General features: G+C 46.0%; 2 protein-coding genes across 2 annotated transcripts; one reads left to right on the top strand and one right to left on the bottom strand.

Moving 5' to 3' along the window:
• The first annotated feature begins 46,519 nt into the window (after positions 1 to 46,519).
• LOC144123548 (uncharacterized) lies at positions 46,520 to 126,636 on the top strand. Its single transcript, XM_077656365.1, has 6 exons — positions 46,520 to 46,556; positions 115,313 to 115,419; positions 117,509 to 117,574; positions 122,932 to 123,006; positions 124,818 to 124,871; positions 126,443 to 126,636. The coding sequence occupies exons 2-6, from the start codon at positions 115,411 to 115,413 to the stop codon at positions 126,542 to 126,544; spliced, it is 306 nt and encodes a 101-aa protein (XP_077512491.1). The 5' UTR covers positions 46,520 to 46,556; positions 115,313 to 115,410; the 3' UTR covers positions 126,545 to 126,636.
• LOC144122829 (uncharacterized) lies at positions 79,272 to 102,529 on the bottom strand. The gene is made up of 10 exons (XM_077655823.1): positions 102,451 to 102,529; positions 100,727 to 100,822; positions 96,230 to 96,336; positions 92,435 to 92,641; positions 89,898 to 90,103; positions 88,979 to 89,085; positions 87,943 to 88,036; positions 84,626 to 84,820; positions 82,706 to 82,828; positions 79,272 to 79,508 (listed from the first exon to the last, which is right to left on the bottom strand). The coding sequence occupies exons 1-10, from the start codon at positions 102,471 to 102,473 to the stop codon at positions 79,272 to 79,274; spliced, it is 1,395 nt and encodes a 464-aa protein (XP_077511949.1). The 5' UTR covers positions 102,474 to 102,529.
• Positions 126,637 to 144,179: the final 17,543 nt, after the last annotated feature.

Genomic DNA, 144,179 nt, shown 5'->3' with positions numbered 1-144,179 from the left:
CCAGTTTTGCTCGACAGTCACAGATCGAGGGGGCCGGGTGACTAAAGCATTCCCCTACTGAGGACAAGGTTGCAGGTTTGATCACGGCCACGGTATTTGCGTTTCAGTTGCGACCAAATGTAAATAACACCAGGGTACTTTTTATTGTGGTGCAGGTCAACTCTTTCAGGAAAGAAGAAAAGCTACTCTTCGCAAGAAAATCGAAATTTCTTTAACAAATAGAGCAGAAAGACTGAAAACGCAGTCATCGAAAATGAGGGTCATTTGATTAATCGGAAGCTAACAAATGTCAGGTGGCAACTTTGGGTGAGCAGTTGACATTTTCGTCGCTCCTCAAATTTTCTCTGTGCCCGGACGCGGCAGCAGAACTGCCCTTACGTTTTTTTCAGTGCGGGTCACGCAGGGTGCAGGCACGGTTTGCTATGTAGCAAAGCCCTCGTGCTTTTTGAAGTTGCTTACATTGGGCAACACACACTGGTGTCTTTGCATCTTGCTAACGCAGGACGCCCTTCTAAACTTCCGTCATTCTAAGAGCAAAAAAGAGAGAAGAGGAAGGAAAGGCACGGAAGTCCCCCAGCCAGTGTCCAGTTGGCTACCCTGCACGTCAGGAAGGTTATAAAGGTAGTGGAAGAGGAGAGAATAGAAGTTGAGTTCAGCTCGTTGTATGCGCATACTAAAGAAGTTGGCGCGAAAAACGGGGACAAGCGAGACAAAGACTGTTTTTCCGCGCCAACTTCTTCAGTATGCATATCAACCAACTAGCCCAACTTTCTGCTCTCGCTGTAGGGGATGCGTCCATGTTCTACATCAGTCGCTAACAGCAAAAGAAGACCACAGCAATGCTCAGGACAGCCACACATTAGCAGTACAACATGAACTGGTGGGCACGTTCTGTTGCTGGTCAGTGCTATGGCTCGTCTCTTCTCTTCCTTTGGCTTCGTGTCGTTGCGCTGTTGCACTACAAACCATATGAGCCACTGTAGATACTACATGCAAACACAGATGCACCACCGGGCCGACACTTCTCAGAATAGCCTTTAACACCCTGTCTTGCGCAAACCGCGGCCAACCTCTGCGAGCAAGCTTTCTAATTTTATACCATCGCACTACCCTTCATCGCCCATGGACGCGTTTCCCTACTCTAGGAACCCCGCACTGTTATCCCAGGAACCCATCAATTATCAATATTAAAAACTACCATATCATCACCAATTTCGCAGCTACTAATGCGACTCCTGCATTGCGAAGTTCCTGAACCAGACGCCTGCTGAAGGGTTGAAGAGAAGTGTGATTCTGAATCAACTTTTCAAACAGCGCGAGGCCCGAATCATGTTGTTGGAAGCCATTCCGGAGCCCTCCACTACGGCACCTATTTCTTCCTTTCTTCTTTCAGTCCCTCCCTTATCCCTTCCCTTACGGCGCGGTTCAGGTGTCCAGCGATATATGAGACAGATACTGCTCCATTTCTTTTGCCCAAAAACCAATTATTATTATTATTATTATTATTATTACAAGGCGCCCGTGTGCTATGCGATGTCAGTGCACGTTAAAAATCCCCAGGTGGTCGAAATTATTCCGGAGCCCTCCACTACGGCACCTCTCTCTTCCGTTCTTCTTTCACTGCCTCCTTTATCCCTTCCCTTACGGCGCGGTTCAGGTGTCCACTGAGATGTGAGACAAATACTGCGCCATTTCCTTTCCCCAAAACAATTATTATTATTATGTCATGCCCAGTCTCTGCCCGAAACGAGCACCACCATGCCCGTGTTCACGCTCCACGTTCCTAACATAGCCAGGCAAGTAGGTCCAAGTGGTACTCACGGTGCTTAGTGGAGAATAATGTCGCGGAGCCTGCATGGTGTTTAAATTAACTCTCTTTTGCCTCTCTCCACCTCTCGCCACATTATTCCTTTCGGGACGCTTTCAAGGGTAAGTTATCTTTTGTGGGTTCGTTAGACGCAACCAGCTTGTTCTAGAATGATCTCGATCACTCGCAAACGCCTCTACAATATTCGCTACGATTCGTGCTCGGGATCCCGCTGACAGCGCATCACTATTATCAACGTCGTCGTCGTCGAGTACCTTATTTCCTTGCATCGCTTCGAGTTGTAGACCAGTCTGTCTCTCTGCCTTCCGCGGATGGCTCTTCGGTTGTTACCATTACTTTGTGACTTCCAAGGCCACTATACGTTTATTTTTTCCATGGAAAGTGCTAAATGTGGTGAATCACAGAGTGAATTAGATAACTGACGTCTGATGAAATGTTTTTCTTAACCATTCCTTCGAAAGGTGTGTGAATGACACCAAGCTTGAAATAAAATACCGCAAATGCATTTTTGACATGAAAAAGGCTGCGCATTATATATCTTAAATTCGCAAAGTGGCCAATTTGCACATCAGGAGAAAACTTTTTTTTCGCGCCTATAACGTTAAGAGCCCTGTCAACGAATGCATTTAATATCATCTCCAGCGCCGTCCCCATCTACTGCCACAGCGTGAGCTTGGAAAAAAATTACTAATGCGCCTTCTGATGTGTGGGCTCAATTCCTTGGACGTCGGCGTTCACAGCATAATCAGTCAAAACTTCCTCATTGCTCTCAATTCCTGCTTGGATCGTTTCCTCTGAATAAGTTTTCACCAGCAGCACTTTTTACCCTAACGACAAAGATTCGAACTTCAATGAAACTCCTTATTTGGTTGCTTTTCAATACTGCAGTGGTTCCTTCGACAATGAAGGCCTCCTTTCACAATTAATACCGAATCATCTATAATCTATTCCCATTGTCTGAAATGCTTGAAGACCGTACTGTTCCGGAGTTTCAACATCGTGCTCCACTGATATACGCATACAATATAAAAAAAAAACCTGCATACAATTTTTTTTTGTGCGAACAAAGAGGCTCGCTTCTTATCACGAAATCCAAGCGTCACATAGCGATGCCGAAGAAGAATTGGCTGATTTGAGCGCTAAGGGTTCCAACTCGCGCTCTACGTTTGGAATGAATAATGACTGCGCATCGGCCACAGCCCGTGTCAGCTCTCTTTGCGTCGTCCGAACAGACAATGGCTGCTCTATTAGTGTTTCACATCTGTTTTAACCGATAATTCTAACATCCCGTATGCCCCACATCTTAATTACACCCATACGACACCAGCTGACATTACACTTGATGGCACAGTACACCTAATAAATAAACTTAAAGTTTCCTCTTCCGCTGCTGTTGCTAAAATTAATTATAAAATACTTATTACTGTTTTGAGCATCTCCTTGCTTCATATCTTTAGGCAGTTGCTATGAAAAACTGAGCTCCGCACTGATTGCAAAATAGGAAAGGTTTTACTGGTTTTCAAAATTGACAATTAGCACTCGGACGACAATCATCGGTCGCGTATCTACAACTACCTGGAATCTAATTATTTATTTTTCTCTACGCAGCATGAATTCTGAACGCGCTTTTCCTGCGAGTCGCAGTTATTTGAATTCACGACTTACCTGCATTAGTAACTTACAAACCGACTGCACCTTTTTGACTTTGCAAAAGCGTTTCATTGTCCAGCACACTACCGACTAATATCTAAGCTTCCTACTCTCAAATTATACTTTAACTTTATCACGGTTCCGTAATTTTTAATCGCCAGCAGTTCACCATTGTAACAGCTATCCTGTCCTCCCTCCTACGTCGCATGCGGTGTGCCACAACGAAGCGACCTCGGCCCATTGCTCTTCCTAATTTGCATTAGTGACCTGCCCATTTAATCTCTTGTTGTACAGACATGATTGCTAGCGACATCATTATTTACCGATCAATTAAAATACTGATTACCACATTTCATCCCAATATGGCCTTGATCGCATTAACCATTAGTGTAAAACTTGGCTAATGACTCTGAACATATCTGAATGTAACCGTTCCCAAAAATCAGCTGGCAGCCGCGATGGCTCAGTGGTCATGGCGCTCGGCTGCTGACCCTAAAGACGCGGGTTCGATCCCGGCAGCGGAAGTTGAATTTCGATGGAGGTGAAATTCGAGAGGCCCATGTACTGTGCGATGTCAGTGAACGTTAAAGAACCCCATGTAGTCTAACTTATCCGGAGCACTTCACTACGACGTCCCTGATAGCCTGAGTCAATTTGGGACGTTAAAACCTCTTTAAAAAATCAGCTAATTTGCACTTCCCTTACCCCATTATTAAGATACATCAGCTGGAATTGCGCAGTATAAATAGTAAGGCCTCCACCTCATACGAAATCTTTCTTGCGTTGAACATATAGCCACCATTTTTGCTAGTTCTTGCAGGTAATTAGGATTACTTATCTGCAACACACATAGCACTACCCATTGCGTTCGTAAACAAGCTTACAGAACTTTTGTCAGACCGCAGCCAGAGTACGCTTCATCTATCTGGTCACCTCATCGAAGAAGCCTAATAGACAAGTTGAAAGCTATCTAGAACGGGGCTTCCAGTTTTATTTCGGGAAATTATAGTTAGCCGTTCAGTGTAACCCAACTTAAGCACGAGCCTTCACTCCATTCGTTTAAAATTCGTCGGGACATTGCCCTTGTGTCTTTCTTCCATAAACCGCCCGTGCCATTCATTTACCGCTAGTACGTCTACAACGTTCCTCTTATCACATAGAGTAGGTAATAACTGCAGCTATGGCCACATTTACTGTAGCACACATACTTTTAACTTGTCAGTACCACGAGCCATCCGCCTGTGGGACGATCTTTTGAACTGCCTGGCCCTGCACCGCAATCACGGCAACTTTCCCGAACATATACTCAAATATACTTAGTTGATTACGGTAAGCACGTGTACATATGATTACGATAATTTCGTTTTCAAGGACTTGAGAGTACTACTTCTTCACTTTCTGTTCATGCGCAATTGTCCTCACTCATGCCTAAAATGAGTTTTGTGCATATTCATGACAATTTGCGCATTTCCCTCATTTTGTTCCATAACGCAGAGTGGTTGTCCCGCATTTGACATCATTTCTTGCGAACTGCGACATCTTTTAGTCTGAGCTCACTATAAATTTCTGTTGCACTTACCATATACTTTTGAGTTCGAACCTAGTTTCCACAACATTTTGTATTTGATTTCTCTTACAATTACTCTCTTGAGTCCTGGAAAGTATATATGAACAAGTAAAAATGACTGAATGCATAATTGTTCTATACTAAAAATAAACTGATCAAGAAACACGAGAATCTGAGAAGCATGACTCCTTAATGTCATGGTACTAAGCGTAATGGTATAACTTTTTCCTCACTGCTTCGCTTAATCGATGCGCTCATGGTGCGGGTAGTCTTCACTGTTAAATCTTTCTCATCGTCTGTGTTGCCAAGCTAACAAAGAACAGGAAGACCGCTGGGAATGTGCAACAGGAGACGCGCGCTAAGACGTTCTGGACTCCATCTTGGACCCACAGATCTAGTCTACTGTCAAAACCGGCTTTCATAAAACTGTAGATATTAAAATAGCCATTGGTCAAATACTAGGTGTTTACTGCTTCACTGGACAAATTTAATATTTGTCTAAAGGAAAAATTTTGCTGCTGTATACAGGTAACAACTATTCTGAAAAAAAAAGCTTGTCATAAGGGTTATTGCAAACAGTCTATCATACTTCGATTCACAGGGCAGAGTACACCTGTCCTCAGCGCAGAGTGACAAAGACTAATTGATAAGGACCCAGATTACTTCGCCGAAAACTCCAGGATGAAGCGAGGTGATCTCTTCTTCAGCGTAATTAAAGCAAAATGATCCCGCTTTATCGCCACATGGTTGGCTTTCGAGTGGAGGCGTGGATCGGCTCTGGTGATTAATGTGTTCCTGCCTGAGACAGTTTAGCCAATCTCTTTTAAGCATGCGAACCTGACTTTTAAGTAATTGCACCAATCTTTTTTACGCGCTCCTATGCATCGAAGAAAACTATGAGGCACCTCCCAATCAACCCGAGAGCTGTAGCCGCTATCAGAAAAGATTAAACCACGGTTCACTCAAGAAGCAGCCTCGACACCGTCTTTCAAATGCAAAACAATCTACGGAGGGAAGAACACAGTAATAAAACAAAGAACGAACCGCACGCAAGAACTGCTTGTGCACGGGCATTTTGAAACTTGTGAGGAAGTAAAAGCGTCTCTATTACATTTAACTTCTTTTTAACGTGTGCCTTCTTACTTCTACTCTAAAAAAGCAGAGCGCAGAATGACATGGTGGTTACGCTGCCAGCTACTCAAGGAAAACATTTCCCCATCTTAGGAAAATCATTATTTCAAACTGGTGCTACCAATTAGGACACAAGGCGAAGGTGTGCTTCGCACTACCTTCTAATTTATTTGATGAACACTGCATGCTGCTCATAAAACTACGTGGGTCTTTTGGTAAGTTCCAATTCTGTAAAAGCAAGCTTGTGAAATTCTCTGAAAAGTAGGATTATTTTCGGGCTCTTAGCACACACGCTTTTTCTACTTTTTTAACGAAACAAGGTTTGATCGCGCTTCAGTCGTCAGCGCTTTTTGTATTGCTAAGACTGAGTAGCGAATCACGCCCTTCGATGATCCAGATAACTTGCATATGACATGTTTTGCAAAAAAAAAAATCGAGAGCACTTGAGGAATTAATCGAGTCGCACGTAATCTAGATGGAAAGTTAGTTCTTTTTTTTTTGCTGCTACATGCATATAATTTTCCTATTTTTTCGTCCTCTGCTCTCTCTTCAATTATAACCACTGTAGTAAGACGTTGTTTTTTTTTTAATTCCTCTTATACCTTCGGAACCTTTTCCTTCACATTCCTTTTAAGAAGCCTATTCCAACAGTACCGCTGAAAGAGAACAATTCCACAAATCAAAATTTATACTTTAAGGGGAAGTGAACATAGCCATAATTTATAGAAAATGCTCGACTCCATGCGACAGTCCTTGCTTAGGCAGTGCATGTGTTGAAAAGTTTCCCGAGGTTATAAGCTTTTAAGGCGTAAGCCTTTCTTGGCTCATGAGTGGATTGAATGGAAGTTATAGACGGTAGATTGTGGACGGAAGTTGTCCACACGAACTGTCAATCATAATTTGTGCGGTAAAAAAGTAAAAAAATGTAAAAGTTGATTATGCAAAAGTTCATAAGCAACATATATGTAATGAAATAAAAAAGAAGTGGAAAACAAACAAGGAATGAAAATTTTAAAAATAAACATTAAAAATCAAGATAAAATTAAAATTGAAAATGCAGAAAGTAGAAATAAAAACAAACTATAAAAAAGAATCACAAAAATTAATTTTACAGAGTAAAATTGAGTTTAAAAGAGAGCACAGGGGCAGGCTTTCCCATTTACGGTCTTAAGCAGACTTAAGAGCAATCCTATAATTTTCATCTCAGGCAGGTAAAGAAGAATGACTCTACGGAAGTAGGCTCTCAAGTGGTAAGTTTGGACATCGAAGGCTATCACGATGGCGACTGCAATGTGACAAAAAAAAGGCCCGCAGCAAAGTATTTGCCCACCTGTTTGATCTCCTTGAGACCTCAGTATTTGTAAATTAAATAAATTTCTACACGCTCTGGAACATAAATTTTTCTCGTAAAACTACAGCACCTTGCCCACATTGCACCATATGAAGAGAGCATGGCGGAAGCGTACTTCGCTTTCGCCCTAACATATGCTGGCTTTCCCATTTAGCTCAGTTATAGCAGCAGAACTGGAGTCATAACGAGTCATACTGATCGATCCCCATTGTTACATACACAACTCAAATCTCCCAGCAGTAAAATTTCCCGATCTATGCGCAGGAGATTTGCCAATTATAAGGAAAACACACGAACTTCACACGTCAACCTTACTTGTTAAAACGTTGCTTCATGCAAAAAGGGACTTCTGTGCCATGGTCAGTGAACTCTCTGCTGTGTCAGCAGCCAGAAACTGTAGATCATTGTTTTGTTTTTTGTCGTGATGCCGTGTTTTTTTTTTTAAACTCTCTTCAACGGACTGTCAAAAAGGACTCTGAGATTACGTCCTACACTATAACATTTTAGCCTGCAATGGAAGGTTCTAAGGCTCTATGCTATCTTTCAGTACTCATGGGACTGTTCAGCCTGAGGAAGAGCCGCATGACAGATCGCTATGCACAGCCGCCACGTTCATCGAAGTCTCTGTTCAGAGAGCACTCACAATTGTAATTGGAATTTTAAGTTTTCATTCCCCAGCTCAACGTGCGATTTCACAACACTGAGAGCAGTGTGCTATGGTGCGGGGGGAATATATTGCGCAGGAGGGACCTCCTGCCTGTCTGCATTTACTCAATGATTGTGTGTGCCTTCCCGGAACTTTGATGTGCGGGCAAAGTGAGAGCAGGTGGCTGGTGTGACTGTGTAAGATGGATTGCGGGATGCGACCTGGTTAAGTCGGGCTTGAAACCTGTCATTGTGGGTGTACTTGCTTGCAGTGAAGAAAAAACATCCCGGTTAGCTCAGTTGGTAAAGCAACTGCCCCATTGAGGCGATGATCCCTGGTTTGAATCCCCGACCAGGAATTTTTTTTAACTACCGAAGTAGCCGCCGCGGTGGCTGAGGGGTTATGTCGCTCGGCTGCTGGCCCGACAGACGCGGGTTCGATCCCAGCCGCGGCGGTCAAATTTCGATGGAGGCGAAATTATAGAGGACCGTGTACTGTGCACGTCAAACAACCCCAGGCGGTCGAAATTTCCGGAGCCCTTCATGGCGTCCCTCATGACCTGAGTCGCTTTCGGACGTTAAACACCCATAAACCAAACCATTTAACTGCCGAAGTTTATGTGTAAACTGTATAGAGTACCTTTGTATCCGTATGACTGCGGTTGGGTAGACGCTAATGAATAATTATTCCCTTGTTACAAATCTCCTCCATCTTGGGGGATTCCCCTAAACATCGCGCCAATCCAAGGTTTGTATTTGTTTTCGCCTGTGATGTTTGAATTTGCGTGACTATAAATGTAGCCACATTACCGTGAGTGGTTGAGTACGAAATAATACCCGAAGGTCCGTTTACCATAGAAGCACTAGACAGTTGCTCGGTCTCTTATTCTGTCCACTAAATTGATTACATTATGAAGACGCGCAGCAACTTCGAGCCCGTCTGGCGGGATCATCGATTACTGGAAAGCACCACCTCATTGCTCGTCGTTGCCATTATTCGCACGATAGACGTACGGCCGTACTTCCACGCCAAAGCCTCCGTCGATTTCTTGCGGACACTCAGCTGGCATATCAGCGTATAGAACGCCTGAGGTCACTTGGGGCTGGCGTGTGCTGCGTGTATTTCCATTCGAGTTAACCGGGATGCTGGAGAAGAAACCGAGAGATCTCTGGGCGGGGAAAGGGGGCTCAGCCAATCGAGACTCGAATGCCCATCGGTGTAAGCCCCCCCCCCCCCCCCCCCCCCCTTTCCTTCCCGGGAGAAGTGCCTCCAAAGAACAGAAGGGAGCAGCTGCTCTGAGCAATCTAGGCATTAGCTTGTGGCATCATGTTAGTCTCGCACGCAGGCGCTCTGGATCCCACTAGTTTCGACGGAATTGCTTCATGGGTTAATTACGAGACAATTTCAGCAACACTCGACGGATAACACTGTTCTGCTGGCAACGAGCTCGTGCTTAGAAAGGCCGTAAGTATTATTCCTTGGAAGGCTTCTTATACACTTCTCGCTGCGCACACTGACTGCTTGTGTATAGTTGCCCGGCATGGCGAGGACTTATTAACGCCTGGTTGAGTTTCTTTTTTCTTGTTTGCCTATGGTGATTGCCGTGTTCTCCACTTGCTCCGCTTTGTCAGGGTGCTATTAGGGTGCGGCTGCCGGGAGCTCCCAAGAGGGAAAGTGTTGTTTTCTAAACTTAAAGATGTCAAAATTCGTGTTGCGGTACATCTAAAAAAAACGATAGAGAATTGTTGGGCGTTAGGAACTGTTCAGTTCACGTGGGAAGCCCCTATTTGCTTGATGTCACCTCTGCTTCTCCTGTGACTTTTCCACCCAATGTTTAGTGATTTGGTGAAAATGAACGCACCTGATAGTGCCCTCCTCATCATCTGGATGGGCCCCTCCGGTAGAAAAGCAATTTCCAATCGCTTAACTTCCCACAAGACGAGGAATAGCGTGCAGTACCGCGGGACGGAGCGCTCACGCTAGGCGAACAGACAACGTATGATTTTGCTCGGGGTTCGTACCCATCGGTCTAGTGCTTACGAATTAAAACTAGACTTAGCCAGGCTTAGCCTATTAGCGCAGTAAAACAGCTCTCGCTTATTAATTTGTTAAGCCTCTAAGCTTAACTCTACCACTGCTTTAGCGCTCTGAAAAATTCCGAAGCTAGCAAATGCGCTCCAAGACTGAAGTAAACTTTAATAGCGGAGCGCTTTGCGTCGTTCTGACATTTCTGCGCCTTCCAGCATTCGTGACCACACGCCCTATACTGCAACGTTGGCGTGTCCTTGAGAAGTCCACAACGAAGCCTGCAGTGAAGTTATTGTCAGCGGCTTCCACATCGACAGCCTTCAAGTGAATGAGGCTTCTCTACCTCACCTTCCAAGTGCACCCGATCTGAGAAGATTGGGCTTCACGGAGTAGTTTCAACAGCGAAGTGACATGTCAGCTCTCTCTACGCGTCTCATCGATCTTCGTGACCGAAGAGAGAAAATTGTTTCGGCCCTTTCATCATGTCCTGTTTTGACCGAATGTCAACCGTGGGCGTCGGCCGTGCTGGTCCCTGCGAAGGTAGCGGGGCGAGATGAAATACTGCTCAGAGGATGCCTCAGGAGGTGAACTTTTTCCTGTCCGTGTGCCAAGGATTGTATTATGTTCTGCGGGACGCAGAAAACTGCTAAAATTATTTTCTGCTAAACTTCAAGGGAATTCCTACCTTCATAATATTTTCCTCTCTTTGTTTATTGTATATAAACTTTTACTGCTTTCGTAGCCCTGAGCCGCAAAATACTAGCCCTTGTTATCAAGCTGACTTTTCTGGGGTGGAATCTACTAATTCGTCGCCGAAAGTGCACCTAAAAGAAGTGGTAAATATAAAGTGACGCAAATTCTGGTCTTGATTCTTTAAAAATCATCGACTTGAAAACTGTACGTTTTTTTTTTCTCGGGGGGGGGGGGGGGGGAGAAGAAATTTATGCGAATTTGAAAAGAAGTATTCGTTGTGAGAAAACGTTGTTTTCGTTATTATTTCGCACAGGCACACAAAATATTGCCACCTAGTGTTGCCAGGTGGCGCAAGCTGTCCGCGAAGACGATGAGGTTGCGATCGTGCTATCGTGGATCGGCCGCCATTACCGTCTCCTCTTGCCGACTCCAGCTGTTGAAGCGTCTCTCCGTGAGAACTCCGTGACAATATATTGCCATGACATTCTTGTTGAGTGGAGGTAAAAAAAACGATTTTGTGTACTGTAAAAGTCTGGAATTTGATTTAGAAGCTTCCCCCTGTGACCCATGGAAGGAAAGTTGATCAATCATCACAAGCAACAAAAATCACAATCCTGCAATTCAAGGTACTTAGGTTGAATATTTTTAGTGATTAGATCTCCAGGTGCAGTTCAACCACGTCATATGCTTTATTTCAAACTCTAATTTCACAGCTTAGATTTTGCTTCATGCTTACATTTTGAAGCGAAGTAGTTGACCATGTGTTCCCTGCACTAATAACACGAGGTTAAAAAACTCTTTCGAGGATATTTTCTTCGCGAGTGATTCGAAGCTCACGGCACGAGAGACTCGAGTTAGGTTACAGGACAAGAATGTCCGAAATATTGCAATGTGCACTTGCCTATGATTGTCCGCTCCAGCGCGCCCTGCATTCATAACAAGTAGCCAGTTTACTCAGATAGCGGCCTGGTAGTCATATTCCTACCGTGTAGCGTTAATTTAGTTTTGAGGACGTGTGACACGTTTACTTAAAGCAGCCTTTCTGCTAGGCGTTTAAATGGCCCTCGCCCAAGGTGTCGAGGGCGCGTTTCAAGGTGAAGTACCGGGAGGCGAGCCAGATAGGCCACTGAGCGGGTGGTAGAAAAGGGTAGGCCGGGGACTATAAGGCTGTGTGGTACTGTGTGGCAGTGTTGTATATTTGCCCGTATGTGGAAACAGTTTGAGCATTGAGGTGCGCAAGTGTACCAGTACAAATAAAGTTTCGCTGGTGTATGAAGTACATTAAATTGCATTCGGCGAAGGATGCGAGCTGTATGGATCGATAAGATTGGATGTGGCGGTGGTGAATCAGATAAGTCCAATTTTCGCTGCGTGTAGCACTCGTGGGCCATTAGTTTGTAAGCCTTGACTGCGTGCATCGTCGATGGGCTTTAGGTTTGAATGCTTAGATTTCAGTGCCAAAGCGCTATTTGCCTCATAACATGGAAAATGCGGGTGTGTGGTGAAGCCTCTGAAGGTGCTCACGTGATGCGGGAAATGGCAGGAAAGAAACGAGGCTTTGAATGAGAGTGACCTTCGCCAACCTGGAGACATAAAATAAACATCGCCGCGACTAGGTGTATAACCCGTAGCGGAGAGAGCAGATCAGCTTCGCTGGCCACTGCACGAGAGCCCTATGCTATAACCGCAACCGATCAGGCCTCTTCACAGATTGAAACCCACTCTCGTGCTGTGCATAGCACGTCGTCGCCTTCATCAACTTCTATCTGTGCGCAAGTAGCGATAGGAAAGTAACCGCACTTTCAATTGCACTTTCAGCTACTTGGCGGTGGTGTCCACCTGCAAAAACCGTCTTTCGCGCAATATTTGGTGGTTACCAATGCTAAACCGCCAGCATTTTTTTTACATGTTTCGTGACTTTCGACTGCGTCATTCTTGTTATCCTTTCCAAATTTCTTGTGCTGTATTTGTTTATTTTGTTGAATATCTATTTTCCTCTCTTTCATCTCTTCTTATCAATTTGCGTTATTATTCGTATATACGCTAGCTGGCCTCTTTGCCCGCTTACTGATATATTTAGCGGTCTGTGTTTCATTGCGAATCGGCAGTGTTTTGTTTTATGAAATCCCTCCACGTGATGCGCGCGAGGAACCTGAGGTTATGGAAAGTATATAAATACTGCGTTAAGTAGGCGGCTGAAGCTCTTAGGTGCTTTCGCATTTCCACAGCCTCACCTTTTCACGGGATGAAATTCTCAGAGCAGCCTGTCAGGTCGGTGACAATACTGCTGATGCCTGAACTGGCTACCGTCCGCATGGTCCAGTGCCCGAAATCTACAAGCAGATAGACCTGCTTGGAGCTCGGAGAATTATGTCATTGCTGTGGCTTCAGAAACGCATGCCTCCTTCTTACAATCATATCTCGAACCTGCTAGCACTTCAGCACTCTTCTATAAGAGCCAAGGGTTAGCAGACCTCGAGCCGTCCTGATAAGTTCCATTGAAGGGGATGTTTGCTTAGGGAAAGCAGCACATGCAGCTATGGTAAACGGGGAGAGCGATGGCAAAGTAAACACAAACTTTCAGATGCGCACCTGGGGCACTAAACACCGCGCCCTGAGCAGTAGTTGTCGTGAACTTTTGTCGCATTTTGTTTACATTCTTGCCGCGAAAGGTTTTCTCCTCCTAGGAGCCTTCTCCAAGCAGGTGGGTGGTAAGGCGTGTATACTAACAGATGCGCCAGCGCTCCCATAGTTAAACACAAGCAACACGGTCGTCGATCGATAAGCTGGCCAAACAGGCGTTCCTGTGCACACGGGCCGCGCATATGAGGCAGAATTTTATGTCCTACGTGTACGAACACTAGCTGGCTGCTTTTCGCTGAGAAAATAAAGTGTCGTCTTGCAGGGAGGGGTGTTTTGGCACAAGTTATAAAGACGACCAAGCCGAAAATGTAAAGGTGCGAAGCCTCCCGCGCAGATTGGGAGTGTAGCACGAATTTCAATTTCTTGTTCAAGCATACAAACGTTGAAAATATTTCTGTGCGAGATTTCTGGTTTGATTCTCAGCAGGCTGCGAAGATTATCATCGGTTTCGTCTGATCAGGGCAAACATATTTATTCGAACCAGAAAGACGTAGAGCTTATGAAGCAAGAATTGCGAAATTCGAAAGCACTTATACCATTTACGTCACCGCGGTGGCTCAGTGGTTATGCAGGTCGACTGCTGACCCGAAAGACGCGGGCTCGACCGGTCGCGTCCGTCGAATTTCGATGCATGCGAAATTCTAGAGGCCCGTGTACTGTGGGATATCAGTGAACGTTAAAAAACTCCAGCTGGTCAAAATTTCCGGAGCCCTTCACTATTGCGTTCCTTATAATCTGAGTCACTTTGGGACGTTAGAACCCAATAAACTGTAAACTTTTTGTAGTTACAGCAAGTGAAATTTTATTAACTGCCTCTCTGTTCTCTACGGGGCGGTTAAGTGTGGTGCCCTTTTGCATTGTGGGCGACATTAAATCATTACAGCAACTGAGGTTTTCAATTTTGATAGGTGCTATTAGCGCCATACGCATGAATATGCGACGCTGATCATGGTTACTTTTATTTTATTTATTGAATACCTGCATCGCCTCCGTGGCATTACAGCAGGGGGGGGGGGGGGTAAACACTAGAACGCTTGTAAGTACAATGAACATGACGCACCACAAAACATACATACAGACATAGCGACATCAAGTACTCAGGGCATGAGACTGAAACGATTTCATGCGATAGCTCATTCCACTGGCGAATTGTTCGCAGAAAAAATGAATGCCGAAAAGCATCGGTCCTAAATGAATACTCTTTAACCTTGAATATAAGGTCTTGATCCTCTTTGATATATAAGTGGGCGGTTTCAAACACTCTTCTCGTTCTATACTTGTTTGGCGATGAAAAATGCTATGAAAAAAAATTGCCATTGGTTTAGCTCTCGTTAAACCTGGAGTGACGCGATAACTACAGGTGGCCGAGTGGAACGTGCTCAGTTGCATTGCAAAGTCAGTCTTTCGCCGCTCCGTTTCGCTGGGCGTTCCTTCTTCATCTTCGTCCCACTTGACAAGGCGCATGCGCACAGCTGTGGCAGCTCAGTTTCGCCGGCGCGGCGCGCCGCCGGCAGCAGCAGCTGCTCCACACCACGTGGTTGGTCACGTGACCAACCAGGTAACGAACCATGCGATCAGCCACGGCGCCGCGCCCCCGGCAGCTGCTCCGCACCATGTGACCAACCACGTGACAGCGTGGTGGCGCAGCCACGCTGAAGGCTGGAAATGCTACCGTAATGTAGCTATCGCTACAAAACTTGAGACGAAGATGTGTTCGGCGATCTGCTAAAATCAGGTTACCCGAGCGATTGTTTAGTAGTGTTAAATTTCAAGTGAACCGGATGAGAATTTCCTCGTGAGCAAACAGTGTGGAGCGCGTCGTCGGCTGCGCAGGACAAAGCTTGCGGCACGCATGTTTTTAATTGCGTTATATGTGCGACAGGTCCACGTACCCACTTCCTACCTTTCTTCTGGCGTATCTGCAATACATTAGCACAAACGGCGCAATTTTGTAATGGTGAATTCTAATCGCAAGCCCGGAGCGGTCTGCACGCTCTGTGACAAAGCGCCTGATTCCGGCGCAGAGCGCGCGACCTGAAATTGCGATCGGAGTACACTTGCTCTGGCCAGAGCATGTAGGTGGCGCTCGCGAACTGCTGGAGGAAGTACCCGTCATTCCTTGCACTTGCCCGCGCTTTTCGCGCGATTCACTTCTGAGTCCATAGCGGCGGGCGAAGCTGATTGTCTGCTACGGAGCGCGGAGAGGAGCCGGCGCGGCGGACGCGACAAGCCGCCGGAAATGGAGGGCGCCGCCAGCGCCGCTGAAAAAGAACGTCACGCAAACTTCCGGTCGGATCCGCCGATTTCGGCGGAGCAGTCCCGACTGCTCCACGGAGCAATCTCGGCTCGGCAACCGCTCCCTGTCAACCATTGGAAGACGCGATTCGTGGTTCAGATCTGCGTTTGGAATACAGTTGCTCCGAAAAGAGCACAAAACGTTGCTCCCGAAGTGCTTCAACTCTGCGATTGGAAGTCACCATAAGTGCTGCGTCTGTTTCGATTTACTCCGCCCTGCCCCCACCCCCTCCACTTTAAAGCACCCGCTCCATGTAGCCACAGCGAACCCACAAAAACACATGGCCAACTCACCAGGACACTCCGATTGTTAGGTCGTACCTTCTCCCCGCAGTGTAAATGTAGCCGTTCCGGGCAACTGGCAGTAGTATTCGCATTATTAACAGTCGTAAGTAGTAGTGGTTCATTAAAAAATCAACATCATCATCACCAGCCTGACTACGCCCGCTGCAGGGCAAAGTCCTCTCCGGATCTCTCCAATTAACCCTGTACTTTGCCAACTGCAGCCACCATATCCCCGCGAACTTCTTAATCTCATCCGCTCGCCTAACCGACTGCCATCCCTGATTATCTTGCCTTCGCATTACATGCCTTGCCCAAGCCCATTTCTTTCTCTTGATTTCGACTAGGATGTCATTCACCCGCGTTTGTTTCCTCACCCACTCGGCCCGTTTCCGGTCTCTTAGCGTTAGACCTATCATTTCTCTTTCCATGGCTCGCTGTGTTGTCCCTAACTTAAGCTGAACCTCCACGTTTCTGCCCCGTAGGTGACTACCGGCAAGATACAGCTGCTGTACACTTTCCTCTTGAGGGATATTCTTAAACTACCATTCATGATATGAGCGAGCCTGTCATATGCGCTCCATCCCATTCTTATACGTCTAATTATTTTCCTCTCATGATCCGGATCAGCGGTCATTACCTGCCCTAAGTAGACGTATTCCCTTATCACTTCCAGCACCTCGCTACCAATTGCGAACTGCAGTTCCCTTGCGAGACTGTTGAACATTACTTTGGTTTTGTGCATGTTAATTTTTAGACAAACCCTTCTGCTCTGCCTGTCTAATTGATCATGTTTTGCAGTTCATCTCCTGTGTGACTTAGCAAGGCAATGTCATCTGCAAATCGCAGATCACTTAGGCATTCTCCCTGAGAGAACTGTCCTATGACTGTACGCGACGAAGCTGCCCTTTCCCCAATGCTACATGCCCCAGCCCATAAAGACCGCACAGATGGTTGTGCACCGTCCAAATTGCCTTGCTTTCCATGCCCCAAATGATATCAGGGAGAGTGCGACAGCTCTTCCCGGGTTGCATCGGGCACTCTTCGAAAACTGCTCGCCACGATCGTATGCACTCCTGCCAGACGAGTGCGTCCGCTGGGAACGTTCCCTGTACGACATCTTTCAGAGTGCATGTGGTGCGCAGTCTGTATACGCGTGCTTAATGGAAACAAAATAAAACAGGTGGCAACACTGCAACCGCGAACCGTTTCCACTCGTGTGGCTTTGTTCTTCACGAAGCCCGAAGTATAGTACCACCAGAGAGAGATTGACCCAGCTTCCTTATTTGTGGAGGCATGAGGGAAGTAGTAATGGACGGGGTGGCCTTGCAGTAAGCATAACGAGAGAACTAGGTTTCGGCTCCTTTTGGGAGAATAGGAAGTTTGTCCTTGGCTAAACTAGAAGATAAGGGTTTGTTTTGGTTGTTTTCGCAACTCCGAGAAGGGCAGAAGAGTAATATATGTATAAGACACGAGAGATTTGTCTTTGAGATGCTCTTTTGGTTTTTAGAAAAAAAAGTGCAATAGAAAAAATATGGTGGGATTTTAACATCGTAAAACCACGTAGACGATCGAAAGCATGTATTTGACCTGATTGGCTCATGGTTTTGCTTTCCTGAGTTGTGGGCACGTCTGGCGACGATATTGGACTCAAGTTAAGCTCTAATCTAGGTTAAGCCGATCTGATCTGTTGGCGCCAGAGATGTAAGTTCTTGAAGACGATGTGAATTGCACAGCGCGAGAGTGTGTTGCAGTTTAACACGAAGAGAGATCGGCTGCGGCCGCAGTGTTCATCGAAGTGTCCAGAGAGAGAGAGAGAGGGAGCAGTGTGCTGTGGTGCGGGAGTATATGCTGCGCAGGATCGACATCCTGCCTGGCTTCCTTTACACGATGCATGTGTGTGTCGTCCGGAATTTTGCTGTGCGGGCAAGGTGAGAGCAGGTTGTTGGTGTGATTGTGTATTACGGGTTTCGGGATGCGACCTGGCTAAGTCGAGCTTGAAACCTGTCAGGGTGGGTGCACTTTTATGCAATAAATAAAAAAAACTGCAGCGGTAGCATAGTTCTCGTGCAGTGACCAGCGAAAATTATCTGTTCGCGCTCCCGCGGGTTCGAAACTTGATCGCGGAATATTTATTTTATTTCGCGTCATCAACACATTTCAATCTTTGCGCGGAATTCGTGGACAAAGAGGGATATATGTCTAGTTGGTGCAAATTTCGCTGCTTTTGTGTCACGGAGACGTTTTCAGCACTTAGATTCTCCTTTTTAAGCCTGTACACATTGTTTTCTCACTGCACTAAATTCAGACCGATGCTCCAGCCTAACAAGTACAGCCATAGTCAAAAGTCAGAGCCCAAGTAGTGTGCTTGTAAATCCTTGTAGCGTGGCTCTTGTAGCATCCTCGCAGGTCTTAACTTCCAGAGTGGTCAGGACGAGAGTTCCTTTCCCCTTCAAACAATTTGGAACGATGACGATGCGTAACCAACCGTCCGGAAGCAAACCCTTTAGGCTGTAATCTTTGGATAACGGCTGCACATCGAATCAAACTGATGATCGACGAAGCATTGCCGGAAATGTTGGTCCCACAGCGTGCCATATTGGCTGTGTAGCGCTGCTCGTGCACCCGCTTCGACGCCGTAGCCTTTGTGCGGCACTTGTCCCTGCACCTGGCGCGGAATCGTTGACCTCAAGCAGCATTCCTGGCGCTATCTTCAGCGCATTCCTCTGCGCGATGCGTTTCTTGGTACGCCTGTGCACTGACTCGATGCCAGCCTACTATTAGCCACAAGTCGTTTTTAACGCGAGACTGTTACTACCCCCGTGTCGCAAAATTTTTTTCCGGAGTCGGCATATCTGATCAGATCGTATGAAGCGTTGCATCCGGAGCGTGCAGATGGAATGGGATGCCTGCCGGATTGGACACGTGACCTTCCGACGTCCTCACAGCTTGTCCACCGTGGCAGCTGGCAGTTAAATGATTCATCGCTCGCGAGTTGTTGCACGGGGAGAGCAACCTGGGTCTCCACCCTTGCAAAAAATTTTTGAGACTGTCTATAGGCTGTTCATAGACTTCTGTCTATAAAGTCTATAGACTCTCTATAGACAAATCCTAGAGAACAGTCTATAGGCAATACAAATCCTATATACAGTCTCAAGACCATCTATAGATTTATGGCTACGCACTTTTAGTAGACTTTTGTCTATAGGCTATGAATGTGCTTAGTACGGCTCTTAAAAGCAATATAATTAACGAGCCAAGCCAACGTAATGCAAATATCGAAACTTCTACACACAACCTGCATGCACTAGTGACGTTAAATTTCATAACCTTGCCTAAAGTTATTTTGCAATACAGACAGCAGCCACTGCATGAGCTAAGCGACCGCTCACATCAGAGCGGGAAAAATAGCACGTTTTATGGCAAAATATCCAAAATGTCAAGTAGGCAGTAGTAACACCTGCACAACTTGGACTTTCAACTGCGGGTGTTTTTCTGCTGGCATGCTGAAAGTTTTACATATACGTTTCTTTTTGTGCGTCTGCTGGAACAGCACTGATCTGTGACTTCTGGATTACTGTTCATACACGAGCAATGCTTCCTCTGTGTGTAAGAAGCTCGTCTTTCTTGTCGTGCAAATACTGGTGTGAGCTGTTTTGGCAACATCGGGCCACGCTAGCCATATTTTTTACAAGCCCGACGGTGCCGGGAAAAGGAATGCAGTCCTCTGAGGACTTATGAATTGACGCTAGCTTAATTATTTTTCCAAGCCACAATCTTAACGGTCGCAATTTTTTGTTGCTTCTTTTTCGTTGATGCTTCGGACCTGGAAAAGAATGTGAAGGAAAGAAAATGAAATGAAGAAAGCATCACACAAAATGAGGGCTAGCACTGCGAAGGTACAGAAGCGCTCGTTGCCAGCCCTTTGCTGTCTTAAGAAAGGGTTGGTTTGAAAAGCACAATAAATGGAGTGTTGGAGATTTAAATAAACAAATGAAAAAGAAATGAAAGAGCACGCCTTGCTTAGTAGTGATGGCAGGTCGGTGTCATATAAGAAAATGAGTAAGAGGAAAACGATGCCTAGGGTTCAAGCATAAATACAACAGGAACGGGAGAATTCAAAGCACAGTATCACTGATTCTGCGGGAGCTGCATTCGTGTACAGAATAGAAATGTCCTATTTGCAGACGCGTTAATTCCCGAGTCGACAATCTCGCTCGGGACGCCTGTCAATACGTTCTGCCTCAGGCTACGTCAGCACGCGAGAGAGCCAGGTGTCAGGCATGTGTTCGCAGCTTGCGCTGTGCAAACAGTGTCAACGTTGTCCTTGCTTGCACAGCTTCTCTGGAGTCTGCACTTCGATCTTTTTTTGTTGTGCTACTTGCGCAGAAAGTCGAAGGGACAAACAACGCTGCCGAATGGCTCCGCGCACGATTGTCTTGGTTCATTTCTTGCGGCACAACTCTTTGCCCAAATAATGGAAATATAATGGCAAAAGTTGGCCCTAGAAAGGACCAGTACGAAACTATCCCTTTCCAATATTGGGCCCATTTTTGTGCCGATTGAGGTGGCTCCGCGCACGATGCTCTCGGTTCATTTCTTACTGTTGTGAATTTCTGTAGCGTTATTTTTGTTAATCATCAAATCCACCAAAGCGCTTTGCATTTGGTAACTTAATATCGTATAACGCGTCAGAAGTATTTAAAGATTAGCCGTCCTTATTCCGCTCAAATAACTTTCGAAATAAAAGATTTCTGCTAATTTTTTTCAACAGATCTAATCCGAAAACTAAGACTGATCACAACAAGCAGGAAAAAAACAACTACAAAGGGCACAAGATGACACGCACACAGTTTGAATGGTCGGATGTGTGACCTCTGAAAACAAAACGACTTAGCAACGAATATTACGTCAGCTTCGTTGAGACTGAACTGTATTAACACTGTATAGGTTTTTTTTTTTTATTTACAAAACCGAGGACTCGAGATTAAACATCTCAGTTAACCTTCATGTTGAGGAAATTTTAACGTTTTCACGTCACTGTTGAACTGCAGCGATGGCAAAAAACAACGGGAAGTTTTTTGACCATACAAAACCGATTCCTCGGCAGGGATGGCGTGCAGAATTTCACTAACCTTTTCTTGTGATTGCGTTCAGAAAGGCGTCTTTAAAAAAATACGAAGTACGAAGTGCTGAAATCGAGGATCATATGAACAGAAGCATAATATCTAATTATGTTCACGATACGATTGTCCTGCTTCCAGAAAGCTCCAGCGATTGAAACAAATTTACTCCGAAATAAGTTTTTCCTTCCATTTCCGATGGCGTCTAGGAACGCGTTAAAAGCAGTGCTTGACAGAGGAGCCTGAGACAGTTCACGTATTTTAATATCTAACCTCCTTGGAAGGACCGCACTCTAAAGCGATTTGAACGCGAGTACTCGAGGCTTAACTCTTTCCTTACCGCGCCCAATCAAATCGTTCAATTTAAACGACACCGAAAAATTACCCTTTCTGTGTGGTCCGGGCTTCTTTTCGACAAGCAATGGCATTCAGTGGTTTGTAAAAGAACTGTACTTCAGTTTCGGGTACGTTTTTCTTGTCAGTCAAATTAGGAAGCATTTTTTTTTCTGAGCATCAAATTCGAGAGAAAATTCATTAAAGTCATGGGTGTAATAAGAATACGGGTGTGGAAGACACTCCATATGATGCCGTTATAAAAACTGACCCGCATAATATAAGTGCTGCTCTGGAGATGCCGAATAAACGCGTAATCGGACAGCGTCCTTGAGTCCGAAGACACTGCCCAGTCCGCACAACGCCACAAGTTCATCGCAACTGAGGCACGCGTGAAAAGGGCGCCGGCAAGCACACAGTTTGGAGACAATAAAATGAAAGCTTGCTCTGTATCTATCATGGGAGCCGAAAGCTAACGAGAAAATTAGAGCACAATCTACGCTGAGTTTCCAAGAAATCATCATCACCACCCAGACTACGCTCACTGCAGGGCAAATGCCTCTCCCACGTTTCTCCAATTAACCCTGTCCTTTGCCAGCTGCGCCCACCGTATCCCTGCAAAGTTCTTGGTCTCACCCGCCCACATAACTTTATGTCGCCCCCTGCGGCGTTTGCCTTCTCTTGGAATCCACTCCGTTACACTTAAGGACCAGCGGTTATCTTGGCTTCGCATTACATGCCCTTCCCAAGCCCATTCCTTTCTTTTGATTTCGACAAGGATGTCAGTAATCCGCATTTGTTCTCTCACCCACTCTGGCCGCTTCCGGTCTCTTAACCCATCTTTTTGGATAGTATGCAGATTCCACGCAAGTATATAATATGAAAACCTAACTCCTGGGCGTTGTTGCTCGAAGCTTCGCCAAGATGCCTTAAATTTCTCCGACGCTATTAAACGAACACACGCAGATCTCCTGATTATTATGTGACTTCGGCGATGAAGGTAACAAGCCTAATGCTTGATGAGAAGCAAAAATCTAGAGCCTGCTTCTAAAGCAGCCAACAAGAAATGATTTTCCTTTAGTCTTACCACGTAAAAGACACTTATGTAGATTGAAACACAGCATGCTTGTGTGAACCAGAAAAGCGAAATATAACGATGGGTTAACGTCCTGATGACTGTGTTACTGTCTTCACTATTTACAACGGGTAATGTTGCGTTCAGTGCTGCTGTTAAGGAGTGTACGTATATAGCAACCATTCTTCAGTGCAACCGAACGTTCACCGACTATACTTGGCAATTTTGGGATATATTAATGTTAAATTGCATTTGCTGCACCGTACTGAGATATATGAGGCTCACCGACCAAGAAAGCACGAAAGAAAATGATCGAAGGTCGGTAGCGAGCTGTCGCGAACACCATGCTGTGTTGCGCTTAGAACTCCGAAGTGAGCGCTCACTCGAACGAGCGTGTTGTCAATGCTCATAAAATTATTGTTAGCTACTTCTGTTATTACCCCGCTTTGCTTTTTCTTTTTTGTGTGCCTAATTCTAGTGATGGCAAAAAGAGTCTTGATAGGGGGCCTATAACAGGACAACACTTTGTCTGTTAATTCATAGGTTCATCTGCACATTTTCCACCGATGCTGGACTGGAGAAGGTTCATTTAATGCGGGAATTCTGGCTTTTCCATCATTGTCTGATGCATTCAGTTCGTAAGCCCCTCTGGTATCGCTGTGAATGTCCAGCAAGCCATTCATGCAGTTTGCCCCTTTTTTGTACACTGCGACTTTCTGTACTTTTTTCTCTGAATATTTTGATACACTCTGCGAGAAAGGATTAAAAACAATCGCTGCTGCTCGCACAATAATTACTGCTACTCAGGGAACGCTTAAGTGCTTTCGGCGTCCCTACACCGAATAGGAGCACGCAGGCTAGGAAAGTGCTTTTTATGGCTACTACATCCTGCGCTTTCATCAAAGGTATCCGCAAACAAGAAATTAGGCACAGTCCAGGACATTGTCCACTGCTCATTCATTGCGCAGTCTGGGTGCGGCCAGTGAGGTCGTAAAACCTGGCCATGCTGCCCGCGGGGAAATCTTCCCGATCTGTGCATGCGCAAGTCTCCCGTGAGGCAATGCCCCTTCTTGCGCAATGCACGTTCCTGTCGAGAACGTTACTGTGTGGACAAAGGACGCCTCGGTAAATGCACACAACCAGTGCTATTGACGAGAATTTCCTCGCCAAGAGATGGTTGTTTTCGCAACTGGCCGGCGCTGGTCTGATAGCAAATTTGGAAAGCAAACAGCGAACAGTAACCGCTGGACAGCGAAGCGGTCACAGGGTGATGTTAAAACAGCGCAGGAAACTCTAACCGCTGCTTCCGGGCAGCTTTTGTGCACCTTCAGCATCGTCTTGCATTTTTGGCGTTGTATACGACGCTCTCATTTGATGAAGTCATAGATCTAGAACGCCTGGAAATTTTTGTGGCTAGCACCACATGGAGATGAACACGGGCTGCTATAGGTTACGTCGCTTCGAAATAACTGTCGCGACAAATGGAGCTCAGGAAAATAGTTTAACATTCTATTTGACAGCAAACCGCCTGGTTCATTGTGAAAAATATTTAACCGGAAAGAATGAAAAAGCTGTGGCATTCATTTTTGTAAGATAAGCTCGAGCACTTATTTCTCACATGCCTTTAACTTTTTTTTCCAGAAATTGGCTACAGTGGACGCTGGTATGATGTCTTTTGAAGTAATATGTCTAATTATTTCGCATCCCTGTTTTCTGTAATCAACGAGTTCTAGGAGACTAGACGATCAGAGCACGACATGTTTACCAGAATACACTGAGAATTGAGAATAGTTCGATGTGTTTTAGGAGTAAGCCCACTATCATCTCAGTAGTGACAAAATTATCGCCGTTCCGAAAATAGGCTACGCACTATTCATCACAGTTGGGTCAGTGATCGCAAAACTAGAAGTCAAGACTGTCAAGCTTGCTAGACAATGTTCTTCATAAAAATTAAACAACAGCTTGCCAGCATCCACACACTTAAAATTATTGAAGCTTTTGAAGTAGAACACAAAGTGTACTTAAGTCCCTTGAAATTCTGAACTTACGGATCTTGCCGTAATCAATACTTCGTTAGCTGGAACTGAAGCGTTCACATGCATAGAAAGCCGGCACATCCCGGAGGTACACTCTCTCCGGGTACTGGGCCTCCACATCCAAAACAACGAGGAAAACACTCTCACCATCCGAAAACTCAAGCAGACTGCGGTCCTGACATCCCGCCTAATTCGCCGAGTTTTTGGACACCACCGGGGTATGAAGGAGCATGATCTATTTAGTCTCATTCATGCCTTCGTCCTCAGCCGCTTTCTCTTCACGCTCCCCTACCTGAAACTCCACGCCAGAGAAATCTCCACCGTGGATGCCATGATCTGAACAGCATTTAAGACAGCGCTACACCTACTCCTTAATAGCGCAACCGAAAAACTCCTCCGGCTAGGCCTACACAACACGATAGGGGAGGTTATCGAGGCCCACCGGCAGACACAATACATACGCCTCGCGAGAGCCACCGCCGGCAGACACTTTTTTTTTTTATTCGAGAAGTGTGCCATGAGGCATAATTCTCGAATAAAAAAAAAATCCACATGCCACATGCCACGGATCCCACACATTTCCAGGTCCCCCGCCACATTCATCGCGAACTAGATATTAAAGCTCTCCCCAAAAACATCCACCCCGCCTACCACGAACTCTATTCGCTAAAGGCAAAATATCGATAAAAATTTAGTAGTTCTTCTTAACAAACGATTTTTCCTCCGATGTCAGGTAGAGCCGCGTATTGATGTTGATTTGGCTATTTTATATTTTTCAGTATGCATGGCTAGGCTGCGCCACCGACTCGTGCCCAAAGCAAAGTACGTATGCCTCCATCATCATTTTCAGGAACGGAAAAAAAAATATTTGTTCCACAGTTGTTTTGGGCTGAATAATTTGGAAGACTATGTCTGAAAAAAATCTACTATGTAGCGGGATTTCTGGCTCCTATATTTATTTTAAGCTATACCTACTGCGTAAAACAAGCCCGCGGCAAATATTACATGGTACATCACATCTGCAGGCAAACCAAACAAGGATGTTTGCCTCAACAGGTCTGACATCAACGCTGACAACAGCGGGCACAATGTGAGGCCACAAAGAACTAGCACCGCCAGTGTGTCACAAAAAATTAGTGGCGCTATTTCCTATATAGTGAACTGACATAACCGCTCATAATGATCGAAAATGGGGCGCTTAATTTCGCCATCATAGTGATTAATCAAGGCTCGCGATGGACTGGAAACTTGCTGGGGCACTGTGTTCGATGTGAAGCTAGATGAGAAACTTGTCGGCGCTTCTGCGGTCTGGCTACTTCAAGAAATTAGATACAATCAGTATAGCGCGTACCGCTACCGCTTACTGTAGTGCGGCCCGCCACTGCGCATGCGCAGATCGTGCTGAGAGCGCCAGATGGCGCCACATTTCGGTCAACAGTGCGCCCGCCTGATGCTTCGGGACCAATGAGCGCGTGCGAATTGGCGGGGCACGGTACGCTGTAAGCGATAGCGGTACGCGCTGTACTAAAGGTACGTGTTTGCTCAGATCATCCGTTTGTAGGTAGTGTGGTGTTGGAAAAACTCAGCGAGAAAGTACACGTTTTGCGGCATAAATACGACGAAATGATATGGGCCCTTCCGTTGAAAACCCATTCTGATGTCAATAATGGGCATTGATGAAAAATGCGTCGACTAAGTCAATGCTTCGGTTTTCCCAAGTGGAGGAGCGTTCCGTCCCGCTATGCTCCATAAATTGAACTAAGTGGCTCGTGTTAGACGGATGCTGTCCCATTAGGGGGCCACGGATCGCGGGGAGGGCGCTATGAGCGTTAAACGCCTATATAATTATTTCACAACAGTAAACGCTTGAATAACCTTGAAATAAAGGATTGCAACATACAGTGTACTTATCCTATGCCCGCAAGGGGAATATTTACAGATGATCATCGAGGCGCCTGTCGTAATAACGTTTTTCTTGCGACGACGGAGAATTTTGCTTGGGAAGCTTGTGTCACCTTTAATATCAGTGTCGAGGAAGACACGCGACACCGGAGTGTCTATCCTCGCGTCACGAATTCGCTTCAAATTGTACATTGAAAAAAGTTTTAAAGAAAAATTGATTCTATGTTATGTTGATAAAATTAAGCGCTGTGCGGAAATTATTCCGAAGGCTTCATGATGTTGACTTCTCGGCGTGTACAAGATTCCTAGATATAGCTTAGTCGTGCGTGGCCGCCTTGCTAAGTGCGTCATTTTCATTTCCGTGCTCGTGTTCCGGTCCCAAAGGTGAACCGCGTCGCCTGGTCGATGGAACCTTATTTAGTTAATGCCATCGTGATTGGCTGCGTAGCCAGTATCTTCATTGCCGTTTGCGCGTACTCAGCGCCGTCTATTTCCGCCGCCCATCTGTCGCACACGTTGACATGTGTCCGTGAACACCAGTGGCCCACACTACACCATCTCCTTGTTTCTTACGTAGCGCGAGTAAATCGAACATGTACTGTGAATAGCGGTTCACAGAGGCGAGAAGTGCGCACAAAAGTGGGATATTGGGCTCTGTATACGAGAAGAAAGCGAGAAGCAACACTGACATCCCACAACCTTACATAGAGTTGATTTTCAGCACTCGTAGTGTGACTTCTATTGTGGCAGTCGTCACAAGCAAGCTCTCGTGAATAATGCGTGTTCTTGAAGGTTGTTTCCGGCATGTGGTTCATTTTTTCTTTTTCTCTGCTGTTGAGGCTGCGTTCTGAAACTGAATGCCAGTATGACAACGCCAACGTATAGGATTTCAACGAGCTTCGACGGGTTGAGACGGGACCATATCATAACTTTCGTGCGCTCAACTTTTCGGAGTCTCCGTGTGTTAAAATATGGACGACAGTGGTGGGAGAAGCGACGCGCGTACTTTTGCCCATTAAAGCGAAACAGGTGAAAAAATATCCGCCTTTCCAATGCGGTTAGCTTTTTCTAGTAAAAACTTTTTGGCTCCCATTTATTGAGCTGTAGCCACAGGAAGAGTCCCAAGCCGGGAACGTATTTTTGCTAGAGCGGAAAAAGACATGCGATATTACTCTGCTGCACTTCCCTCCGTGCGTTTGCTGCATTCATGGCAGTGATATTTCTCATGTCAGCACACACAGAATTAAGTTTCTTCTTTCCGCTTCGGCGGCTCGGTGGCGTTGGCGTTCGGCTGCTTATCCCGGCTGCTTATCGATGCCAGCGCCGCCGTTCAGGGTGGAGACAACCTCAACGGCGCCGCCATATTAAATAACACGGGATCAGCTGCGCTAGTGTTCTTTACGGCGCCATTCGTGCTCTTGGCGCGCTTCAGAGTGCTTTAACTTTAACAGCCTTTTTCATCAGTATCGCACTGCGCATCGTTTTACTCATAATAGCCATTTTAACATCGGAGGGTCGAAGACGTAATTTTATGACGTAATTTTAGGGCCCCGAGTGGTTGAGGTTGAACAATTAGTTTGCCGCCTGCTGGTTTGAAAAACGCGCTGTTATTTTAAAGCTCCGTTGCCCAGCAGGTACCCCCGCTCCGTGCAAGTGGAAGATATAGTTTTCTTTCTTTTTCTACGTGCTTTTTGGTTTTTCAAGTCCTGCGCTTTGGAAACAGCCGCTCGCGCGCTGCGGTTAGTTTCCCTTTCGTCGTGCGGAGCGTTTCCCTTTGTTGTGCTCGCAAAAGCTGATGTCTGTCTGCTTTCAATATATAAAAGCGTAACTTCGAGTTGCTCGCCTGTTTGTTGCTCACAGGGGTGCAATTACATTTGTTCACAGGCGGGCGCTTGTACATAAAAACGATGCCACCGTATACCAACGTTGCCACTCCGCCTGCGTTTTCTTTCTCGAGGCCCATGAAAACTGATTGTCCCTTGTTAGCTTTAGGGTTTCATTTTTCTGACAGGCGCACAAACACCGAGCTAGTGCTCTTGCGTGCGCTCATATGCAGACTTCGCTTGCGCCATAGACATGCGCACCGGTTGCTCTACTGCGATTCCTCAGTTTGTGAAACCCATTTCTGCATATATTTTTTCATTGTACTTATTTTACTCAAGCCCATCTATACTTATTAATAAATAATCCATATAAACCTGCACAAAAAAGGGTGAATTACAGGTCATTAAGCAAGTGTAGTATTTCTTTTCTTCAAGATTTAAATCCGAAATAAAAGTAATCGACTTTGAAAAGTCATGCGTTGTAAAAAAGAATCAGCCAGAAACTGCTTAGTTAAGAAAACTGGAAATATTAACGATGCCTGTGTGTGCAATTCCTATTAAGCCTGCAAAATTGGGTGGTGATGGGTTAAGCTTTTAGAAAAATAACTGCTACCTAAAAATTGATCCTAAATACTGCTGCGAGTTCTAGGGGAAGCGAAAACAACGCAGGCCTTTAAGCGTTGACCAGGAGCGCATTGGCATACAACAGCCCGTCATGATGGGTCGGTGTTCTTGACAAGCCCGTCAATCATGCGGTCAAGCACTCTCAAACAAGTAGAACCACCAGCGAGTCATCCGCCGCCACTGTGCCTCGAGCACCGCAAGCACAGGTGCTTGCACAGAGCAACTGCGCCTGCCCGCCGGGATTCAAAATGGCGTCGCAGCGAGAAAGAGGCGGCGTGGGGGTGGTCAAAGGATGGCACCACCCTGAACGGCGGCGCTGGCATCGAGGCACCCTACAAGAACACGGGTTGGATCGTGGCCGCGCGACTATTTTAAGATGGAGGCGAAATACAAAAAAAAAACTCGTATGCTGTGCGATGTCAGCGGACGCTTAAGAACCCCAGGTGGCCTAAATTTATCCGGAGCTCTGATCTGAGGCGTCTTTCATAACCTGTGTGTTGCCTTGGGGCGTTAAACCCCGCGGCGTACAATTCTGATTTGGTTTTTCACGTAGGCTTTGTTTAGGCTTTGATTAAGCTTTGTTTAGGCTTTGCTTAGGCTTGGGCACGTTAAATCCTGCAGTACATAATTGAAAGTTCGGTTTTTAACTTAGGCTTTGCGTTAGGCAAAGTGAACACTTTTATTCAAAAAGTGATAAGCCTTTGTGATAGGAACATAAGCATAGAACAAAGAAAACAAGCAACTTCACGGCGATGTCGTGACGCTGGCGGAAAGCATAATCTTGGGGTTGACGGTGATATCAAAGGAAAGGCGGGATTAACCCCTACATTAGCTGTGTCTATAGCAGCTACGCCTGTGAATCATGGGAAAAAGAGAATACGCGCCCTCCCGTGAGAAATAGCACGGTCATCTTAGATCATAACATTGATTTAGTTTCACCTTTTGAAGGGCGTCATTGCGTAAAGGCCAGAGATGCTTTTGTCATTGAAATGGCAAATCCACAGATATAGTTGTCGTTAACTAGAGACTGAAAAGGACTTTCAACGAAATAGATCGCCTCTTAGTGCTTAATAAGGAAACCGAAACCGATCCGAAACCGATCTGTCTGCGTAGCCAGGAGCGTAGCCAAGACTATAGCAACATCGCAGAACCAGGACGCGTATACTAGTTATCTTTCTAATTATCTTTCTAGTTACCTTTCTAGTTATCTTTCTAGTTGTCTTTCTAGTTATCGGGCCTCTATACAAGTTATCGGGCCTCTAAAATTTCGCCACCATGGAAAGTCGACCGCCGCGGCCGGGATCGAAGCCCCGTCTTTCTGGTCAGCAGTCGTGCGCCATAACCACTCAGCCACCACGGCGGGCTATCGGGATAATGATCGGGGCCCTTTCGAACATGTAGACATATTCCGAAAATCCCCAGTGTACTTCAAATGCTACGCCTTCATTCTTGTGTCGGAAGAATCAAGCCTTCGCTTCTAGCACCCAAAGACATTGAGGTGTACGAAGATCACGAGATACTTAAAGCACCGTGATCAGGTTTTAATGGTTTTTATGCCAAACCTTTATCCTACGTATACACATCGTCCGCATGTGCCTTATCTTATACATGCAAGCATTATCCCTCATGTGCATGTAGAGTTGAATGTGAAGTAATATTCAGGAAGTTACATAAATGTTATGGCAGAGACCATCGACTTCTCCCCCTCCTTTACAAGAGGGAACGCTCGTTTTAACTTTAGGTACATGTGCACGTTGTAATGCTTTTACCATTAGCCTTGGGCTCGTCTAAAAGAACAGGGCTCAAACAAATGCGACCAGCAAAAAAAATCCAAATAATATAGATCGATATAGTTGGTATTCGATGCAATACTTCATTTATTGTTACGACAAAAATTCTCTAAATGCATCACTTTTCCAAGGTAGCCCACCCGCCATCCCCATAGGGGAAAAAATCAGCTTCAAGCATTTCCATCACTGCCAGCGACGTATCCAGGGTCTACACGAGAGCTGGTTCAAAATGTGGAGCTACATCCTTGCCAAACCTTTTTAGTTTTGAGAATTAAAAAAGGGTAAGGGGAGGGGTAATAAAAGCGCAAAAAATGCGCAACCAGATGTGAGCGGCGCTCTGTGGAAAACGACGTTCGTTCCGTGGCGAGAGCCATTCATCCACTCAGCACAGCACCGCTGGGAAGTAAGCCAGATGGCAGAGTTTTCTGGATGCATATGACGGTGGTAATCCCGCGCAGGGTTGCTCGCTTGATGCGGAAGGATAGCAGGTGTACTTCGCACTCTCAGGTCTACTTTACCATACCCGTGTGGCCGTCTTTCAACGCAGCGCAGATTTCGGGACAGCTCAAACGAAACGATTGCATCGCTCCTTGCGGAGGTTAAGTAAGCCTTGCCGCGATTCCAAGGAGTCTAACGTGGCTTAGAGTAAGAAGACCGAAGGAAGAAGCTTGTGGCCTGTAAGTATTGAAACACGCGAGCTTCGCGCGGTCCGCCCCTTCTGCAGGCTTCCCGTTTGTTTAAGTTTCTTGAAATGTACAAAAAGTGAAAACTAATAGCAAATCCCACCTGAACTATATTGACATATCGCGCGTATCTTTCGACTCCTTTTGCGCCACATTTCAGCCTTGTGCAAGAGCGAGAAAAGAAAAAAAAGAAGTCTTTGCTAGGTAGTATCACTTTATGCTTGGACTTCAGCAGCTGGAATTGCAAATTAAACTTGGCACTACATTCCTGGATCATAAGTTAAACCGCGCGGCTTAGTCTTCGGCTTTTAGTTGGAATGTTTAAACCTGCAATGGCAGTAACTTTTCTTCTCTTTCTGTGAGGGGTAGATTGAACATAAAATTTAAAGTACTCGCAAAGATTAGATGTCATAAATGCTTGAAGGCCGAAACGTGAGTTGAAACTGGGCTATGCAAGTAGACATCTGCGACCCAACTACGACTAAAATACAGTTAGAGATTCTAGTTAAATTATTCTGCAGTAGTATTAGGGTGAATAATATTAATGTCACGGTTTTTCACGCGCAGTGTGAAGTGTCGTACTGAGACTGGGGAGCGCTACAATCAAGACAAGGGGACAACACCACATGAGAACCCCACGAGACACGAGCGCAAAATTTCAACTGAGTTTATTTTCGACATGGCCCATATTTATACGCATCTAATCATGGGACGTACACACAAACATAAAAGTGTTAGAGTCAGCCAAGACAGCAAAGCAATCACCTAAATCATGCGAGATATAAACTATCCTCGCAAGTCATGAATTTCACAAATTACCGGCTAAAAACAATTTTTCTTTTTTTTTTGTTAAAACCACAGACGGGTCGCTAACGAACCCAGCACTACCCTTTTCTGAAGCCATGCAAAATGCTTCCCACAATTCCCTTGTGGTCTTGTCCTCTGATTGACCACAAGAAAATTGTGGGAAGCATTTTGCATGGCTTCAGAAAAGGATAGTGCTGGGTTCGTTAGCGACCCGTCTGTGGTTTTAACAAAAAAAAAAAGAAAAATTGTTTTCAGCCGGTAATCTGTGAAATTCATGACTTGCCAGGATAGTTTATATCTCGCATGGTTGAGGTGATTGGTTTGCTATCTTGGCTGGCTCTAACGCTTTTATATTTGTGTGTACGTCCCAGGATTAGATGCGTATAAATATGCGCCATGTCGAAAATAAACTGAGTTGAAAGCTTGCGCTCCTGTCTCGTGGTGTTCTTATGTGGTGTTGTCCCCTTGTCTTGGTTGTAGCTCTCCGCAGTCTCAGTATGTACGACCAACTAGCCCCCTACGAAGCTTTAGTGAAGTGTCGAGGAGGACCTTCATCTTTTCTTATAGTCATGCCGGATATTCATCGAGTCACTGTTTTGCAGTGGTCACACTCCAGAAAAAAGTAACATGAAGGCTCATGTCCACATTAACAAGATAATGTGCTCATAATTACGCCTACGTCGGCTCACAAATCAAGCTCGCCCTGCTAACATTAGGTTTCTTTTTATCACCTTAGAGGCGTCTAGATTCTCCTCATTTTTGTTTTCAATACGATAACTTTTGCAACTAAAACGGCTGAAAACATTACACCTAATAAAAAAAAATATTCCTATTCACTCGTTTTAACGCTGCCGATGCCGTAATATGGCGCTGTTTACATGTTACGACGCAAATGAATTCTGGAGATGTTTTCAAATGAACAATGCACGAAGAAAAAGCACATCGGCATTTTCGTTTTTCCGTCTTTACATGGTGGATAAGTTACTTTTCTCTTAAATATTTTATATCCTGGTGTAATCTGCAGCTTTAAGAGCACTACGTGTGTTATACCAAACTCAGCACAAAAATGCATGCTGCTTCCTTTTCAAAGTGAATGACGGCTGTACTCTACTCCAAACGCCATGCATAAACCGCATGACACCCCTTACATACAACTATAGGCATTCACGCCATCTCCATTTTACACAGGTTACTCAATAAAATAACTAATATGTGTACTGCTGAAAAGGTTTCACAAGTTGGCTGAATAATTAGTTTGCAGATGTTGGAAGCAGAACATTTTGCTTTAAAAAATATTTGTTGTTTTGTTCTGAGCGTTTGCTGGTGCTCAAAAATATGTCAGCGCAAAAAATAGTGGTCGTTAGTGCACAGCGCCTGTGATTTAATAAAACTGCAGCTTTCAGTGAACTCAATGAGCACTTCGAAAGTAGTGCGCCTCATTGGGCTGTAACACGTGCTGGCGCGAACTCAGCAAACGCGTGACTTCATGAAATCCCGAACTTACCAACCAGTTATAATAAATTTAATTGACAGCGACGGAAACCGGACCCATTTTATCGAAGACAGGGAATAACCAGATTACGAAGTTTAAAATTCGACACTTGCGTGCTTGTTTCCAAGAGAAATCGAATGTAGCCCGCTGGCTCTCAGCGCAAGTCAACTCCAAACGGCGATTCTCAGCATCCATCTCACACTGCAGCATCGCACCCTGCTCCGCTCAGCGGCGTGGCTGCTAACAACCGGGGGCGGAATTTTGAATTTTTTGTTCGCGCCTCAGTGGTATCCCTCACGAGCTATAGAGTTCGTGTTCCCGGCTATTTGTTAAGGGAGTACAATGGCGAACAATACCAGAGGCTCCGCGTTTATTGACGCAACGAATGTTGAGGCCTTGGTTTTCATGGAGTATAAAGTTTCACTCGACGTTCCGCTTGCCCCGCTCTTCACGTATCACCATCTTGAACGTATCTCCATGAGGATCGGATGCATTAGAGCGGTACCTCTACATGCGACGCGGCGTTAAGCTCGTCTACGAGGCTACGGCAGGCTGGAAGAGGCACACCCGTGTTGTCAGTGCTCTTCGCAGGCAAGCCTGCGCCACTCCTCATACCATACAACTAATAAACAGCAGTCAGTACTGTTCCATGTTTATGTTATTCATTAACTACGTTTGGGAGGAAAGCGCTTTTTCTGTGCTACCTACTCGCAGCGTTCATATCGTGTACGTTTTTACGGTGTAAGCCGCTATGCGTAGCCAACCTCGAGCCATCAAGTGTACGAAGCCAATCCACGCTCAGGGATCGAAGCGCCGAGGATGGAAATATGAGAAAACGAATGGAATATGGCAACGATGAGACAAACAAGGGAATAAATACGGATATAAAATGAAGGAAAGCTGTTGCCAACAGAGATATCGAAAGGGATAAAGAAACGCTGGCCAGGAGAGAACGAAGGAGAGAGAAACAAGAGCGAGAGAAGTGGTCAAGAGAGAAAGAAGACAAGATGGGCAGAAAATGGGAGAAGGGGAGCGAAATTTTTTTATTTATTTAAAATACCTTACAGGCCCATTACAGGCCCCGTGGGGGCCTGTAATCAAATCGACTACCTTGGTAATTTTTTTTTTCAATATTATTTTTATTCTTACAATTATCATTATCATTCATCCACTCGGCTATAAGCATGAGTCTCAATCTCCTACGTGCGTTATGCATTTCCCGTTTCATTTCGCTGTTCCTTCTTGTCTAATTCTTCCTTCTTCAGCATTCATTTTATTTTCGTCCAGGAAATATTTATCTGAAAAACTCTCTGTGTCCCCCAATTCTTGGCCAATCCCCCAATGTGGGCATGTGCCATTGTATTGATAGGCTAACAATAACAACAATACTCCGCATGAACTGCATGAGGCTAAGCCCTGTTCTGTTCTGTTCTGTTCTGTTGACGTGTTGTTCTGTTCTGTTGACGTTGTTGTGGCTGTTCTGTTGACGTGGCTCAGCTACCCACGATGCGGGGCAGTGGCTAAGTACCTGGCGGTGTTGCGTTAGCTTGCTAAATTTCTCCTTCTTTTTGTCTGTGCCTGTTTGCTCCTGTTCTGGGGTGATTGGGTGCGGGACGAGGGCTTAATGTCTACTTCTTCTCCTGGCCAGGGGTTTTCCTCTTGGTCGGCATCTCTTCCTAAAGACCAGCTCCCAATTGATCTCTTTTTCCGCAGCGGTGTTTCAAGCATTCCAGTCGCATTAGTGCCTTCCGATGGAGGCGCTATCCGACTGAACAACCCGGAGGCAGTGCAGGCGGCCCTTCAGTCCACATCGAAGCACTTTATGCACATTGCCGATGTCCGGCAGTTCGGCAGGGGTGGTATTTAGTGCCGGTCGCCGGATAAAGACTGTATTGAAGATCTTCTAAAGTGTACGACCTTCGGCAGCCACCCGGTGAGCGCATTCATTCCGCCTCATCTAGCATGTTCCAAGGGCTTGGTCAGAAGGGTCGACTCTCGATTGAGCCCTGCGGAAACGCTTGAGAACCTCTCGCCTGCGGGAGTTATTGCTGTCCATCGATGCAGCCGGATGGTTGACGGAGCGAAAATTCCTATGGAGTCCGTCATTGCCACATTTGCAGGAATATTTTGCCCGTCAGAGATTTAAGGTGTGGCCATTGGTTTTTCGAGTAGATGCCTTTAACTCTCGGCCCCTTCAGTGTCAAAACTGCTGGCGATTTGGCCACAGCGGCAAGGCCTGCAAATCGGCCTTACGCTGCTGTGCCTGTGGGGAACGTCATTGCAGAGAGGAATGTCCTGAACAGCAAGAGAAATGTTGTTTGTGTAGCGGTGCTCACCCTGCTGATTCGCCTGACTGTCCTGCACGAGCACAAGAAGTTCAGGTGCTCGAGCTTATGGACAAGCGCAGATGTACGCGGAGAGAGGCTTTTGCCGCAGTCAAGGAGAGAGCCTCAGCCTACTCTAGTGTGGCCGCCAAATGCCCACCCGTAATGGATTCTAGTTTGTCCCAGGCTATTACAGCGGCAGTTGAGAAAGCTGTGGCAAATGCAATGGATCGCATTATGGAAACCGTGTCCACGTGCATTTCGCAGGTCATAGCTGCTCAGATGACCTATCTTCTGCAGGCGTCCACCGCTCCGCTCTTGTCTTCTTTGGCTTCGGAAGCTACCCCTCCTTCTGTAGTAATCGATTCCGCTCCACAGGGCCGGAAACAATGTGAGCAACAAAAGACCTCTCAGGCCTCTCCTTCGAATAGTGTTATGGACGCATCCTCTATGGATTGTATGGATATGGAGTCTGATCTCCGCGCCCAGAAACGAAGTGGGTCTCCTCTGAATATTGCAGGTCCATCTTGCCCCCAGTCAAAGACAAAGAAAAGTAACGCAAGTCAAAACGCTAAGACAAGGATTCTAGAAAAGGCAGTCGCGGCTGCGGCACTTCAGCCAAGATAGGGTTCTTAAGTGTACTCCAGTGGAATTGTCGATCTATATTCTCAGCTTTAATAGATTTAAATTGCCTATGCAATCAGCTTCTACCAGATTTAGTTGCTTTACAGGAAACATGGCTAACTTCAAATTTCAATTATCATCTCAAGGATTACCATCCGTTCCGGCTTGACCGGTCATCACGAGGGGGAGGGTTGTTAGTGCTCATATCTACAACGTTTTGCCACAGGGCATGCATTTCTTTTCAATATGCGGACAATGAATGTGAAATCCTTGCGGTTGACCTCAGTGTCCCAGGTCAACAGCCCTTTACGGTAGCTAATGCATATTTCCCGTCTGGTGTGCGTGACACTCGGCCCCTTGACTCACTCATGTCTAGTAGCCGATCTCAGGTTCTGTTACTTGGCGACTTCAATTCGCAGCATGTGACTTAGGGGTTTTAAACAGACAGCTTTGGTTCTAGATTATTTGATTGGTCTTCTGGCAACAACTTGATCTGCAACAATTCCGGATTGCCTACGTTTGTTCGCAGTCAATGCCGCTCTGCCTTGGATTTAACTTTTTCCTCCCCAGGAGTCTCTGTTATGTCTTGGGCGCCTGTTGACTGTGCAACAAACAGTGATCATCTACCGATTATTTTCAAGTTTGCGTGTAAGTTAACTCTTCCTGAGCGACATCAGCGCACGTTAATAAATTACAATTGCTTTAAAGACACGTTAAAATCAGCCCTCCAAATCACTTCAGACACTCGCGCTCAGAGAAGTGCCGAAAGCAAGGCTGCACATCTATGCTCGGTACTGGACCATGCAAGGCAAAAGTCTGAATTTTTGGTTAAGAGAACAAAGGGTGCAATCGCGAACAATTGGTGGAATGCTGAGTGCACGCGTGCATACAGACGACGGAAAGCAGCTTGGAAGAAACTTCTCATCAATCAATGTCCAAAAAATTGGTTGGATTATAAGTATGTTGCAGCAACATTTGAGCGCACCGTCGCCCGTGCAAAGGAGGAGTATAATACAAATCATTACGATTTCCTTTCCCAATCAGGAAATAAACGAGCTTTGTTTAATTTCATGAGGCGCAACAAGGTGCTTCCTCCGGCTGCCAGTATTGAATCCCTTGTTCAGTCCCCTGCTGACATCGCAAAGGCCTTAGAGGATATTGCGTGTGGCCTAGAGCTTCGCTTTACATCTGCTTTACCTTCTCCTACTATATTCACATGCACCTCGAGTGATTTCACTGAGGTCTCTATGCCTGAGCTGTCGCAAATTGTTCTGCGCTTATCCCCAGCGGCTCCTGGCCCCGATAAGGTCACTTCATCTATGATCAAAATTTTGTTCAATGAATCTCCTGCAGACCTGTTGGCTCTAATTAACCATTCTATTAAAGGTCCTTGGATACCGCATGAGTGGCGTCTTGCTGAAATAGTTCCATTTCTTAAAAAGCAAGGTGAGGGCTTAACTTTAGACAATATACGCCCTATTTCGTTAACATCGAACCTAGTGAAATTGGTGGAAAGGGTCCTTCTCAGCCGTGTCATGTCATTCATTTCAGAAAATGCTCTCTTGAATCCATGTCAAATTAGTTTCAGGCCGGGTTGTTCAATTTGGTGTGTTCATACTGACCTTGAGAGTCGGATTAAATTATCTCGCAATAGAAAAAAGTTCGCTGCGCTTGTCACCTTGGATGTCAGTACAGCATACGACAGCGTGGAGCACTCGACTCTATTACTAAGATTACAGGAACTCAACTTCCCAAGGTATTTTGTAGCCTGGATTTCTGTTTTTTTGGAAAATAGAGAATTTTACTGCTGCCAAAATGGTGTTTCCTCAAGGAGATTTCCACAGACAAGAGGTGTTCCGCAAGGATCAGTTCTCTCACCTGTTCTTTTTAACATTTTTCTAAGCTCAATTCCATGCATTCAAAATGTGAAAACTTATGTGTACGCCGACGATATTGCATTTTTTGCATCAGCAGGTGACATTCACACTCTTTATCAAACCCTGCAAAATTACCTCAATGTTCTTGACAACTGGCTAGAAAGAATTCATCTGTCCCTTAATGTGAAGAAATGCGCAATGTTAGTATTTCCAGTTTCTGTACCTGTAAATATCTGCCTGGTCTATAGAAATAACATAATACCTCAAGTTCAGACGGTGAAGTATCTCGGTGTAATATACGACTCTACTCTCTCCTGGCGGCCACACATGAGCAAGTTTCTGCAAAAGGAATTCGGGCCATTGGCATCCTGCGCAGGCTTTGTAGTGCTAGGTCAGGCATGAGAAGGCATACGCTTCTGATGATTTATAAAATGTACGTCCGCCCAATTTTGGAGTTCGGGTGTGTTTTATTCTCAGGAGCTCTTGCCTATAAACTTCGCCCTCTTGTGCTTTTGGAGCGTGAGGCGTTGCGCCTTTTTCTGGGGCCTCCAAAATATGTCGCCAATGCTGTTCTGCACCTTGAGGCGCGAATGCCTTCGTTATCAGCTAGGTTTCGCCTTTTAACAATTCAAAATTTTTAAAATTATGCGACTCACCTGTTCACGCTTCCAGTATAATATTTCTCAGTCAACCTTCCGCCTTTTTTAGTGCTGCCTGGTCTCGATTTCATACCCCGCAGATATGTTACGTGCAGTCCCTCCTTGATCACATAAATATTAATTTCACAGATGTCCTCCAAATATATAACAACTCCTCATCTGTCCAGATTGAATTCGATGACATTTTCCCATCGAATGCAAAGCTGCAGCCCTTCCCGCTTCTTCAGGGTCTATTGCGGGACCACCTAAGGTCCTTTCCCTCTCATGTTCTTATTGCTACCGATGCCTCGCAGGATCACGAAAAGGCAGGTGTGGGAATGTTTTCACCTTCACTGGATTGGTCTTTTTGTCTCCGTCTTCCTGACTTCACTCCAATTTTTCTGGCTGAATTATTAGCAGTAATCTTAGCCTTACAAAAATTAGAAACTACCGTTTCCCAGGTCGTGGTTATGACAGACTCTCTGTCCATTTGCTCTTCCTTATCCTCACCCACTGACTCTCGGCCATTACGCCTCTTTAAGTTCCTGATTCCGCTCCATCTAAATTCGGTAAGGTTGCTTTGGGTACCAGGTCACATGGGCTTTCACTTAAATGAGGTTGCAAATTCCTTAGCAAAAGCCTCTCTCAGCGGCCCAATTCTTGCTGTCCTACCATCGTGTGCATATACATCGGCAGTGAGGTTTCGCAGCTACACAATATTTCAGGAATTTGCTGCCTTGGCCCTTACATCATCTCCCGAATATCAGCATCTTCTGCATCCTTGGAGTAGCAAAGACTGGCGCTCACGCAGACTAGAGGCCTCTTTCACGCGTTTGCGTTGCCGGGTTCCCCTTCTAAATTTCTACCTTCACAGATCTGGCCTGGCGGCTTCCCCACTGTGCCTTTTTTGTGCCGAACCTGAGACAATAGATCACTTCCTGCTGTTCTGCCGCCGCTTTTCTCATTTGAGGAAGCGTCTTTTGCAAATTCCATTTCATCAACTGGGCTTGCCTGTGTTTTCCGCGGTTGTTCTTTCCATTGGCGCTTCTTTGCTTGGACGAAGCGACAGGAGTGTGCGCTCTGCTGTGCAAAATTTTCTTCAAGAAACGCAGCGCCTCCCATTCTAATTTCTTCTTCCCGCTCTCAGTCAGTACGACATTGCAACATTACAGGCATTGTGTACTATTATGCACATTAAGCAATTGTCCCGTCTTCGATCTCCAAGTTAACTGGACCCCTTTCCTTCCCTCTTCCAATCTATCAGACTACATACTATTGCCACTGCTTTTCCCGTCAAAACTTTCCTGTATCCAGTAATTAACCGCCTGTGTCTTGGCCACTCCCTCGTAGTGGGTATGTGCCAGCAACGTCTGAGGCCTTCCTTCCTTCCTTCCTTCCTTCCTTCCTTCCTTCCTTCCTTCCTTCCTTCCTTCCTTCCTTCCTTCCTTCCTGCCTTCCTTTTCCTTCCTTCCTTTCCCTTCCTTCCTTCCTTCCTTCCTTCCTTCCTTCCTTCCTTCCTTCCTTCTTTCCTTCCTTCCTTCCTTCCTTCCTGCCTTCCTTTTCCTTCCTTCCTTTTCCTTCCTTCCTTCCTTCCTTCTTTCCTTCCTTCCTTCCTTCCTTCCTTCCTTCCTTCCTTCTTTCCTTCCTTCCTTCCTTCCTGCCTTCCTTTTCCTTCCTTCCTTTCCCTTCCTTCCTTCCTTCCTTCCTTCCTTCCTTCCTTCCTTCCTTCCTTCCTTCCTTCCTTTGTCGCCGTGCTGCTTTTCCTGGCGCTCATCTGTCATCGTGCTGTTTTTTCGCTGTGCTGTTCTGTCGCTGTGCCGTTTTGTCTGGCGTGCTGTTTTGATGCGTGCAGTTTTTTTTTCCTGTGCTGCTCTGCCGTCATGCTTGTTTCCCCTGTGCTGTTTTGTCGCTGTGTCGTTTTTCCGTGTGCTGTTTTCTCGCTGTGCTGTTTTTGTGCGCTGTTTTGTCGCATACTGCTTTGACGTGTGCCGTGCTTTCGTGTCCCGAGAAAATGAAGGGACGCTGCGGCGGAGAGAAAAAATGAAAAGATCTTAATCTCAAAAATAATGCTTGTTGAGAGAGTTGTTCATTCATGATGGTCAAAACATCGCTTAACAAGACGGACAAAGAAGGAGCACATGGCGACACACGGTACACAGGGCCCACATGTCGTTTTGTTCCTTCTTTGTACGTCTTGTTACGCACTGTTATTACCCTCCTTAATCTCAAGCTACTGAGCTAGCTGTGAAAACAATGCGCGCCATGCCCCCGCCGCTCGCTGCCTAGGCCGCACTATCGGAGCTACGCGATATCTCTCTTCTTGAGCTACTGTAGCTCGGAAACAAACTGATTATGAGAGGAAGCGCAGCATAGATTCGCACCGCGGGCGAGCAGAGAAAGAAAATAACGAACTGAAAAACTGGTTATAGATTAACAGAAGCTAGAACGCAATACAACAAAATATAATTGAATTTTGCAGGCATTAAACAGTTCAGTACATAGCATTTAGGCGAAAAAGCACACAAAAACAGACCAGAAACTAATTTCCTTCAAACCATTGAAAACGAAAAACCATAATATAACTGTAAAGATTTACACGCAAAATGTAACACATCAACGCATCAGCGCATTAGTAGAGGTATAAATAATACATCAAGCTATTTGGAACAATATAGCGCTGAAGAAGGCGCAAACAGCAAACAAACCATAACAAGGGACAAAACAAAGTGACATATTATACACAGATGCACAGCAATTCAAGCCAATAACGAATTTTTCGCGAGGGTGTCTTCAATAACTTTTAACTCAGAACACTGAATAATCTCTTTTGATAATTTATTCCATTCATCAATGGTTTGAACCAGAAAAGAGTATTTGAAAGAATATTTTCTAATATCAAGTGGTCTGTCTGTATGCTTAAAATTCTTTGTTCTACTACCTGCAGGATCTTGTAGTTTGATGTAGCTGCCTAGGTTTATCTTATAATCCCCGCTCAACACATGAAATAAGAGCCGTCGTCATCATCATCATCAGCCTGGCTACGCCCACTGCAGATCAAAGAGCTCTCCTGTGTCTCTCCAATTAACCCTGTCCTTTGCCAGCTGCGGCCACCGTAGGCCCGAAAACTTCTTAATCTCCTCCGCCGAACTAACCTTCTGCTACCCTCTACTACACTTGCCTTCACTTGTAATCCACTTAAGGACCAGCGGTTATCTTGTCTTCGCACTACATGCCCTATACTCAAGCCCATTTCTTCCTGCTGATTTCGACTAGGATGTCTTTAGCCCGCGTTTGTTCCCTCACACACTCTTCCCGCTTCCAGTCTCTTAACGTTAAACTTATCATTTTTCTTTCCATGGCCTGTTATACTTCATTTTATGCTTCACAGTCGTCAGTCCGCCTCTTCTTTTAAGTTCAGTTCCTGCTTGAGTTCTAAAGTACAAGTTAACGATAAAGCTTAGAGTTTTGTTTTGTAGCTGCAGATGTTTTGTTAAGTGCATGGCTCACAAACATGATTGCCATAAGTCAGCACTGGAAGTACACTCATTTTGTAAGCGATTAGCTTGACCTCTGCAGTGGCATCCTGAAGATTTCGTCACAATAACCAAGTCTTCCGCGTGACAAAACTGCGAACGTTGTCAAAATGCGTTGTTCAGCTTATCTTGTTTAAGATGAATTCCTAGGTTTATAACATTGCTTTTTTAAATTAAATCTGCACTCTTGATATTGTAAGGTAAGATTAAGAGGTCTTTTTGCCGGTCTTTTGCATTAAAAATGTTTCCGATGCATTCGGTTCAATTTGCCATTCGTCACTGCAGAGACTAAATTTCTCGAAATGGGTGCAAAGTTCTTGTTGATCAGAAGAGCAATTTATTTTTGCATACAGAACGGTGTCATCTGAAAATTGTTTTATTGCAACCTGCGGCAAAAAACCTAATCTCATATGGCTTATATATGTTTGAGGATTGTAGATCTATAGTATGCTCCTCAAAAACCGTGCTTATTGGCCTATAGAAAGCTGTTTTCTTCCAAGAATCTCATAAAGAGGTTGGTCAAAATATGCTCCAGAGCTTTACAACATGTCGTGGTCAAAGAAATTGGCCGGTAATTCGCGACATTACCTTTGGGAACTTGCTTACGAATTGTTAATCCCCATCCCGTTACCATTTATTAGGGATTTGAGAAGGATCAATAGATTTAGTCAAAATATCCACAAGGTGAAAGGAACACTACTCTGCGTATAGCTTTAAATATCATTGCGTATTTCTTCATGGCCAAGGGATTTTTTCGTCCAGTTTGAGAAGTCGATTGAGAACGTTGGATAGATTTACTGTAAACTCAGATTCAGTTTAGCTATTACAAGTTTCGTTTGGAGCGTAATTCCATCGTCTAAACTGAAAACTGACTCAAAGTAGTCATTAACGAGGCGAGCCATTTCAACCTTATTGTTGATAGCTCTGTTTTCACTTGCGAAAAATTTAACGCCATATTTTGGCTTTCACTCAAATAGCCCAAACTTTTCCAGAGGCACATTCAATAAACTAATTAGGGTTTGATTGATATAAAGGTACATCGCCTGGATAATTTCCATCTTCACCTGGTGAAAAAATTATTTAACATAATTGCGTGCTGTTCTAGAGCTCGGTTTTTAGCCCTGAGACGCTTCAAAAATCGCTTTTATGAACAATATTTAGTGTAATCTATAGATTTCTTTTTTTTTACTTTTTTAGTACGCATGAGAACAAAAAGCTTTAGCGACTTAAACACTATACTGTTTTAAACTTTTCCCACGCATCATTTGCAGCGTTAAGGTCAGCCTCTTTTTTTAGCGCTTGTTAACCATGGATAATTTACAGGTCTAGGTTCTAGAAAGATATACCAAATGATCATATATCTCATATGTAATGAATGATTATATAATGTTTTATTATTGTAGCTTATATAATGAATGACACATAATAATAACAGAAATAATTCACACTTCATATCATCATGAGAAGAGTTCGTGAAACTTTCTTGCCAAAAACATGTACATTGTTGTCCTGATTATTTTTTCAAATAAAATTTTGAACTTTGCACACGCAAAAAAACTAGGCTGGAATATGACATTTCGTTTCAAGTCGACAATCGAGTGTGTTTTTTTTATCGTACCGTATGCCACATGGAATAGAAGACAGATTAAAAATGGGATGTAAATGAGAATAGAGGTAGTAAAAGGGGGAGATAGTGGTTACAAAACAAGTCGTCAGGTTTTGGCTTCTAACCCTGTTTTTTCCAAAAAAAAGGCACAAAAACTGCGAGAGAAACCATATTAAGCGAGCCACAAGGTGAACCGCAACCTGCTTATGTTTGTTCTCGAAATGACCACAGATTTTCGAAGGTTAGTCCATATAACTGCTGAATAAATTTGTTTAGACACTCATTTTTTCTGTGCACCATAAACGATTGGAACGTGTTACCAGAACATGTGGTTTGACACAAAACTATCGATTTGTTTTACGATGATTTGTGCAGCCCAGCAATAATGCCCAAGTGGTGCTGCGGGTATTGTAACAAGAAAGTAAAATGCATAAATAATTATTCCAGCAGAGCCCAGTATCCCGAAAAATGCGGACACGCGCCGCTGAAGTGACAGGCCTTTTCCACAACAGGCGACGCAAATCGGTCTTGAAGGGGAACCGCCGGGAGAAGAGCCACCCCAAACCTGAGCTAGCTTACATGGACATCCTCCACCTGAGTGAGATAGCGGACAAGTGGGTACAAAGTGCTGTTGCACTTACATGTGTCTAAACGAAACGTTTTTGTAGGATCTTTGTAAAAGTTACTACTCAGCAGTTTACCCAGTGGGCTGTTATCTCTAATGCACTGCTTGCTTATGCGACATAAAATAATGTAAACTAGACATTGTAGGCGACCTGAGCGTTGTTTGAAGTTTCAATGACGAAATCAAAACTAGGTAAATTAACAAACTTACGACATGCCTGGAAACAAACCAGTTCTTCCAGAAAGAAAAGGCAATCTCTTCTTCACCAGAAATGTCTCCTGAGGAACTTGCTGATGTGCCTTTCTTGAAGAACAAAAAAAAAACTAGAAAGCAAACAATGAAACAATACAGGAACAAACTAACACTAATTCTACCTCTACGTAAATATGTGGATTACAGATATGCATGTGCTAGGAAGAAAAGATAAACAATGGTATGCCAACATGTGCATTGTAAAGGCCGCTCAAATACTACGAAACACAGCCATTTAACGACGTAAGACAACAGCTTGAAGCACCGATTCGGCGTTTTCGTCATAGTTTAACCACTAAGCTTTTAAAAACATTAAGTCCTGACTGCACAAGCCTGTTTTTTTTTTCTCTTTCCGTTTAAATCACGTAATAATATTTGTTCAGTACTCAGTTACAATGTCTCAATTACGCAATTTAAACGAAACGATATTTTAATTATCTTAATTTAATTATCTTGTGTACTGCTACGCGGGCGCACAAAATTACCCAGGGGCTCGCAATTGTCGAGTCTAGTTCATATTCTTGGGGTAACGTGTGGTACAAGATAAGCTTCCTGGAAAGAAATGAGACTTGACAATGCCATCTTCTGTTCATGGTAAAAAGAACTAAAACGAGTAAATAGATACGGCCCGCCGCCGCTTCACGCGCGGATGTCTAGAACAGAGGGTTAGAATATTTTATGACTTGCTGTATAAATGGTGCAGGTGAAAAATGCGTCTGCTGCAACGTCACAAAATTAAAGACTTTCTAGAATTTCCTGCTACGCCTCTCAGCGGCTGTAAGCTTTCCCGCTCCGAAATGAACGCATCGTAGACTTGTGTTAGCCGAGCCTCCGCTGAAAATGCCTCCCGAAGAAGCAAATAAAAGTGCTGGAGTTCTAAGGAGAAAGCTTATACCTTGCTCCTCATACACAGCACTTTTGAAAGTGTAATTTATCTTTTTGTCTTGAAAGCAAACCCCATAAATGTTTCAGGTTGGTTGTTACCACCAAATCCGTGGTTCTGTCGGCTATGTGCGCACATTTTCAATAGACTCCTCACGACGCAATCACGGAGGCTGGAAGCAGGTGTAGAACACTGTTTTTCTGCATGACCCTCAAATAAGTAGTGCAAACAAATTGTCTTTGAATTAATACGTACAATAACTAGCAGTTAGACATAAATTATTTATGTCGATCACTGTTTTATTTCGGCATTTCTTTTTAGGCACTTCTGGTCACGAAACTTTGAAGCCTAGTGGGATAAGCTTAACACGAAAAGCTTTGCAGGCCAAAGTGGTGAGTTTTTCCCGCAACTGAGTAATCCGAATCTGTCTTCTATTCATGCACTAATCCGCACTTTTGCAAACACTATCAGCGCTTTCCGCTACGTAACACTCTTTCTGCTGCGCGAGCTCTGTGGGTGTACCCCGCGATGTCTTGGATACCATGACTGCAGTGTTATGACAATTTATCTTCACCACGCATCGGATAACTAGAGCCATACGTGGCAGCGAGTCACCAATTGTGCATTCTCGCAACAGCTATGAAGCTGCTTTACCGGCTTCTGACCGAAATATTAACTTCTGCCGAATTCGCACTCGCTTTCGAGCGCCAGGTTGCTTGACGCTTCCCTTCATCCTTTAACGTCGAGATCCCACCCTGAAAGCTCGAGGCGCCAACTTTCTCCAGCCCAGACGCATCTGCTTGTCAGAGAAATTAGTGCCAGTCAGCCAGTGCTCGGCAAGAAAGCGTCTGCGCTTTCTTCCTGCGAGTTGAACACGTGCCAAAAATTGCTACTCGGCACCTTTTTTAAACAGGGTGTGAAAAGGCCAGGGATAATATCTAACGTCGCTAGAGATGCGAGCCTGAACACTCTCACGTTTCAGTATAAGCTAACTGAGCGTTGCAAAAAATCCCCGCCTGTGTTTATTTCAAGCCTAACTATGCTTCGTCTGGTCATGGGAAAATGAACAGCGTAAGCATCAGTCATAAAGATCTTCAGGAGTGTAGCTGAGGTCAGCTTCTTAGGTCTTGGGTCCTAGGATCCAAGATATTAAACTTAGTTTTGGAATATGGCGGAGTGCTCGGCTTGAAGCCCTCTGGCACGGGTCGGCCCGGTATTGCACTGCCTCCAGGATCGGCCCGGGGCATATTAGCACGCGCCTTTTCTTTCTATTTTGGCTCTCCTATCCTTTAACTCTCCTACTTTGCACGCGGCAGCGAGCGTGGCTCGGCTTGAGCCAGTAGGCAGGCCCGTGCACTTTCCTTTTCTTTCTTCCTATTAGCAACAGCAGCAGCAGCAGGTCAGCTTTCTGGCTCTCTGCATCGCTGATGTCGACAGAAAGGTATAAGGAAGGAGTTGAGGCAGAACAAAATGCGGAGTGTTGTCAATTTGTGGCCATAGGCAGGCGGAGAAGTGGGGAGAGGAAAATATCATTCTGAAAGTTTAGCCGTTAGGAGGAAGAGGAGAGAGTGTGGAAGACGACGAACCGCGAATTGGGAAGAGAGAAATGGTCCCCCTCACATTTAGGGGAAAGGAGTGAGAGAGAGGGGGGGAGGCAACGGAGGACTACCGCCTCGACTGCGGGAGGTAATTGTTCGAAACCCACTGAAACCCGCTCCAGAGTATCACTATGCAGTCAGGGGCAAGTGCGGCTTCAGCCCCGGCTTTCTGACTTTGCGAGGAAAAAAAAAGAAACAGAACATGTCTGTGAAAAATTCATTCCTGTCGTATCCCGCCTAACGCTCCAACCTTCGCGTCATACACTCGTAACCATCCCGTGATTTCTTTGAACTCCCGAAAAAAGAGATTGTTTTGTTGACAGTACAGATATCAGATTTTTCTTTTGTCGATGCGTGCCGCATGTGTACAATCATGAGATCATCACATCATCATATAAAAGAATGCTACCAGGATTGCATGCTTTAAAAATTATGTGGAATACGGAGGGTTTCTTCTTTTGCCGGTCACTCGCAGATGCCATTAACACTTCTCTGATGATTTCAAGCTTGTAAGAGGGACATCCCATTGCATTAATCAGCTCGAGTGCCTAGATATGCCTAGGCGTAAGCTTCTCCCTGTGCTCACTAATAGCAAAGGCAGTTACGACTGCGCGAGATGATGTGCAGAAGAAATTACAATAGCGAAGCGAAACTGTTGCAAACCCTGAGAAGCAATTTTTTCCTAGGTGTCTTGTTTGATACATGAGCAAATATAAAGAAGAAAAAGAGTAAAAGCTCGCTGACAATCAGGAGTTAGGTTTAGTGATCCCATTCATAAGGTGGGCTCACACCATCGGCAGTACCGCCAATCCTGAGGCTTAACATAATGCTAGTGGCACTCTAATGCGCATAAAGACTTCTATAAAGCGTCAAAAAATCTCACATGCGTTCACTTACCTGCCATTTACGCTTGTGCTGAATCATACCTGTGAAGATCATACACACACCACTGCCAAGGGTATCTGTTAAATGCAAAAGGCGCAAGCCTCGATTAAATTTTGCTTCTCATAGAGCACCGGCAGAGACTTTCATAGTGCAGTTTTAGGATCGGCGGTTACAAAAATCCCAACCCTGGCACTGGTCAGCGCGTCAACCGACGCAGTAGCGATTGCTCTGCGAAGAGAAAAGTGCCTCGCTTCTCGGGTCCTAAAAGCGATCAGGTTGAGAAACTACTTACACTGCTTTGGATGGATGTGGCGAAGACTGCACTCTTAGGAGACGGTTGTGCCCCCTGGGAATGTCCGAGGTGGGGCCGCTCTTCCAGCCTCAGTCGGTGCGCAATATGTTCACGGTTCCCCTGATGGAAACAAAACCACCAGAAAAGCGCGAAAGTGTCTCCGCTTCGGTACCACACGAAGTGCAGGGCAGTTAGCCGGAGGCAGACTGACTTCGCTTCTTCCTTGTCTGCTGATGCCTGGGAGGAGTAGTAATAGGCAGGGCTTTCCTGCAGCAAACATTTCAAGAAAAGTTTGGAGGGTGAGTTAAGGCTACTTCGTCGAGGACAGGAAGTTAGCCTGCCATAAACAAGAAGGCAGTGTTTAGTTGTCGTTTTTTTGTACATCCCAGCTCCCATTCTATCGTTTTCAAGCAAACATGCTGTCGACATTAAGAAAAATGTTGTCGATAGTTAAAGTTCTCTTTAGCTTTACCTAAAACTTCAGTTCAGGACAGTTTATTTCCGTCAAAGACACCTGTTCAGGAGTATTACATAAGGGATGAGATTTCAGGTGTTATAATACATGGTCTACTCTAACATTAGTTGTGTTATTTTTTGATAAAATTTTGATGGACAGGCGATGGTTGCGATTTGGTTGGGAGGGCTCTTCCAGTCATATGCGGTTTGCGAAAAAAACTAGCCAGATAATATAGTGGCATGAGAACGTGGACGAAAAACTTGAACCACATTGCCGGTTCTTTGGGATATGTGTGTGCGGCGTACAAGGCGTACAATTTAATCCACCAATTAGCCCGATCCGTCACCCTTTTGACAGATACCAGGCTCAGATGTTGCGTCAAAACAAGAGTAGCACAAAAATGGCAGCCCCGCCGCGGTGGCTCAGTGGTTACGGCGCTCGACTACTGATCCGGAGTTCCCGGGTTCGAACCCGACCGCGGCGGCTGCGTTTTTATGGAGGAAAAAACGCTAAGGCGCCCGTGTGCTGTGCGATGTCAGTGCACGTTAAAAATTCCCAGGTGGTCGAAATTATTCCGGAGCCCTCCACTACGGACCTATTTGTTCCTCTCTTCTTTCACTCCCTCCTTTATCCCTTCCCTTACGGCGCGGTTCAGGTGTCCAACGATATATGAGACAGATACTGCGCCATTTCCTTTCCACCAAAAACCAATTATTATTATTATTATTATTATTATTATTATTATTATTATAAAAATGGCAGGCGTGAATAAAGCAATGTGGAGTGGAGAGTTGGGCTGGTTGGTTTACGATCATGTTGGGAACAACGCTAACACAGGACGGTGCGAGAACACAACATAGGCGTTCTCGCTGCGTCCTGCGTTAGCGCTTTACCCAAAGAAGCAATGTGGGAACTGGAACCAAGGTCGCACGTGTTTCGGCGCTGGCTGCATCTCGAGTCGACAAGTTTGCTCGGAACGCATGTGAACGCGTTCTGCCTCTGGCTACGTCGATGCGCACCTGGTGTTAGGCACGTGTGCCCAGCTTGCGACAGGCAAACAGTGCGCCGGTCATAGTTCGTCTTGTTTGCCCAGCATTCCACAACGTTTCGCCCTTCCTCTCCTCTTTCTTTTCCCTGCACCGTAAGTTGACCAGAGTGGTGTGGACGACCTAATTCTCCCTTACGATTCGCATCGTTATTTGCTACTTCACGTTATCTCAAACGTTATAAAAGCAGTAGCCATTCAGAGATTGCACCAAAACATATTGCAATTTGCAACGTAATATTGTACAGCGACGAAGGAGTTTGAAGCTAAGATATTCTTATACAACGTGAAATAATATATACGATGAAATATTGCGGGCTATCTTCGAGACGGCACTGCACAGCCGCAACGATCTCACGTTTGAAGAAAGTGTTCAAACAAAAGATCACGTTCCGCATTCATTGTTGATAACTACTTAGCTTGTAAGACCGCGTTTGTAATGTACACCGTCTATGATTCCATCGTGATCACTAAAAGTGGGTGCATGTTTCTTTTGTCGTAGTGAAAAAAGCGCGCCGACGCTTCAATCAGAACGTAATGCGCATGAATTGGGAGTAAAATATCGACGATCTCATTTTTATTGTCGGATTTAGGAAGGCACCTGCAATCAAGAAGTAGAAGGTATAAAAAACGCCAGCGCTCAAATACTGGCTGCACGGTTCGTTCGCGGCTCTACGGCCTTTTAAGACACCCCACAAAATGCCCATTACCCTGAAGTATTTTCTCCTTGCTTAAGGAACGTTAAAAACGACTCAAGGAAACTAACTTCCGAGGTTACATTTAGCAAGACTATGAAGCTTGCTACTTTGCCTTTGATTTGCAAAAGTGCGAAGACAAGAAATATGCCCAAAAGGCGCTGGGTGCACCCCCATATCGTCCCAAGCTTCTTGGCGAGCCTTAATATTCAGCCGCGCACACTACAATCCCTCGCAAATACTGCCGTTCAATTGGTGGCAAGGTCGACATTGAAAACAGTCAACAAACGGCACGATAAACGAACCGTGCGCTGGGCCCGCTGGGTTACGGTGCTCGGCTGCTGACGGGAAAGACGCGGGTTCGATCCCGACCGCGGTGGTCGCGCCGGTCGAATTTCGATGGAGGCGAAATTCTAGAGGTCCGTGTACTGTGCGATGTCAGTGTACGTTAAAGAACCCCAGGTGGTCGAAATTTACGGAGCCCTTCACTACGGCGTCTCCCATAGCCTGAGTATCTTGGGACGTTTAAACCCCATAAACCGAACCAATCAACAGTGGTGAATGCTCTCATGGTTCTCTTGTCGTTAGTACAGCTGCACAAGTGCATAATGAGGGTGGGGCAAAACGTACCACTTTATTACTTAGCGCCCCCTAACTTCTCAACTATCAATCAAATTAACTTTATATTTCGGTGGTATGATTCCATATCGGCAGCTGTTGTTTTCTGCTACAGTATTCCTAAATAAAATAAATATTGCAAGCAGGCACAACTGAGCAAACCAATACCTATACCAATGTACTACTGGGAAATGTCCGTAATGGAGCCTGGATGGTCCAATGTTTTGAAGTGATGTGGGTGCCTAGGTATCGTGGTTCCTAACGATCACCTTAATTTACTAGTAAACATTTCAGCTCCCGAGTCTAAATTTGACCCCCCATGTGTGGCCTAGAGTCGCCGGCTGAGAACAGAGTTCACCGGCTCATGCATGCTGCAGACATTTTTCCTCACACTAGCTCAGTAGCATATAAATGCGCAATTTATGTAATTTGTGGCACATAACTGTACATAAATGTACAATTTATGGCATACGACAGTTTAAATTGAAGCCCAAGGAACCTGCTCTTTTACTTTGCATGGAAGCCAACACGTGTCGCCTGGCTTTGAGCATTAAAAATCAGCACAGGAATTTTAACGCGACAGCGCTAAGGCTCCAGTTCCGCAGAAAATCCGGCGTCGTCGGCGTTGTGAGTGAAAAGTCCGCTGAGAAGCGACGTAGGTAGTTCACGTGAGCTTGTGGTCTCATCACAACCTGCCCACCGGATTCTGAGCAAACCGCGGCAGGTGTTGCGATTGATCGCGAGAGATTGCTTGGGAATTAGAGCAACCTGGTCTCACAAGCCCCAAATATGGCAGCACCTGTTATCGCGCATCGCAGGCGCATGGCGCATCGCTTAACCGCTGCACCACTGCGCCAGGAGAGACATGAGGACTCCCAGAGATCTATGAGTATCAAGTCGAGAATGACCAATTCCGCGTATATGGGAATTAACGCATTACGTTATCCCGTTATACCCTTACGGCGGAACTTAAGTGTCTCCTCCAGTTTCTCAATCATCGGTACACCCCGTAAACAAATAGGCATGTGCGAAAGCAGGAAGTGTTTTGCTGGTCAGATTTTGCACCGATGAGGAAGGGTCCGCCATGATAATCGCCATGTTCGCGCGTAATCTCTCGGCACTGTCTGGTTTTCTCAAATTACAAGTGTGAAATGCCTCTGTTGTAGTGCCTAGAATATAATCGCCAGTATTTTAGGCACTGCACCCCCGTTGACTCACGCGGTGTCCGCTAATGGCGGCCAACAGACGACGTTAGCTGTTTATCTCCAGGAAAACTTGGCGTGTGAGGACAATGAAGAATTTCAACCACTACATGCATAGCAACGTAGTCGATCTGCAGATCCCTTTCAAGAAGGTCGATGCATTCAGGGGGTCAAACGTTTTAGTTCTTGCTCGCGCCGAACAAAAAAAAAAAGGATGGTGCGCATGTTCCGACTGGCACATATTCGAAGACGTCCAAAGGAGTGGCCGATTTTTCTGCCGTTGCCATGATACACCGTTTCAATTGGAAGCCTTGTTTTCGCGTATTCGCGTCAAATATTCATTTTCTTTGCTTGAATTTCTTGGAACTGTCTTTGTTCACGTCATTGAACGCATGAAGATTCTAGTTTGGGGAACAAAGCAAAACGAATATATAAAAACAATATTTGCGCGTTTCTCAAATATCCAAAAGCCAAGAGCAGAGACCGCTCCAAATCTTTAGGAGGCAGCTGTCATTTCCAATGTAACCTCTTGTATTGTTCTCGCTTTCTGAGGGCCTCCTGTGACAACCATGTGTGGCAACAACTGCGCCACTTTTGTCTCGGCTTACTTTTTTTGAATTTCTTATCTACGCTATGTTTTCGATCAAGGCAGACGTTGACTCCGCCTTTCTTTGTCCTTGTTCTGCGTACTGTTGTTTTTGTACACTATGCCTACATTGAGTAGCACACCTTCGGCTGACTTTGCAGCCGTTACCCACCACTTACAGCCCCCCCCCCCCCCCCCCGCCTTTTTTTTTCTGTCGGTGGCTATTCTTTGTGCCGTCGTCAGCTGTGTCTTCCGTACAGCGTCAAAAGTGTGAACTCTTCTCGGAGGATCAGCTGCAGGTTCTAGTCTGAAACCCTCCTTGTATAAATCGTCTGCGAACGAAATTTGAAAAAAGGTTGCCTATTGGCAGGACCTGGAAGGTTTCCAAAATTAATGCGGAAATATGTGCCCTCTGTTTTGTAAGTTCGCGGCGTGCTGTCACTGTGCCTTTATATCTCGCTGTTTGTAGAGGCGAAGCGAAGTAAACAGCGACCTCTCTACCACAGTTTAATCGACGAAATCTTTCCCCAACAGGTCGTCTTTTATAAGTCGCTATCTTCAAAACGTTCCGAAAAAAAACTCGAGCTTACACTTTCTTGCACAATAGCAACACATCTCAGCCTTTTAGTGAGCGATACCGCGGCTATGTTTTAATGTTGGTACAAGATATTAGACCTCTCCTATCTTATACAAAGTTGGAAAACGCAAGTGCAAATGGAGTCCTGTAAATTGCGGTTATTTTAGGCACTTCTTACAGCTTGGGAATGGTGAGAGCTTCTAATAAAGGTATGATGCGATAGCGAACATCCGCAGGTACTGCGTGTTCTGGACTTGACCACATCATCACGATTTCACCCTTTTCTCCAGCCGTGCATTCGAATCGCTGAAAAACAAACCGTAAGGTTTCATTGTCACGGGAAAACTTTGGCTGACGGCCCACTCTGGAGCAGCACGCTGGTTGATCCTCCGAATTAGTTCCTAGTCTGAACAAGCTTCTTAAATTCTTTTATTTACGCTCGCTCACTGAATCGCTCATGGGCTCGTTGCATTAGTTGACAGGCAAGGCGTGTGACAGCATGTCGCATTTCTCGCAAACACAGCGGAGACTGAGTGATAGTTCATCTTCGCCTTCCACAACCATGAAAGCATGTTGAATGCTGTATCGTTTAGGTGCCTAAATGCCGCCTTTCTAGGCTCATTCCGGTCGTGAAGCTTCCTTCTTAATTTGTTTTTTTTTCTTTGACACATCGCTGATAAACACAAGCGTTCGTTTCCTCGGCAGCCTCCGCAGCCTGGAACGGTAGCAGTGAAACAACTTTAGGTGCGTTCTAAAGAGGTCAGAGCAAAATGGTGTTGTCGTTGCAGCATACTTTGAGCGGGTTATCTCAAAAAGTAGCTGCAAAGCTGACACTTCTTCAAAGCTCGTTAATTTCGGGAACTTTTGTCTTGCAAAATACTTAAATTGTGATTGAAAAAAATAATTCTTTTTTCAGCGATACCACTCTCTCTCGCCGTGTTGGCGGGCCTTTCATGCAGTTTAGCTAAGGGCTGGACGGAGTTCTCTAGCGATAAGGAATGCCCGGTAGATATCCACCGCATTGCACACATTACAAAATGGCGCGGGAAAAAAAACCTCCACATGTTGTTTCTTTTTTTTTCCCCCCCTTGCTGAGACGATCTGCTTCCTGCTATAGAAATATATTTGCCCATCGCCGGTTCTGAACTGGCACTGTCGTTTTCAAGGCCGATGACCAAAGGTTGTCGCAAGCAGCTGCCATTCTTGAGAAACTTGAGTCGCATGATGAGTTGATTTTTGAGCACCCTTACCGGTCTCTCTGTCACAGCGGGGACTATGTTCTATTTTACGCCGTCCTGAAGTTTGCGACAGCGGCCAACGTGGCAACAGCTGAGAGATTGCGACAGCGTTCACGAAGGCGGTCGACGTACAGCTGAAACTTTTACTGAAAAGCGCTGACTACAAGAAGAGCGGCTGGTGTGTTGTTCTTCGATGCTTCCTGCACAAAGGCCTCATCTTCTTTATCCCCCCCCCCCCCCGATTTTCTTTACTATAAAGTATGCACCTGCGCGAAGCCAGGAAACACAAGCAGCAGTAAAAAAGTATGTAGGTACTGTACTGTCCTCATTATTATGCGCTAAATCTAAGCTTTCGGTAGGCGGCATTTCTGTGTGTGTGTTTTTATGCGCAATGGTGTCCCACTGCTTGCCCCCATCCTAGCCTCACTTACAATGCTCTTCTGCCAAAATGCACATTTTTCTTAACAAAACCTATTGTCATGCTAACGAGACAAGGAATCGGTCTAGAGAAACCAAAATTCATGCCAAGAAAATTGAAATTTGCTCCGGTAGCACTTTGATTTTGTCCTCCCCTCCGATGCTAACCAAACCTGTACAACAACATTTAAGTAGCAGAATAGAGGAGCCCAGATTATTCAAACAATGTAATCAGGGCCGCGAGAAGACTTCAGAAAGAAAGTGTGTTGGCTTCAATGCCAAAATATTATTTCGTCACGTTATTTAATGAGAAATTTCTCTGTACGATCGTGTAAAAGTATAAACGAAAAATGAAAAAAACATGCAACAAAGCGAAACAAGGTGCAAGAGAGAGCGTGAAAAAATTGTCCCCAGGGCGGGTTGGTGAATTTCTCATGACGAACAACGAAACACCACACAGATGAAGTAGCAGCAGAAGATGGCGTCTGACTTACAACACTTCCTCAAAACATACAAGAAAGCATTCTAAAGACTTTTTAAAAATTTATTTGGGAGCCTCTTTGGTATAATACCGAAAAAGCATATTGTAGTCTATCGCGGCTTGCATAGTAGGTGTAAGCGTGAAATGCACTCCAGGGAAGGCGTACAGCATTCTACATAGATGCTGTACGTGCCCCGTCCCGGCCCAGTTCTGTTCTTCAAGTTCGAGTTTATTTTCCTTTCTTACAAAGGAAGAGTCGGGACTAAAAGCTGCGGTAACACCTTGGCTCCTTGAGACAGTGGCAGTGCAGAAAGAAGGCGATGGTCACATCATTCACATAAATTCAGAATGTCATGAATAGGCCACACATACGCTCAGCACGAACGCACATGCGAGAAATTGCAATAAGCACATGCACTGAAAGCTAACGTTGGCAAATAACTAAAATATACAGTATAGATGTCACAAACAATGAACAAGAAAGTGAATATGTCTACTTCTTTCAAAGACAAAAATTGTCACGGCAGAAGTCACGAATTTTCTGTTTTGAATTTTCTGCTTCGAAAAGTTAGGCACCGTGCACTGTCTTCATGGCAGCTTTCCCGGATTGAGTAGACCGCCCAGTCAGCTGTTTTTCTTAGCTGGACAGCCCGTTTTCCTTGGGCTGCAGCTTTTGGTGCTTTGCGTGCTGCCATGTTCAGTAGCTAATGATTTTCGTGTCTGGCAGGGAGCTCAGTGTCCCTCGCTACTTTCGCTGTTTAACGCCGGAGAGCGCTTCACCACTCACCGTCGGCCTTAAAGATGCGTTCGGCTGCCTTGACACCTTCGTCTGCGGCTACATGAAGCCGCCGTTGGTGACATAGCAGGCCCTGTCTAACTCCTGGCTCAACAGGCTGACTGCATGTCCACGGCGCAGGAAGTGCACAACGAAAGGATGCGCCAGTGGTGTGCGTACCTGCTCATTGTTCATAGTGTTTGTTTTTTTTGCGCTACACTAGAGATTATTGTGACATTCCGTGTGTGCAACGAGGATCCACGTTCGACGGCGCGGCGTAGACGGAGACCCGTGACAGCGGCATCATCAATTACCCAGCCATGCTCTTTGAGTGACGACCAGAATAACCGGACCCGCCGCCGCCCCGGGGAAACAGGCTTTATCCTCCCCAATTTCCGGGCACATTATGCCATGCTCTTTGAGTGACGACCAGAACAACCGGACCCGCCGCCGCCCCGGGGAAACAGGCTTTATCCTCCCCAATTTCCGGGCACATTCCAGGACAAGGGAGCTGTCAGCGGGCCAGAGCGCGCCGCACCACAGCCGACGCTATGCGCTACCACGAAGACAACATTCTTTCCCTCCCCCCCCTTTGTCGTGGGCTATCGCCGGGAAGGCACCCACAGCTTCCCAGAAGGGCCGTGACGGACACCTGTCAGACAGACAGGCAGTACTCGCCAAGAATGTGGAAAGACAGGCGCTAGTGAATTAGCTCCGAAGAGAGAGCCTGTGTATACTCTCACTTGAGAGAGAGTGGTGGCGTTTTTGTTGTTTATTTAGTTTGTATTGTTAACAGACTCTGGGGTCGAGGCTAAGCCCAGCCCAAGGGGTGGTCCCCATCTCGCATGTTATTTTGGATTGGAGAATTGATGCTTTGGGCGGGCCACTGGAAATGACCGCCCTTAGTCCTTTGTTAATCAAGTGCTTAAAAGCGCATGTAAACGGATGCAGTTCAGTCTGAGCTGGGGCTCCATGCTTAGCATGTAATGTGATGCTACTTAGGCACTACCCTGCCCGGTCGATGAGTAAAGTAGTGAAAAGTTTGTTCTTTTGTAAATTCAGTTCTGCTTCTTCCAGTTTAACTCTCTGCATATGTATGTTGAAAAATATGCTCTGCTGTCATCATCTACAAGCTCGCCTCCTGTTCATCTTCCAAGCCGAACGACACTAGAGGAAGGGTTTGTGAACCATCCTCGAAGAAACGGACGACTATTGAAATTCTACGGAAGAAGCACGCTCAGGACGACATCGTTCGCCAAGAGGGCCTTCAGCGCCGAAGCCCGACGGCGTGCAGCTTCTGCCAGCAACCGCTCGAGCCCAACTCCGGAGCCACTCCATCGCCCCCATGAAGTCGTCGGCACGTAAGCTCGGACGCCCCAGCCTCTGATGTATAATCTTAATCATGTGTAATTATTGAATATACCTGTTTGTTTAAACTGAGCCATACGGTGTCTCTTTGCCTCTCCGTCCCGTGTGGACCTGCGCATTATGGGGTCATCACACTGGTGTCAGAAGTGGGGTCTCAAAAGCAAATGTCCTCTGAATGCTGTGACATTCATGACTTCAAAATTGTAATCAAAAGGGAATCACGGGACTGATTGTGGGACTTTTACCCCCATTTGAGAGGCTTGAGGCACTGGAGGGCTTGAAAAAAAAAAAATGACTGTATCTGAGGGGGCTCCCACTCCACAGCCGTCGCTCGGAGCAAGCATGCTGGCATTAGGAAGCGTCATTCCGACGTTTACGGGAGATAAGACAGGGGTTCCAATCTGCGATTTCTTTTCCATGCTAGAAGAGATTGGGAAAATGGGGGGATGGTCCGATGCTCAAATGCTGGGAATGGCGAGGTGTAAGATGGCAGGAGCTGCTCATGATTTTGCCTGGCGAGACGAAAAAGTAAAATCCACAAAATCATTTGCGGAATTTAAGAAGCTCGCGTTTGAGCATTTCGACACTGAACCACGTCGCGTGCGGGTACAGAGGTTCCGTGACGCCGGACAGATGGTAGGGGAGGACGTGCGAACATTTGCGTCGCGGCTTCAGCGCCTAGCACGCGATACGTTAAGCAGGGAGGAGGAAGGAGACCAGCTAAGGAAGAAATACGCGGAGGATATACTTAAAGAGGAAATGACCGCTTTGTTCGTGGCTGGTCTGCAAGACCCCGTGCGCCGGTTCGTGCTCTCGCGCAAGCCGAGCAATTTCGACCAAGCCGTGGAGGCCGCATTGGATGAGGAACAAAATGAGGCGTTAACGACAGCCGCAGCGAGAGTACGCGTCATAGAGAGAGCGGTGCTCAACCCTGAGGTTGCTCTCTTGACAGAGCGGTTAGATCGCTTAGAACAGCTGCTATCTCAGCAGGTAGAATGCCAGGTTGAAGCGCGCGCTCAACAGCGCCCATTCGCTGGAAACCGGAGACCGCCACAAAGCTACAGGCGCGGTATGCGAGATTTTGAAGAAATCGTATGCTTCGCTTGCCAGGGTCGCGGACACATCGCCAGGTTCTGCCAAAACGTGCGCCGTGGGGAGCCACAAAGAGAAGCAGGCGAGACACGCCCTAAGCAAGCTACAGCGGGGCTCCAGATACCGAGTCAAAAAACTAGTTAGTCCTCCCCAGCCTGAGGAGCGTGGGGAGGGAGCAGTAGATGATGAGGTGGTGGTAGTTTGTGTGGCCGACGAGGCATGCCCTGTTGTGCGTTGCAAGTTAAATGGTTGTTGTATGGAATTGTTGATAGATACGGGGTCAAAGGTGACATTGCTTAAGGAGAGCAGTTTTAACACGCTTCGAAGGAAGGGGGACCGCGAGGTGTTGGAAGCGTCTGGTGGTATGGCAACCAAATTTGTAGGCATAACGGGGGATCCTCTTGGCATAAGTGGACTCTACCGGTTACACTTCTCTCTCGGCGGAATTGCATTGGAGCACCCCTGCTACGTATGCCCGGACACGGTGTCTCTGCCAAACGGAGTGTCAGGTATATTAGGGCAGGATTTTTTGAGAAAAGGGAAGGTAGTAGTCTCATTCTCTGAGGAAGAGGTTAATGCGGGCGGCTCAAAAGTTCCGTTTTTGAACAGGAGAGGGGCTGAGATTCGCATTACCGATATTGACACCCGTCAAACAGTGGGATCATTGGAGAAGGTATATTCGCGGGTTGCCGTCCGGCTGGTCGAGGAGGCGGTCGTCCTTCCTTGGTCGGAGCACATTTTGTACGCGTTTGTGCCTTCAGATGTAGAGAGCGGCGCCGTGGGAGTGCTTGAGCCGGTCGACTCTCTCAGCAATGGCCTGAAGGCAGCCGCGTGCCTCGTGACAGTTAATGACGCCCACAGAGTGCCCCTACGGGTGGTTAACTGTAGCCAGCAGCCACTGAGCCTTCCCAAGAACAAAACATTGGCTTTCTTCACCTCTGCGATAGAGCAACGTGAGCCCACCGATACGGTACTCGCAACTGTAGAGCATGCTAGTCCTTCGGCTGCTCCAAAGGTGTCGTTCGATCTTTCTCACGTAAAATCCAGGGAGAGGGAGGCTCTGGCTGGTTTGCTGAACGACTACTCGGAGGTATTCGCCGCGTCCAACCTGGATTTGGGCTGCTGTGGTGTTATAAAGCACAGGATAGAAACCGGCACTTCATCGCCCGTTTACCAGCGTGCGTACAGGATTCCTTACTCCCAACGTGAGGAGATGGAGCGGCAGGTGCAGGACCTGATTGATCGCGGCATTGTCGAACACTCAAAGTCACCCTGGGGAGCACCAGCACTATTGGTGGAAAAGCCAGATGGCTCGTATCGATTGGTAGTGGACTACCGCAAACTAAATGCCGTAACTCGCATCGATCCGTACCCCATCCCCAATATACAGGAGACGCTTTCTCAGCTGGGCTCTGCCAGGTACTTCACGGTAGTGGACATGGCGGCGGGATTCTGGCAGATAGCAATGGATCCGGCAGATGCCGAGAAAACGGCATTCAACACGCCCTCAGGGCACTATGAATGGAAAAGAATGCCGATGGGTCTGGCCAACAGCCCTGCTGTCTGGCAGAGAACCGCTGATGTTATCCTGGCAGGTCTTCTGGGGAGGCTGTGCTTCGTGTATATGGATGACATTATCATATACAGTGGCAGTTTTGATAACCATTTGCGCGATATTGAGCAGGTTTTGGTGCGACTAAGAGCAGCGGGTCTCAAACTGAAGCCCTCTAAGTGCCAATTCCTCAAAAACGAGGTGAAATACCTCGGGCACGTTGTTTCAGCTGACGGCGTGCGACCGGACCCTGAGAAACTAAGGTGTGTCTCGGATTTTCCATCCCCGACTAGCGTCCGCCAGGTCCGGCAGTTTCTCGGCCTGATCGGTTACTACCGAAGGCACATAGAGGAGTTCGCCAAGCTCGCTAAGCCGCTCACCGCCTTAACAGCCAAAAATGTCGCCTTTCGTTGGGACGAAAACGCGGAGAATGCTTTTGGGGCCCTGAAAAGGAAGCTAATGAGTGCACCGCTGTTACGCCACCCGGATTTTAGTTTGCCCTTCGTTATGGCCACAGATGCGTCAAAGTTCGCAGTTGGTGCCGTGCTATCTCAGGTTATCGAGGGCAAAGAACATCCCGTTGCTTTTGCTAGCCGACAGTTGAGCCCCACAGAGCAAAAGTACGGAGCTACGGAAAGGGAGTGCCTCGCCGTTGTCTGGGCAGTAAAGCACTTCAGATGCTACCTTTACGGCCGCAAATTCAAGCTAGTCACAGACTGCCATCCTCTGAAATGGGTGATGAGTGTCAGGGACCCTAGCTCGCGACTCGCTAGATGGAATCTACACCTGCAGGAATACTGCTTTGAAGTTGAGCACAAGTCAGGAAAGACACATCTGAATGCTGATGCACTCAGCCGCACAGCTGCCGTGGCAGCTATAGAAGAGTTTGTCCCCGTAGTCGACCCCGCCGAATTACGCACAGAGCAGTGCAAAGATCCGGACCTGAAGCGAATAATCGAAAGCTTAGAGGACGCACCGTCTCACCCCGAACAGCTAGGTTATTTCATTGGCAAAGACGGCACCCTGTGTCGGCGCACGAGGCCAACCAGGAAAGGGAGACCAGAGAAAACCGCTTGGGAGAGAGTCGTCATACCTCGGTCGTGGATAGAAAGGGTTCTTCGCGCGTTTCACGATGCGCCATGCGCCGGTCATTTTGGCGTAGCGAAGACACGCAGGCGTGTGGAGCGTTTGTACTTTTGGAGTGGCATGCGACAGGATGTTAGAGACTACTGTGCGAAGTGTCATTCCTGTCTCGAAAGAAAAACACCCAAGGGACGAAGACCAGCTCCAATTCAGCCGTTCCCTGAGGTTTCGGCTCCCTTCGAGCGGACAGGTATGGATATAATGGGCCCATTGCCCACGACCACTTCCGGAAACAAGTACATTTTAGTATTTGTCGACCACCTTTCAAAATACGCGGAAGCGGTAGCACTCCCAGATCAGAAGGCAGACACGGTTGCAAGAGCATTTGTCGAACAGATCGTGCTCCGACATGGACCCCCGAGGCAACTCTTGACAGATCGGGGAACGAACTTCGTGTCGCAGCTAATGAGGAGAGTTTGCGAGCTGCTTAAGATCGCTAAGAAGCAGACAACACCGTACCATCCGGCTTGCAACGGCGCGGTGGAGCGACTGAACCAAACCGTGGCGGGGTTCCTGTCGCATTTTGTTTCGCGCGACCAGCGGGACTGGGACTTGTGGCTCCCGTATGCAATGTTTGCCTACAATTCCGCAGCACACGAGAGCACGGGCGAATCGCCATTCTTTCTTCTCTACGGCCGAGACCCGGACCAGCCTAGTGAAGTGCCAGAGGGCCCCCGTCGTGTCCCATACGCTTCACTGGACGACTATAAGGTTGAGCTAGAATCGCGCTTGCAAGTGGCGAGGGACATCGCAAAGGAGTCCTTAAAGAAAGCGGCGAAGCGCAGGAAGGAGGTGCACGATCGCAGTGCTAGAGACGCGCCGTTTAATGTGGGGGACAGCGTGTACATTGAAAACTGCCAAAGGCAGATTGGGCTAGCTCGTAAGTTCCAGACGAAGTGGAGAGGACCGTGCGAGGTTGTCGAGAAGCTTTCTCCGGTAAACTTCAGAGTCCGAGACGTAAACCGGCGCTTGATAAGGATACACGCAAATCGCCTCAAGTCGGCACCGGTTCAGTATTCACGAAATGAGGAAAGGGAAAGCGCGGATTTTGATGGGGACAGAAGTGAAGCGGAGCGCGCAGATAGTTCGCAAGAAACGCCCTCTCCTGCATTTGTTCGGCAGGCGCCAGAGGTGACGGCCAGAATGCCACCGGATTTACTTCATGCATTGCTAGAAGAAGAAGCGCGCGAGGTTGCCGCGCAGATAACGCCAGGAGAGGCTCCTGCCACGAGCCCTCGCGAGTCCCAAAGCAGACAAAGGGTCACAGACTTACTTAGTATGACTCATGAAGGCCGATATCCGCTGCGAAATCGGAAAGCTAAGTCGGACTAATGGTGTAAACAGAGCGGAGTTTTGAACTGGTTAGAATTGTGTAATGCCACAGCTCATAACATTGCTATGTGCTTATGTGTTAAGTTATCGGAGTTGGTAGTTAAACCTTTCTGTCATTAAGTAACACCTGCACAGGAGAGCATGCGGAGCGCATGCAGAACCTGCCCTACTTCCTTTCGTTATCTATATTTTTGTCTGTGCCGTGATCGTGCTAGAAGTGGGAGCTCCTTTGTAACTGTGGTAAATTTATTTCGTCCAGTTTGGACTAGAAAGGAGAGGCTTGGGTGCTGAGTTTCATGTTTATCTGTAAAAGAAGATCAGTGCTGCCCCTGGAGACGCCAGTTATGACAGCGGAGGCATATGGTGTTGTGCAGTGGTGTTGAGTGCAGCGAAAAGTGTTTTGTCGGACGCACTGTGCGAGGCGATTCAGAAAGACAAGGGGAGCTGCGTGGACTCAAATGTTCGGAGAACATTCTTCTGGAGGGTGAGCGAGTGTGACATTCCGTGTGTGCAACGAGGATCCACGTTCGACGGCGCGGCGTAGACGGAGACCCGTGACAGCGGCATCATCAATTACCCAGCCATGCTCTTTGAGTGACGACCAGAATAACCGGACCCGCCGCCGCCCCGGGGAAACAGGCTTTATCCTCCCCAATTTCCGGGCACATTATGCCATGCTCTTTGAGTGACGACCAGAACAACCGGACCCGCCGCCGCCCCGGGGAAACAGGCTTTATCCTCCCCAATTTCCGGGCACATTCCAGGACAAGGGAGCTGTCAGCGGGCCAGAGCGCGCCGCACCACAGCCGACGCTATGCGCTACCACGAAGACAACATTCTTTCCCTCCCCCCCCTTTGTCGTGGGCTATCGCCGGGAAGGCACCCACAGCTTCCCAGAAGGGCCGTGACGGACACCTGTCAGACAGACAGGCAGTACTCGCCAAGAATGTGGAAAGACAGGCGCTAGTGAATTAGCTCCGAAGAGAGAGCCTGTGTATACTCTCACTTGAGAGAGAGTGGTGGCGTTTTTGTTGTTTATTTAGTTTGTATTGTTAACAGACTCTGGGGTCGAGGCTAAGCCCAGCCCAAGGGGTGGTCCCCATCTCGCATGTTATTTTGGATTGGAGAATTGATGCTTTGGGCGGGCCACTGGAAATGACCGCCCTTAGTCCTTTGTTAATCAAGTGCTTAAAAGCGCATGTAAACGGATGCAGTTCAGTCTGAGCTGGGGCTCCATGCTTAGCATGTAATGTGATGCTACTTAGGCACTACCCTGCCCGGTCGATGAGTAAAGTAGTGAAAAGTTTGTTCTTTTGTAAATTCAGTTCTGCTTCTTCCAGTTTAACTCTCTGCATATGTATGTTGAAAAATATGCTCTGCTGTCATCATCTACAAGCTCGCCTCCTGTTCATCTTCCAAGCCGAACGACACTAGAGGAAGGGTTTGTGAACCATCCTCGAAGAAACGGACGACTATTGAAATTCTACTGCATAGACGCTCAGGACGACATCGTTCGCCAAGAGGGCCTTCAGCGCCGAAGCCCGACGGCGTGCAGCTTCTGCCAGCAACCGCTCGAGCCCAACTCCGGAGCCACTCCATCGCCCCCATGAAGTCGTCGGCACGTAAGCTCGGACGCCCCAGCCTCTGATGTATAATCTTAATCATGTGTAATTATTGAATATACCTGTTTGTTTAAACTGAGCCATACGGTGTCTCTTTGCCTCTCCGTCCCGTGTGGACCTGCGCATTATGGGGTCATCACATTATGAATGGATGGCGATGGCGATTTTCAACTCGAACGGATATACCGCTATAAACATGTTACGGGAGAAGGCTGCGAGGATATACGCATTTCTGATTACCGTTACCTCTTACGCCGCAGATGCTGATGATGTATAGCGCTTCCTCTTGCTTGCGCGAAGCCACTTTCAGAGGATGAGTGCTCGACGAGTGGCGCTTGATCAGTTGCCATAATGGAGGACGCCTCGGCTTGACGGCCTTTCATGAGAGTTTCACAAGGCTTTTAGGCCTTGGGAAATTTTCAGCGGTACATAATTCGTATCTTAACTTAAATCCCAATTGTCATCATGCCGATAATTTACGCCGATGAATCACTCATGCTTGAGTTAGTCGTGATGAGTGATTCATGAATGCATCATTCACAGCCGAAAGTGCGTAATGTATTTTATTGTCTAGGTAGTTTGGCACTGTGTATGCAATGCTTCTTTGTTGTTCGTTCGTTCCAATGTTCAAACTGCATCGTGTCTTTTTATTAAAATGTTTCAAAAAGTTTTCTACAATCATTGTGAACTAATTATTTCTTTAATCGTTTTCTTTTTTTAATAAATGCTTACCAGTACTGTATTCTAGGTTTGAGACCATATATATTTCAATACATTACTCCGGTATTTCAAATCGTATATTTCTTAAGTATTGTGTATGCCGCATTCCTGCTTACGACAAGGCTGGCGGTATTGCGTAAAAAATAAAATAAAAGCCCCTCTTAGGTCCTGTTCTATTTCAGATTTTCATGACCAGTCTTAATATTCGGGTTCTGCTGCAGTCACTCACAAAAAGTGAAAGTGTATTGGTACCAAAAGCACTTAGACCATCTGACCTTGCGGCGTCATCACAACTTGCCCACCGGATTGTGAGCAAGGTACCCAGAGTGTACAGATGGCAGTTAAACTATTGACTGTCCGCGATATGTTGCTGGGGAAGAGCAACCTGCTTCTCACAAGCCCCACCGGTGGCAGCACTTGCCATCGCTGGACAGTGGCGCATCGATTAACCACCACACGACTGCCCAGGAAGTGCTATGAAAAAAAAAAACCAGAAATCTACGAACGTAAAGAGGAGAATCATTAATTTCGTATATATGGCTATGAATTCATTAAAGCCATCACGTCATACTGCAAACGCAGAGCTTCTTAAAATCGACAAGGTTTCAGGAGGACAGTATCGGGGCTGGTGCGGCTCTTTCCCCGTCGATGACGTGCATTTGTGCCGCGCAAGAAGACGCGGTGCCATGCACGCGTCCTAAATGGCCCACGCCGGCCGCCTTCTGTAGACGTGTCTAAGAAGGCAGGCCTGAATTATCGACAGGCTCATCTTCTGCCGCATGGGAAGTCCTCTAAGTAAAAAATTACCAGGGGTAGTTAGGTAACTTACGGGCGAGTAATGCGAAAGCACTGCATGCAGTTCCATTTCTGTTCCCCTTCAACTTTATTCTAATTTTTTTCAATTCTGTTCCAGTCCCAATTTAATTCTATTCTATTCCTTTTTGTAGTTGGGGGAGCTGAAAGACTATAACTGGTGAACATTTCGTATTTTCCCGCATTTGGCGACGTCCCACCATTTCGACCAGTCGCGAGTTTTGTAACGCCACTTTTTGGGCGACGTCCGGTATTCGTGTGTATGGGCCATCCAATGCTTTCTCATCAAAAAAAAAAGAAACAGAGGGATATCTACGGCTGCGAGCGCACGTCAAACAGCACTGCGGGTGTCACGTGCTCTGACCGCTCGCTGCTCTCAGCCAGGCGCTGTGAAAGAAGCACGTGACCACGCACCGGTATGTGACGCACGCTTTTGCGCGTGGCTAGAGCTCTTTATGGCCGCGTATTCTAGCTTTCGCGCTCTGTGCAGCCACAGAATTTCTTTCACTGCGGCAGCGGCGACGAGAATAGCATTTTCTAAATTCTAAAAACCGGCAGGTACATTACCTGCGGTGGGCTACAGGCCTCTCAATAAATCAGGAGCCTAACAATAAAAGTTATGAGGTTAACTATTCAATACTTGTCACCAGTCTGCTTGGCTGTAATCTTATGCACTGCACCACTTACTGTGCTGTGCCGAAAAAAGCGTTCTTCTAACTCCAAAAGACTATCTTTAAAAACTGCTGCAGTCTTAGGTGAAATAAAATGTATGTGCGTATTTTATCCTTTCTATAGGTTTGAAACTACTTTATTTTACAAATTATAAATGCGTGGTTATAATACTTTACTGAATAAATCTGTTTTATATATATGTATATACATTTGGAATGCGTCCACAAAACCAGCACCAACGAATTGCTGTAGTCTTAAAACTCTAACCAATATTTTTAGTCCTTCGACATTACAGGTTTAAAAGCTTTTAGACGCTGCACTTGAAGTTAACAGCGGCACAAAGGTTCACGAGGCTATTAAGTGGGCCCAACCTGCTGGTTGCAGTGCAGTGGTATTGAAACTTTAATACGAACAAACGGAATCACTGGCCACGTCGAAGCTTTCTTTGTACAGTGCCTAGCGGAATGGTCTGAAACCGGTAAGCTTCATAACTTCTAAGGATTAAGAAAGTCGCAGACTAGCCTGTGGAAACTCACGACACTCTTGTTCTCAGAGAACGGTTTATTTGATAAAAGTAGCTCCCAAGAACTCCACGCTAACGCTGTTGAAAACAAAAAGGAAAGAACAGCTGGGGATTTCACACAAACTAGACGTTCATAAATGTCTTATAATGCCTATAGATATATATGCAGGACTGCCTAAGAAAAGCACGTCGGGTTAAAAACATAGTGTTTTTAGTATGATTTTTTTCTCCAGGGTGCACCCGATTTCAGAAGCTTAGGTTGTTGTATAATCCAGCGCGAATTTCGATAAGCGCTAGCGCGTGTAAAGGTCGTATGGAGGGCGCTGAAGGCAGAGATGTTTCGGAGACTCAAGACAACCTCCTTATTTTTAGCGCAGCATACACTTGCAAACCTTTTTCACGAAGTGAAAAGCAAGTTATAACGGCAGTGCTAACCTTCGTCGAGGCTTACTTTGTGCAACGATGGAAGCAAGGCCCAGGAAAGCCGTTTCTGAAACGGCACTCCCGCCGCGACGGTGCGTGTTTCGGCGCTCGCGCAAGCTACGAAGGTGTGCGTTTGATCGGTAATAGTGGCGTTATTTCAGCGCCATTTTAGGCAGCAGCCGCTTCATGCCTTCATTGGATGCGCGAACCATGGAGAATGCCCGTAGTGCTCAGAAAAGAACCCTAAAACGATCAGCCTAAAGCACAAATGTTGCTATAAGAACGAAGTGTTTTAAAGTAAAGCCGGATTTGTTCCGTGGGTGTATATTGCCACAAGCGTAGAGGTTTATGAATGGGACGGTCCCACACAAAATCACTAGTTTGGGATATATTGAAACACTAAATTGGAAACCAATACGAATGTTACGCGCTGAGACACATGGTGATTGGCTTAGGACTCCATCAATTTCTCCAGTGTAAGTGAGGCAACACGCATTGCACATTCTTTCAGAAGCCAGTAAGATCTCGCTGGTCAATTTTAGGCTCGGATAATGCTGAAATGATGTAGAGCTAACACAGCGAGCATAAAAAAAAATAAGGAGCCGAAACTGAACAGCTGTGCACTTTTAGCTAGCAGGTAGCATAATCCAACCTCCATTCAATATTAACTAGCTCTTGATGTGCAAAAAGCCAAACCAAGCGATATTACTTGCAGGCGGAGCTTCAAACCAAATGTTCTTTACCTTTCCTTCAATACCAACTGGAAACGCTATAGGCATCCAAACTGCAACCCCCTTTAGACGGAAAGCATTATTGCACGTGTTTCCTATATAACACTCCGGATGATAGATCGAGCTCTGCACTCTAAGCACAAGCTTTCGTAAGCGTCTACGCAAGCATGCTGTACATTATTCAGACACAGCCGCTGCGATAATTTTGAGTTGCTCTTCTGGGTTGAAAAATTACTCACAAGGTTTTTTTTTTTCTTCTCTTCAAATCTGCATGTTTAGTAGACAATGGCGCACTCGCGATACTACGCGGCACCCTCGGGAGATAGCTCTTCGCGCTGTCATCTTTTTGGCGCAATATCGCCAGCAGAAATGTCTATGACTTCGGCAGAGAACAAAAACCGCAGTAATAGCCACCGAGCAATTCAACTATCTCTGCAGAGTGCATGCATATATGTCATTCGGGAACAAAGTCAGTAAACGTTGCAACTTGTCTGCAGACATGCAGCTGTAAACACAAAAAGAATCAGAGCTTTTTCATGCTCGTAACGAAACAGCGCTAATGAGGCGGAAGAATGGTTTACACGTCGAGGCAGTCACGTTAAGTACTAGCCATGCCATCCCTGCGATCTCTTTTGTAACAAATTAGGATGAGATTTTTGTTCTCACTACACTCATCTTGTTAATTTCACTTTCAGCTTAAAATGAGCCAGCGATACACCTTTTATTTAGAAACACCTAAGCTCTGACCAGCCACCTCTGCACTTGTTGCCACACCTCGAGAGGTTGCAACGAAGAGCTTCAGGTAGGATCGAGCAAGAAGACACGAGAAGCCTCACAGGAAGAAAGCCCCTGTGATCAAGGAAGAAGCTCTGTTCTGTGTGGTTTCTGACATGTCAATGAAGCCACGCAAATGCGTTTGGTGGATCGCCCACAGTTCAAGTCAGCGAACCGCAGCCACTCACTTTTGTGAAAGCCGACGAGCCAGGCTTCGCTCTAAATACACCAGCAAAAACCCCCCAAGAAATTTACAATACAAGTTACAGTGTCGCACCTTTTGTGCGATACGCTTATGCTGATGTCCAGAGTGTAGCCCTTCTTCACCAACATTTTCTCCCGTGCCCGTAATGTTCCGCGAGGAGATCTCAAATGATAAGACTTCGGTGTCTCGCTTTTTGTGCTTCTAAACGGCTGTGTTCTTTACTATTTCTCTAAGTAAGAGTTCATCTACGCTCTTGCGGCTGTTCTTGCACATGGTTAAAATTTGTTTTGGCCATTTTAATTTGCAAACGTCAAGTCATAACCTTAAGCTACTTTTACCGAACATTTAAATGCCTATCAGCTGAACGAACAAAAATATATGATGATCACAACATTAGAGATTATGATATGAAAGTATGCTCCAATAATTCACCCTTTCAAACCGACATGCTGGTAAACAGTCGAAGGAAGCCACATACACAGGTAAAGAGAAGTAATACTGTTTTACACGCCTCCGTAACTTCATTTCTACGCAGGGTACAGAGGTATCTAGCTTCAGAAGAGTGAAAGTACCTACCAATATTTGTACAGCTATCTACAATCATGCGAGAAATTAACTATGTCCTGCTTAATTACCACACTTAGCTCTTGTCTCACCGTTATCCTTTGTGCCAGCGAGTAATGTAATTTTGCTTAGCTTGCACGAGCTCGCAACCAAAAACTTTCTGTAAACGCCCTGTGTACCCTGATATCAATGGCCTGCGAAGATGCTTTCCCCTTCCTGCCTCCCTCCCTCCTGCCTTCCTTCCTTCATTCCTTCCTCCATCCCTCCCTCCCTCCCTCCCTCCCTCCCTCCTTCCTTCCTTCCTTCCTTCCTTCCTTCATTCCTTCCCTCCTTCCTTCCTTCCTCCCTCCTTCCTTCCTTCCCTCCTTCCTTCCTCCCTCCTTCCTTCCTTCCCTCCTTCCTCCCTCCTTCCTTCCTTCCCTCCTTTCTTTCTTCCTCCTTTCCTCCCTTCTCCTTTCTTCCTCCCTCCCTCCCTCTTTGTTCCTCTTCCCTCTTGGTTTCCATGCGCAGATCGCACCTCTATTGGGCAAACGCGACCATATGGTAGACTTTTCATTCATGTGCAGAGCAGGAGCCCACTCATCCGCAGTGTTTAGTACTTGACTGCCGCTGACAGTCCATTGCTACACCTGCTCTTCTCATGCTTTGCGGTATTTTATATGGTCCGAGTGCATATGTTCATTGACATCGATGTTTTCTTATCAAAAATACGTAATTTGATGGCAGATGTTTCAAACTATTAAAAAGAAAACGCGTCTTGTAACATTTACAACAGGTGGCGCCACCCATCCACATGGCGAGTATTTTGTTCGTAACTTAGTCATAGAGCTGTTGGTGCGGCCAACGCATTGCGAGCAAGTTCTGTCATTCACTGCAGTGACATTCAGCTAGAAAATTTGGCAGCCAAAAACAAACGGATCGAGTCTGTACTCGCTCTAACCGCTGCACCAAGTCAGCTAAATGCATGCGAGAGTTGCACCTTTCCCTCATAACCTGGAGAGCAGTATGGCGAAGCAACGTGAAACTATGAGAGCCTGCACAGTAACTTTAGCATACTGGGCGTCTCCTAGTTGCCCTTCCTACCTTTTTATTTCTTCTGTTTCTCTTTCACTTGTCTAGTTTGGATCATTTTTTTAGGTCATGCTTATTAAATCGCTCTGCAAGCCTCCCGCACCGATGAAACGCCTTCAATCAATATGAAGAGTCAGGGGAGAGAGTAATATTTGTGTATAGAAATTTCCTCGTGTTCCTTAACCTGGAGCAAGTTAGTCAGCAGTATATGACAAGTGTATTATTGCATATATATTGCATTACTTTCAGCATTGCCATTTTATAGTATTTCTTTTTTTGTATAAGCTGCAAAATGTTTCACTGCGACCCAATTCAGATTTCACACGCGATTTTTTTTTTGCGTCTGGTAACATGACACTAAGACGCTGCTAAGGTCATTACGTCGTCTTGAATTCATCGCGTCCCGTCCTTATAAATAAATATTTAGCACTTCAACGCCTCTGCTGGCCTAGCAAAGAAACCATGGTAGATGACGCGAAGTGAAACATGGTGCACATATCCGAATTTTAAGAAGGTGTAGCATTGAACTCCCTGAAAATTCACTTTGAACAAAGAAGGGGTGCTATGTTTCAGGAGCCAATATCAATTAAACTGTGTTCGGCCTTTTAACATCTGCTCAAATCGCAGTACACCATCCGCCACTCAATGACAAAGGCATTCTCCTGCCAGGCACAAGTTTCGGGGAACAATACAGGCACCCGTGTACTCTGCAGATTCCAACGTTGTCAAGCAGCATAAGGCGCTCGAAATTAATGCGGACATATATAACTGCGACGTTGCCTTGTAGCTGGGTCCATACCTTTGGCACGTACGTACAAGCCCATTAACTGATTACGCTTCGTAACCGCCCCCCCTCCCCTCCCCCTCCGCCCATCGCTATGCAGCTGCCCCACCCGTGTAGGAATCGTGGTTCTGTTCTCAACAGGCAAATTCCCATTGCCGACGAGCCAGCTTGGTGGGTTAATTCGCATCTGCTCTCAACTCCTGGTGATGCATGCTGCATAAGAACGAGCGATCGTATGTCCCTCTAACATCCCACAAATGTCGGCGAGTACCGCTCGGAACAAGGCACACAACATGTCGGCCTTGGGTCCACTAGTTGGCTCCGTGCGGGGTTGTATTTAACCGCACTTGCACAACGGTGGCCGCACGGCTGCCTTTTACTGCCTGTCTTCGCCCATTTACGGTCCTCGCTGAGCTACGGCATCCCGTAATTACGGTTGCCCCACAAAGCGTAAGGCTCCTCGCACACACTGCTCGTCAACTCGATTTTATGACCCCTAAAAATGTCAGTCTGTTCGTACACGACGCATAGTCGGATGCTATCTATAATGAATGTAAATAGAATAGAAACGAATAATAGAAACGAATGGCGAAAATAAAAGAATACTAGTACGAGGCAAGTAGGGGGACGGATTGCGATGATGACTGTGTAAGCCCTTTCCCCCTGTGTCAGCTTAGCACGTGCCGCCACATGTGATTCTAAGCATTCACCACCGGTGCCTTTAATAGACCGCCGCATGTTGTCATTAAAGGCCAAAAGCAGTGAAATTACTCGCCCCCCCCCAAAAAAAAAAAAACATTTTTTCTACCGATCCGGAGTACCCGGGTTCGAACCCGACCGCGGCGGCCGCGTTTCGATGGAGGCGAAACGCTAAGGCAACCGTGTGCTGTGCGATGTCAGTGCACGATAAAGATCCGCAGGTGGTCGAAATTATTCCGGAGCCCTCCACTACGGCACCTCTTTGTTCCTTTCTTCTTTCACTCCCTCCTTTATTCCTTCTTTTACGGCGCAGTTCACGTGTCCGCCGAGATGTGAGACAGATACTGCGCCATTTCCTTTCCCCAAAAAACCAATTTTCATTTTTTAAAATGTCAAAAGAGTCCTAAAACAAGATCGAGATTGAAATGAGTGTGTTAAGAATAACTCGCAAAAATTAGATTTTTTTCAAACCAAAACTCGAGAAAACGGCGGCCATTACCGAGTGCCGAAAATGTCTAGACGGGAGCGCTGGGAACCACTCGGCAACCATGAAACTTGGCCTCACAGTTGTGACGTTTCGGCGGCTCACTGCTGCTCGTAGAACCCGCAGCCGGCAGGCGCCCACTACATCGGTCGTGTGAATTTATAGCAGTGTGAATGAACGTGAGCGGACAGGGTCCACTTTTTAATGCGCGGTGTCTTTTTTTGTCATTTTGTCAGTGACGCGAGATGGACATGCTACTACAGCTTTTGCGAAAAGTCTATTTTTCCCGCGCGAATCACCAGAGGTGACGCGGCCTTTCCATTCATTCTGACTAGACCAAGCAAGGACCCCCTCAGACCACCGAGTGAAAAAAAAAATAAAGATCGCCATGTGCTGCACAACGTTCTCTGTTTGCCATACTTCGGAGCCGCATGCGATGGGTGCGTTCTTGTCTTGCGTGTGTGTTTAAACATGGCGTTTAGTCCTCCCAGCGTTTAAGCATGTTAATCGTGCCTGAAATTTCGAAAGGACTGAAAAGCCCCTTTTAAGCCGCCAGTCCTTCACTTCCCGCCGTCCGTTATGAATTAGCGCCAAATGGGTCCAGTGTGAGGAGAGCTTTTGGACTCCTGTACCAGCATTACATCCTCTAATTTGCATGGCGATTGTTGAGGAACCCCGGATGGTGTAAATTGACCCGAAGCCCTCCACTACGGCATCACTCATAGCCCAAGAGTCGCTTCGGGACGTTAAATAAACTCGTGATTTTTACGAGTGATTTGACATGTAATCATTTCTGCGCGGTTTTTCAAAACACGTTTTTAAGGCTCTCTTGACATCCTACTAGACTTTTGTGGCAGTTAGCTTTCAAGGAACCCAAAAACATTATTAGGCATGCATGCCTGATACTTTTTTTGAGTCTCTTATAAACCATCACACAGCTTGCGCTATCAATACCCTTTTGCGGAGGACCCATTAATGATGCCGATATAGAGCGACTCATGGAAACACCGTAGAGACAGCCATCCTTTTGTCCCCGTGGCAGTTTCCTGCCTATAGTCGAACCTATGACACGGTGCTCAGTGTCAAAGCGTCAAGCACAGCCAACGCAATAAGTTCGTGGTGGGTTACGTGACTGCCTTATTTACTCATCAGAGAAACTTCCCGTGTGATCGAGTGGCACTCCTACTTAAATCCACCTTTCATTCGCTTGTGTATGTTTGCGTGCATGTCTTGGCAATGCGTGCATTCATTTGCAACGGTAACAAAAAAAGCACTTGCTGTTCACTTCGAGCGGTTGGTGTTCGAAGCCAGTGACTGCATCCAAGCTCTTCCTCGAGCATGTAGCGCGCCTAACAGCAGTGTGTACTGCAGTATAGTCCAATATGCGTACTTGGGCATATCTGTATTTGTACGTGGGTGCAGTATGTGTATTCCCGCACAAACACTTCTGGCTTACGAGGAATTTATGCTCTCATGCGTGTGCTCAATGCCCTGTACGATGCTGAGCGGCCCTCAGATGTTTCGAGTATGTAGCTATTTATTTGCACTCCCCAGTTAACGACGCCGCGTAAAAGGGTGCCAGTCGAAACCAGCGCCACGAAGAGAGTAGTGCAAACGCATCGAGGACATACCGTTTCCATTCCCAAAGAGGGACATTTTTCAAGGGGCACGCCGCGTACTGCATCCGCCGAGTACCACTGCAGCCTTCGAATCACGCGGTAACGTTTACGTCAACGGAGTACAAAGGCGACTTCAAGTAATAGCAAGCGGGGCTAGTTAGTTCGCCACTGCTTCAGGTGATAAAGCGAATAACACCAGGAAACGGATAGACAATGCACGTTTCTCAATTCCTTCTTTTGTGAGGCTGGATATGCACCTTAAGAGGTGTCTATTTCCTCGATGCATTTCTGCAAATAATCGTCGAGTTGCGAGTCAGCACTTGTCGTGTGCTGTCTACCTTTGTCCTCGGGTTTTCTGCGCAGTTTGACCACCCGAAGCTACTTCAAGCATTGAGCGCAGTGGCTTTCCCATTCCCTCGTCACCGGCTGCCACGCGCACGTTAATTCATGTGTGCTGAACAAAGCGTGACGCAAGGCTTATTTGTCAGCCGCGGCCATGAGCGTTCCTCTAATGCCACCTGTCTCCGGCTGCAGTTGACATCCGAGCGCGAATCCAATAAATTGCAACGGGATTTCAGCGAGGTGGAAAGTGGCGCCGCGCGCGAGGCGGCCAGTGACAGCAGCGGAGTGGGAAGCCGAGTTGGAAGCATTTAAGGCGTGCTGAAACAAACAGGGGGTGGAGTGCCTCACGTTGTGTGCCGCGGAAATCCCGCAGCGGTGAAATTCCTATTGGAAAAGTTTGCGCCAACTTTCAGGTGAAGCGAGGGAAAACGCCACTCTCCGGTTCCTGAGCTGCTAGCTCGTAGGGCGCCACTCGCTCTGTTTCGCAGTGAGCCGTGATGGTAAGTCCAGGATCAGTGATGCGTATTTTTACGGGGCGCATTGGTTGTTGTCAGTTATTCACTAGCTTTTCCCCTTTCGGTAACTTGAAGCGTCGTTCGAAGGACGACTGCACAGTATATGCTCGTATGCACGCCAGCCAATGAATTTTGCTACCCGAAACACAAAACTTCTTTTCCCCCTATTTCTATCCCTGTGAAATACTCCTACCAGCATCATATAGCGCAAACTTCATGGCGCATTCTCGGAGCAATTTTTAACTACTAGTAAAAGCTCTGAGTCTTGCGGAGTGCTCCCGGCTCATCGTTAGGCATTTCAGACATTTGAGGACCTGTAACTTTCACTACACAAAATGAGCCCCTCTTTCAAGATCTTTTTCTGCGCGTGGGACTCAAGTAGCCGTACGTCTTCACCTGGCGAACTGGCAGTTGAGGAGTCGGAAATTAGAGCGTAAAATATGCATAAACGTTCCACCGCATTTTAAAAACAATACAATTTCTGCCTTTCTCACCAACTTTTTGTAGTAACATTTATTATCAGCTCACCGCCAGAACTGGCAACGTAAAGCTCGGAGGTGCAGAAGAAAGTGCCTGCCTTCCAGCCTCGACGCGCGTGCTTGGTTACGTGGTCATTTCACCCAAGCTCTGGGGCCGTGTGCAAAGCAGGCTCGACGGGGCCAGTGCATTTTCGTTTCTTCATCACCCACCTACGAATGTACTGCACCACCTGCATTATCAGTGCATGTCCGCTGCTCAATCGGAACAGAGTGTTGCCTCGTTCACCGGTCGTCCGGCTGCAGTCCCTGAATTCGGCCACATCTGCCCCCCCCCCCCCCCCCCCTTAGGACTGCCACGGCGTTGGGTGCGGCTTGGAATTGCGGTGGGGAGTGGTTTGCTGACTCACTGGCAAGTGCCCCCCCCCCCCCCCCGCATACTCATCCTAGAGCGTTCATGTCTGGAAATTAACGCCATCCTTCCTAAATGCTTATTCACGAAATAGACCGCATGAAAGCAAACTTGTGACTTTGTGCGAATCTCAGCTGCCCTTTAAACTTATCTGCGCTATTCTCTCCAGTGTAAAGGATGCATAACGCACACATTTAGTGTGAAATCCGCAGCTAAAATTGATTCCATCACACTTTATTTAGTTTAATGATGCCTTTGTAGTCGAATAATGGAGTCCGGCATTTATGAATCTTATACAAACTACTTTACTGGCTGCTGGAACACGTAGTGAAGCCCTTGGCAGCTCCTTCAAACCGCGAAGCTCCGGAAGGGTGGGAGAGAATACTTTTCTTAATCGTGAACATATTTGTATGTTGAGGCTATATATGTATAGGCTGCATGTTGTCACTTTCAGGTGCCCCGGCACGCTATTTAATTGATGCAAAATACTTCGAAATAATCCTTTGCAAGCTGTTTCCTCTTCTTGGCAATATCCTTGTTGCAATTGTTTCGCGTGACATCAGAAAAGAACAGTAACCCCTAGGTAGGCATCATGGTACAAGTATTGCATCGGGAACAATTATTTCTCTTCGGAGCAGCACACGGGCAATTTTTCATATCATCAACTATTCAACATTGGCTGTTGGCAAAAAGCCTCGTTATCGTGGTGCGGGCTGATATGGTGCGACCACTGGTGGATGCGATGTTTGCCAGCGAACACCTTTTTTGTGCGCAACTGCATTCTATGCATGCGAACAACGCTTGTTTTTGTGTGTCTTCTCACTGTCATTATAAATCTTGACAGTAAAAACGTTCACCACGCTGACGTGACAAAATTTAGACTCGTGCAGTGTTCTGTTAACAATGCAAAACAAGCAAACATAAATGTTGTGGCAGCCTAAATATGGCGTTGTATACATACCCGCAGCCTACTCTTTCAGTCATCGCAGCAGAACCACTGCGTTCTATTGTATCATTTCTTAAGCGTTCGCTTTTGTTTAAATACTGAAGATACCTCCGCCGTCCTTCGTTCTAGTCTTCAGACCATTTAAATTTTGTTTTCCGGCCGCTGTAGTGTTTAGGATTCCGTGAAGGAACTATTCCTGACGTTCTGGAACCCTGTGTTGTTTTACATACCTAGTGATTTTTATTACACCTTTTCATTCACACGAAAGTTGCCGCTACAGATTTTCGTTAAATGTTTAAATATCAGTTCGCTCAAGACAATTTCTTTGTTTTCGTTTGCTAGTGTGCGCTATCTACACCAATTTTTTGAAAGTGCTGACTCCACAAAAAGAGCTGTTCGAGCGATTGATAATTTACATTACTGTGAAACCACGGGATCATCCTTTCTCAATCGTAGATTGCTCACCATCACGGCCGCTTACTAAAAGAAATTAGCTATTTATGTTAAAAACCTTATGAAAGAAAGCAGACAGACTTTTGAGACCTCATATTTAATTCCCCAAACAGCATGCAGTTTTAGGTACCCTGAATACCATGCATCCAAATCTCGTACAAACTACTGGTTCCAGAAACTAACGCACATAATTCCTCATACATTAAAAACCTACCCTTACTTAACTGAATTGTCGGTACAAATTATGTCCGAGGCCAGATGTAAGAAAACAGTTCATGAATATTCCTGTCATATATATATATATATATATATATATATATATATATATATATATATATATATATATATATATATATATATATAACTATGGTGCCTTCTCGACCTAACCAGGTTGCTTGCATCATTGCTTGCAGGTGCTTCCAGTATGCATGGGTGATCTTATCATTTCTTAGTCACTATATCCGCTGCATTCTACTTTGCGTTACTTATGGAAATTTTGTACCATTACCAAATGCCACTCTGTTTTATTTTACATGGGGAGGGCAGGCCTCTATCAGGCGCTGCTAGACGCGTTTAGCTTGCTCTCCCTCTATTTGCAGTCCGTGTACTGTCAAAACGAAAACAATAAATCAAATCAGATGAAATAAAATTTCAAGCGCTAATGGAAACTTGCTCTCATGATGACCGTAGCCCCAACAGTATTCCTTATTCCAGAGCTCTATTTGATTGTTCGGCAATATTTCACTTCATTTTTTTTTTCTTTCGCGTCTAAATTATGTCTGAATTGGTTGATCTGCACCAGTCGCAAGTACAAACAGTCTCCAAAGAGCGCTTTCAAGGGGACATTGTGCAATGCCCCATAGGTGCAAATTTGCGGGAGTGGGCGGCGCACAGTTCGAGCGCTGTCTAGCCAGTCGTGTCGGAGCAGGTGATCGTCCCTGTTCCGTACACCACGGTCAATCGGCGGTCGGCGAGTTTCCAGTCAAGCTTCTCCTCTTTCCTGGGGTCCATGTAACGCATCTCCATCGCCACTGCGTCGAAGAGCGCCTCCTGAGTGCCACACTCCGACGGCACGCGGAAAGCGTCGAACCCCAGTTCCTTGAGTGCCACGCCCAGAAGACCGTGGATCTTGGCGAACCGCATCTGAAGGGCAGGAGTCCCGGCTCAATGCAGTGCAAAACGGGAGCTTGTAGTTGGATAGTGTTCTACAGTTACCGAGGTGCAGGAAAGATAGGGCTCAGCAAAACGACAGCCCGGGATGCCGCGATAGCAGTAATACCTTCGTAGACTGACCGGAAACGTACAAGCACGAACGCGGACTTTTCTCGACAGGGGGAATAACTTAAATTGAAACCCGCTACTCCTGTCGTAAGGAATCAGTGCACATGCCTCTGCAGGAGTCAAAAGAAAACCGCCTTTAGGCGCGAACGGGTTGGGGTAACATGGTCACGTTAGACTCAGAAAATGTAATCCCATTTACTGTTATATATGTCACACACACTCTTCGTAAAAACACTAAAATGGGCATCGATTAAAAAGAGCCGGGAGCCCGTTACACCAGTTCGCCAAGAAAATATCCCCAAAACTAAATGCCTAAACAGCAATCGCTGAATCCCACGTTACACAGTCGTAACCGTCCTGCGAGTTTTTTTTTTTTTTTCTAGGCTGGCATTCAATGCTGCTGCGTTATAGAGGAGCCTCACAGAATACACGTTCGGCACATACTCTCCAATGCGTCTCCCGGAAGGTGGCGGTAGTTTCAAATGGTATAAGAAGAGGACAAAGGTTATTCTTTATGAAAGTGCAAGCTCTTCGATCTTTTTAGAGGTGTAAAAATTGGCTGATATGCCGGTGACTACGAAATGCGTCAGATTACCACTCTAAGTACAGTTGAATCCCGGTACAACGAATGCCGCTTCAACAAAATTTTCGTCACAACGAAGTAATTTTCATTCCCCGCGATATCCCCATAGGAGTTAATGTATTAAAATTCTCTCGAAAACGAATTACTTTGTGACCACGCATTCGCTTCTACAAATTTTTCGCGAGCCTTCACCGGTCAGTGGCCCGCCTTTCTTCGAAAGTTGGGTGTTGTACGAGATTATTCCCTGCTAAAGCGGTGGCTTGGAGCAGCTAAATAATGCACGGAATGTATGTTTATTACATTTTCATGTATTCTTTATTAAAAAATTTGGTTGGGAGTCGTTTATTCGTTATAGGGAAGCAGCAAGGGGACTTGTTGGCGCCATGCGAAGGCCGCCGGCCGTACGAGGGCCAAAGACGAATCCAAATCCAGTCGCCAGTCTCCCCTCCCCGCCTTCTCCGCAGCCCTTGCCGCCATTTTCTCCTGTGTCGGTCTGTGTTGATCGTCGATCTCTCGCTGCAGTCTGATCTCGTCGATCGCCTCTGCCATGTCTCCGCCAAAGAAGAAGCGAAAGTTTATTTCGCTAGAAGAAAGGGACAGAACTATCGCCGAAGCGGAAAGCGGGAAGAAGAAGGCAATTATTGCCGCAGATTTTGGCATCGCGCCGAGTTCGCTATCGACGATTTTGAAGAATATATAAGGACAGCATTAGGAAGGCACTTTCATCGGGCACTTCAGCGCAGCACAAAAAAGTGGCGCAACCAACGTATGAAGAGCTCGACAAGGCGGTCTATGCTTGGTTCGTCGATACGCGAGCAACAAACATGCCCCTGAGTGGTGAAATTGTACAGCAGGAGGCCCTAAATTATGCTTGTTTGCTAGGGCTGAAGGACTTTAAGGCAAGCATAGGATGGCTGAATCGCTTTAAAGAAAGGCATAACATCGTCGGCAAGGTTTTGTGCGGTGAATCGGAATCTGCGGGCGTTGACGGCGCATCAGCATGGGCGGCGGACAACATGACTGACATAATGAGCAGTTACGCTCCGTCTGATATTTATAACGCAGACGAGACGGGCCTCTTCTATGAGATGCTGCCAGCGAAGACGCTTGATTTTAAAGGGCAGAATTGCCACGGAGGCAGACATAGCAAGAAACGAGTGACTGTGCTGCTGTGCACAAATGTGGATGGGTCTGACAAACGCCCCCTGTCAGTTATTGGCAAAAGTGCAAAACCGCGCTGCTTCAAGGGGAACAGGAGCCTACCTGTCAAGTACGTGGCAAACAGCCGGTCGTGGACGACCCATGCCATTTTTGATGACTGGGTGGTGGCACTTGACCGCGACATGAGCAGACAAAATCGAAAGGCTTGTTTGCTCTTGGACAATTGTTCAGCGCACCGCATTGACGACGTCAAGCTGTCAAGTGTGGAGTTGAAGTTCTTCCCGCTGAACTGTACCTCAACCATCCAATTCCTGGACCAAGGCATCATCCGGAGCATGAAGTCTTCCTACCGGGAGAGGTTGATCCAGCGGCTTCTCCTCAACACCGACACTGGTAGGGAGACGAAAGTCGATCTTTTCCTGGCTTTAGAAATGATGGCTGCGGCATGGAGAGCAACACGGTGCAGCGTGATCCGCAACTGCTTCAAGCACGCCGGGTTGGTCGACAGCAAGGCGACCAGCACGACTGCAGCCGCGGAAAGTGTACCATCGTCATCGACTCCGGGGATTGACGTTACTTGGAAATCGCTCCAGGAAGCTGGAAACGTCCCTGCTGACATAGCGCTGGACGATTTCCTCGACGCTGACGCAGACGTGATTGTCCACGACACACGAAGCGATGAAGACATCATCAAAAGTGTTCGCGAGCCGGAGGAGCCGTCCGATCATGAAGACGACTCCGCTCAAGATTTACCTGCCCCGGCAGCCTCATCGCAGGTGCTGGATGCCTTCGACGTTATTAGAAAATTCCTTGGCACACACGATGGCGACGTTGCGATGTCGCTGTTAACTGAGTGCGAGAGTCGCGTGACGTCACTGCTGGCAGTGAAACGCAAGCAGGCTAAGCTCACAGATTTCTGGCAATAAAACAATGTTTTGCAGGAGTTATTGCCTTGCATTTTTGGTTAATTTCTCGACAGCGAAATTTCGCCACAACGAAATTTCTCGCGCGTCCCGTCGATTTCGTTGTGGCGGGATTCAACTGTAATTGTTATAGGAGCCGCCTAATTTCTAAGCAACTAGCCTTGCCTTCAGCGCGTTGTTAAAATTCCACTGACAGCATTTTGACCACGAATAGAAAGCATCACTAATGAGAACCATAGAGGTTACAGGCGCGGCAAATAGCGCTTCCATTCTGGTAACGGCGTATGCGTGAGACTGCTGAAATGTCGGCGCCCGTTGCAAATTCGGTCACGTACTGGGCGTCCCATGCTTACTACTTGTTCACTCTAAGAAAAGGTTCGCTAAGCCCTTGCCTTGCAAATGACGCTCTCCTTGCTTTCGACGACGAGAAACTGCAGCTCCTTGGCCATCATGTACTGATACTCGTCTTCCTGCCAGGCTTTGAACCATGATGAATCTTCTAAAGTTCGACACACCTGCAGCCCAGCGAGACGAGTCAGATATAGCCATGTGTGCCTCCACTGAAGTCGACACATGTCTTTGTACTCCTTGAGTTTACCGGCAAACTTTCAGCGCATGTATAATGCACAAAAAAGTTATAACACCAAAATTAAATGTTTTATTTATTTATTTACTTATTTAGTTATTTATCTATCTAATTTTTCGTTAATTAATTAATTAATTCATTGATTTATTCCACCTTGCAGTCTGGGCCTAAGCAGTATATGACAAGTAAACTGCAAACAGTACACATAAGGTAAAATCCCGAAAACTGTTATACATTAACTGCAACAATGAACAAGGAGAATAACAAAATAGCAAGACATAAAAAACCTAATCGGCAAAAATAAATTCGATAATTAAAAAATAGCAACAAATTACGAAGGACAAGGTAGGTTAGCTGTTAAGCCCTGCTAGTTTTTTGTTATGTCGGCTTCTGTCATACTCAGATATTTAATACCCCTGTCACACGGGCATTTCGAGGGCCCTCGAACCGATAGTCTATCGACTCAAAGGCGATCGAGCGCTGCTACACGGGCAGTTTCAATGGCGATCGAGTCAATAGCCTATCGAGTCAACGTAGCAGCGCAGAACGCCGTCGAGATTTCGAGGGCCTTCGAGCGCTGCCCAAGGTTGCTAGCGTTGCTTCGAGCGGCGCCAAGCGCACTTTCTTACACGACACATTCATGGTACAAAAGCATGAACAAACATTATTCGCCTAGACTTTAATTCAATCAGTCTGTACAATAATTCTAAAATTGTATCAGACTGGTTCTAAGCGCATTAAGCGCATTAATTTGGCGTTTCGGTATTTGCGTTGTTTGCGTACTTTGCGTTGACAACATGGCGGTGCCTTGCCCGCCCGCTTCGCAGCGATAACAACTTCGTCGCTAATCCCTCAAAGCAATATCGTGTTCTAAGCTGTTGTATTCGCCTTCGATTTGCCCATTCTTAACCTCGCATAAACTTTCAAGAGACAAATAGCTTTTGTTTTTCAGATATAAAGGCGACTTCCCATGTGTTAAGCCTGACGAAGCAGCGCTCCGGCGCAGTTGAACTGGCTTGGTTTTGGCTCGTCTTGTATTAGAATGGCTACAGCAGTGTCTGCATCTGTCCGTCGCGTACGTGCAATTAAAAGGGTTTTAAACGACATGCGCGTATGCGTGTATTTAAGCATTTCGTATACATTTATAAAATATTTTTGTTATTTTTGTAAAATCTAAAGTAGCGATTGTGGCGCCACACAAGTGTAGCGTGAGACACGAGAACCATTTCAATGGCCATTGAGATTTGCTGTGTAGCAGCGACACAACTCCTTCGAGTTCGATAGTGAATGAGAATCTCGAAGACCCTCGACTCGATCGGCATTGAAACTGGCCGTGTGACAGGGGTATAAATTAGTCATCGGGTAGGTTAATCCAATCTGTTATTGTTCAGGAGAAAAAGAATATTGCAATAAGCTAGTCCTGAAGGAGTAAGCTGTTCAGGATCCGAATGGTGTGTCGAATATACTTGGTTGTCATTTACTTATTTACAATCCTAAAGGCTCTTTTAAGGCGAGGTGGTCCACCTGCCACCTAGCAGGGCCAGCTAGATTGCAGGTGGCCACTAAGCGCCGGCTGTCCACAACATAGAGGGGCTAAGCGGCTGAGGGGAAGCACTGCTCTAACGCACTGAAAAAAAATAAAAAGACATCGCCACCATCAGCATCAAAATGTGCGTGGAGAATAATGAAGCTTCGTTACAAAAGCGGGACAGGGAAGCGCACGCACTTCGAAGAAGGCCCTGGTTCCCGGCGCCGAGTGGTACTGCGTCCTGGGGGCCAGACCGCGGCAGGCTGTTCCCGCGGCTACTCTGGGGGCGCCTCGTTCCGGCCTCAACTCGAACTCGCGGGACACGAACGGCACCACGGGCATCAGCCGAGAGAGGGTGCCCGTGCGAGCGTACACCTCGCCCAGGCTGTGGTTCTGCTCGCAGAGCGTGTCATACAGCAGTCAGACACTGGTATTTCTGGCGGATGACCGCGTATCGCCTTTACCTGACACCGGGAAAATGTAGCATTACGCAGTTTAAGCTACACGTACCTGAAGGCTTTGCATTCGTGGAGCCCAATCGGGTGAGCAGCGCGCATGCGCATGCAGCATTTCAACAGGCCTGCGGCTCTCTTAAGGATGGATACAGTCGTCCACACTCTCCATTTCCTAGAGGGCTCGAACGGCGCACCGAAGAGTACTTTTGTAAAATTTACCAGTGGCTTAGGGCTCGGAACGAGACATTATCGTGCATGCACATTCCCGTGGGTTGTGTTTAACGCCTCAAGTCTTTAAAAGCTGTGCCGGGCCCGCTGGGCAGCTGCGGTTGTTATAAATACACAACACAGCGCGCCACAGATTGGAAGCTAGCGCGAGCAGCCGCGTACTTGCATCTCGGACAAGTGAGAGCGCCAAGTGCAAGACGGTAGCCGAAGGCGCTGACGGCATTCCTTCGTTTTTCCAAAAACGTTGACTTGGATTTGTTCCGATGCGTAAGAGTGTGCAACCCCTTCGAGGACAGCACGTGATATAAGCATCGCCGTGCGCTTGTCAGACGCGAAAAAGAAAGCGTTCAGTGCGCGCACTCTGGGCCACCGCAAGCACCTCCTGTTCGCGCAACATGCAGTAGGGATGACCACTATGTCGTTTGACTTCACTGCGCAGTGCCATATCACCACCATCATCAGCCTCACTAAACGCACTGCAGGGAAAAGGCCTCTCCCATGTCTCTCCAATTAACCCAGTCCTTTGCCAGGCTGCGGCCACCGTATCCCTGCAAACTTCTGAATCTCAGCCGCCCAGCTAACCACTGCCGCCCCCTGCTACGCTTGCCTTCTATTGGAATCCACTCCGTTACCCTTAAGGACCAGCGGTTATCTTGCCTTCGCATCACATGCCCTTCCCAAGCCCATTTCTTCCTCTTGATTTCGACTAGGATGTCATTAACACGCATTTGTTCCCTCACCCACTCTTCCCGCTTCCGGTCTCTTAACGTTACACCTATCATTTTTCTTTCCATAGCTCGCAGGCTGTCTTTAGCTTAAGCTGAACCCTTTTCGTTAGCCTCCACGTTTCTGCCCCGCAGGTGAGTACCGGTAAGATGCAGCTGTTGTACACTTTTCTCTTGAGGGGAATGGTAACCTGCTATTCGCGATCTGAGAGAACCTGCCATATGCGCTCCACCCCATTGTTATCCTTCTAGTTATTTCCCCCTCTTGATCCCGATCAACTGTCACTACCTGCCCTTTACTGATGAGAGGAAATGCCAGTACAAATTTTTCCTTTCGTTGGCGCCACCTCTTAGGTCCGGAACCGGTGTAGAGCACTCAGAGCATTGCCAGGTCTTTGAAGAAATAGTAAACATCGCCAAAGAGAATGATTACGAGATCTGATAGGTTCAATAAAGCCCCAGCGAGCTCTGGCGGCCGAAGCGCGTCAGCTGGAGCAAATAAGTTGTGGCACTTGCAAGGGACACTGCACGGAGGCGTACGCGGGAGGGAGCCTCGGAAGCACTGCCGACTAAGGCGTAGAATAACGATCGCACAAGACACTTAGAGGCAATGCGATCCTTACATCGGCACAAGCAAAAACTACTTTGCTTCAGGAGCTAACGCAGCTTAACTGGCTCGGCTTAGTTACTAGTCTTGGATGATATTGGCTATAGCAGCGAACATACTTGGTAAGAGATATAACGGAGAATCATGGGCGAATTATGGGAGCAATTTGAGGTTAGTGCAATACACCCAAATCGCCGCCTTCAGCGTGCGTAGTATGCGCACGTGTAACTAAATGTGTTATAGATGACAAGCGCTTAGCGTGCGTAGAGTTCTCACGGTTGCGTGCTTGAAGTCTGTACAACTGAAACAGTCTATTATCACCAATTTAGTGACGCAAACTGATAGCCTTCGCAAAGAAGGCAGGAAGTGTAAAAAAAAATCGTCTCTATGGCATGCCCCAAAGGCGTTGAGCTGTACCTATTCTACACTTGTGGCAATTCGCCGACCGACCGTATCCTCCTAGTACCTCTTACAAATTTAACACTTCAGACCCGCGGCCGTGGTTGCTCAGTGGTATGGCGCTCGGCTGCTGACCCGAAAGACGCGGGTTCCATCCCGACCCCGGCAGCCGATTTTCGATGGAGGCGATATGCTAGAGACCCGTGTACTGTGCGATTTTAGTGCACCATAGAGAAAGCCAGGTGGTCGAAATTTCCGAAGCCCTCCACTATGGCGCCGCTTTGGTGTGTTGAACACCATAAAACAAAAAAAGAGTAAACTTTCAAGCTCAGCGCACCCAGCGACCACTGCTGAAGTCAAGGAGCAAATGAGAATTGATCCATATTCAGAACTTCACTCTGAAGTAACTATTAACCAGAAAATTGTGACAGTCCGCACTATTGGAGAATCTCAACACCACAATTTCATGCAGATCCTTCCGGGTTGAAATGGGAAACTTCCGGGTTGAAATGGGAGCAACGACCGGTTCCTTTGAATTTCTTACAGAATTATAGCTTGTTCTTTTATATTAAAACGGTGATAATGTACACTTCACGTAAAGCATCAGGTGCAGTTATATAGTCGCCATAGCGGCCGAAAATGGTATGCCCACTTTTAAGATAAGTGGGTCAGACTGCGAACGAAAGCTGCTTCACGGAAGCATATGTACTACTCCGTATATTATATCACGGGCACATGTCACGCAGTGGGAAAGTGTTGTTTTTTTCCTATAAACCTTAGTCAATCAATGAATTTCGCTTTTAGAGTGCTGAACACAGCGGTAAGCAACACAAGATATACAAAAGTAGCTATAATACGATAACAGATTACGTTTGAGGAACGGAATTCGTTTTGGAAAACAATCTACGTGCTGCGTGTCTGTCGCGTACCTTCTACTAGAACAGCAAAGACGCCGACAGTATATCGGACCAGCGCCTGCCTAATGAATACAAAAAATTACATTTGGATAATTGCTCAGCATTTTATCTACAGGTCGCGAAAACAAAGGTCATATGGGGACCAGACAGAGCACTTCGCATAACTGCAACGCATCCTCCTCACCCATGAGTCCTTTCCGTAGAGGGGAGAGTGAGCCGCAGTCACGTGGTCATCGTTCGATAGTTGTTGAGTGTTCAGGATCAGGATGTCGGCGTGCCTGAGCAAGGAGGATCAACTGGAATGTACTTAAAGGGACCCTGAAAGGGGGTCTCAACAAAGGTGCGATAAGTCTGGTATGTTGAAGACGACGGTTCATAATTATCTCCCAGAAAGAATTATTTTAATGCGTTTTGTGGAAGCTGAGTTATATGCAGACGAAATTTGAACTTCCGCGTCTTCGCGCCTTTCCCCCTCATCTCGCACGCCAAAATGGCGGCGCTCCTCGGCCCCGTCCCTACCTCCGCCGGCAGCAGCGCGCGCAGAGTGGGCGCGGCCGCGGTAGCGCGTGACGTCTGAAAGAATTTGGCGCTTTGAACCAATGATAACCCCCAGCTGCTGACGTCATGTGCAAGGCGTGACGTCGCCTGCCAGGTTTTCGTGCGAACGCCCGGCACTGCGCGTCGCCGCGAGGTTCGAAAGCGGGAGTTTTTAAAAATGTATTGTAAATTTGCCGTTCGCTTTGAGGTCTCGTGCGCGGCATGGACGCTCGGTGGCCTGTAATCTACATAGTGCAAGCATTTTAAAGCGAAGCTCAAACACACCTTTCTGTGGCCCTTTAACGCCCACCTAACAACGTTTTTCGCTGGCACTGCTATTCGGCTGCTTGCCAGACCAAGTACGGGTTCGCCCAACGTGGCCTAATGCTACGCTAGCCAAGCACATAATCTTTGATGTCCCTGTTCGAAGCCTGCCACTGAGATCAAATGCCACTGTCGTACTCTTGATGCCTCAACGAAAGTCTGTTCCCTGATAACACGTTGCAGACCTTCAGTCTCAGCAATACAAGAAGAGTGGTCAGTTCTGTTCAGCGTTCTTTTAATCTATTCATGTGGAAAGTGCATAGCCCATAACATTTAATCCACTTGTGTTTAGCGGATGATTCGGGTCTTAACACGGAGAACGACGAAACTGTTTCGGAACACACTTGGTGGCCACTAACCTGTGCAAAAGATTCAAGTCAACTTGGTTTATGAAGCTTGGCCTCATGTAGATGTTGGCGCTCAAGATCCAGATCTGTGGCGAACGAGCCAATTCCGCTGACACGGCCTGAAATGCAAACTCAGGTCAGTGGGGTTGCTAAGTGCAAAAATAAAGTAGGTGCGAAAGGAAGCTGACCAACATAAAAGAGGGTACGGATTATTCGCTTTCATGTTTCGTAATTTTTCTCAGAATTGTATGCGTTCATGCAAACTTCGAAATGGATATGGAAGGTAATTGAGATTTTTAGCAGAGACGTTTAAACATAGACGTAAAACGAATCAACGTAAGCCTGCTGCGCACGCGCAGTGGCAAGTGCTGACTCCTCCTTCCTTCGCGCCGTGCAGATGCGCGTGGGCAGCAGGCAGACGTCAGTCCGCTACACGCCTAAACTAAAAATTATGAGATCACTGCGGCACCCGCATTGGAGGAAGGCGTAAGCATTGGCGCCTCCTCGCCTCTCTTTGCCCCTCTTTGCCTCTCTTTACTCATTGCCCATTTTGAGTTTTCAAACTTGGCTCCACGCTTCGTTTTCAAATTTGGCGCCACGCTTCGCTCCGTCCACACTTCCGGTACTTCAAATTTGGCGCCACTGTTGCTCTGGCCCCACCCGCTTTTTGGGCATATTTGGCTCTAGTTAACTAATTACCCTCCATGCACCACATGATTTCCCCTGCGAGATTTTTTTAGGCTCTATCTAATGCAGCCATTCTTTTTCTAATGACTGAATTCGTTCGAACGTTATCGTGAAGACAAGCTCGTGATGACACGAAACCGTAAGCACAGCCATACAGCGCTTACGCATTAATATCTCTCGGCTATGATAAACCTCTCCAACAACTGTACACACTGTCATGCCTAGTAAATCGAAGATGGCTTACTTCTACGAGGACGTCGTATCCTTTGCCGCTGGCGCTTTCGGCGAGGTCAAGCTCCACTCCGTCCAGTCCTCGTTCTATAGCCCAGCCAGCCACAGTGGCTGCGAAGTGGCCAGGATCCGCAGAAGCTTTGGAGACATCCGGCACCAGCACCGACACCACCAGTGAGAGTCCGGGCCGCTTGAGGTTAAGGAAATTCGGCAGGGACTCTGTCAAAGGCCAGCATGAACGCAGCAGAAAATATACTGAATGAATACAGCAGAAAAAAAAAAGCGCCAGCATGCGTGGCTATGTAGCTCTCTTATGAGCTTAAAGAGAGATCTTTAGCTAGGCTTCCTATCGCATGACTCCAGTGTAAAGGACACTGCAGTTTACTGTTATTTTTTTCTTAGTCAACGCCTTTTTGTCTGCGAAAAAAATTGCATAAAAGAATGTTTGCGCCAAACGATTCAAGCTTGTGGCATCAGGATATAGAACTGCATAATTACTACTTGTAAGGGAATGACTATGTCGCCTTGCCTCACAGATACGTGCCCTATCACCGCAGTTACTGGCAATAACAGACGGCGCTATCAATATCCATCTGTATATTATTTACCTATTTTTTAGTCTGCGAGAGATCCGTTTTCGTTGCCGCAGCGTCTCAGCCATTAAAAGACGGCGATCTTTCTATAGTGGCAATCTTCAGAGTATGTCCACGGTCTCCCTTTAACGCAACCACTCCATGATGAAGCTGCTTCATTTTTAATGCTACAGCATTAAAGACCACATCGGGAACTCGTTGGCTGGAGTAAAGTGGCGCCACCCAGCCAGGCGTCACTTCCGGAAAGCGCATCAATAGGTTTTAAAGATAGCGCATTGCCAGCACATAAGGCAATTAAGTAGACCTATGAATTTTTCTCATGGACTCATGCATTGCGGCACATTACGAAGGAAGAACCCGTCCAAACGAGTCAGATGAATTGGAAGTTGAGACAGCGTGCTTCTCGTATTTAAGGTCAATGCACTGTAGTTGCATGATTGAGGAGGCATTCAGTGCGCCTTCTACAGGGAAGCATGAGATGTACAATACGGTTGGCAGTCAGTGCTTGCCAGTGAATTTTGAATCACGCCATTATACTGATTTGACTTTTGCCTCGACAGTAATGTACATATACCCGCCCACTTTTACAGAACTCTCATTGGTGTATAGGCGGCCCGGGTCATAACCGACCGCTCTTGAGTTCACGTGTTAGAGAATTTTGTTCAGGTATGGGCTGACAAGGGGCGCAGGTTCCAGAAATAATGTTCCTCCTCTGACGTCAACCTTCGTGGGACGGTTCATCTCCCCAGGGGACTAGCTCATGAAATTGGTTTTCGCTCTCTGCACTTTTTTTACGTGCCGCAACGGCTTCATTTCTCTCTTCAACGCTTTTCATCTTGTGTTCAGAGCTGTCATCGTAACGTCCCCTTGTTTCATATCTATAGTACCATGAAAATAAAAAAAACACACCCTCGAATAATTCTCGGGCGTGCCCGTGGCATGCCAGAAAGCAAGCAACTTTTCAAAAGACAGGAAGACTCCCCAATTGAGAAACCTCCTCAGTAAATATTGAGACAGTAGTAGCTTCTCTACTAGCTGTCTTGCTCCTCTTTAAAGGGCAACTGAAGAGGTTTTAGAATTCGGCGAGTTTAAGGAGGTCGAACGTGTCAAACCTGCAGGTAAAGCACGCGAATTCTTTCTATGCTACGATTTGAAATGGTCACGTAATCGCAGAATAAAGCCGGGTCGGCGTCACGGCTTCTCTGCAGTGCGCGGCGATTGGCAGAGGCCACATTGATGACGTCACCTAAGAAGGCGCTGCGTTTCCAGCGAAGAAAGGTTGGTTTAAGGAAGAAAACCAACACCGCCAAGCGTAAAACCCATGAAGTATTGTTTGGTGGCGTTGGAAAAGCCACGGCAGCTCGTAGGGGAAGGCAGCGCGAAAGTCCAAAATTTCGGCAACTATGACGTCATAACGAGTTTCTGCGCACTTCTCCAACGCAGGGGGGTAGAAGACTGAATATCGTCACGGATTTAATCGTCGATTGCGTCACCAGTTTAGATGCTGACCGCCGCGGTGGCCTAGTGGTTTGAGCATGCGCCTCGCATGCAGGAGGTGCACGGTTCGATCACCAGTGCCGCCGGCTACCCACCGGTGATACAATTAGTAAAAGATTTCCCCTGTCTGGTGCTCGGCTTCTTTAGAGTGAAATGCTTGGGAAATGGGTCTTTGACTCCACCCTGTGCATTAAAATCTACCTTATGTCATGGCGATCTTTGACAAAGCTTCCCTTGCGAGATAAAAATTTCGCATCATGATCATCACAAATTTAGATGCTAGTTCAAAACTACGTAGCATTCTTTACATAGAAACTTCATACATTCGAATTCTTGAAGAAACACAAATTGTTAAAAAAACATTCCACCTTCCCTTTAAAGAAATCACATGTCGTGAGCACATGTCCTCAAGGAGGCTTGAAATATATCGTGGAACACAAAGTCACACTTTGTGTTGTACCTGAGACGTAACGGCGAACCAGGATGCCATGGTAGCTGTACTGCACGCCCACCAAGACAGCGTGGGTGCATATCTCGGCGTGGAAGTGCTGGGCCAGGCTGTAGACGTAAGCGCCCCGCCGTGTGGCGTTTGACCATGCCGGATCGTAGTAGCAGCTCAGTATCGGCCCTAGCAGCCTATTTCGCTGACGAGTCACGCCGGAAGATCCTTGCAGGTAAGGAGTGAGCGTTTGCCGAGTGAGCTTCTTTTCACAATGAACCGGACAAGAACACTGCCAACTTGGTGCTGGTGAAAAGTCACCATCTTGTAAGTCTCGAACGTAGAGTGGCCAGAGTTGAGTCTAGTTGTTTATATCGATATTTGGATAATTATTCAGAATATATACCAATATAGTGTTTGCAGGACGCACAAAGTTACACAAGATGGAAAATTGTACACGTAGGTACTAGTCCATGACGATAGAAATTAAACTGCATATAAAGGAAGGCCCTAAATAAGAGGAAAATATACATTAAACCAATTTATCAACGCATGCATGTAAATGGGCGGGGAAAAAATGAAAGAAGTATGCCAATTTCCACATATTGTTCAGGTCACCGGTTGCGTCAAACACAAGGCATCTCACATGAATATGCTTTAAATATAAATTCCACAAAAATTGCAAGTTTCACTGTAGCTTCGCAAGAAAACAATGCGCCGCAAATTTCATTTCAACTTAAAAGGTGCACTAGTTAACCGCGCCATCTAGTCGCATGCGAGCTAATTGCAGCCCTACTCGAGCGATCGCCTCTCAGCCGTTTTCGAGCCAATGTGCTTTATATGCGCATGTGGCACAATTAATGCATGGGCAGAGTGAGCTGATTGGCTTTCTCACGACGAGCTTGAGGTGAGGGTTTGCTTTTACTCAAATACAGTGACCGAAAGCACAGTCTCTATTGGAGAAGCTAAAGCTACAGCCTGCTCGCATATGTATACCGGGTGATTTTTGAAGTAAAATGCTGTTTCAGGCAGGCGTCGAACCCCAGTGGCAATACTGCCGCGGGAACAGCTTTTCGCTGAATTGTTCGTGTTACGTAAGAGCTTATTTGTTGCAATCTTACTTACAGGACTTTAGCATGAAATTGGTTGTGGTTCAGCCCGGCTGAACCAAGTAGGACGAACAAAGAGCTCGGATACGCCTGGTTAAGCAAGGTTAGACTTTTCTCCAGTCTCTCCTCTCGTTCTTCACCCATCGCTCTGTCTTATGCGCATGTTTTCCCGAAAAAAAAAAGGCATCACGCGGAGGAGGCGGTGCGGCCGCACAGCTGCAACCTATGAGAGAGTGGCACTCATAGTAGTTGCGGCCGTCGCGGCTGCCGCCGGACATTAGAGAGGAACGAGCGCGGTTTTTAAAATAGAAATCTTTGGAAAAGATTTTATAAAATCACCAGGTGTAATCGTCAGTGCGGAAATGTCAGAAAGGAAATGCTTTCCTTACCTTTCCCTGTGAATGGTAAAATCCCTGCCAAGACGGGAAAACGATGATAGAATGTAAATACGCGAGTCTCTTGAATGGTGCTTAAAGGACTACAGACGCCAAATTTTTGCTTCTTTTTTATTTAAAATGATGCATTAGAGATTACTATATCTGAATCAACCCGTAATATTTTCCTACGACCGCTAAATCATTTATGACTGAATTTCTTCTTGACTCTGTTTCGGTTCATCTACCCAACGATGGCTGAGACCTCTAGTTCGTCTTTGTGTCACGTGAGGCAAAGAAAAAAATGGCAATACAACTACTGATACGTCGTTTGTTCTCATTTAAGGCCACGGAGTAGGCTGGTTTAAGTGTTGCAGTCAATTAAAACTACAAATCGCCATTATACTGTAGTTTTTTTTTTTTTCATTGTCGCGCATATTGTAACCCAGAGTCCAACTGCACATCACAATCATTGTTCGGTTGACGAAACCGAAACAGCATACGAGGACAAATTCAATAAATTATGTAGCTGTCGTAGGCAAATACCACGCGATTATTCATGTATTTTATGTCTAACTCTTCATTTGAAACAAGAAAACACACAACTAAAATTATGTGTCTATAGTCCTTTAAGCATTTGCGGCAGCGTAAGTATTTGCACACATAGCCAACAACTAGTTTTCGCCAAGATGCATTTTGTAAAGCATTAAGCCTGTTCCGCGCATTTATTACGAGTGAACTACTACCCTCCAACTGCTGTAAGCAATTGCATAGTAATGACACAAAGTCAGTTGAAAGGAAACAAATGTAGATACAGCTGCTACAGGTCTATGCGACTGTGTAAAAAGCGCAGTTACGTACAGCTTTGTGTCTCCGTTCGGTTTCTTCAAATGCGCAGCATAAGCATATATTCGGCACTCGAATTTTCCTACACAAGGAATTGGCTGGTGCCATCGAACGTGTGGTTTAATGTGCGTGGTCAGGTGTCCGTGTTTAAAAATACCGCTAGGACAAACTGGGTTTATGGTAGACGTCCACAGCGCGGTAGGAATTAACTTCCTCAACTCCTGCATGAATGTAACAAAGTTCGTAACCGTACAGCGTTGGCAAAGTCACCGCACTTTGCCACTTTGCGAGTTATGCACTTTAGGAGGTAAGACTTCTTCGTTTTATGTCACGGTCATTCGCGTTGAATTTAAGTGAAAGCGCGGCCGTCAAGACGAGAAAGGCTGCCTATTTTACAATTTTTTTATACAGCTGCCTCTGTTGACAAGCTGTCTTGGGTGCTGCCTTAGAAATGATTAGTTTTAGAGAAAGGCACAAGAATACTGGTGACTTTAACATTTGTTACATTGGCTTACTGCAACTGGAATCCTCTAGACAGAAATATTAAAAAATAAACACATTGTAAACTGCGAATCTCAACTTTAAACAAAACAAGTTTTGCCTTTGGCGATAATTTGTGCCTAGCGATTAGTGTTAGCTTATTAAATTTTTATTTATTGCAAGAGAAAGCTGCCGGTGCTGTTAGAAAATTAAAAGCGTGCTAAAATTTCAATGAGGTACCGTACAATCTTCATCTCATCTATACTCTTCCCTCCTGACGAGACGATTCTATTTTCTGTACAATCATGCTAGTGCTTACCTAATTTTCCTGCATCTGAAAAAACGAATGCGAGGTCACTTCCTTTTCCTCTTGTTCAGTTAGAACTAAGCGATATTCATGCTTGTCCTACTAAACACATGACGAATCGATGAAGGGTCATCGCAGAAATTTCTCTACAGAAATGTGTTTTTCGCCTTTCGATTATGCAATGCCTCCCGCAAATGAATGTAAGACAGCGGCAAACATTTCGTGCTTCACAATCATTTGGTGACCTCTCGGTAATAACTAGTGGTTTAACAAAGCATTAGTTGACAGCGGCAAACATTTCGTGCTTCACAATCATTTGGTGACCTCTCGGTAATAACTAGTGGTTTAACAAAGCATTAGTTATCCTAACACGAGGAACTGAATGCAGCATATAACTGCCAATACAGCTTTAAGTAAGACTGAAAGCACAGATGCGAAGGTTGCAAGTAATATTTCAAAACACCTTATTTCGACCTATGAAAACTATTCTATGATCACCTTGATCACTGAAAAAACAGTATTTTTATAATACAATGCAAACAACTCCAATGACTCGGGAAAAAACCGCAGTTCCTTGTTTTTCCTAGCAGTACAAAGTATTTCAAGCTGTCTCACCCTTTTTAAGCAGGCGCAGTTTTCCGTAAGCGCCTGCTGAGGCCATTCAACCTATCAGCGAGCTTTAAGAGCCGCGGGAACTCACCATCACTCCTCAAGACAACGTAGAAGACTATGGCGAGCAGTATGAACAGGCCTGTTGCACCGCCAGCGAAGAGCGGGAGAGCATTTCGATCCTGGACATGGTAGGCCCTGCGCACGCGCCAAAGGCAGGACCCAGCTAAGCAACTTCACAAGTTCTTCTGAAGCAAGCTTCGATGAATTAATTGTGCTCATTACAGTGGTCCCACATAACAGCCCCGCAGCCGAAAAAACCAAACCTGTTGAGCGAAATCTGGCTCCCGTTCACCTCTCAAACTCTGGTTTGAGTCTTGAGGATTACCAGCTCGACGGCCTTATAGGCTGGTCACTCAGCACGGAAGCAAAGCGCTTTCCAGCGTCTTCTGTGAGCGAAAAAAATAGCGAACGAATTATAGCCGAGGCCACAGCCAAAACGATGACATAACAACCAATAGTTTTACATCACGCTACTGATGAGAAGTGCAGCGCTCCAGTAGTACAATGCGTTTGAGCTTGACAAAACAACAGAGCAGGCGCAAAGAGGTCCTGCTTTTGAATGAGGCAGAGCATGCTGTTCTTCCGGAACTTTCTTAACTGCAGACTTTCCCTCTAACACCCGAATGGCTCCCCTTCGAGAATGTTAGAAGCCTACGATATGACTTAGGTTGCGTTTCATATTAAGTATACAACAATCTTGTTTGCTCCACCCACAGTCCAAGTCAGCCTTCCCGTGAGTCAACCGTCAATTTGAGGCAAGCCTTGACTCAACGCGCAGATCAGACTCATTGGCCCATGGCCATAGCCCTGAAATGGACAAGGAATATCGTCTGTGGGTCTTCACACTCCGACTTACCTGTTGTAAGTGCCGTGAATGGTGCTGAACGGTGCAGAGCACTCGTGTCTGCACTAAAAGACTCCTCTAACTTCTAGCCCAACTTCTAGCCCAGCTTCTCACGTTATCGTATACGTAAGAGATAGATAGGATGCCACAGATGAACAGCATTCTAGAATCTTCATCTACTGCAAATAACAGCTACCAGCACCAAAACCAAAAATTCCTAAGATACCTCTCAGAACTGCTGCTGTTCAACGTACATCAGAAGTAGTACCACAGAAAAGCTCCTTGGGCATATCAGTTGTTTCAGGAAAAATCGGCCACTAATTTTTGTAAATAGTTTTTCTGCATACTGTTTTTGTGGTAAAGAGAAGTTTTATGCAGTATAGCAACACCAGTGTTAGCAGACGTCAAAAAACAATCGAATCGTGTTACCTACAAAGTGATTAAATAAAGTCTAATAGCTAACTTTCTAGCTATTTCCATAGGCGCCAGATAGCAATTAAAGGTTTGTAACCGGCCATTTGTAAGAGCCTTTTTTATGGACGTCGCCATCTTGTCAACGCTAATCTCCTGCGTACGTAAGGGCTAGGTACGCTAAGCTCAAATTTTAAAGTACGCTAGCAGAACACATGCAAAAGCATGGTTTCGGTTAGCCTTCAGCGCATGCGCACTGCACATCACGCGTACGCTATTCCTTTGCGTATGTCTGCGCACGCTATACAAAAACAATCTACTAACGGTCAGCTGCAAATGTAATTGCAATGAGATACGTGTCTATCGGTAACAGTTAAATAGTGAACTATTACAAATTCGTTAATCAGTTTACTAGTTAACATGATTAGCCTATTTTTTGACGTCCGCTAACAGTGGTATTAATATGCCGAAAAAAGCGTCTTACGTCAAAAACCATGTTTTTAAAAATCAGTGCACGTTAAAGATCCCCCAGGTGGTCGAAATTATTCCGGAGCCCTCCACTACGGCACCTCTCTCTTCATTTCTTCTTTCACTCCCTCCTTTATCCCTTCCCATACAGCGCGGTTCAGGTGTCCAACGATATATGAGACAGATACTGCGCCATTTCTTTTCCCCAAAAAAACAATTATTATTATTATTATTATTATTATTATTATTATTATTATTATTATTATTATTATTATTATTATTATTATTATTATTATTATTATTATTATTATTATTATTAAAATCAGTGGCGGGCTTCTTTAAAAAACCTGGTACATAGGGCCGTACGTTTTCGGGTAAAACCCGATTTCACCCAATTTTCGCTCCCAGAGCAAATTTCATAACAATTGGGCTAAACCCGATTTCTAACCCAGGGAAAACCTTCTCGGAAACTTAGTTTCCGCGTGGACAAAGATGAGGACACTGCAAGCAAATTAGCGTACATCGTGTGCGTACATTCAGAGGGGCCTTTTCAGTCAAGTGGACAATCTTAACTGCTTTTAAGGCTTTTCAATTAGGACTGCGCTTGATTTGCGGGAAAGCGAGATGCAAAATCACTGTTACTGACCCACCGCGGTTGCTCAGTGGTTAGGGCGCTCGGCGACTGATCCGGAGTAGCCGGGTTCGAACCCGACCGTGACGACAGCGTTTCGATGGAGGCGAAACGCAATTAGGCGCCCGTGTGCTCTGCGATGTCAGGGCACGTTAAGGAAATGGTGGTCGAAATTATTCAGGAGCCCTCCACTGCGGGACCTCTTCCTTTCTTTCTTCTCTCACTCCGTCCTTTATCTCTTCCCTTACGGCGCGGTTCAGGTGTCCGCCGAGATGTGAGACAGATACTGCAATATTTCATTTCCCCAAAAACCAATTTTCAATTTTCTGAGCTCTCTTCCTGTCCCCTCATCTCTTTCATTTCATTTCTCCATTCTGCCTGCTATCCTTTATTTCCGCTGTGCCATTTCAGGCGCTTCAGTATCGATGGCATATGCCGGGGATAGCAAAAATCTTATCCTTCCTTTTATTATTTTTTTAAATAAACCACAACAACAACAACAATTTTCTGACCGTACGTCTCACTGGCATAACTGCATCAGGCGCTTCCCACGCTAACGGCGTCCTGCTGCAAGGCCATTCTGCGTTTAAATTATCGAATTGACGTTGACTGAATGCTGCCGCAGTGAAAAAAGGCAGATGGGTGTTGCAAGGACGCAGCAGTTCTTCGCAGTAGATGAGAATGTACGCGAGAAATAATTATAATAAATCAGAAAAAAATCTGATTTTATAGAAAAATATAAGTACAGCCTGCTATTTCCATATTTTGCAAAATAAAGTGCAAAACATAGAGAATTTTTCACGAAAGCAAACACTAATAGTGAATTTTCTTCTGCAACAGGATATGGCCTGGTAAAATCCGAATTGTGGAGCCATTTGCTTTATAATTCAATTTGTGCCCTAATTTAAGCTAAAACAGTATTATCCGACTTTTACCCAAATATTTCGAAAAAAAATAAAGCCAGAAAACGCACGACCCTATCATAATACAGTGATGTATCGTCTTCTAGCTGAGGTTAAACGAGGCCCATGGTGCAGGCTGCAAGAAGAAATAAGTACAACGCCAGACTGGGCATGGCATGCAAGAAAATGCTGCTCAACAAGCACGTGAGTACAGCGCCACCTAGCCACATCATTAGCGCTCGTGGCACCGGGCGCCAACTTTCCCACCTTCGCATTGAGTCTGCGTTCATCAGTAAGCTTATGACGAAGCATAAAAAATCTATCTTCCTTCAAAGACGGTGCAAGGACTTCCTGCACGTCATCTGTTGGACAATAAATTTCCTTTCTCTTTTTCTCTGTGCTAATTCTGCGGCAACCAGAAGAAAACTCCCAAATCATACAATTCCGCGGAGAACGGCTGTAATGTCGTGAACACCTGAGGCAAATAATTCACTTCTACACGCTGCAGAGAACCCACAATCAGGCGTGAAAGTTGGCAAGCCCTTTCCGGCGACTTTTCACGCTCAGCACACTCCTCTGTCGCATCTCTTTTGCGTACGCCGTTCGGACATGGCTATTCGTTAAATCCTTTCAGACGTCAGACAGCTACCACGGCTGAAGCCAATAAGCGGGGTAGCTCCAGCGGGTCAGGAAGCTCCGCCCCTGGCGGTGCGGCCGGCGGAGGAGCGCAGATGTTTTAGCGGGCAAAAGTGGCGAGACGACAGGGAAAGGCGCGAAGACGCTGAAATTTTGATTTTTTACTACAGATAACTCAGCTTCTAGCAAGCACATTCATCTCACAGGCCTGTATACGTTCATTTGCTGTTCATGATATCTTTGCTCGAACGTTAGGAGCAGCCGTTCACCTCAGGCATGAAGTCCTGGTTCCAGCAATACATTACGTGACACAAGCAGCACTTATGGGTTCGCAATTACGCTTGTCATAAAATCCCATATATAAGGTCCGAAGACGAGAGCATCGATCTTTACAATTTGAAACTTTTGGGTTGATTCAAATAAAAATTATTTAAGCATTGTTTGCAAAATGGGCTCAAGGAACATTAAATAGCTGACTTAAGAGTGAGCTAGGTTCATTATTCATAAAGTTATGTCAAACATAGCAGTGCAACTTGTCCTCTTTTTTTTTCGTCAACACGGGCGCTCGCTGAGGACGCTGCAGAGAAAAGCAGCTTTTTACTGCATCGTCAGCTTGCACAAGAGAACATATACCTGTCGACAATTATCTGGACAGGCGAGGTGAGACCACCGGTGCGTGGGGAGCGTAGCTCGATGCTTCGTGCCTCGCCCGGTGAAACAGAATCGCCGCTGCGAAAAAAGGACGACAAAACAACAAGGACTAAAGTTACACATTCGAGCTACCTCGAGCGATTCCGGTCGGTGTTCAAATTCACATTACCTCAACTGGAGCAAATAAATGACAGACCAGAAGCGTTCCACATATCTATCCTCCGTATGACCAGCTGCCCTAATGAAACTAGCCAGGCGCATAATAAGCCTCGCTTAATGGCGCGACAAAACGTGCCGTGCAACACTCAGCCCCACTTGTGACGCAAACCAACCAGAGTCAAGTCCCTGTCTTTATTCGCGCTTACTCTCTGTTACTTGCACAGAGGTCGCAGCGATTCAGTGATTTTTTAAATTTTTTTTAAAGTATGAATGCGCTGGCGAGTCGACGCCCAGCTCAAACAAGCTACTACGAGCTCCCCCGTTCTGCTAAAAAAGTTCAAGCCGCTGAAAAATTTTAAGCTATGCTGCAAGCAATTAAAGAACTTAGAGCGAGAAACTGAGAAGGAGCTATACGAACTCCTAGCCTCACAAGAACGGGATGTCGGCCCCTTCTTCCGAAGTCTGGCCTTTTTTGTTCTCCGAAGAATGTTTCCTATGGAAACGCACCTTGCAATAGTAGCGTGCAGTTTCTCTCATTAGCTGAGGTCACCGCACTTGCGTCACTCGGAAAAAAAAGTTGGCCTTTAGTTATTGACATCGGGGGCCTATTTTTTACTATAAAAGCAACGGGAGCCATTTTCAAATAAGCGGCAAAGTAATCGTCTGTTCATGCAGCTTGCATGCATTGTTTTATTTCCCCAAAAGGTATTAACCTCCAAATATATAAAGAGACGATTTGTGTGCAGCGTTTTCCTCAGTATGGTTGCAAAAAAGCTGTGTGCTGTAATGAGGTGACCAGTGATGTGAAAACAGGTCTCTTCGCTTGAGTGAAAATCACCACTAGAATAGCCTTTCCATTTTTAAGTCTGTTTCCTTCTTTCCTACAGACAGCAACGAAGACACAAGGCGGAAAAATTTGCTGCCCTTGATGTTGAAGTCACACATATACTCAAAATTTTTGTGCAGGAAGAATCCCTCATATCTTACAAAAAACCTTATACACTACGAAAGTTTCACGCTGCGTGCGAAATACTTCTTAAACGATGTATACTGACAATTAGCTTCTCGCGTTTTTTATAGCTCCCCTAATTGCCACTGGCAACGCCATCGTATATCTACACTGTCCTTTCGGCTCGTAGCATTGTGTCGCCCGTTAGGTGGTAAAAAATATTGATCGCTAAGCCGCAATGAATTCGTGAGCATCAAATTTCACGCCCGTCTTTACAACTATCGCAACAGCTCAATTCTCACCAACATTGTTAAATTCTGAAACTGCTCAATTTATCGCCCGGAAAAATTCAATATGGAAGGACAGAGGCGCTCAGATTATGAACTCGTGTAAATTTTCTAGCATTTTGTCCTTAACTTCACAATGATAGCTAATTAAATGTTGCGCAAGTCTAAGACTGCCCCTTAGTGCAATAAGAACTGCTCAAGAATGCGATAGTTAAGCGTGGGCTTTGTGCTAGGTTGTCCGCTTAGAAAAACCTACTCATCTGACCAGCTTCTAAGGGGCTTTGTGGAGCGGAACAAAAATTTCACCTCACCTTAAATCTGACGACGATGTCATGACGCAGATTGTCCTCCTTCTTCTTTTTCTTAAGATTTCACGGGCAAGAACATGCAGCTTCCTTTTCTTTCGCAGGAATATCTGCCATTTATTTACGACAAAGGCATCTGGCAGGGGCTTCAAAAGCTTAATATTCCTTCCACATTCTTTGGGGAAAAAAAAGCAATGAGATGAAAATTCATAAACTAGAAAGATAAATGCAAGAGCAAAAGAGAAAATATAAATTTGGAATTTTCTACATTGTCGACGACACCCTCAGTCAGTACTTGAGCACCGGTCACTTAAGGACACTGAAGCACAGTAACAAAACTTTGCTATAGTATAAAATTGCTGAATGAACTATTCTCACTAATATTACCGACTTTTCGAAGCTCCAAGGAAGGTAAAAAACTAAAATCTGGATGCTTTTCTATGTCACAGTCTATCAGCAATAGTTTAGTAACATTTTATTGCGTCGTGAGGAAGGTTTTTTTTCTGCTAAAAATGGAGTTCTTTCTGTTGCGCATAGAGAACGCCGAATATCAATAATAACATCACCAATAGGCACTGTGAAAGTGTAAACGTAATGGCGAAGAATGTCTCGCCGCAATGCTTTGACATCCTTTTTTTTAGTTTTCTTGCTTCTTTCTGTGAAGCTCCGTGATTTTGCTTTCTGACTGCCTGGTGCTGTTGGAGTCAAGACATCCGTGAATTCAGCAATTCTGATAAGCCGAGCAGTTCTTTTTTTATGCCAACTGTGTGCTGTTACCTCGATACCCTCAAAGCAGGTCATCCAGTTCGTTCTTATTGGCACTACCTCCAGCTATCTATTGCACACACATGAACCGTTGGGTGTAAGCAAATTAGGAAAGGCGCTATCGATTACTGTGCTGTTTAATGGGGCCACACAAGATACCTTTTAGGAAAAGCTGTCACTTCCTCACAGTTCACGTTAAATGAAACGCGAATAAAATATGCCTAAAAACATCGCTTTCAGTTAAGAGAGAAGGTTTTCTTTACAAAAGACTACGCGTGCTACCCTGCACTGTGGAAGGAGGAAAGTGAAGGAGGGTTATCACTGGTGATGGCCTCGATGGAGTAGAGATGGTGACGGATTCACACGCATGACTGTTGCATATGATTACAGCCAGGAGAGGTCACTCGCGTTGCGCACGAAGTGAAGTAACGACACTCGACCAGGCTGAAGAGATTTTTAAGCCTCTGGCCAAATTGCCAGCGCGAAGAACTTTGACAATGGCCTTCTATTTTTAGGCGTCCAGGTAGCGGCCAAGGCTATTTTTTTGCGTGTTTACTGCGCGAACGCATTTATGGGCTCCCCTGACTCAGAGATCCGCAATGGCAATAAATTTAAAGTGCCATCACATGAAAATCTGTGCATGCCTTATCCTGTGCACAAGGTTCACGTAGTTGCGCTAAACGCCGGAAACAGGTGTCGTGCCTGCGAACCTTTGCCAGAACGTGGGATGGTATATAGAAAGAAGAAGAATTTGTTTTATTCCTGCGCGCGCTCTTCTGTCTGAGTATAATCCAGGTCTCATGTGTAATACGGACTCTCAGACTGAATGTCTATCTACACCAAAAGAATTATTTGTAAACACGCAAGCAGAACACTAAAAACTAAAAAAAAAGCACAGACTTCACGTCCATAGACTTCAGACTTCAAGTCCATAGTCGTATGTACTCCAGGACGCTCTGTGGATGTCGGAAGCGAAGGCGCTCACGCCGCTGCCCATACGCTGTTACCCCGTGTCCCCCAACGTTCGCAGAAACATAATTATTCAGAACCACTATTATGCTACGGGCAATTACTCCGACATGTGAGATCAACAAGGAAAGTACACGCCCAACGCAACAAAAATCTGAACAGGGACCAAGTGGTCATCCTAAGGAAATTGCAATCAAGCACTTATATAAGCCCAGTCAAATTCAGCTAAATGTTTCCAAATTTGTACGATCCGCATTGCGCCTTCTGCGGCGAAGTGACAAAATTATACCTGATGCTATGGGCATGCCAGGACAATCCAGGTATTCCAAGAATCAATATCCCAACAGCTGAGGACTGGGAGGTGGTGCTACCCAGCTCACATTCGGAAAACAAGCTTTCGCTAGTGAACCGGCCAAGAGCGGCGGCAAAAGCCAATCGGCTCCTGCAACGAGGGTCCAACCAACGAAGTGCGATTTCCTATGTGAATTAAACGCTTTTTCACTCAACTTCAAGGTCAAGGCGCCTTGAAGAACCCCAGGTGGTCGAAATTTCTGGAGCCCTTCACTACGGCGTCCCTCATAGCGTGAGTGCTTCGGGACGTCAAACCCTCATAGACTGTAAACGAACCACTCAAGGTCAATGCCTTTCACGTCAGTGCGAGGTTTCCCTGACCATACTTACATGCCGGATTCCTCCCATAAATTTTTATCTGCATTGATCTGGGTGTTCTCCCTCAGCAATATGTTTATTCTGCAATGAACTGCAATTAACTGCAATGAACTGCAATTAACTGCAATTAACTGCAATGAAGCATGCAGGCGTTGGTGAGTGGCGACACCACGGGTTCCCGAGCATCCGCATGGGCATCGCCGCAGGGGGATGATGTTGAACAGTGCATCACCATGAACCTGAGCACCCGCGCCTGATCGTGCGTGGCATCGCCGTGTCCGGGGTAAAGGGGATCCTGGTGGTTGAGCCGATGCCGAGCGTTTGGACCTTTAAGGCCACTCGGCGGAGACAACGCACCACTTTGGCCCCAGCTTCCTGTAGACGGCACCTCCGGCCTGACCCGACCGGGAGAAATCGGCAGTCGCCTTTTCCTATCCTCCCCTCCATCTTTCACTTTCCTATCTCTTTCTTACAACTCTCCTGTCTCCTCCTCCCTTCTTGGTTTTTCCTTTTTTTCTGGCGGCGAGGGTTAACCTTGTGCGCCGAACTACCCTGGAATTCGTCATATTTGGTTATAGTTGAGGTGTGCAGTTGGCGTGGGCAAGACTTGCTTCCAAGTTCCTTTCCCGTCGCCTTGTTTGGATTCGTAGTGGGCGGCTGGCACCGTGGCCGATCATTATGTTTAGGAGGTTCCACCTCCTAAGCATAATGATCGCACCCTGAAAAGGGTGCGGACCGATAACATCACTGCCCAATGCTTCAGGAAAACGAGAGTCATTTCCAAAATACCATGTGCTTCATAGTGAGGAAACAGAAAAAACTGCGAGTACAATGTCTCCGCTCTTAGTCTCAAAATGTCTTACTGATGCCATCGGTTCAGGCTACAAACTGTCAAAAATGCCCAATGGTAACCTAATACTCGCGCTAAAAGACATCGTCCAATACTTTAAACTTTCTAACCAAATGCCCATTGGGGACAAAAGTGTGTCTATCACTGCACATCGATCCCTGAACACCTTCCGTGGCGTGATTTCAGAAACAGATTTTATCCACCTCACTGAGGAAGAGATTCTGGAAGGCCTGAAGGATCGAAATGTCATAAACGTACACCGTGTAAAGATCAGGAAAGATGACAAAGAAATCCCAACGAAACATATAGTCCTGACATTCGACTGCAGCACACTTCCAGAGTCCCTAGAAACAGGCTACTTGAAAATAAATAAACGCCATTACATCCCAAATCCACGAAGGTGTTTCAATTGTCAAAGATATGGACACATGTCACAGAGTTGTCGTGGCCACAAAACGTGCGCTAAATGCGCCTCAAAAGACCATGCTTCCGATAACTGTGAAGGAGCAGCAGTTCGCTGCGCAAACTGGGTAGTTTTGGGTAATGAGAGAGCAGATGCTTGCGCAGCACAAGCCCAAGTAAAACAAGTGAACATACCACACAGACATTTTTTTTTTGTTCCTGCGTAGTAAACTCAGAAAAAAGTGGCAGGTTGCATGAGAAGAACAGGCAAACAACAAACTGCATTCTATAAAACCCGTTTTGGAAGAATGGAGATCATGTAGACATCAGGAACGTTTTACAGAAGTTATTTTGTGTCGTCTGCGCGTTGGTCACACACACCTTACACACAAATTCTTACTGACAAAACAAGACAAACTTCTCTGCGAAATGTGTGGCGATGAACTCACGGTAAACCACATTTTAATTTCATGTACAAAACTGGAACTGAGGAAAAATATTTCACAGCATTCTACAATGAATACCCCAAGTTGCTTTTAGGTGATCAAGCACTGGTTGATTTTTCAAGTATTTTTAAATTTCTTAGGAAGCCAACGTTTTAAACAAACTGTAGTTATAAAAATCGTAACATTTAACAAAAACCTAACCTTGTGTTCGGCGCATCATAGCCTCAGTTGCTTTTGTGCCATTAAAATCAATATAACTAACTAACTAATAACTAACTCTGACATCCTTGGAGCCATGCTTGGCGTGCACGGGGACACAGCGGCTCAGTGTAGCATCCCTCTGCGACCCATTTTGTTCGTAGACAACCTTTCTCTCCGTCTTTGTTAATTATGATTCATATATCATCCGATATATTTCTTAGACTCTTGTAAGCGCTGGCGGGTGCTAACCCTTGTATACGTGTGAGACCTGTGTGTCGTCATGTTTATAGTTGGCGGTTTGTGTTACTATTTTGATCATCCCTAACGGGACGGCCAACTGTCCTCGGTACACCACGCTATATATGCAGGGTGTTTGACCTGACTACGCAATTTTTGAAAATATGCTTTTTTGAGTTAGAAAAGCTCTTATTTCGACATAGCATTGTCGGTGGTGTAGTAAGCTGCTGCGAAGTGAACGTTCCTATGCAGCGGATCATTCAAAACACAAGACAATCAGGAAACTTCTCTACCGCAAGAAACCTGCTAGCATTTCGTGGTCATTCGGTCTTTAATACTGTCGCAATGGCTCTGCTATGCGGCTGAAGAGAAAAGCCTTTGCCATTAAGACTTTTGGACAAGACTGTACATCAGGATACACCTAGAACGTGCCAACTAGCAGGCTGGTATATTAATACTAAACAGTTACCTGTCTAACTGTTGCTGTTAGGATCATTTATTATTGGGCAGCGTACAACCCGCCATGTAGTCCTCCGTGACAAGTACACGTATCAGATTTTAGAGTTTCTAAAACGTGGTTGCCCTTGGTGCTGTGACCCAACGAAATTTGACTATTAAAACAAGTTACGTGCAGTGGAGAAGTTGCTTTGCCTGCAAGGTTCATGAAAGCGCGTGTATTTAGGCGCAATATAGCCAGAATTTGTTGAGACGCAGCGCCCAGGATAATCGCGTTTTCGAAATTCTAAAAACTGATATGGATGCTATTACGATAGGTCACAAACCTCTCAATAATTAAGGAGCCTAACAATAATATTTAAAAAGTTAAGTATTAGTTAACCAGACTACTGGTTAGCACGTCTCAGCTGTTTCCTATGTACTACACCGCTGGCAATGCTATGCCGAATAAAGTGCTCTCCTAACTCAAAAGCCTATATTTAAAAATTGTTATTAGGTGAAACGCCCTGTATGAAAGCCTACCTCAGAAATGCAGGTCGGGTTAAAAACCTAGTATTTTTATTCTCATTTCTTTCTCCACGGTGCACCCGATATCAGAAGCTGAGGCTGTTGTATAATCCAGCGCGCATTTCGATAAGCACTAGCGCGTGTAAAGGTCGTATGGAGGGCGCTGAAGGCAGAGATGTTTCAGAGACTCAAGACAACCTCGTTATTTTTAGCGCAGCATACACTTGCAAACCTTTTTCACGAAGTGAAAAGCAAGTTATAACGGTAGTGCTAAACTTTACTTTGTGCAAGGATGGAAGCAAGGCCCAGGAAAACCGTTTCTGAAACGGCACTCCTGCCGCGACGGAGCGTGTTTCGGCGCTCGCGCAAGCAACGAATGTATGCGTTTGACCGGTAATAGTGGCGTTCTTTCAGCGTCATTTTAGGCAGCAGCCGCTTCATGCCTTCATTGGATGCGCAAACCATGAACAGTGTCAGCGATAAGCGTCATAATCTGGATAAGTATTATAATCTCTAAGCGCCATAATCGGAGAGGAGACTCGTGGTGGCGCAATCGTAGCTACGGTACAGCCTGCTTTTGCGGGCTGAAAGTTTCGAGGAAGGTTCCCACTATTGTCTTTAATCCCGGGCAAGCAAACTGGCATAGCCGTTTCAACAATAAATGTGTCCGACCTTCATCAGACCGACTGCACGCGCGCGTTTAAACTGTCACAGCAGATGGTATGCACAGTTTACTATTTTCTCGGTAGCGCTAGTTTGGGGTTTTTCGTTTAGCTGCAGATAAGCACCAATCTCAGTGCGAACTCTTGCGAACAGGCATCGCGTGGCTTTCCGCCGGCTGTTCATGAACCGAAATTTATTTCGCTATGTAAAGTTGGCGCAGTTTTATGTGCGAGCAATATCGCCCCATTCCCCGGAAAAAGTGAACAAACTGTATTTGATGCTCGTGCTGCTGATATTTAGAACGCTGTCGGCGTACGAACAAGTATTCGAAATTTTGCGAAATGAGGCGGCAGTATAGAGTACTAACAAAACTCGTAAACACGCAGCTATGAGCCCGAAGCATAGGATGCGAGTTGCGTTCGCGTGCATACTTACACCTGTGCGTTCAGGCGATCAACACAGGAGTAACTTCAGAGCAATTTCAACTGGCCAGGCTTCTTTACGCCCACAAGAAGCTCCAAGAAACCGTGAACTCCTACTCAGCATCACAGCGTTAGACAGCTCGGCTACTTTCCTTAACAGAGTGTCGTTCTGAGAGCTCAAATCGGTGTTGGCGGAAGCCAGGTTGGTATTTTCTACACCCACTTGATCTACAAAAGAGGTGAGCTTAGCTATTCTTTCAACCAGTCTGGCGATTTCCGCATCCAGTGCCTCAGTATCCTCTTCGGACGATTGCGTTTTCGCCTGGCATTTCGCCGCAAGCTTCTCTGCCAATATGTCCAGTTTGCCCTCAGAAGCGGCCTCAAGCTCCTTTAATCGTTTAGCCTGCTCAGCATATGTAGGCATTTTCACACTACGACCAGGTACTGCACAGTGAATGCGACAAGACACTCAAGAAGCCGCTCGGAGAATAAATCGCCGCAGCAGCCGCAGCAGTAATAATTGCAAAAAGATGAAGCGGGTAGCACCAACCTTCGAGCACAACAGAATTTCTTAGGGGGTTGTTCCTTTGCCCGCGATTGCTGCTGCCAACTGAAGCTCTTCAGTTGCCGTCGTCCCTTTCTGTCGTTCAAGTCCGCTTGCAGCACCTGCTGGGTCTCACGCTCGTCCACGTTGAATGCGCTGACGTGTGCGGCACATGACGTACCCACGTGATGTTTAAAGCACCATTTTAAAGAAGAAAACAGGCAAACTCTACACTTAACAGGCAAACTCTAAACAGGCAAACTCTATACTTCTTTCAAGCTTTATTTCACACCATATCGACAAGTTTTTTCTCGTGCATTCATATGGCGCTCCATCAACTGAGCTTCCTTGTATGTGGCAGTGCTTTCCAAAGCTGGCGTTGTTTTTCAAGCCTCTTCTGCTGAAAGCTCTAGCTCTCCGCTTTTCTATTGCGCAAGCGTTGCTTCTCGTTGTTGTCCTCGCACGCAGCTGAACAGGAATCGTATTGCGATGACATTGGCTCATCCCAATCTTCCTCAGAAGTGTCCGGTGGTGAGCTTGTTCCACTTTCCATGCTGGCGATGAACTGAAAAAACGAATGCAAGAGAATATACATGTGCTTCTCACATTCCATAAATGAAAACAGCAAAGCATTGTCGACGTAACCACTGTTGTGCAGACTACTTTAAAAAAAAAACGTGGACGGATTTTACGTAGTTAAACCGCTAGACATGCAAAAGCATGTGTTCAGCCAGGTTGGCTCATGCTCTCGCTTTGCTGGGTCGTTGGCACGTCTGGCGACGATATTAGTTCGATAGTAGCATCAGTTGGTGAAGACGGCAATGTGCGATGCACAACACGAGTGTGTGTATAATAAAGGAACGATATCAGTGTTAGTTAATGAAGGGGACGTTGTGAAATGCACAGCACGAGAGTGTGTTGCAGTTTAACATCAGACGTGATGGGCTGCGGCGATAGAATAGTTCTCTCGTGCAGTAGCCAGCTGGTCAAGCTTCACACAAATTCGGTGAGTCTGTTATACCTCGTGAAGCATTGATTTCGCACCAAAACTACGTGCTTCACGGCAGTTGCGCTGAAATTTAAGTGAATCGAAAATAATTGCACTGCTTCATACAGATAGCCTTCGATTTGGAACAGCAAGCAAATAACTATCCAGCAGTGAAGTAGTTCACATTCACATGCGGAGTTGCTTATATGAATGGAGAATTTCGCTTCATTTTTGAAGAAAGCAGATTGCAAGTTTGCATATGAATATGCATGTAGGAGACCGTGGCAGTGCACTGGCTTATTAATATATGGTGTCATTTCTGTACTGCAAGACAACCAGGTTATAATGTGCACAAAGTATGGTTTAAAAGCGCTTGAGCACAGTGGCATGACCTGCGTTTGGTTCACTTGTGTGATTAATGGAAAGCACTTTTGCAGTGCCGAAGAAAATTGCTGCTTACCTGCTTCACTGGTGCGATCTATTCGACCAGTGAATGTTCATTGGCTCGCAGGGTGCCTGCAGAAACCGATGAATATAAGCAAAATTGATCGATGGAACTGGCGCTGAGCCCATCGTTCGTTTTTTTTTTTTTGCCACAGGTCCTAAAGAATTTCCAATTGTCGCTCATGTGTTATTTGCACATAAGCAGCATAATAAATAGTAAACGATGAGTGGTAAGAGCACATTGCAAGGAAGAATACGAAGGTTACAAGAGGCAATGATCTATGGTGAAAAGTGCATCTCCAGGGCGCCGCGCAAAGCAGTACACAAGGTGGGGTCAGCACATTCAAAGCAGCTACATATTAATTTTGAACTGATTTTGATATCGCTGCAAATAAAACCTTTCTTCCCGCCATCTCGTCAACTGCAATGCGGCTTAATCCTATCGAAATTCACTCCGCCTACTTTCACGAAACCATGCAGCGTCTCCGCACCGATTCCTACAAACCTACTAGCGGCCAGCTCAGGACACTATCATGACTGCGGCCGTGAAAATCCTTACGCTTCAAGGAACCAGCCTAAGCCAGCAAATGTATTACCTGTATGCTGGGTGATATATGACTCCGCCTGTATGCGGGATTCAATAATCCCGCTCCTGGTGAGGCCTTGCGCAATGGCCTCGTAGAACTTCGCGTTCCTTCTTTCTCTGCCCTGATGCTGTCTAGGGGCTTTTCTCAGAGCGAGATGAGGGCCCAAGTCTCTCGTTCGCTCCACGTGGTGCGTTGTTTTGGCGGTTGTGCATTCTGAGCCACCGCAGGTTCACCGCCACTCTTGCGTCGGCACAAAAAAAAAACAAGCATGAAACTGCATAGAAAAAAAAAAGCAGGAATGCAGTCTCGACGTGCAGGTAGCGTGGGCGAGCAGTAGCGACCAGTCACTTCACTCTAGTGGCAACGACCTTGTAGATATGTCGCTTGGTGCTGTCCGTCACTACTCGCTGCAAACAACAAACAACATGGCTGACATGGTGCCGTAGTTGCTATGGTTACGTGGCGCGTGTAAATCCGGAACGAGAGTGTGGCGTGGTGAGGCCGCCACAAAACAGGTAATGTATTTTAAAGGGGCAATAATTTTACGAACCAAATCTCTGAAAACAATATTCAATGGTTCCTTGCGCAATTTATTTTTACTGTTACTTGCTGAGAGCAATAATACTCCCTTGCAGCTTCAAAGGGCAAACTCGAGCTGCCTTGATTTGTAGTTCATTTGAAGTAGGAGTCCTTAGGCGCGTCCGTATGGCAGCGTGTATTCCTCCTTTGAGTAATGGAGCATTGGTTCAAAGTACCTTTACAGCGCCCGTGTGACGGGGGTATCACATTAACTGTGCTCCAAAAAGCAGGAATATACTCACAAACTCGGCAACCTCCTTGCCCAAGGGTGCCCGTAATGAGGAAAACGAGGAGAGTGAAATTTCACAGTTCCGAGATATATGTTCCTCTTTCCAGCTGCGTAAATATCCCTGTAGTGACCGTCGACAGAAATGGCTTGATCTGCGGCAGCGCCATATATCACTAGTGCTCCCCTACGCAGTCGCGCAGTGAATGAAGTCTGCCTCGGACTTGGCTACTCATCGTGGTGGTAGGCAGTAGAGCCTGGATATAAGGGCGACCCTCAAATGTATTGAAATAAGCCGTGAGATAAAAAAATGGGAACAATACTGTTTTTGACGTTCACAATATTGCCTTTGAGTTTTGACAAAGTAGGATGCGCTAAGTTCGAACTGTGCGGGAAAAGCGCGGGTAAGTGTGCCGTCTCTTCTCTTCTGTGCTTCATTGTTTTCCCGCGTGAAGCTGAGCGTTTGAAATTGCTGCTTTGTTATCCGTGACATCGCGCGTTAAAAGAGCAACATCAGTTGTAAATACAAGCTACGATGTTTTGTAAAGCGAGCGCTGCTTCCTTGGGTAACTACTCTGCAAAGAAGCCTCAAGCGCCGCCAGAAACAGAGCGTGAAAAGAGAAAAGCAAACAGCCTGTTTAATAAATAAACGGGATTTATATTCGTTTTTAATGACCCCTGCCTTGCTGAATGACTGCATCCAGGAGTTACAGGCCAGGCAGGCATGCGCAGGCTTTCAAAACCGGCCACGCAGTGCTCTTTACAAGGGCCGGCTCCTGTAGTTAGTTCGCCTGACAGAGAGAAAACACATGCCATGGGTTTTGAAAGAACATTTTCGCACTTGAAATCTACAACAGTTTCACTCACCTTCCAATGTCGTAGAGAACTGATGAAAGAACTAAAAAATTTGTCGATTCTGCGATTGAAAAGTACACTTTTTCGACAAACATCTGTTTGTTTGTTTGTTTGTTTGCTTGCTTGCTTGTTTGCTTCTTTGCTTGCTCATTGATTGATTGATTGATTGATTGATTGATTGATTGATTGATTGATTGATTGATTGATTGATTGATTGATTGATTGATTGATTGATTGATTGATACATACTGCATACCCCTGTCAGGCTCCAAGCAGGACAGGCATGCATTCATACGAGTATTTCAGAAAGGTGCAGAACAAAATCAAGAGAAACATGCATAAGAAAAAAGTGACTAGTCTTACTAAAAAAATCGACGCCATAGCATTATTCCAATCGGATACTGTCCGCGGAAAAAACGAATTCTTAAAACAGTCAATTTTAGCAAAATATGGTGTTACTGAGTTAATGTGGTGATGCCGAGTATGTCGGGTGGATAAAGGGAAGAAGTACTTAGCTGGGTCCAAAGCTAACTTCTGGTTAAGCAAGAGAATAAACAAAGTCAAGACGGTGTTTTCTTCTTCGCGTTTCAAGTGATTCAATATTATTAGCCGCCATAAGCTGAGTGGAGGAGACGGTGATTTTAAGCTTTGAATAAATAAACAGAACAGCTTTTCTCTGAACCCTCTATACTTTGTTAATGTTAAGTTTAGCAAATGGATCCCGTACTATCGAAGCATATTCGAGCTTTGGCCTGATGTATGCGTATATGTCTGTAGTTTTACGCTGGGAGGAGAATTTCTAAGTTTATGCCTCAGGTAAAAAAAAGTTGTGCTGTAGAATCTGCGGGAGACCGAAAACTATTATTGACAATTGTATCGAGAGGATTTCAGGGCACCAGTGAAGGGGCACCATGGTGCAAGTTTAGGTTAGAGCAGGCTGAAGGCGCCACTGGGTTTGCTATCCTCTGGCCATGTTTAGTGGCATGCCAGCACACTCGATACAATTGGCAATAACCTCTTCCTGACCCCTCACCTCTTTCATATCATTTCTCCATTCTGCCTGCTATCCATTATTTCCGCTGCCCCAGCTCAGGTGCTTCAGTATTGATGGCAGTTGCCGGGGCTAGCAAAAATCGTTTCCTTCATTTTTATTATTATTATTGCGAAGCAATACTACTTTAAGTCGCACTTCAGCCCGTTCCGTGGCGAGGCGGTGGTAGGCACCATTGACCTTTAGCGTGACCTCGCTGCGTGACGTCACACCACGTGACCTAGAGTGACGTCACACCAGCTGTGTAAAAACGGGGCCCCATCTCACGCCTTCGCGAGGCGAGGCGGTAGCCACCACCGGCGGCCTAACTCCCGCTCCTCTCACCAGGGGCGCTACGGTCGGTGTGACGTCACACCAGCTGTGTAAAAACGGGGCCCCATCTCAAGACGTCGCGAGGCGAGGCGGTAGCCACCAACGGCGGCCTAACTCCCGCTCCTCTCACCAGGGGCGCTACGGTCGGAGTGACGCACCGAGTGGGCATATCTTACGACGCGGAGAAAATGGAGTGTTACCACACCGTCGGCCAATCGATACTGGAAGATTTTGTAATGGGCAGACTGGTGAGGGAAATGTTTGTCGGCATACACGGATTCGACGGATGACTTCCTCTTAGATGATTCACTGTAAGCCGTAACACTAGCATAACCCAAGACTACCACCAGCCACACTACCAGCTGATCCGAGAATAACACACTATTGCTTCGCAATCACCAGGCTTAACCAAGCTAAGCCACGGCCGTTTTTTTTAATAAAACCTCTTACTACTACTATTTGTATCGAACATTGCCAAAGACAAGGCTTTTATCAAAATATTGGTTATCTATTATGACCCTTGTCCTAGTTTCACATGAGACAATGTCATATAGATACGGCCAGTTGCACGTCGGTCTTATTCAGTGTGAACTTGTCACTCTGACTCGTGCAGAGAGATTTCAGGTCGTGACTCCACTGCCGACACCCCCACGAGTCGTGTCGCAGCTGTACCTGATAATCCCTCTTTTCGACAGGAATCTTGACAGCGTCTCGAGGCGCAGCCCTTGCAAGCAAGTACATCCAAAAGTGCGGCAAGAACATTATCCTGGGTTACCCGTGGACAACGCCTGCGATGATTAAGGTACCACGCGGATAAAAACTGCTCCTTATCATAGCACACATGGCAGTATTTTGAAAACGTCTGGCGGTGATGATAATTATGAAATTTTAATCGCGTAAGTGCAGCTTGAGCAAACAACGTGAAATGGCTAGCATGCGTAGTCTGCATGCGGTAAGGTCAGCGACCTATTTTTCCCAGCATGCAGCCCAGAGAAGCGGAACATCATGCAGGGGTAAAGTTTATAGCATTTAACATCACAGCGGACTTGGACGAGTCAGGCTCGTCATAAGCCGACTCTAATATTTTGCCACTCCGTTTCCGGTTGAAGGCGAGTAGGGTTCGTTTTTTTTTTTGTTTTTGAGGAAAGGAAATGGCGCAGTAACACATCACATCTCGGAGGACACCTGAACCACGCCGTAAAGGAGAGAATAAACGTCTCCTCACACCTTTTTTTTTGTTTGCCAACAGATGGCAGCATGAATACTAAACAGTCGTTTTGGTACCATTTTCGCAAAATAATGGGCCCGTTAGGGGATGAAAAGCCAATGGGTGACCAGTAGCAAGAACTGCTCATATAACCGCAGAAGATAAAAGGTAGGATGTTGAGATTCTAGAAAAATCAAAACGTATTCAAGAACGGTCGGGAGGAGAGTCTAAGTCCGCTAGCCAACGTTTCGACAAGAGGAGTTGCTTTTCTAGAAAAATTAAAGTAACAAGTTAATTGAGCTGCGCAAAGAATAGGATAACGACCATGTGATACCTAAGACTTCCGATTAATACAATAGTTAACTCGGCTGTTCTTGCCCCCACTAGGTTCCTCAAAGTGTACTGAATGCAAAAACATTTGGTTTCCTCTCAGGGGAACACAGGCCACGTTATGAAGGCGAAACGTATTCGTGGAAGGTCGAGGGAGGCGTGATTGCAAAATTTTGTGAAGCACCATTGCCGCAATTGGTGCAGGATATAGTTTACTTAAGGTAAATGGGAAAATCTTCAACCTGGAAGTATACCTAAAAGACTCTGGCGTTGATTATGTCACCAACCACCTCAACATCAACCATCATGCGTCTCGTGACCTCAGGGGCGCTTTAACAGCCTACTAAAACTCATCAATTCTACATGACTTCTAATATTTGATCCAATGTCTGGCAGTTTAGCAAACAGAGATGTCAAGACAATTTCTCACGTTATTATGAGTTCTCCTGTCTGGAAAGTGAGCCGGCCGCCTTCTCTCCACTGACACTTGCAGCGTGAGAGCAATGCACAGGGCTAACCAGGACATTCAGCACAGCCGCCTTAAATGGTTGGCTGAGTCTTAACCTAGGACTCTAAAAATTTCTAATGACATCTGGCACACTCCCGCAACCAATGTTCACAAAAGTTGGAACGCTTCGCACACGGCGCTATTTTCTATAATTATGGTGCAATCAAAAAACCAACCAATAAATGAAACAAATATTTCACGTGCGGACTGTATGTTACAGATTCACAGATTGTGTGTTGCGTTTTCTTAGTGTGTGTCTCCTTTCTTCTCAACGTCGTTTTTTTTTTGTGCTGCAGTGGTGTCATAATAGTCGGACCACCTTGCTCAAAAGCATGCCTTAGGCTTACATCTCCTTTTAACGATGCGCAGCTTAAGAACGCGTAGGAAATAAAAAATGTTGCTGTCCTTTATTATTTCACTGTTCATCTGTTACGTCCGTTGTTAGCTTGTAAGTCCAGCATTCTTGGACACTGCTTTCAATCGTGTGGCAGCTGTGGAAACTTGTAAGGTACTGTTAGTAACATACTGATGATAACGGTCTAGTCAGCCGATCCGCAGCAGAAGCCTGCTCTTAAAATTCTTCCTATGCTCACATAGAGTAGTTAAGACTGCCATATAAAAGCAATGGGACGCATTTTTCACAATAAATAGCATAAATTCCAAGCGTCCCAAACATGGATCTGCGGATATGTTTATTTTTACGGTGCAATCTTACGATCGGCGAAAAAAAATGCGTTCTTAAACAACTTCTCGCCTAAAAAATGCGCCTGTCTAAAATTTCTGAACATGGTTCAGCAAAAAAAAAAGGAAACTATTTATGTCGTTTACATTTCTGACCGAATGCAGGTGGCTGAAAAAGCTTGTATTGGGGTGCAGCTTTGTTACAGCTATAACGCACACAAAAAGACACAGGTAAGATTATCCCATTTCTTCGTTACTTGAAAGCGCTTTGCTTAGTGGAATCGAGGACGAACGAAAAATGGCCAACAGTGTGTTGCAGTACCAAACAGCCTCTTTTCTCACATTGATGACCGAACGCGGAGTTAGTCATCAGTAATAGTCATCGTAACGTATGGGGGACTTAAAAGTCCCAAAACGACATGCGTGCTATCACAGGCGCTATACTGGAGGGTCCCGCATTAATTTCGGCCACTTGATTTTCACTAACATGCGCTGTCATCGAGCACCACTGGAGCATTTTTCTATGTCGCTTCTACTCAAACTGGGCTACCGCGGCAGGGATTCGATCCGGAATCCTAGAGCCGGTAGCCGTAGATCACAGCCCATGGCAAATTCATCGCCACTACGACCAGACGAAATAGCCGCGGTGACAACAATGGTGGAAGCGTTTCGATTTGAGGTTGTTTTGTAGAAATAGAAATGTTTATAAAACTGAAAAGAAATCGCATCGTTCCAGTAGCCAAAGCAAGTTTAGCAGGTTTTGAAGATTGCGAAATTTCAGCAATAAAGAATGAACCCGAAATTACCTATTCTTCACAGTGGGTTGGTGTTAATAAAGTAGACGTCGAATAGTCAATGTCATTTGCTCAGATATGATACTACTCGGATGTTCATCTCTGAACTTCTGTACCGCAGGCTTTCAGGCACCTCAATCATGCGGTTTGAGTATTTTCTTTCCACTTAAAATCTCCGCCCACAATGGACGAAAGAAAAATTACCATGTATTGTTGACAGCTTACTAGACTGGAACGCGCTAGCATGGAAACGGAAACATTTCCAACAACTATTCGTCTTTCCGTCATAATACCTATCTACAATGCTTTATTAGAAATCAGCTTGATTCTAAAAGCATTTGTAATGTAATAAATCAGTGATTTTTTATCGGATACTGAAGGTGATGTCTCTTGCGTCAGCCAGCGCAGTCCCCTCAGCCGTCCTCACGATGTCCGAGACCATCTCACTTTTGCACGCCGAGAGCGTTCTAAGTCCTCCCTTCGGTCTAATCACGACTTAACGTAGCCCGGGGCAGAGGCGAACATGCTGCGTTTCCACCGAACGCAGCGCCATCTTCCTGTCCTCTTTCTTAGCTGAGCTGGTGGCCACGTGATCGCCATCTTGGCTCCTTCCTCTATTCGGTCCGCCATCTTGACTTCCCCTTGCCTCGTGGCTGCCGCGCGAGCGAACGCCACTTTTAGGTTTATTTATCTCGAACCAGCCGAATTTGATAGAGAATTCCTTCGACGTAAGCGTCTCTTTTTCTACGGTAACTTACATAGCGATCTTCGGCCGCGGTTTCATGCCCTAGGGGTTGGCTACGTGTCTCGCCGGCGCATTGCGGGCGGGCAGCAGTCGGAATCGACGCTAGGTTTAGCGTCGCCGTCGGGGCGACGTTCTGAAGATCATGAAAATCGCTCAAAAATCAGGTTCTCTTGCCGTGAATTTGGTATCCTGGTGGTCCCGGTGACTTCCGGCGCTGACTCCAGTCGAAAAACATCGAAAATTTGCGGAGCTCACCTTAGAGACGTCCGCACGGCTCGGCAGCTCCAGCGTCCATCTAGACAAAACTGGGAAACGATATGCGACAAAATGGAAGGAAATATAGGTCAGGCTAGGACATGGATCCTACTCACATACCTCCCAGACCCCGACGGCTGTAAAACGGCCAGGTGCAGAATCTACAAAAGAGTCAGCATAAATATGACGGCACAGAGAAAGAATTGCTCGAGGACATTCAAACCAAGTATATAGGAGACACCGCCAAGGTACCCCTCCCCAATTATGACGGGACACCCAACGCGCACTTGGGTGGGCCCATTAGTGAATCCGAAGTGCGAACCGTAATCTGTAGATTAATACAAAATCGGCACCGGGACCGGATGGGTAGAGCAGCAATATGCTCAGAAATCTAGGCGATAAAGCTATAACTGCACTCACTGCCTAGATGCAGAAATGCTGGGAGGCGGGCGAAACACCTAAGCAGTGGAAGACTTCTAAGGTTGGCCAGATTCCTAAACCTAGAAAAGCCCTTTTGATCGAGAATCTCAGACCTATATTCCTAACCTCGTGTGCCGGAAAATTAATGGAGCGCGTTGTACAGAAGCGGCTTACCAACTACATGGAGGACAGCACCTTCTATCCCAGCTCCATGATGGGTTTCAGGTCTCACCTCTCCACGCAGGACGTAATGCTGCAACCAAAGCATCAAATTCTAGACGCCGACACGCGGGACACGAAGGTCATCCTGGGTCTAGACCTAGTGAGTGCCTTCGACAGCGTCATGCGCAAGGCGATCCTAGACAATCATATAGGCACTTAGGAGCAGGCGAAAAAACCTACAGCTACTTCAGAAATTTTCTTTGCGATAGAGTTGCGCAAATTCACTTCGGGGAGAGTAAATCAGGAGACATAGAGCTAGGCAGCAAGGGAACATCACAGGGCTTCATTCAGTCCCCACATCTATTCTATGTGGCCATGATTGGGCTCCCAGACAAACTGGCGCGATAGAGGGGCTACATCATTGCATGTATGCAGACGACGTCACCATGTGGATGGCAAAAGGAAGTGATGACCAGACGGAGGGTACTCTGCAAAGGGCTATCGAAGAAGTTGAAAAATATGTGAGTGGCAGGGGACTCAGATGCTCCCAGCAAAAATCAGAAATGCTGCTATACCAGCCAAAAACTAGATACGCCCAACTGAATATCCCGAACGTAGACCGGATTAGAATTCTAGGGCTAAAGATTCATAGCAGCGGTTTAAATGGGGAAAAATAAGTAAATTGGATCTCTGCGGGCAGCAACCCCTGCCACTATCCGTAGGATCGCAAACAGGCGATACGGAATGAAAGAAACAGCTCAAATTAGACTCGTACAAGACTTCGTAATGAGCAGGAAAGCATGCGTAGCTCTCTTCCTTAATCTAAAGGGGGCCGAAAAGAAAAAAACTCGGCCGAATTATTCGCAGATGTGTCAAGCAAGCGATGGGGCTGCCCATCCGAACCCCCACCGAAATCGTTCTAGAACTGGGTCCCCACAACACGCTGGACGAAATTTTAGAAAGCCGTAAAAATCTCGCTGTACGAAAGACTGTCTGGGAGCGTCACGGGTAGGGAGATTCTGGAGAAACTAGATGTAAATTATGCAAATAAACTAGGTTGAAAAGTAGATATGCTTAAAAGTATGCGTGGTATGAGATGGATCCCACTACTACCTATGCATCCCGTCCACCACAGGGATGGCAGGGAGAAATGGGGTGAAGCCATCGGCAAACGTTTCAAAGACTATTCGGTAGAAGATGTGGCCTACGTGGACGCAGCTAATTGTGGGGACGGAAGAACCGTGATAACGGTAGCTAGCGCCGAAATGTATCTCAGAAGCGGCGCCCCAATCATGTCGGGCTGCCCGGAACTTGCAGAGAAAGCTGTCATCGCGCTCGCGATTGCGGGCACGAAGGCGGAAATTATAGTCAAAGATAACAAGGCTGTAGTGATGAACTTCGCCAGAGGGACCCCGTTGACGAACGGAATCCTGCTGACCGCAATGGATGATCGAAAAATTCAAGTAATCTGAACACTTGCACACGCATTCCTCGCTGGTAATTAAGCAGCTCACGAACTGGATCGAGGTCTCGGTTTTCGAGCTGGAGGTCGTACCGAGAGCTTCACAGATAGGGATCGTCTTGTGTGTTACCGAGAGACTACACAACATTACAGACTCAGCAGGACTAGATGCACCCCAGCCCGACAAAACACTAACCAAGAACCTGGTCACCACTTGGCGTAGCCTGCAAACCAAGATGTCAGAAGAACCAGTTCTTCTGAGATCATGGCTTACCAACTAGCCCAACAAGTTTTGCTGCAAACCAACACATTTCCGAACCGAATTCCGAATATTCAAATCTCTGTAAGCTCTGTAAAAATAAAGCTCACCTTAATCACATCCTTTGGGAATACCACCTTTCCCCTCCGGAGGGTTGCAAAATAGTCACTCCACCAATGGGAGGCTTTACGACTCAGCTCTAGTTCAGATGTCCAACTAGAAGCCGTCAGAGTGGCCGAAGCCGCCGCCAAGTGTCAAGACCTCTTGGCCGTCGTCTAAGCGGGGAGCCTAAAAAACTCCCCTTTGTGCTGGACAATAAACGTGTTGCAATCCAATCCAATCCGAATCGAATTCTGGCGGGTAAAAGGCGACTAAATTTAACGGTAGCATTCTCGTCGGCGTGGCTATTATTGAAACAACATTGTACCGTACACATTCAGAATTAAAATCTTCAAGTACTCGTTCCTCCTAAAAACTGTTGCTGAATTAAAGTCTGGGTCCGTACTTTTTCCACAATACCAATACAACCGAGAACGCCGAGAAAAAAACTGGAGTAGGGCTTCTTGTCCTAATGTGCATTTCTTCTGTATCGTGTGCCTTCATTCGGTATAGGGTGCTTTTCTTTTGCATTTTCTTTCCCACCCTGTAACAGCGCGCAGGGGGCTTACTGTATAGTAAAAAAAAAAACAGGTGAATATAAACTAGATTTTATTGCTACCTGCTGCCATAATATAAAGCATACCTGGTTGGTGTCAAGAATCACTCTGGTCCAGTTAGTATAGCAAGCAAGGTTAGCCCCTGAAGACTCGACGCCGGCACGATTACAGGCAAGCAGTTTTTGTTACAGAACTGTGTTTTACAATTAAGCATTACTTTGAGTCCACGCAGCACAATACTATGAGTTGATCCCACAACAGCTCTAAAGAATTTTCGTTAATCAAAAAGTAAAAAGCTCAGTGAAAAATTTGTTTCGTACTTCTCTCTTTTTAGGGGAATGTAATTGCCAATAATCTCCTCATCCCACCAAGTTAATAATCAGCACCTGCTTATTCGCCTTTCCGGCCCCGTCCTGCTTACTCTTAGCCACGTGTCTGCTTAACTCAGCTGGCAAAGAGATTAACCCGGTCAAGCGGTAAACCGCTCGCTCAAGTACTGGTACTGGAGCGGGAGGAGTTTCTCTTTAATTTGGAATTATTTTTAACATTTAAGATGTGTTAACATTTTTTTGCCGCTACATGGCTGCGCTTTGTTCGGATGTTGTCATACTTGCCCTCATGCTTCAAAGCTAATCTAAACTCGGGGCGTTAACACAGCTTACTAGCTTCACTGTTCATCATGCCGTCATTTTTTTCATTATTTTCTACTGACTGATATCAGTCGCTGTTACAGGGTTGCGACCAGCTTTCGTGGCATACTTTGTTAAAGCTTTGCTCAGCTGTGTATTTCAATCTGCAAACGCATGTTGCCCGCGTGGGATGATCTTTCTTGCAGAATGACATCGCCTTTAGACAAGCTGTCCGAAAATGCATTCTAACTGCATCACGTGCATTTTATGCCATAAAACCTGTAAGTAACCCTCTGTTATCTTAAGAAAAAATCATGCATTCCTGTTAGCCGAGGGCTTTGTCCCTCGCTATCATTCCATACGTTTAAAAGCGCGGCTTAAGTGTCCGCCTGATTTGGTTACTTCATCTCGCTGACAGGTACTGTTTGCTGCATGTGTGTTGCTCTCAGGTCTGGCTGCTTTCCATGTCCCTAAAGGAATAAAATACCTGCTGCCTAAAGAAACCCGTGTCAGCAATGCTGTCGTAGTCTAGCATGCTGTTCTTACCCACACAAGATACATCACATAGCACAGGAAACAAAATTATGTGCACCACTATAGCCTGCACTGGTCATCGAAGCATCCGTCTGTCCTTTCCAAGACCGAGGTGTCATGGAATAAGGTCTGCGGTGTTATTTTCATGTTTTGTATTTTTTGCCAACATATTACATCCATTGATACAAATTCTAAAACACCAAGATTTCTTTTAGCGTCCTAAAAGGGGGCCTGAAAAACAGTCAGCTGGCGTTTGGTCTCTGAAGCTGCTTCAGAGTAGGCTGGCTCTGCATCATGGGAACGCGGCTTTTTCCCCCACTTCGCCTAACTGATGGGTATAACTAAACACTGCCCTGAAACTTCTTGCATAAAGCGCATAGTTAGACGCATATCCTCAATATTATCTGTAAATTTTGTACACATTTTTTTCCAACGGTGATGGCACACACAATTTTCATGCAAAAAAAAAATTGAGCACATTTCTGGACATAACCAGTAGGCTTGACTTTTCGTAGCGCAAAATAAAGATTTTCCTTCTCAGTTCATAATACCTAAGACTAAAAACGCCCCTGTTTTCCTTTCTGCGCTCCGTGTGTGTACGTGTTTTCTTGTCTTTGTCCCTGTTTCTTTCGCGCAGGTTAATCATGAACGAGAAGCACCAACTAGCCCGCCAGAAAACCCTTCTTAAAAAAAAAGCCCCGCCGCGGTGGCTCAGTGCTTAGGGCGCTCGGCTACTGATCCGGAGTTCCCGGGTTCGAACCCGACCACGGCGGCTGCGTTTTTATGGAGGAAAAACGCTAAGGCGCCCGTGTGCTTTGCGATGTCAGTGCACGTTAAAGATCCCCAGGCGGTCGAAATTATTCCGGAGCCCTCCACTACGGCACCTCTTCTTCCTTTCTTCTTTCACTCCCTTCCTTATCCCTTCCCTTACGGCGCGGTTCAGGTGTCCAACGATATATGAGACAGATACTGCGCCATTTCCTTTCCCCAAAAAACCAATTATTATTATTTAAAAAAAGCCGGCATTCATGGCAGCGCTAAATTTTCTAATTGTTACTGACTAGAAAGTGAGCAATTTCTCAAGCACCTATTTATTCCTGGACGGATACCTAACCGCGGTTCCTATCAACCTCCAAATTAGGAGTTTCCTCGATGCGGCTATGCACATTGAAATGTAGTTAAATACCTAATGGAAGCATTTTGTACATTCCGCGGAGGCAGACATCTTTAAACGCAGTGCCTTTAAGCTCAACATATAGCTCAACATATAAGCACAACATATAAGCACAACATATATAGCTGTTTGGAGCTTTCTCTCAGTTCTGAAGCCAGAATAATAATCTTATTTCCGGCCCGATGAAGGCTCCAGTAACGGGCATTCAAACTCTCTTTTATCTTCTTTATTCTGACAAAAAGCCGATTTCATAATAAAGGACAAAAACAAATCCCGTCAACATGTTTGGTTTACGAATGTGAAATGTTTTTCACAACTTTGGTGCACCTATGCGCGAGGAACCTAATAATCTAATCCACTCTTTTCCTTTCTGGCATTCCTCAGGAAGCTCTCGCATTCACGGAGGAACAGTTCGAGTCTATGATGCAGCATTTCAATGTGAGAAAACGAAATTTTTTCCCGCAAAGTTTCACACATGGAGTGCTTGTGCAACGGGAATTGTAAGATAGTTTGAGGAAAAACGAAAGAAAGCAAACTAAACTAGATACTTGAAAGACCTGTTTCGTTATTTCACTGCCCAAGCTGAGCCGTGAATATTTCTCCTGTTTCTAGATCACGTTGCTTGCGACATCTATGCCTTAATGTCTGTAGTTTGATGCTCCATGCTGCTCTCAGGAGAAGTGGTTTGTGGCACCGGAACTAGGTTATTTAAAATTCGGCATACAAATATTTACGCCACTGCAGTCGAGTAAAGGCACAGAAACATAATTTTTTTTATTTGGTACTCCCAGCTAACTGGGATGGGGTTTGTTGTCTCATACGTGCAGGGATCCTTCACTTGTTCAATCATTTACTCACTCACTCAGCAGCACGCTCACTCTGTGCCTCCTAAAACCAGTGCTACACTCATTCAAATGATTATTTTTGCCCCTTAATTCAGTCTCGTTTTATACATTTGCGCATTTTTATCACTCGTATATGGAAGTGGTTATATGTCATACCTATACATTCAAGCTTACGTCCATTATGTTGCATAATTAAGGTAATTACTTCTTGTACCTTGAAAGACTGAGCACAAATAGAAGTTTGCCTGTATTGGAGTACCGCTTCCTAATCACGAAAAGACCATTGTCACCGAAAACGAAGCTTTTAGAAGCTAGTAAATGCCACTCACTCACAAAAAAAAGAAATACAATGGTCACCACCACTGAGCGATTTTGCAAGCATATTTGCAATTTTGGGACGCGAATCATAGAGACTAGACTATACTGCCATTCACTTCAACGGTGGCAACCAGAACTTCTTTTTATAGGCGTCTGAAATGTGAATCGAGTGGCGAAAAATTTTTCAAATGCCATAAATGCGTTTTTCCTGCCGGGAAGATGTTAAAATGCGCAGAAAAAACAGAGAATCATATTTTACTGAGAGTAATTATTACACGGGAATGTCTTCAGTGTACTTTTTGAAGAGCGACTGAGAACAACACTGTCTGATCTATGCTGGCAGTAAAAGTCTATACCCCGTCTCTTTTTGGCTGTTTCCGTGTTTAAAAAATAAAGCCACAGAGGAACTGAGACGGGGCGAAGCAACTACAATGACACAAACAAAAATGAGTCTTTTTTTTTCCCGGCGACAAAACCCATTTAGTACGGAGAAAAGTGGGTTTAAATTTTTTTTTCCCTTACTTTACTCGAACTGATAGCGCCAAGCCCGAAAAGCATTACGTGACCACCGCTTCGAAGGGGATGGCCGTGTAGCCCACTCTCAAAGATCTCCGAAAAAAAAAAAGCTCTCGTCGCCCATAGCATTTTGCATGCGAAAACACAGGTAGTGTTGATAACTTTTTTTTTGTGCCTCCTACCTTATAAAGTTCCTTTTTCACTGGAAGTGACGGATCTGTGATTACTGCGCAGCAGTCAAGCTGTCGGATATTGAAGAAAACAAAACTAAAAGGGCTTTTGTTGTAGCTCAGGGCTTTACTTTGTTTTTGTTCTTTTTTTTTACTCAAGATGTGTCTCAGAGGTGACATGTTGCCAATGGATCCTTCAGTGGCACAAGCGGCAATTCGCTATTTCTTGAAAAGCTTCAGCCTGATTGGCCAGCGTCGGTAGGACACGTCAAGATGTGAACTCGAATGTTGGAGGTCAGCAATTTTCCCCAAATTCAGAACAGCAGCACAGAAATAAAATCACGCATTCACAGTCACCAGGAGGAAGAAATGCTGTTCTATGATGCGACATTCCTTTTCTCGTGGTTTCCTGCATAAGCAGTCGATGCTGGACATCGCTGCTTGTTGCACCATGCACACCTGTAGTCGAGTTGCATCCCCTTTGTTTCCCCAGTGCCTGGCATAACCCGCTGCATGCCCCCCCCCCCCTCCCCCCCCCTCCCCCCCCCATCCCCCCCCCCCCCCCCTGTACCTCTTGTGACGAGAAAGATACCTCTGAAACCCAGTTATATAATGCTTTCATGCACAGAGCAGAGGCATGATTCAAGTTTAAAAACCGTTTTCCAACAACAAGAGATCCGCTTATTACTAAATGGATATTTTAGGAATAAGTTCAGGTAATACGTAAAAAGTAATAAATTCGGGTGTTCTGAATTAATAATCAATAAATTACAAGAAAACCTCCGGCCGAATGTTCTGAGCATTCACAGGTGCACCGATATACGCTTTCGCATGATTCTTAAACGACGCCGGCACCTACACTTAAAATCTGGTAGCGCATAAAGCTACTTATATAAAAGTTACAGCCAGTAATGACTGCTAAAACGAAGGTATCGCGAGAACCGCTTTGATGATCTGGTTATTCTTTTCGGGTGCAAAGTTTACAACGCCTGAAAACGGACGATTTAAACGTTTATTCGAGAGAATCTGCTTTGCAACGTGTATGGAAAACTGGTTCTTATAAACTTATAAAGTGAGACGCTCCATTTCCGCTAACATATAAGCGGCCCGGTGATCCCCACGCCATGAAGATGAGAATAGAATGGATTTTTTCTTTCCAATGATACCGGCGTCCGATGCTGTAGGTGACCCCGCCACCATGAGAGATAAAGAAGAGAAAAAGATTTCTTTTCTCAAAGACCACTAGCATTCTGCCCGGCCACCCTCTGTTCCCAGCGTGCATTGCATAACAGAGAAAACGGGAAGTGGCCGTACTCTGCCATGTCTGACGTTTCGTGTTTGCTTGCACAGTGCCCAGAGCGTAAGGATTCTTTGCTTTGGTGTTGTATTATTCCTCTTGCCCCGGGTATTATTTGTAATAACCGTCCTGATTTCGCTGTGATATACATGCTTGCGCATAGCTCCGAATCAGTAAAACATGCTACTTTCCCGAAATGTCCTTCCTGCGCTGCGAGGACACACTGCCGATGATACACTCCGACAGTCCAACGTCGGTGAGTAACACCTATTCGTGCTGTTAATGTCTGGTATACATTTCTAAATCAAGCTTGAGGATTTCCCGTTTTATGAATTCCGGTTGGTGAGGCACGTTATCGTGCTACAGATGCACCTGATTAATACACATGGACCAAAAATACATTCGTTGATTTCTTTTTAACTCGCACAGTCGTGTGGTCTTACGAGAAACTCATCAGTCATCTATTTCTGCTCCTTCGCGGGCGGCTTATTTGCATTCCGACACCAGTTCACTCGTGCTGTTTTTCAGGGGGCACATTATTAGCGTGAAAGCGAGTGGCTTCGTTCTTCATGACGAAACTTGCAGCGCTTGAAGACGCAGACAGATACGAAGTAGACAACAAGGACGCTACACGGGCGCCCATGTTGTCTACTTCGTATTTGTCCGTGTGTTCAAGTGCCATATGTTCTGTCATTACGGATCAACTCGCCGGAACAGCCTCCCTGATTCGTTCCTTTATTTTATTTTCTTTGCGCAAGATTGGCCAATCGTAGGAATCAGTATGTGCGTGTGTGCTGAGTGTGGGGCGCTAAGCTCTTGCTCATTCCACTATGAAACTAAGAGATTTCACTAACTGCGCAGCAAACTCTTTAACTCTATACTAACCAATCATCCTATGCATGTTGTTTATTTCGTAACGGTCAACAGTTAAATATATAATTATTTTATAAACTCACGCATGCACTGTCGTTTTTGTCTACTTCGATTTACAATGATTATATCAATATTTTTTTTTCGGTAGTGTTTAATCGTATATTTTGAGCCAAAGGAAAACAAAAGGAGTGTATGTTTACAGAACCGAAGAATTAGGCGGCCCAAGGTGACGTGCAATTAAAGCTTGCGTGCAGCAAATTAGTCACATGTCTGGGACGTGTGAATGCGTTTTCTACGACGCTGCTGTTACTTCAGACGCTTAAGCTGCAAATCAGACCCGTGCCAATAAGACTCACGAAGAAACCACGCAACCGCGCAAGCGTTTTTTCGTGGTCAGAGGAAAGAAGCTGACTGCCATAAAAGGAGCAAATTCAAAAGTTGCGCTTCTTTCAGTTACCCGCCGTGGTGGCTCAGTGATTAGGGCGCTCGACTACTGATCCAGAGTTCCCGGGTTCGAACCCGACCGCGGCGGCTGCGTTTTTATGGAGGAAAAACGCTAAGGCGCCCGTGTGCTGTGCGATGTCAGTGCACGTTAAAGATCCCCAGGTGGTCGAAATTATTCCGGAGCCCTCCACTACGGCACCTCTCTCTTCCTTTCTTCTTTCACTCCCTCCTTTACCCTTCCCTTACGGCGCGGTTCAGGTGTCCAACGATATATGAGACAGATACTGCGCCATTTCCTTTCCCCAAAAACCAACTATTATTATTATTATTCTTTCAGCGACTTTACAGCATTACACTATTGCCTTCTTTGTGCTGACGTTCGTGAAGCATCCTGTTAGGGTGTGTTTTGTTTTACTTTCTGTTATATTCTGAACAGCAGTTTGCCGAGACGTGCCACGGCGGACAGGAACGGCATCTGCAGTCGGCAAGCCCGTTGGGCGATATCGAGCCGCACCTCGTAGTCTGCTTCCTGCCCAGAGCACGGAACATGTCTGAGCATGTTGGTTGTGCATCATCATCATCATCATCATCAGCCTGACTACGCGCACTGGAGGGCAAAGGCCTCTGCAATGTCTCTCTAATTAACCCTGTCCTTTGCCAGCTGCGCCCACCCTATGCCCGCAAACTTGTTAATCTCATCCGCGCACCTAACCTTCTGCCGGCCCCTGCTACGCTTTCCTTCCCTTGGAATAAACTCCGTTACCCTTAAGGACCAGCAGTTTTCTTGCCTTTGCCTTGTCATCACATGCCCTGCGCAAGCCCATTTCTTCCTCTTGATTTCGACTAGGATGCCATTAACACGCGTTTGTCCCTTCACCCACTCTGCATGCTCATGCCACCGCAAGGAGTAAAAGATTAAGGGCACAGCGTGACATGGGGGGGGGGGAGGGGGGGGGGGGCAAATTATTCACAGCTGACGGCACGAATGAAGGTGACAGCGTAACGGAGAAATTACTCACTAAATTATGGGGGAAATGGGGGTTGCAACGTGACCAACAAATAGTTCATATAGCCGACTGTAAATTGAACGGTACGTGGTAAGCGATAAAAAGTATAAGGTATGTTGTAACTCTAAAAAAAAAAATGACTGTGCAGAAATTTATAAACGTCCGCAGCTCTATTATCGGTTACTAGGATTACAATGTAGATGTTCAAAGCTGAGATCACGGGCACAAAATGTCGTAGTTACGGGTCACTGTACCATGCCGAGACCTTGTAAGAGGCGAATTTCATCGCATGTAAACTGCCTGCCAAAACCATCATATGACTTAATGCAGATATCACCTAAGTAAAACGGCGTTAAATATGAAAGCGAACAGTGCGGCATATTCTCCGAGCGGGTATGGCAAGAAGCGAAGGAAGGAATGTGAGCGAACGTATACCGCTAAGCTTCTTTTTCCGCAGCGGTCGCTCCACTTAGTCGAAAAACGCCGGTCATACATAATGTGTGCTCGGAAACGTGACGGCAAACGTGTCTGTATTGGCCGCCACGGCAATGCGAAGCATCCCGCAGAACAAACACTGCCGCTTCTTTTCGAAAAAAAGATCGTATTAAGAAGGAAGGGGAATTAATGGCAGGTCAGCTCTTGGAGTGATAAAGGCTCAGCTGAGGATTCGTGTATTTTTTTTTCTCATGTTCCTGCTATAAGCCAGCCAGGCCCACACGTTAGCGGTTGTCCCACTTTGCGCCTGCTGCATGGAGGCGCCGCTAGAAAAGACTAAACGACAAGCCGAGCTGTAATCCCTGCGCTAGACGCTCATTTAAAGAAATGAATTCTTTTTTATTTAGGGGGGGGGGGGGGGGGAAGGAAAATGGCGCAGTATCTGTCTCACATCTCGGCGGACACCTGAACCGCGCCGTGAGGGAAGGGATAAAGGAGCCACTGAGAGAAGAAAAAAGAAGAAAGAGGTGCCGTAGTGAAGGGCTGCAGAATAATTTCGGCCACCTGGGGACCTTTAACGTGCACTGACATCGCACAACACACGATCACCGAGCACATACTCCAACCTGCTTTTCCCGCCCTTTCCCGATTACGCGCTCCCATCCTGTTTCTGGGCTTAAATTTCCGTGCCGTTATCACGTGAACTCGTGACGTCATCGCTCTCTCGATAAATCACCGACTTTTGGGACTAACACCACACTCAAAATTGCATGATGTGGAATCTAATGCTGTCGCATTAAAAAAAGAACGTTCGTTCGCGTTCACCTTGAAATTCGTATAATCTGCAAGGAATCCAGAAATTCATTGTTTTAAAAGCACAGACACAATGTCTTAGATACAGACCGGCAATGACCGGAGTTAAAGAGATATATCAGTTTCACTACATGCATTTTTTATTACCAAGCGAGACGCCATAGAAGAGTTGCTCTTGGCTTGTCCTCCGGGCCGCGATGGAGGTTTTCTGAGAACGCGAACGGCGGAAATGCGACTGCCACACCGAATCAACAGCCCTCTCTGACAAGCTGCCTCTATATACGTCCGGCTGTCGTCGGCGTTCGAAGGTATCATGAAAGGGGATGAGCTGCTGCGCGAACCAGCAACGCTAGACTTTAAGGTGCCGGCGACAAAAGCGCAATCTAAGTGTCTTCGAGAATGGGAAAGGGCGCAGCATAACAATAAAAATGCCTTGAAGGTTACGATGATCCCTTCATGAGCTGGTGAAGACAAGCGAAACAATTTTATTTTATTTCTTATTAAGGCATGGGACCACCAAGAGGATCGCGAATTTGAGTTGAAGGCCCGTGTTGTGAGTGGGGCAAATGTCTGCACGATTCCTAATTCCGCATGCATAGAAACTAGCTGAGAGAGAAGGAAACCTCTCAGAGATTATGCGACGAACCAAGAGTTTATGGAAACTACATCTCTAACGCAAAAAAAAAAGCACTGAGTTGAACGAAAAGTATCCAAATTCAAACTTCGCTGGGGAGATCCTGGGATGGCGAGGAGGTTCACTGAAGCGGTGTAACTACATATCTGCGAATGACGCGAGAAGGAGCACTGAGGCGCTGTAAATGACTGACATATCGCATAAAATGAGTGTATCCGGTTATGGCATACTGTAATATTAGTACTATTATAATTTGCTAAAGTAACGCTGATGATGATAAATTTGCTAGAGTACGAACTTTAAGAACACCGCAGAGTAAAGCTCCCAGTCACATTGTTTCATAATACATATAATTCCTCGATTTAGATCACATTTGAAACAAAACCATTCATTTTCAAGCAAGATTATGGAGCCACTCGTCTAAATCGTAACTAAAAAGTACGCGAATATTGAATAAACTCAACACCGGATCTTAAGCAAATCATTCTTCCCAAAAACTGTCCATCATTGGAATCGTCTGCATTCCACTGCGGCAGCTATTTCGTCGCCAGATACATTCTGCTTATTTTTGCGTCCTTTCACGTCGTTTAACTGATATATATAATTGGTTTTTTGGGGCAAAGGAAATGGCGCAGTATCTGTCTCGCATATCGGTGGACACCTGAACCGCGCCGTAAGGGAAGGGATAAAGGAGGGAGTGAAAGAAGAAAGGAAGAGAGAGGTGCCGCAGTGGAGGGCTCCGGAATAATTTCGACCACTTGGGGATCTTTAACGTGCGCTGACATCGCACAGCACACGGGTGCCTTAGCGTTTTTCCTCCATAAGAACGCAGCCGCCGTGGTCGGGTTCGAGCCCGGGAACTCCGGATCAGTAGTCGAGCGCCCTAACCACTGAGCCACCGCGGCGGGTGGATCTACGTGCTACGGGGTGATCTACTTGGGTACATTGATCTACGTGCAGCTTCAACATTCGCGGATTTCACAGTGTACCCAAGTTGTCTTTAACTTTTCATTGTATCTTTCTTTATTTTCATTTGCGCGAAATACACCTTTGCAGTCGTGTTGTTTGTTCTATTTACATTGATTTTTACATATGCACTGCTTTCATGTTATTGCTCGCATTGTTTTCTTAAGACGGTGCTGTTTTCTGTGATTTACCTGCATTTGACGTGTATTATAACTAGCGTTATCCTCCCCACTGATATACATAATTGACCCGGTCGGTAAATTATAAATAACTAATAAAATTATGCATCAGGTAATAAACAACAACTCTGCCCCTAACTGTGAAGTGCTTTGAAGGCATAAGGAATGCCATTATAGGGGTCCATCGCATCGCTTTCGGCCTTATTACATGGCACCTGCCTTAAATGCTGTTAAACAATTCGTGCAACTCTCAATGACGGTGCAGCATCGTTTAAAAAATAGCAAGATAAAACAAACTTATAACCTGCTCACGGTCTTAGTGACAAAAACAATTTGTTTTTTTTTAGAAACGAGGCAAGAAACCATAAGCAGCTCTGTGTCGATTTTTTTTTTATAAAAAGTGCGCCCGTATGCGTTAAAAAAAACTCAGTTCGTTTCTGTAGAAAGCGCTGTCATGAGTAAAAACGCCGGGTAGCATCAGTTTCTCGACTTAATGAAAGAGGAAGTGGTTGTTTGCTCGAGAACTTGGGAACAGTGAAGCAAAACTAATGTGCTCGCAAAGGTCTGTGCTTGTCGAAAAAATGTGAAGAAGCGTTTACTTTGTACTGCCCAAACAACGCATCAAGATACGCCGTGCATCAAGATAGCACATTAGTTTTGCTTCACTGTTTCCAAGTTGTTGTTGTTATTTGAGGCAACAACAACAACAACTTGGAAACAGTGAAGCAAACCTAATGTGCTCGCAAAGGTCTGTGCTTTTCGGAAAAATGCGAAGAAGCATTTACTCTGCACTGCCCAAATAACGCATCAAGATACGCCGTCGCCGCAGAAAAGTTCAGTTCTTTGAGGTTCATTTTTTCTGAGAAAACTGCAAAAAGTGCCTATCCGCAAAACTCTGGTTGTGCTGCCTTTTTTCCTCACTCAAAAACTTGCATCTCATTTCCCAAGTTGTTAATGCTGTTTCTAGTACAAAGCTTCCTCCTGACAACGAATGTAAAGGCGTTCTACACAGTCGTCTAGACTGTACGCTCAAGAAAGACCAATTCGTACCTTTCTGTTTGAGTAGATGTATTTAAATTATGCATGTGTACTAATAATTTTACCATGTAAACAATCGACTTCACGTGCGGAATTGTCGGTAAACAATTATAAAACATAAGGATGTGAGTTAGTGGCGGCTGTTAGTGTTAACAGCGCCACTGATATGACGCGAGATGATTACTTCTCTTATTTTGTGATGGAAGTACAAGAGGCAGTAATGAATTAAGTAGTGGTGGTGTATTAAAGAGAGGAAAACGTAGCCGCGAGCTGACCACGAAAGAAAATATGCGCCCTGGCCAATCCCCCACCATGGGTATGTGCCATTAAGCCTGAGGGCATCATCATCATCATCATCATCATTATGCAGTCGGCATTTATGTCTGTCTTTTTTTGGCGAACAACCATGTTTTAACTCAGTGGTGGCGTACGTCTACATTTCGATAGTGCTTTCGATACGAGTCCGTATTCCTGTACTTGGTTTACAAAGCGTAAACTTGCACCACTGCAAAATTATGGATAAAGTGAACAGAAACGCGCTTATACCTCAGGACCAACGCAAATCGACTTTCACTTCGAACTGCACTTTGCAATTTGAACTATACCAGCAAGCTTAAGGAGCAAGCTCTTCCAACATTACTGCACGCTCGCTTCAGTTTCGTTTTTTTATATAGGTTTACGGTGACGTTCCGCGACTCATATATATAAAAATCTCCTTTCAAATTCACCGTAATCATAACACGACACAACCAGTCGTCATAGCATTCGTTTCTTTTCTTTATTTATAGTTTTACTCGGCCATGCGCTCACTGATGTTTTATATTTCCACAATCATTGAACATAGTGCAAATAGGTTGTCAATTGCCCAAAGGCCTATAGGTAAGGGGGTGTAACAACCACGCACGGATAAATACTTGTTTAATACCTATTATTGCACTAACATTCGCGCTGCTGAAAATTTTTGTAGTAAGTGCTCCCGCTCCTGTGGAGTTTCTTGACTACGAGCCAATTTAAGGAGCGCTGCACCTCCCTTTGCGTTTTGTGAAATACGCCGGAAACCCTGTAGGCCCTGCCAGTACCTCCATTCCTAGTCTTCAGCGCCGGCTAATATTATCCTTTACTCGTGATTATAAGCATAAAAGCCACAGATTTGGTCATATACCACTTACGCTTCGTCCAGTCGAGTCTCTTCTCTCACTGTAGGCTTTGAACACTTATTCGTTCTTAATATAAAGCGTACTTTTTGCGTTCTGGATCAGTTTCGTCAGAAGAAAAATGTTACGATTCCAGACATTCGCGGGCACATTAGTTTCACTTTCCTGTGGTAGCTATTTTCCGAAGCCCACTTCAAAGCCTGCCTCCGGACCCATATAATCCAAGGTGCTAAAAGCATATCAACTAAACCCTGCGACAGCAGCAGCATGCGCATGACTTTTATCCTATTATCTTTATAAGGCTTTGACTAGGAATTAGAGCTTGAGTTTTTTTTTAGTTCGCCTAACTTTTTTTTCGTGTTTCTTTCAGAGCGCAACTGTCGGTCTTTTTTTTCACAAAAAAATTATTTCCTATGCACGAATTCTCAGTTCTTTTTTTTCGCGAAATATATAAGACCTTCATCATCACCATCATTATCAGCCTGACTACACTCCCTTGCAGGGCAAAGGCCTCTCTCATGTCTCTCCATTTAACCCCTGTCCTTTGGCAGCGGCGCCCACCCTATGCCCGCAAACTTCTTAATCTCATCCGCGCACCTAACCTTCTGCCACTCCCTGCTACGCTTACCTTCTCTTGGAATCCACTCCGTTACCCTTAAGGACCAGCGGTTACCTTGCCTTCGCATTACTTGCCCTGCCAAAGCCCATTTCTTCATCTTGATTTCGATAAGGGCATAATTAACCCTCGTTTGTTCCTGCACCCACTCAGCCTCATCCTGTCCTTTAATGTTACGCCTATCATTTTCCTTTCCATAGCTCGCTGCACTGTCCTTAACTTAAGCTGAACCCTTTTCCTTAGCCTCTACCTTTCCACCCCATAGATATGTGCAGGTAAAATGCAGTCGTTGTATACTTTTCTCTTTAAAGATACTGGTAAACTGCCATCCATGATCTGAGAGAGTCTGCCAAATGCTCTCCACCCCATTCTTATTCTACTTATTTCACTCTCGCGGTTCGGATGTGTGATTAAAAGTAGAAGCAGCATAAGAAAACTAGGGAGCTGAACGTCGGGAGTAGAAATCGGCCGAAAATCGCGTTTTCTCATGCCTGAGGTAACTTTACTGATCAGGTTAGGCTCTTTGCGTTATCACTTCGGAAGGAGATGGAAGAATAAATATTCCTATTTCGGCCATGTGCTGTGGGTAGGGATGCGAGATATAAAGGCTGGACGTTTCTTTGCCAAGGTCTTGCAAAAGCAAAAAAACGTGGCACTAGCAACCTTAAATTCTTGTTACTTTGAAACTCGTTATCCTGAGAAAAAAAAAAACAAAGGATTCGCGTGATTTGAGTCTTAATCCAGTCTAGTTTAAACATTCAGACCGCCTTCTAAAGCACAATGCTCTTCTCTGCAATGGCCTCAGCCAATCCGCTTTCGAGAGCACCTTGTCAAAGCTCTCTTCGGCGAAATCGATTCGCGCCATTTCTGCAGCTTGCCATTTTCGTCTGACAGAGAACTGCGATTGATCAGAACCAGCAATCATCGGCAAGAAATGCTTCTTCTGTGAGACGCGAACACTTTGGGCGGCACGACAGGCGCGACAAGCCATCATTTCCTTCGATTCGATGCCGCGCTGGCCAGAAGATTTGAGAAGTGATTGGAATAGTTGGGGAAAGCACGTTGTCTTTCTCGAATTCCCTTGTTTTTGATCTGCTCTAGAAGCCGATGCTCTCCTCCAAATCTGTGTGTGTGTGCCAAGGCGTCGAGCGGCAGCGGTGGTATACATCCTTGCGAAAGGGGCGCATTCTGCTCAGAGCGAGACCATAAGAGCGAGAAAAAGCGGCTGCACATGTGTCGATGCTTTACTGTACCTTTCCTGTACATGCCTGCGTGCAAGAATACACGTCGATAAAGCTTCGGGTACGTAAAATATTGATTTCAGAATTGAGCTATGAGGCCACATAGAGACGTTGCTCTTTACGACAGGGTCAACGCCCGATAAAAGACAGCCTTGTTCATAGACAAACGCGTCCCTTCAAGTCAGCTTCCTTCCTTCTTCTGCAGGACACGCTTTTCATTTTCAAGAGTGGATGGACATCAAAAACTGGAACTTCCTAAAATGATCCACCCGGTGTTCTCCGTCGTTTTAAGGAAGAGCCGTCGGTTCTGTGACTTTCTTGCTCTAGAAGGCAAGACTTTAGAGGGCAATCTGTAGAAGGAGTCAAACCCTTAGCACACAATTCTGGAAAAAGGCATTTTTAACGGAAAAAGAGGCTTGTATTTTTTTTTGCTATTAATGTTGTTTTTTTGCCATCGTAAAAGCTGCTGGGAACGCATCTTTGATTGTGTGAAATTATCCCTGATGGACCGGACGGGGACCATTGGAAAAGGCCAAACTGGATCGGACAAGATCGAGGTGCCGAACAAAGGAACGCCGCATGGGGAGAAAGTCTCCCCGATCGTCCCAAAGCGGGAGGCGTAGCGCGCCGTAGAAGTCCGAGCTGATCCGGGTGCACGGAGGAGAAGTCCACAAGTCCCTCGACTCCAGAGACCTCGATCTTGAGAACCAGAAGGCCCCAGAGAGCAGCAAGGACAGGAATCTGGGATTCCGGGTGCAGAGCAACCTGAAAGCCTCCCACACCATCCAAACACTAAGGTCGGCAGCGAAAAGATAATAAGAAGTTGTAAGGGCATGCGGAAAGATTATACGCTTCGCCTCATCCAAGCCCTGGGGATCAGCAGAGTGGCGTACGACATGGCGTATCACCACCACTCGCTAAACACACGAGACGAGGAACAAGTCGAGTCCATTATCAGAGGCGCATACAAAACGACGCTGGGTCTCCCATCACCACGTCGAACGAGAAGTTAGCGGCTGTCGGAATCCACAACACCTTCGCCGAGCTGTCGGCTGTGGTTCTGGCTTCGCGCAAGGCCAGACTGCAGAACACGGTGGCGGACAGAGCAAACCTCCACCGGAGCGAAACGGTATAGCGGAACTCCCCGCTCTCGATGGGCAACGGTCGCTCCCGCCCGAAGTCAGGAGCAGGATCAAGGCGAGCCCCATCTCGAGCCACATGATCCCGAACTCCACGCAGGTCGGCGCAAGGCCCGCGTCGACCGACAGCGGCGACAATTCAAGGGCGACCCGCACATAACGCACGTGGACGTGGCGGCGTATAGCCCGAAGGGGGCCTCTTTCAGGTAACCGCCGTGAATGGAAGACACAACTCCTTGACCCTCGCTGCCTCCGTCAGGGCGGAGAGCCCAGCTGCGGCTGAAACCACAGCCGCAGTGCTAGTCATCAAGCCCCACGACAGGCTGGGCAGGGAAGTTCACGTCGTCACCGACTGGCAACACGCCTGCCGGAACTTTACCAACGGGTGAACACCGCTGCTCTCGGCTCACATCCTGGGCCGAAAGCTGGCAGAATACCATCAAAGCACGTGGACGCCGGGCCGCACGTGACTGGAAGGGAACGAAAGAGAGAACGCCTCAGCTCGAGCATTAACCAACCGAGCTGGACAAAACCAATCGTCCGATCATTCTTCACCCTTCACTTTCGTGCCCCTGCCATTCAATTACGGCGAACGCCTAGAGATCCGGCGGCTTAACCGCAGGATTTATCCTCTCCCTCACAAAAAGCTCAGCGTTGAAGAAGCCGTAGCTCTCAGCCTTATTCAAACACATTCCCAGACCTACGCAGGTACAGCAAGGTGTACCCACTAACATATCGTGGCGTCTGCCCCTGGTCAGCCGATATACGTCCTACACCCTTCCACCTCTCGTGGGGGTGCGGATGCAAACCCCAATACTAAAAGACGCCTAGCACATCATGTAAGCGATGTCTGACCATATCCTGGCAGGACAAGAAGCACTCGTCCAGCAATTTCGTCGAGCAGCCATGGCTACGGGAGTCCCGGAATGAGGAAGCCACCCTCTCGACCAAATAATCTCATTGGTTCTAACATATGCTTCTTCTATGGCATTCTTAACTCCTCGATGCGAGTGATAGAAAAGCTTTAAAAGAAAGATTTTGCTACGCGTCGGAAAAATGGACCATTACCATCAATATTTCCTTAAGAGTGGCCTACAATTTTTCAATATTCAAAATTTTCGTCCAAGAATGCTGGACATGTCTCCATGTAACTGAAAGGCAAAGGCAGTTCAGGGGTTGGCTCCTGCTGAAGCAAAGAAACTGAAAGGTCTCGTTTCCTGAGAGCGAAGTGCGACGGTTTATTTGGTTCTTTCCAAAGCATCAGGCTGGATTTTTTTCTTTTTTTTTGTGTTATATATATGCAGCAACGCCATCACTTTCTTAACGAAGCACAGCGCCTTCTGAGGCACTGAGTCAACATCAAAGCCGACGAAAGGACATAAACGCCGGACCCTAGTGAAAATTATAGTCTTCATATCTTCCAGAAATGGCCAGCCTTCTGAATGCATTAATTGCCCGTTGCCGGATTCGATCAGCTTTGGATACAGCTTTCCTGTCTTGTGTTCAAAGCACGTCTTCGCAGAGCCAAAAACCTTCCTCAGTGAGTGCCAAAGGCTTTCAAAGCTCCTAGGATATCTCGTCTTACAGAATTTTTCGGAACACAGCTTTTGTTACTGCCTTTCATCACTTAATAAAGTAGACCACCTGGTCGAAAGGTGGTTGTAACCATCGCCATTTCAATTTTGAGATGCCGCCACTGACTTAGCCGTCAACTTAAGTAAATTTTGATCCTTTGACAAATCTACTAAGAGTATAGCCGCACATGCATATCTAGTCACAAAGGGCGCATTAGACATTGCCCTTTTGCGGGCAAGTTACGTGAATTTATAACTCGCTGGAACGTGATTGTCTTGCAGCATCAACGCAGGTGAAGTTTTATTGCCATATTTTATTAAGTACGTGAGAAAGAACAACATTGCGGAGCTGACGAAATACTTGGCGCAGGTGCGGTCACTGAATAGGTCACTGAAGATCAGTGATAGGAATGTGGAGGAGTAAGTGCGCCGTTAAAGGTGCACTAAAAAGGAATCTGAGCTCGTCTTTTTACCGCGGGAACTCTATCTACACGTTCCGGGCATTCTTAGAAACCTCGAATTATGGTCCTGTGCAGCCGATTTTCCTAATTAAACCAGATTAAACGTCCCGGCTCCCGTCGTTTTTTTTGGTTTTTTTTTTTAACTCAACGCGGTAGGTAGGAGGAGTCAACCAACGCGTTAGCCACTCCCGTTGGGCCTTGCCGCTCTGCCATCGACGGAATGATACGTAAATCAAAGAGTCCATGTGTATTTTTTTTTTCCGTGGGCCTAATTTTCGGCTATATTGTCTGTGACTGAACTGTTTATTTACAGAAACCTAAAAAATAAAATAAAAGCAATAGCGAAGCCGCCACTGGACTGGCTGAAATGCAGTCTACGCGTTGGTTAACTCCGCCTACCTACCGCGTTAAGTTTAAAAAAAAAAGGCGGCAGCCGGGACGTTTAATCCAATTTAATTAGGGAAGTCAGCCGCACAGGACCATAATTCGAAGTTTCTAAGAATGCCTGCAACGTGTAGATGAGTTCCCACGGTAAAAAGACGAGTTCAGATTCCTCTTTAGTGCACCTTTAAGGACGTTTAGCTAGTGCCTCTTCACATGCATGTCGCGTTCCTCACACAGCTCAGCGTCCAGAACACAAACACCCCGCAGGGTAGACATCCCTCCCCCGAGGCTAGCGTCATTCAAAAAAGTCCTAGGGTTTTGACGCAGTTAAACTGAAAAGACGTGCGAAAGCACGTGATTAGCCTGGTTGGCTCATGGTATTGCTTTGCTGGGTGGTCAGCACGTCTAGCTACGGTATTAGTTCGATAGTAGTATTACTTGATGAATATGGTTTGGTTTAGTTTATGGGGGTTTAACGTCCCAAAGCGACTCAGGCTGTGTGCAGTAGTGAAGGGCTCCGGAAATTTCGACCACCTGGGGTTCTTTAACGGGCAGACACCGCGGTGGCTACTTTATGAAGACGACGACGTGCAATGCACAGCACGAGAGCGTGTTGTAGTTTAACACCGTCACCTGTCAACCATGGCGGGTAGCAGATGGAGCTTAGAAGTTCACGCTGTACACCTGCCACCCGCTATAAGGCTGGCTAAAACGAAACATCTGGTATAACGACACACTGGCTATAATAAAACACTTGCTAAGATGAAACGCCAGCGATAAGAAAGGACCGGTTATAATTGATCAAGTTCTAGTGGTGGTAGTGGCATAGTGAAGTTGGTTGTTAGGGTACGGTTCGTGCTGCAGGCTGCGAACCGATCGCCCAAAGGAAAAGGAGTTAGAGAAGAATGCTCTCACATTTCCTCCGCATCAATTGATCGCCCTCCATTTTGATCCCCTCATGATGATTAAGGTCTCCACCGACAAAGTGAGCCTGTTATACGCCTTCTCCTTCCTAAGAACCACCGGAAGATTTTCACTACACATAAGACAGGTCTGAGAACTATACTCTCTAAATTGCTTACGGCAAGCGGGTCCATTTTAGGGATATTTCTGTCCTATGAAAACAAGAGCAAGGCAGTCGAGACTAATGGACGCTTTCTCCCAAACCTGGGTGTATATTTAGCTCATAAAAAATAAGCAGTCATCTTTCTAGGCTTGGCACTATTAGGTGAAAGCGAAATGCGATTTCGTGACGGATCGTTAATTGTGAGCTTCCTTTTCTCATTTCAAAGAAAACAAAGGAAAATAAGAATTAAGTGCTTCTTCTTGCAGTTTTGTGCGATTTAAAGCCTTTCTTCTTGTATATTGTTACAGATTCTCTTGGGCCAAGCCGACATTCTCGTGCACGCGAAGATACACCCCTGTGCATTCTGATGGCAAAAGCAAGAACGTCCGTAATAGGCGCGGCAAGAGCAGGTGTTAGAGTATGTCGAACATCATTACAGCTCGCGTCTCCCAGGACCTTCTGGCGTGCACTTCGCTATCATGAACCAGAGAGATAAATTAATCAAGCTAAACTTCAGGACATAGTACTTACGGTGACGTATTGCACGTACCGTTCGAGTCAAGCAATTAACTATAAGGTTAACGGACTTCTCGATATCACGATTACCAGTCGCGCAATGGAAAACCTATTACTGAAAAACTTTCAGGTGCGTTATTTTCTTTCCAATGTGCGTTTAATAATCTCAGGCCATTTTTCTTCAGCACTATTTTGCTTTTCGCTACAAAGACTATGGGCGGATGCACAAAGTGTTAATATAATCAAACCGACTTGCGATTAACAAAGGGGTCTTAAATCGTTGCAGAGGATACTGTGGCTCAGGCGTCTTTCCTGCATCTGTTAACCGTCGAAGTCACGAACTTTTTTCTTTTCTCTACATCCACTTACATGTTCGTTATGTGCTTCAGGAATGCTTGGTTCGAAACTTGAGGTAGATGTCTTGATTTCATTGTTTTGTGACGTAAGGGTTACTTCCAAGAGACCGGAGAATAACAGCTTCAATGTGCGTGTGAATGTAGTCCACAAGCCGAGCACAAATCGTTTTAACAGTTGCCTGCATGAAATTATTTTTGTAGGCATGTGAATTTGGCGCCTTCCTGTCAGTAATTAACATTCTCAGTAAGCTGCCATACCTATCGGCACGCGCGTGAGAAATCCCAGCTGATGTGGCGTCATCACCAATCAACTCTTAAATGAAAAGCTTATCTGCTAGACACCGAAATGGATGAGCTTCTGTGCAACGTGGTGAAAGGCCAATCACATTTAGAAATGCAAAAGCGCAGAACTTTTAGTAGACTGCAGCCCCGCTGAATAGCATTTCACTCAAGTGCCTCCTTGTGAACACTCCTTTCCCAACTTGGTTTACTGAGATAACTTATTCGAACTCCATAAATTTTCAGAGTTCTTGAGGCTCACGAGTCAAGGAAGTGTTACACTTCCTTTCCTTCAGCTTTTGTTTCATACGTACAGGCAGGAGCTGCTCAAAATTTATTCGCCGTGCCTGTCTTTATACGCTCGTTTAAAGGAGCTTCAGAAAACATGCATTGCTTGTATCATGACAAGGAGTGCGAAATGGGCGTATTGATCTGCTGTTAGAGTAGGGCCTCTTCGTCCTTCCTTACTGGTCGTGTCGAATTACAACTTTTTGTATTTTGGCTAGCTGGGGCTGATGCGTTAACATGATCAGAAAAACAAATCGTCGCCTCTCAAATATTCTGCGCTAACTCGACTTCTTTTTCATGAAAAAAAAATGAAAATTGGTTTTTGAGGAATGGAAATGCACAGCAACTGTCTCACGTGCCTCACTGGACATCTCAACCGCGCCGTAAGGCAAGGGATAAAGGAGGGACTGAGAGAAGAAAGGAAGAAAAAGGTGCTGTAGTGGAATGCTCCGGAAATAATTTCGACCACCTGGGAATCTTTAGCGTTCACTGACATCGCACTGACCTTTTTGCGTTTCGCATCCATCGAAACGCGGCCGCCACGGTCGGGTTCGAACCCGGGTACTCCGGCCATCTTTGCCCTCCAGCTTGAATGATAGCACGAGCGACACAAATCATCTATTTTGATCATTCTGTTGTCTACAAAGCTATCGTGAAAACACACGAGATTGGTCGTAGCTTCTAGCCGTCATAATGTTTGAGTGAGTATGGAGCCATTTGTTCTTAAGAAACCTCTCCTGAAGGCTTACTTTTCTTAGCGTCCTTGTACCATTCTATCGGGACAAATCATGCCACAACCCAAGCAGACTCCTTCGAACTTTTTATAACTGCCGTCTTTCTTGAACATGAAGAGCATTTGTCTGAGGCTATAAATCCGCTTATCATGAGCTCAATCCGGCCAACTGCTAAGCTTGTGAACCTGATTAAATATGGGCGAAGGTGATGTTTCAGCTTCTTCGTTCCGCTGTTGTCTCCGTGCTTCATACTGAGGCAGTATATACCTTCTGAGAAAGACGCTTTGGTCAATTATTAAGCACGGTCCATTTGCCGGTGTTTGATGAGCTGGCACTGGATGCACGTAACCACTCGGTGAGCCACGATTATTCGTTTCACTCTGACGGCAAGCAAGGCAATTTT

Source organism: Amblyomma americanum, chromosome 3, assembly GCF_052857255.1.
Source record: "Amblyomma americanum isolate KBUSLIRL-KWMA chromosome 3, ASM5285725v1, whole genome shotgun sequence".
Classification (NCBI taxonomy): domain Eukaryota; kingdom Metazoa; phylum Arthropoda; class Arachnida; order Ixodida; family Ixodidae; genus Amblyomma; species Amblyomma americanum.
Note: the sequence above shows the minus strand (reverse complement) of the source record. Positions and strands in the feature narration are given on the sequence as shown.

Bases quoted from the DNA above. Each gene is read 5' to 3' on its own strand.
- LOC144123548 (XM_077656365.1), top strand. The intron at 123,007-124,817 runs GTAAGTAACCCT...GGCATTCCTCAG, and splicing joins CATTTTATGCCATAAAACCT to GAAGCTCTCGCATTCACGGA. The intron at 124,872-126,442 runs GTGAGAAAACGA...TTTTTACTCAAG, and splicing joins CTATGATGCAGCATTTCAAT to ATGTGTCTCAGAGGTGACAT.
- LOC144122829 (XM_077655823.1), bottom strand. From the start codon at position 102,473: ATGACATCGTCGTCAGATTTAAG. The intron at 100,823-102,450 runs GTGAGGTGAAAT...CTTTTTTCGCAG, and splicing joins ACATCGTCGTCAGATTTAAG to CGGCGATTCTGTTTCACCGG. The intron at 90,104-92,434 runs GTACAACACAAA...GGCCTTTGACAG, and splicing joins GGTTCGCCGTTACGTCTCAG to AGTCCCTGCCGAATTTCCTT.